This window comes from Lactuca saligna, chromosome 1, assembly GCF_052625555.1.
Source record: "Lactuca saligna cultivar CGN05327 chromosome 1, ASM5262555v1, whole genome shotgun sequence".
Taxonomy (NCBI): Eukaryota; Viridiplantae; Streptophyta; class Magnoliopsida; order Asterales; family Asteraceae; genus Lactuca; species Lactuca saligna.
In genome coordinates, this window is record NC_136417.1 from 65,248,563 (window position 1) to 65,392,741 (window position 144,179).

Here is a 144,179-nt window from a genome sequence, read left to right on the forward strand (position 1 = left end):
ATTATTGAATATGATTTTGGGATGATTTGGAAAAGAAATTTTTTATTAAAACTAAATGATAAATTGTATGAAATTTAACAGTGTTACAAATTCGTATCAGAGCCTTGGTTTGAGGGATTCGGATTCACCTTTGGGTGTATTTGAACTCAAACTGAGGATTTGAGAAAGATTTTCATAAAATAAACAATTTTTCTAAAGAGTAAAAGAATTTGGATGATGCGCAAGGAAACAGTGTGTACGATCAGCCAGCGCCCGAATGGTGATTTCCCGAATTACCCTTACATTATGTGTTATGAGATATATATATATATATATATATATATATATATATATATATATATATATATATATATATATATAAATGTATTATGCATTCTAGAGTAGGCTAGGTATTGATATTAGGACTAGAGTGGCCTGATTTGTGATGCCTTAGCCTAGGAAGATTTCTGCTGTCATGGAATGTTTTAGAATGAGTAAGTAGCAGTGAGGTGCTATGATAGTCTACCGAAGGGTAGTTTATGTGTGGAAAGAGATAGAGTACTTGTGACTTGGGATCCTTGGAGGATGACTTAGGTGAATACTGGTGCGGTGTGGAAGGGAGTATTGGGCCCCTACTACTGGAACCACCGGATCAGTGTGCAGCCCATGTAGGAATCCTTAGGGTACTAGGAATCAAGAAGGGTTGGGTTATTGAGTGTGAGTATACTCGAGCGAGTCCCTGATACTTTTATGTTGTATTCAGACACATCCTGGTTGGGACGCACCTTAGACCAGAGACCAACGAGGGAGGTGTGAGCGATTAGGAGATCCGCCAGATGATTCATGAGGAGGTGGTTGCTACCGTCCGAGCTGAGGTTCCATAGATGTTCGGGTCTATTAAGAACACATTGATTGAGACCTTTTATGAGCGGTACGCTGTTCTTGCTGATGTTGTTGTTGTTGTGGCCACTACAACTGTTGCTGCCACTAGGCCACAGGGGGTGACTCGTTGCTGTACCGTACTACAATGAGATGGATATCTCTGGAACTGTTGATGTACCGTACAGGGGGTGACACGAAGCCACAAAAGTTTGATGGGACGCAGGACCCGATTACTGCAATGAGATGGATATCTGACATTGAGGGATGCTTCTACACTTGTTCATGTCCAGAGCATATGAGGGTTCAGTTTGCACTGAACCAACTTCGCTTGGGAGCGAAGGACTGGTGGAAGTTTGTGACTGCACATCTTAGTCCTGCGGAGATTTCAGTAGTGACCTGGGAGAGGTTCACCACCATGTTCAGAGACGAGTACGTTCCATCGGTGGAAAGGGAACAATTAGCTCAGGAGTTCTTCACCCTCAAGCAGGGGACGGAGTCAGTTACTGTGATTACCAGGATGTTCATGAGAGGGCGATGTTTTGCCCAGAGCACGTTTCAACTGAGAAGGCACGCATGAGCCGATATCTGAGCATTCTGAGGAGAGACTTTCGTGAGTTCGTGGCGAACTCATCATACCGGACATTTGCTGAGCTCCAAGAAAATGCCCGGAAGAGGGAGATTGAGCTGAGACTAAGGCCAGGGAGGACACCGAGTCTCAGAGCAGGGAACATCGATCGGCACAGTCTCAGTTGGCGTCTAAGCAGGGAAAGCCCACCGATTCGAGATTTGGGGGACAGAAGGCCCGCACTTGCGGGAAGTGCGGCAAGGGTCATGACGGGGCTTGCATGTATGGTCTATTATATCTTTTTACCTTATATCATAAACAATATTTTACATATGAAATCAATTAATAAACAATGTAAATTGCAAAGTAATATGTTATCTGTCAACCATATATGACATACATTACTACAAGATAAGGCTAGAAAGGTCTAGGTAGCTTGAAAACTAAAATGCATCATTCCCCTAAACTGGAATGAAACCAAAGGAATGCTCTCTACCTAACATCCTAACTCCTAACCTATATGTGCCATGTTGGTAGACTAACATAAATGTAGACTAACATAATCAGGAAAGAAACCTAAAGAATAAGTCTCAACTCTCAAATGGGTTGAAGGGTAATTAAGTAATTTAGTAATGGAGTTGCTTTTAGTAATTTAGTAATGCAGCAACAATCGACAAGTGCAATCATTAGAAAACATTTGTCTATCAATCCGTTGTCTCTAAAATCAATTGGAGATTGCACTTGTTGATTAAGAGATCTTAGCAAAAAAAACAGTTGGTAGTTCAATTGTGTTGCATCAAAAAAGCAAGCACCAACGATTTTTATACAATAAGCAACAATAGTAACAATGACTTACTTGAGTTTCATCTTCTGTATTAACCCAATAACTTGAGTTTGGCTTCTCCATTGTTACACAAAATCAATTTTTGTTTGTCAGGATCGGGTTTTTTTTTCACAATGTCGACTATCGATCGTGATTTCCTAAGCCCCAAGCAAAACCGATCATCCCTATTTTCCTCTGTGTGGTGATCAACTTTTTTTAACTTGGACTTTCCGTTTTGTGTTTACGTTAATTAAGGAATAGATTAGTCTTGGGTTTTGTCCATAAGAACATCCTATGTGCTCATACAAATCCTAATGCTTGGATCTAGGTTTGTCTATTGTACATGCAATTCATCCAAGACTATAAACCCTAGATATAGCATATGATAATCAATATAACATATGAATTAGGGTTTAGATCATACCTTGATTGTTATGTAGCAATAACAATATTAAATCCTTCTTGTATTGACTTTAGAAAGCTTAGAGTCACAAATTTCACTCCTCTAATGGTTCACAAACACCAAGAGCAAGAGGATGAAGAGGTGAAGAGAAGAAGGTTGCCCAAAACGTGTGGAAACCCTAACCAATTAGTTCACCACATTTTTGAGCAATAAGGGTTCTTTAAATAGAGAGGCTATTAGGGTTATCTAACAAGGAAACCCTAATTTGGATGCTTAAGCCCTAAGCAACCCATGGACTCCTTCCTTAACTAGCCTTGGATGATTTCTAATGGGTTTCCCCATAGAATTCATCCAACCTTATATTATAAGGTAATCCATAGCCCAATTGCAACTATCTTATAATTACAATTCCAGTCCCTTAAGTTTAATTAATCTCTTTTAGCCACAAACTTAATTCTTATTAATTCTTGACTAATATTAATTAAACAATATGATTTCTCCTTTAATATATTATTCTCATAATATATTAATAAATCATATTTAATCCTTTCTCTCCATAATTCATCCTATCAAGTTGCTTTGGAAAAGGCAACCCAAAAGGATCATGCACCATCGGGTCAAGTACATACCAAAATAGTTATGGACTTAGACACTAATCCAACAGTCTCCCACTTGGATAAGTCTAATAACTATTCTGCGTATGACTTCAGATCCTGATCTGCAATCGTAGCTTTCTAAAACCGCTGTCAACTCTGATCTTATCAGATACGCGTGTCCTTTAGATAAGGGATCATATATTCCTCCATTCTAGACATCATCGTATAGAATGAGACATGGATCTAAATCATTCTCTCTGTCTATGTGTTGTTTGCCGAATTCAGATTTATGACGACTAACAAGAGACTACAATTGACCACATCAATTTAGTCTCATCTTGGCCAAGCGCTTAGATGCCATCACTAAATCATCGAGGGGCCCACAGATATCGCTTTTATCCTTCTTTGGATAAAAGGAACGGATAAACTTTGACTCAATGCTCGCTTGCACTTACTCACCAAATCACGCATAATAATATGTTTGATAACACCAAGTTACTGGTGTGTTTACATATTATCAATGTGCAACCGACTCGCAAGATACAACTCACACGTATTGGTTTCAAGAATATAAGATGTTATCGTCTCACCAATCACTCGTGATAAAATCCATGAAGTGATCCAAGTGAGCATGGGTTTAATCCAATGCTCAAATCATATTCATAAGCACTCATGAACGATGCAACAAAGATTTGCTTATGTCTAATACACTTTAGACAATCCACAAACCAATTCACGATAGTCTTCATTCGTACCTACTTCCAACATAGGAACGACTGTGGTCCATTCAAATAATTTGATTATTTTGCAATAATTAAATTATTCGGGAAGTCAAAACATGCAAGATGAAACACAAGGGTAATACTAATCCCATATGGCCTTAAACCTTTGTGTATAAATAAAACACCTTTTATTTATCACCATATCGATTACTCATTATTTGTCGTTTTGGGTAACCAACTTATTACTTGAATTATTACCACACTTATCCCATGCTCATAGCATGTACACAATGTTTACCTATGGTTCTTACTTTGTGAAATACATCAAATGAACACATTACCAATCATACTCATTTCACAAATCCCAATCCATTCTACAAGTGAAAGAATATCAAATTCTTGCCACTTATAGAATATGCTAGATTCTAACATTTTATGCAATGTCCTTTCGTAATATCACTGCACTTAAGTCAGAAGTGTTGGAATAGTGTCTAAGGCTGTAACTATATTCGGTTGTGCATGGTCCTTTTGGGTTGCCTTCACCATAGCAACTTGAAGGATGATTTGTTAAGAGAGAGTAAATATTATAAGAAATAATATTTAGCTATTTGATTAATATAAGTCATAAATTAATTGGTATTAATTTGGTGACTTAAAGAGATTAATTAAATAAGAGGGTATAAACTGTCAATTGTTTGATAGTTAAGCTTTAGACTGTAAATCCATTAGGGTTGACCTTGGACGGATTCTAGGAGCTTTAGGATAGCTCAAAATCGTCCATAGGGTTATCTATGGAATGGATTTGGATAGCCTTAAGAGAAGATTATCCAATTAGGGTTTAGAGTGAAACCCTTAAGGAGTCTACAAGTATAAATAGGCCCTTGGGATGTGGAATTCGTGTACAACCTTTCAGAACCTAAAGCAAGGAACCTCTGGCCGAATTCCATCCCCTCTCCTCTCTCCTAAATCATCTTGCTTGCTATTGGTGTTTGTAAACCATTAGAGGAGTGATAATTGTGACTCTAGAAGCTCCAAGACAACAAGATCAACAAGGAACTCAAAGGTATGATTCTAGATCTGTATTAATGTTGTTGTTTAACCTAATTAGCAATTAGAAGTCTTGGATTCAAAAGCATGTTTATTAGAAAGCCTAGATCCAAGCATTAGGGTTTTGCATGCGCACATAGGAAAGTTCTTATGGCTAAAACCCAACAGTGGTATCAGAGCCTAGATTGGTTTTCTACAAATTGTTGCTTGTATAACTGAAACAAACCTGCAAAATTCGATTTTTTTTGGGTTTTGAGTCACTGACTCGTCGAGTTCCATGGTGGACTCGTCGAGTAGGCCTGACTCGTCGAGTCCCCTTGTGCACTCGGCGAGTCCAAGCGTCAGAAAGGGCCAGATTCGGGATTTCTTTGTGTTTATCTTATCCAAACTTTCCATAAACTAATTAGATCAATATGAATCCGATTTTTTGATAAATATAAGTGTTATCTTGATCTAGTTAAAGGTAATTATCAACTAATTAAATATTTAGTTTCTTTATATGATAATTAATTAATTGTTTTAATTATTTTTGGTAATTATCCTCAAAGAAATCAAAGATAAATCAAATAAAGATAATTAAGATATTAATTGTTAATTGAAATTATTTGTTATTTGATCCTCCATGTTTTTAAATGTTTAAAACCTACCCTATAGTTTTGAAATTTATGTTTGTGATTAAAAGCATTAATTTAGACAACTTAAATTTCAAACCCTAGATTTTGAAAAGTTTAAAATACAACCCTATACTTATATGATATTATTAGAATAATATATATATGTATAACTAAATGCTAGTCTTACCGCTAGTAGGCCTCATTCACGAAGCAGATCTATAAGGTGGGTATAAGGTTGCGGCCTATAAAATGGCGCTTAATGGGTGTATACTCACACCCACCACTTGCTTGATTGGTGGAGGGTCGTTAGCCGAACGGGTAGGATAGGGCAACCTCATCCTCTCATTAAAAGTATAATAAGAAATACGAAGTAACTAAACTTTTTTTTAAATTTCCCAATCTTAGTTACTTTAGGAAAAGTGAATTGATGCAATCCCATGAAATTACACTTTGCACCTTGCTAAGATGTTAGTGGAGCGTGTTTGGTTTACCGGCACACTAATTGGTTCTAAGCGAAGGTGGCAAAGGGTGATTCATTGTTTATCATAGTTCGATGGAGCGTGTGTGGTTTACCGGCACATCGAATAGGTGATCGTAACAATGAAGGCACCATGTAAATTTGCATGGTAATTCACACCCGCTTTGTGATCCTCGGCATCCCAGTCACAAACAAGAGGGGCATATCGAGATTTAAACATGCCATTGAATAGTTCAATGAATCTCATCCGAACCTAGGAATTCTCAAAAACACTTAGGACTAAAAGTTTAAGTTTTGTGATGGAGAATTAGTGAATCGTCATTCACTTACCTTCAATTTATTTGCATGTTAGATTACGGCATCCCTTCTCTAGTATGTAAATGTTATTGATGGATCCTAGCCCTAATTTTTCTTATTGGGTGATAATTAGGGATTCTTATTCTAATCTATCTTTGTCCTTTCTATAGATGTCAAACGCAAACAACGCTGCTGCTAGTTCTTTCACGTTGATGAGCCTTTGCCAAAAGGTCACCTTCGATGGAACGAACTTTGGCGAATGGATAAGATACATTCGCACCATTGCTCGCTATGAGGATAAAGAGTATGTCCTCGACGAGAAGCTCGAGAAAATCAACCCCGAAGTTGCTACTCCCGCCGAAATCACCGCCTTTGAAACTCATGAGCGAGATGCGACGAAAGTGCATTGCATCATGATCGCCACCATGAACTCCGAATTCCAAAAGTCATACGAGGACATGTATCCATACGAGATGCATCAAGACTTGTTGGAGAGGTACCACCAAAACGCGAGACAAGAGCGTTACGAGATCTTCACTAACATGATTTCCGCTAAGATGGGTCATGGAGAATCTCTTACCGTGCACTTGCAAAAGATGCAAAGGTATGTCGACCGCCTTCGCAAGTTAAATGTTGACTTCGGCGAAGACTTGGCGATCGACATGGTGCTTCACTCTTTGCCTCCCATGTATAATCAATTTAGGATGACCTACCATAAGAACAAAGAGGAGGTCACTCTAAGTAAACTCCAAGGTTTCTTGAGGGTTGCTGAGAGCAATTTCAAGGACAAGTCTGTTGCATCAACTCCCAATCCGTCTGCTACTCCTGTCTTGGCTATTGGTCAAGGGAAGGGAAAGAAGAGGAAAGCTTCTTCAAATAACTATCGAAAGGTGAAAGCCCGAGATGGTTCTTCTTCTAGTGGGACCAAAGTTGATCCCTCTAAGCCCTGCTCTAACCCGAAGGAGGCAGAGTGCCACCACTGCCACAAGATAGGACATTGGAAGCGAAGCGGCCCGGACTACCTGCAAGCCATCAAGGAAGGAAAGATCAAGCCATCTTTCGCAGGTATATATGCAATCAAATCTAACGATTCTAATCATGCTATTTCTTGGGTTCTTGACACCGGTTGTGGTTATCACATTTGTTCTAATGTGCAGGGACTAAGAAGAAGTAGGGATGTGGAGCAAGGAAGGATCAATCTAATCATGGGGAACAGAAGATCGTCGTCTGTGACCAAGATTGGAGTGTATTCTTTAGTGCTTAAGAATAGTTTAGTTTTAGATTTGAACAATTGTTGCTATTCGCTAGAAATGGCTAGAAACATCATTTCATTTCATGGTTTATATAGACAAGGATTTAGATTTTCTTTTAATAATGAGAATGGTTCTATTTTGGCATATCTAAATGGTGTCTTTTACTTTGAAGCTATACCATGTAATGGAATATATGAAACTGTTATGATTGTTGATAACTTAGGAAATGATGTTTTGAATATTGATTCTTCTACTAGTATGGATAAATCATCCTTGTGGCATTGTCGTCTTGGACATGTCAACAAGAAACGCATAGCCCAACTCCAAAAGGATGGAGTGTTGGAGTCATTCGACCTTAGGGAAGATGACACATGCGAGTCTTGTTTGCTTGGAAAGATGACTAAGTCACCCTTCACGAGCACTTGTGAAAGGGGTGAGGGACTATTAGACCTAATACATACCGATGTATGTGGACCTTTTAGATCAACCACGAAGGATGGGAACCGCTTCTATGTGACCTTTACCGATGATTATAGTAGATATGGGTATATCTATTTAATCAAGCAAAAGTCAGAAACCTTTGAAAAGTTCAAAGAGTTCAAGAATGAAGTGGAGAATCAATTGGGCAGGAAAATCAAGATGCTTCGATCCGATCGAGGAGGAGAGTACCTAAGTCTTGAATTCCACGAGTATCTCAAGGAGTGTGGAATAGTTTCGCAATTGATGCCTCCTAGGACACCGCAACTGAATGGTGTGGCAGAAAGGCGTAATTGAACCTTATTGGATATGGTTCGCTCTATGATGAGTCGTGCTTCACTACCTATCTTCTTTTGGGGGTATGCCTTAGAGACTGCCGCCCATATCCTTAACCGAGTCCCTACCAAGAAGGTTGCCAAAACACCTCACGAGATGTGGACGGGGAAAGCTCCCTCGTTGGCACATATCAAGGTTTGGGGTTGCGAGGCTTTCGTAAGACGAGATACTCACGACAAGCTTGAACCTCGAAGTGAGCGATGTATTTTTATCGGCCACCCGCAAACTTCCTTTGGATATCTCTTCTATAGACCGAAAGATAATGTTATCTTTGTTGCGAGGAGAGGAGTGTTCCGAGAGCGAGAACTCATAAGCCAAGGAGACAGTGGGAGGCAAATCGAACTTGAAGAGATTCAAGAATCGATAGATGAAGGAACCTCTACCACTGGCGTTCAACCCGAGGAGGAAACTCCGGTTGAACCGATTGATGAATCCTTACCTCTTAGACGTTCCGATAGATTTAGAGTTCAACCCCAGTTTTATGGTTTTCATATTACTACCGAAGGGGACACGTATATTAGTGATGGTACACTAGTAAATCTTGATGAACCTAATAGCTATAAGGAAGCCATGGCAGGCCCGGAGTCTGCGAAATGGAAAGAGGCGATGGATAGCAAGATCCAATCCATGTACGATAACCAAGTTTGGAATTTGGTTGATTACGTGCCCGAACGTAAGACCGTAGGGTGCAAGTGGATCTTCAAGAAGAAGACCGACGTGGATGGGAACGTACACACGTATAAAGCGCGATTGGTTGCGAAGGGCTTTACTCAAACTCCCGGAGTTGACTATGATGAGACCTTCTCACCAGTTGCGAAGATTAAATCTATTAGAGTGATGCTAGCAATTGCCGCATTTCATGATTATGAGATTTGGCAAATGGATGTCAAGACCGCTTTCCTTAACGGAAGGTTGGCTGAGGATGTTTACATGGCTCAGCCAGAGGGGTTTGTGGATCCGAAGCATCCGAATAGAGTGTGTAAGCTTGAGAAGTCCATTTATGGACTCAAGCAAGCGTCTCGCAGATGGAATCTTTGCTTCGATGAGAAAGTCAAAGAGTTTGGATTTGTACGAAGCGAAGATGAATCTTGTGTATATGTCAAAGCCAGTGGGAGTGTAGTAAGCTTCCTCGTTCTATATGTCGATGACATATTACTCATAGGAAACGACATCCCGACTCTGCAGGAGGTTAAGTCCTGGCTCGGGAAGTGCTTCGCTATGAAGGACCTCGGAGAGGCTTCTTACATTTTGGGAATAAGGATAGTAAGAGAAAGAAGTAAGAGACTAATTGGACTTAGTCAGAATACTTACTTGGAGAAGGTACTAAAACGTTTTAGTATGCAAACTCAAAGAAGGGAGAACTACCGATACAAGGAAATGCCAAGTTGAGTAAGACTCAAAGTCCGAGTACCGAAGCCGAGATAGCAGAAATGAGCCGAGTACCATACGCTTCCGCAGTTGGCTCAATCATGTACGCTATGACTTGTACTCGCCCTGATGTAGCCTTCGCTTTGAGCATGGTTAGCAGATATCAAGGGAACCCTGGCAAAGCACATTGGATTGCGGTGAAGAACATCCTTAAGTACCTTCGGAGGACGAAAGAATGGTTCTTAGTCCTTGGAGGGAGTGATGACTTGAAGGTGCGAGGGTATAGTGACGCCAGCTTCCAAACCGACAGGGACAACTATCGTTCGCAGTCGGGCTGGGTTTTTACCCTAAATGGAGGAGCAGTGACATGGAAAAGTTCCAAGCAGGAAACCGTAGCTGATTCAACGTGCGAATCAGAGTACATCGCAGCAAGCGATGCGTCGAAGGAGGCAATATGGCTGAAGAACTTCATCGGTGATCTTGGAGTTGTACCGGCCATAAAGGAGCCCATGGAGAGTTTCTGTGATAACGAAGGTGCGGTTGCCTTGACCAAGGAACCGACGGATCATGGTAGATCTCGACATATCGACAGAAAATATCACTTCATTAGACATCGTGTAGAAGAAGGACAACTCGTAGTGAAGAGGATATCATCAGAAGATAACCCAGCAGATCCGCTTACGAAGGGACTGAGTAGGGTTAAGCACTTGCAGCATGCTAGGAGTATTGGGCTGAAGGATGATATTAGCAAAGATTAGATTATATTAGAAACGTATAATAGATAAATGTATTTAACATTTGATGATTAAATAAAGAAGTTTTATTTATGAGTAAAGTTACTATCACATGTTAGTTGTTTAACTATTGTTTCACTTTGCATGTTTTGACTTCCAGAATAATTGAGTTTATTAGGAATAATCGAATTATTCAAATGGTCCACAATCGTTCATATGTTGGGAGTAGATATGAATGAAGATTGTCGTGAATTGGTGTGTAGAGTGTCTAAATGGTGTTAGACATAGCAAGAGTTGCTGCAACGTTCATGAGTGCTTACGAACTGGTTTTGAGCATTGGAATAAACCCGCGCTTGCTGGAATCACCTTATGGAATACGATATAAAAGGTGATCGCAAGACGATAATATCATATGGTCTTAAAACCTAGATATATGGTTTATTATTTGTTAATTGATTGTGCATTGACAATGCGAAAACGCATCAGTAACTTGATGTTATAAAACGCATTGTTGTGTATAGTTGGTTAATGAATAAGTAAATGCATATAAGTCGAAGTTTATCTGTAAATTTTATCCTAAGAGGGTAGAAGAGATATCTTGGCCACTCGATGATTTGATTTGACTTATGTGCCGGGCCCGGTCAGAACTGAATTGATGTGTTCGATTAAGTTCTATGTCAAATAAATCGAAGATCGAGAAATCTAAATGCTAGACTAACCATTCCATAGGATTGTCAGCATGATATCTAACAGAGGACTGTACGATCCCTTATCTAAAGGACAAGATTGATTAGATCAGAGTTGACAGCGTCTTTGAGAGCTACGATTGCAAACCGTATTGTACTTGTATAGTTACTAGACTTATCCAAGTGGGAGACTGTTGGAATAGTGTCTAAGGCTGTAACTATATTCGGTTGTGCATGGTCCTTTTGGGTTGCCTTCACCATAGCAACTTGAAGGATGATTTGTTAAGAGAGAGTAAATATTATAAGAAATAATATTTAGCTATTTGATTAATATAAGTCATAAATTAATTGGTATTAATTTGGTGACTTAAAGAGATTAATTAAATAAGAGGGTATAAACTGTCAATTGTTTGATAGTTAAGCTTTAGACTGTAAATCCATTAGGGTTGACCTTGGATGGATTCTAGGAGCTTTAGGATAGCTCAAAATCGTCCATAGGGTTATCTATGGAATGGATTTGGATAGCCTTAAGAGAAGATTATCCAATTAGGGTTTAGAGTGAAACCCTTAAGGAGTCTACAAGTATAAATAGGCCCTTGGGATGTGGAATTCGTGTACAACCTTTCAGAACCTAAAGCAAGGAACCTCTGGCCGAATTCCATCCCCTCTCCTCTCTCCTAAATCATCTTGCTTGCTATTGGTGTTTGTAAACCATTAGAGGAGTGACAATTGTGACTCTAGAAGTTCCAAGACAACAAGATCAACAAGGAACTCAAAGGTATGATTCTAAATCTGTATTAATGTTGTTGTTTAACCTAATTAGCCATTAGAAGTCTTGGATTCAAAAGCATGTTTATTAGAAAGCCTAGATCCAAGCATTAGGGTTTTGCATGCGCACATAGGAAAGTTCTTATGGCTAAAACCCAACAAGAAGGACCATTACCGATGAAATTACAAAGTCCTCTATCAAAGATTGTTACAAGACAATTCCATAGATGTGATGTCTCTCACTCAAAGTACATTCCTTTGAACATCCTTTTGCATAAAGTTTCTAATCTAGACATAGATTCTCAATATCTAACTCCCAATATGGAAACATTTCCATATTTTCCATATGACAACTCATTCTTAATAGAATCTTATCTATTCATAACAATGTCGATATGATCCATCCAATATCATACTTCCAACTACTCACAAGCGACCAATCCTCAGTAAGCTTTGGATTGTCCTTTGATAGTTGTTTAATTATCTTAGTCAGAACCGATTCTTGTCCTTTTCCCTCTAAATGCGCTAGACATTTGGAAAATTTTAGAATGGTCAAATATTATAGCATTTGCAATCATTCATATACCCGAAGCATATGGGACACGATGCATAATGTCTTACAAGAAGATTTAATACTTTATCAATCTTCTGCCATAATATTTAATGTGCCACGGTCTCACAATTCGAACTATGAAGAGCAATGCCGTAATCATAATCGAAATTTAAGAACACACCATGTATCCTTGACTAATATTATTAACATTCAACAACCTAAACCTTTAGATTTGAAACGAAGCATAATATTCTCTCCCTTAATTATAGCAAAACAACTATTCAACCCTTACAACTTTGCAAAGTATGACTCTTGTTTTCTATAATTAATATTGCTAACTTGCCATACTTGCCTTAATAATCATACAATCATAACATTTATGCTCCCACTATCATGATGATTATTATAAACATAACACTCATGCTCCCACTAGCTTTGACATGTATTCAGAAACCAGCTTAACTTCCAGAAAACAATACTTATTGAATTTCTTAAGTTCATGTTTCTAATAACTAATGCTTTCATAATCTTTTATTAAGGTTATACACCTTTCCTTTAGATAGCTAATATGTGTGTCTAAATAATTAAGACTAATTGCCAAATCTCACAATTCGAATCATAGAAAGGGATAACGTAACCATAATCGAATTTGAGAATACAATTTCACAATCACTATCTTCTTAAAATCTCTATCAGTGAAAGCATTTCCTTACAATCATTTTCATGAAGGAGGGAATCTTATGAAACTTAGATTTTAATGGTGTATGTGTTCCTATCCATGTAAATTTGTCAAAAACAAGGTTTGAGACAAATTCAAACTCGTATGGACCGAACTTTCTTAATCTTGATTTCTTGCCTTATGGTAACACGGCTGCCCACCATGTCTTCAAAGTAGTTAAGTAGCTCACCCTTTCCCATCAACGTACTTTTCAATGACTAAGGTCCTTGCCTTTTATGCATTCAAATGAGAAATCATAAACTCACATGCCTAATTAACTCGACTGGAACGGCACATAAACAAAATAATGTCAACACGATATGTTGTAAACCTCAATTCGTGTGCTAGTGATGACCGATAAGGTTTATTCCTAATTTGTTCTTGAAACCTTTCAAGACCATTAAGACTCCCACTGACTCCTTGACATATAAGATTCTCTTGTTAATGAACATTTCTCGACAAACAAATATTCAAGAGTTCGTGTAGCTTTTATCAGGACAAAACACTTCACAAAATTGGTCCTAGTTGGTCTTTGTCTTATCACGAATTTCCACATTTGGTGAATGTTATAAACCTTCTTAAGAGATGTCACTCAATGTCACAATCTTAACTCTAAGACTTGTTTTTGGAACGAAGTATGATTGACTTCTTCATTTAACCATTTCTTCAATTCTTGACTCTCTTATCAGACATACAATTGTACTAAGACTCACTTAGAGGATCAATTGAGATATGGTTCTTAATCATTAAGATTTATCATAAAACATAATAAAAGGCACTCTCCCTTCTTCTTAGAATAGAGAAACTTTTATCTTTCTTCCTACTTGATTCTTCTTATTCGTTCTGCTATTGATTTAAACTCTTTCAATCAATTCAGTATCACACTTAATCTTATAAGTATAATCATATTTACTAAATCTTTAGTAAATCATGAAGAATATTTTTGTTACTCTTGTGGTGGACTTGATCAACACACAACCTTGTGTACTCGATCTTCTAGTCCTTCAGTTGACACTTTGTCAACGAATTAGTTTAATTTCCAAATATAAAATCTCTCATTCATCATGCAACCAAGTTGTGTGATTCCAAATTTCTGTCCGATTGAAACTTGGGCGATGAGAAACTCTCCCTATTTGGTAAATTCTTGACATTTCAACAAATAACATAATTAAGAATCACATTCATTCATTGTAGAAATATGCAAACATCAATTTTTCATAACGATTTCATTGCAAGGAAATAAATAAATAAATAAATGAGTCAAACCAAAATTTATTTTATTCATAAAAGCAGCGGAAAACATTTTTCCTTACAATGCAAAATCAAGTAAAAAATATGTAGTCAAAAGAAAAATTCCTAACAACTCTATCATAACTTTCTAAGCTCAAAATCTAATCTTCGAATCCATTTCTTCATGATTAGATTCGTCTTTCTCTTTCATCAAGCTTCCTCTCTTTTCATTGATCCTGCAAAACATTCAAATGCAATATTATTACATTATGTATCAATGAATAGGAACTTAATGGAGTTAGATAGTGGATTTTACCTGAAGCACAGCCATACTCTTTGACTCTCCCATCTTCTGGACTCTTCAGGCTCTTAGGGCAGACTTGTATCCAACGCCCTTTCTCTTGGCAGCAAACGCAGGTCGGTTCTCCTAGAACGTCCTCGGAAGCATGGTTGGTTGACTTTCCCAACAAATACGCTCCATTGCTTTGCTAAATCATTTCTGATTCAGCAGCAATGAGCATGTAAGTTAGGTCAATGAGGTTTTCGTCATGATCCATCATATAATACTTTCTTTTGAACTCATTATATGATTTGGGAAGTGACTGCAGAACCCAGTTCACAGCCAACTTATCCGGGAATGACGCACCCAACATTATCAACCTATCGATGTGTGATTTCATTCCTAGAACGTGGGCACACACGGGTTTACCATCTTCATGTTTCATTTCCAATAGGGCTTTAGTGATATTGAACCTTTCAATTCTTCGATCTTGTGGGTTAGGGAGAACAACGGAAGGAGGAGGAGGAAGTGAAGCATGATTTCTTGTGATTCGATCGAATCGTGGAATATCATCTTCATGTGGAATGCTTGTTCCACGGGATTTGGGAAGACCATAGTTGTCGAATTTTGACGTCTACAAAACAGGAGAAAACAAATTCAAGTTAGTTGATCGATTGAGTCCTTAATAAATCACCCAAATGAGATATTAAGGCTAGGACCCAACACAATACGCTACAACCTAGAAAAGGGATGTCGTAATCTAGTTGCAGAATATTTGAAGGTAAGTGAATGATGATTCACTAATTTTCCACCATGAAAAACGAAAAAGAAATTTAAGTTTTAAATCTATGAAAACTCCTAGATCCTTTGAGATTCATTGAACATTTCAATGGCATGTTTAAATCTCGATATTCCCCCTCTAGTTTGTGACTGGGATACCGAGAATCACAAAGCAGGTGTGAATAACCATGAAAACTTACATGGTGCCCCCACATGTTAAGTTCACCTATTCGATGTGCCGGTAAACCACACACGCTCCACCGAACTATGACAAACATTGAGTCACCCTTTGCAACCTTTGCTTAGAACTATTTAGTGTGCCGGTAAACCACCCACGCTCCACTAACGTCTTTGCAAGGGCACAAAGTGTAATTTCACGGAATTGCATCAATTCACTTTTGCCTAAAGTAACTAAGATTGGGAATTTGAAAAACATTTAGTTACTTTTGTACTTCATTATACTTATAATGGAAGGTTTTGTCCTATCCTACCCATTCGACTAACGACCCTCCACTAATCAAGAGTGCGGTGGGTAAGAGTAGATACCCATTCAATCGCCATTTTATAGGCAATTTCCTTAAACACCCCTTATAGACCAGCTTCGTGAATGAGGCCTACTAATGGTAAGACAAACTTTTACTTATACATATATATAATGTTAGACTTTTAATGTTATATATAGTATAGAGTGTATTTTACACTTTTAAAATACTAGGTGGTCTAATTTAATAATTATACTTTTAATTTAATTAAATTGTACACCAAAACTTTATGGATTTACTAAATCTCTTTTAATTATATACTTTAATTAATTAATAAAACCATAAGGGTGTGATTTGAGCTTTTCAAAACAATACTAGGGTTTTAGAATTTAACATTGCTAAATTAAACATTTAATCAACTTTTAAATTCCAAAACTTGAGGGTAAGTTTTGAAACATTTCAAAACATTAGGGTTTTAACTATTTAAATTTCAAAAACAAAACTTTTAAGTTTAAATTTAAACTATAAAACCTAAAGGGGAAAATTGAAACTTTTCGTAACACAAGGATCAAATAACAAATAATATAAATTAAACAATTAATTTTATCATTATCTATATTTAACCTAATTTCAATTTCTTGCAAAATAAGTTACCCAATTAATACAAATAATCAACTTTAATCATATAAGGAAGTTATTATCTAATCAATTGGTAATTATCTTTTGTTTAATCAAGGATATACTCACAAATATGAATAAAATCAGATTTTAATGACTTAGAACATATAAGGCAATTATCCATGAGTAAAACAGCAAGAAATCCCGAAATCCCCTCTTTCTGACGCTCGAACTCGTCGAGTACCCCTATGGACTTGCCGAGTAGGAACATACTCGCCGAGTCGACAATGGGACTCGCCGAGTTCATCAGGAAGGTGGCTCAAAACTCGATTTTGCAACTTGAACAAACATACAAGGCATCAATACAATAGAAACCAATCAAGTCTCTGATACCATTGTTGGCTTTTGTCGATAAGAACATCCTATGTGCTCATACAAATCCTAATGCTTGGATCTAGGTTTCTCTATTGTACATGCAATTCATCCAAGACTATAAACCCTAGATCTAACATATGATAATCAATATAACATATGAATTAGGGTTTAGATCATACCTTGATGGTTATGTAGCAATAGCAATCTTAAATCCTTCTTGCATTGACTTTAGAAAGCTTAGAGTCACAAATGTCACTCCTCTAATGGTTCACAGACACCAAGAGCAAGAGGATCAAGAGGAGAAGACAAGGAGGCTACACAAAACGTGTGGAAACTCTAACCAATTAGTTCACCATGTTTTTGAGCCATAATGGTTCTTTAAATAGAGAGGCTATTAGGGTTATCTAACAAGGAAACCCTAATTTGGATGCTTAAGCCCTAAGCAACCCATGGACTCCTTCCTTAAGTAGCCTTGGATGATTTCTAATGGGTTTCCCCATAGAATTCATCCAACCTAATATTATAAGGTAATCCATAGCCCAATTGCAATTATCTTATAATTACAATTCCAGTCCCTTAAGTTTAATTAATCTCTTTTAGCCACACACTTAATTCTTATTAATTCTTGACTAATATTAATTAAAAAATATGATTTCTCCTTTAATATATTATTCTCATAATATATTAATAAATCATATTTAATCCTTTCTCTCCATAATTCATCCTATCAAGTTGCTTTGATGAAGGCAACCCAAAAGGACCATGCACTATCGGGTCAAGTACATACCAAAATAGTTATGAACTTAGACACTAATCCAACAATTAGGATATATGATATATCGATATACAGTCAATTAGATAATATTTTGAAAATAGATTGGCATGGATTTGCACTCTTACACTTACAAGCCGATTCCGGTTTTTTAACCGGTTTTTGTTAGAACCGAACCGGTGGTAGAACCGGAACCGGTTTTTCCGTAAGTCAAGAAACGATAACCGAACCGCTCTTCTAATTATGTACGGTTCCGGTCCAGTGTAACATCCATCAAAATTAGGTCAATAACAATCACATGTGATTATGCCAATCATGTAATGTGATTTCGTTAAACTAGTAATGTGATAAACTTACTATATAAATAACGTTAAAATATGAACTTTCATACATATTTTATGATACAATTCAAAGTATAAGTCCAAAAGATTCCAAAAATATAGAGAACGTCTAAATCAGACTTCGCGTGAAGAAGTTATGATAAATCCTAACACTATAAATATATATAAATAAAAAGGAATTTAAAATAGACGTAGAATTAGCTATTTGGGTATAAAAGAGAGTTGTATTGCTCATAAATACCTACGCGTGGATATAAATAACCTCAAAAATGGAGTTCGTATGCAAAGGTTATGACCTTCGGAAGTTACAGCTGTCTGAGAGCACGACACGTATTAGAAACCCAAATATGACTGGACTCACGATGTGAGGAGTCAAACCGCCTCATTTTTCTTCTATAATTCTATGGAATTATAACCCAAAAGCTCACGACGTGAGCTAGGTTTTCTCACGTCGTGGGGACGCTGCAGGACATTATTCGAGGCTAGAAAACAAGCGTTACAGCTACACGATGACTCTTACCATAACTTACGACGTGAACCTATCATTTCTCACGTCGTGAGGGCCAAAAATCAGCCTATAAATAGCCATTTCGACCCCAAGGCTTATTACACCTTTTCTGCTTTCTTTACCTCTCGTTTGCTGAAGCTGTTTCAATTCCCGAGCCCGGTGATCGCAAACTGCTGACTGTTTTCAGTTAGATTCTATTGAAGCACGATATTAAGGTGAGTTTCTGTCACACCCCGAAACCGATTGCAGAAATGTTCCGGGGCGGAGGACGTCATGTAAAGTATCACAACCAATGTACATAGTAAGCGCAGTAAACACAACCATTACATTACATAGAAGTATTTACATTTGTTTGAAAATAAAGTTATACATGATCATATATATATATATATATATATATATATATATATATATATATATATATATATACATCCAAAATGAACACAAGTAAAGATGAGTCTGCTAAAACGCTCCGTCTTCTCCAAAACATCGCTGGGTACCTGTCTAATGTGGACCTGAGAATACAAGCAGTTTTGAAATATCAACATAAAGCTGGTGAGTTCATAAGCGATTTGTTTTCTGAAAATGAACAAGTTTCCTTTGGTTTTCTGAAAAAGTGTTATCCAAGAAAATCCCATATTTTCTTATAAGTAAAGTTTAGTTATCCGTTTGTTATACCATTTGATTATGAACAGTTCAGTTATCCCAAGAAAAACCCTTCCTTTCCTTAAAAGTTTGTAATTGGTTATCGGTTCTGAATGTAATGTACAAGTATCTACCATACTTAAAGTGTTTGTGTGAAGTTTCCTGAAAGTCTGGTTATCCTTGAAATGTATGTTAATTTTAACACGTATATAAAACTATTGTGTAAGAACTAAACTAATTCTTGAGGTTATTAGTTTACTAGATCCATTATTACCAAAAAGTAAATCTTTGTTATCTAAATTGCGAGTTCCATAACCATACGATAGACTAGATATGGCAATAAGAAGTCCAGTACCATTTTATGACTTTCGTCACCCGTAGACCTGCCGGTCCCACTGTAGCTAGCAGCGAGGTGCGGGGTAGTCAGCCCCATATAGATCTATACACTCTAGTCACCCTCTCCGTCCAGGAGATTCTAGTTACAGGGGCGGTTCTCCACTCGCGTATCTCTGTGGAGTGTTTCAGAGGACGTGTCTCCAATTATTAAGATTAACAAATTTACAAGTAATAATGTGGAAGTTTCTATTTGTGAATCTGGTTACAAAGGTGGTCCTCCACTCGCGTATCTCTGTGGAGTGTTACCGAGGACGTGTTTTAAAGTTCTAGGTTAATGATTTTAACATTAATGAAGTGGAAAAATCATTGGTGAAATATAAAATATAACACTATATAATACGATTTGCAATTAGTTTGAAAACTAACTCTGCAAGTCAAACAGTTGGTTAATACGGTTTCTAGTGTTAAAAGTATATGAAATATGAAACATTTCAAATGAAATAATAAGTTTGAGTATAAGATATTCGTGTACATTTGCTTGTATTCCCCCCTGAAAACAATGAAAACACGGAAAAAAGTGTAGGGGTATGAACTCATCGGACGAGAAATGGGTTGGTTGGATGATAAGTGTCAGTTTGGGGATTCAGTACATGCGAGGTTCCTATGTAATATGAAGAGATACATAATTGTATCTAATTAGAATTTGAACTACTAATTAGATAAGAATATACACTCCGAGGCACGAAAACACTTCATTTCAAGTGTTAGGAGTGATCTGGGTAGCATCTAAGGGGGTGTATGGCCTAAATATGGAGTTTGCTCTTCAAGTGTAAACTCCTAATGGAGATTATGGCCCTAAGACCATATCCCCATGAGTTTACGACCGTAAACACATGGGTGGGGTGTTGTTGGATGCTTAATGGTCTTAAAACACCTGTAGGGTGATATTAGGTTTAGTTCTAAGGAATTGGAAGGGGACTTCATCAACATATGGACCATTTAAGGAGTTTATGGTAGTAAACTAGGAGTTTACGGCCGTAAACTCTCAAGTACCCTCTCCTTATATGTTTTGGTGGTCCTAGGTTAAGCACAAGTGTTTCTAGTCCAAAGTACAAGCCATGGAAGGAAGTTAGGGCACCATTTGACCACCACAAAGCAGTTTACGGCCTAGGAACCATTCCTTGGGGGGTTTACAGCTATAATCTCCTAAGGGCATGGTGTCTTTCATGTTTAAGGACCCTAACACAATGGTCGATGATTCTAGACATTATTTCAAGGCTTAGGAGGTGTTTAAGAGGCATTTTAACACCTTAAAAGGTGTTTACGGCCTAAGAAAGGGTGTTTGTGGTCCAAGCATGTTCTTGGGCCGTAAACTCATGTTTACCCCTCAAATGTTAAGGTTTTGGTGTTTTAAGTCCATTCATGTAAGCCCCTAAGTCATATCAAAGCTCCAGAAGTGGTTTGGAAGGGTTTTGGGGCTCCAAAACCCCATTTATTTAGGGATTTTTACATTCATGTCCTTATAAACTTTAAAAATTACTTCAATATCCTTATAAACTTGAACATTACTTATATATCATTCTAAAAATATAAATATTACATCAATATCTAAATCTATATTTTAATTAGGATTATATCTATTTTTTAATAAATTATTTATCTAATATTCGAAATTACATTTTACTTTACCAAAATACCCTTGCCTAATTAAATCCTAAACTAAATCACAAGGCAGATTAGATTACGTATCATATACCTTCTTGATCAAGTATCTCTTCTTCATACATAAGTAGTTTGACATCTTCATCACAACAGGTAAACTTCTTTGAATTAATGCTAATCTGATTAGATTAACTTTGCATTTGTTTAATTGTGTATCTGTATTGAATTATCTTTGGTTCACAAAATAGAATTTCTTCTCCATCTATTTCTATCGCTGCCTCGTTCTTCATAACAGTAGATAATCTTAAAAAAAAAAGCATAAGTTGTTTTATAAAAGAAACTAAAAAACAAATGGAATTCTTCTTTCTTACCCCTACTATCACATCTTTGTTTTCTTGTTCATAACAGTAGATAATTTCTGTTATATTCTTTGAAGTAATTTTAATTTGCATTAGATTAAATTTGCATTCGATTAATTATGTATCTGATTGGATTCATTTGGGTGCACAAAATAGATTTTATACTCCACCTAATCTAAATTCATTTAAGCAATTTGTGGGATACTATAAAGGGGGTGTTGAATTGTGGGAGGAAATAGTGAAGAAGACAGGGGTATATTGGTAAACTAAAGTACAATTTTTAATATTCAATAAATGATTTATTAAAAATTTGATATAATCCTAATTAAAATATAAATTTGGATATTGATGTAATATTTATACTTTTAGAAGGATATGTAAGTAATTCTTGAGTTTATAAGGATATTGAAGTAATTTTTAAAGTTTATAAGGATATGAATGTAAAAATCTCTTTTTGTGTGTTTGCGCCTTGGGGCTGTTCCTGGGCTGTAAACACAAGTTCTTGGTCCTATTTCATGATTTAAGCACGAATTTGAAAGCAAAACATGTTATACTATGAGCTAGGATGGATTACATACCAAATTGGAGCTTAAAAGGGGTGATTTTGGATCAAAGATTAAGTTTGTAGAGAGATAGTAGAGAAAGAGAGTGAAAAGGCTTCAAATGAAGCCCACTAAACTTTATATATGGTTTGAGTTTGAGGCTCAGTGGAAATCTACCCGATACTGATGTTAAATGAGGCTTTTGGTCGTACCCGATTTACTTGTCGTAACCCGACGTGGTCGAAACTAGAAATTTTCCAAATAACAATTTGGGATGTTTTCACGTGTTTCTAACAGGCTTGGACACTCACGAGATTATAATAAAGGTCTCAATTTAATTAAGTTAACGGAAAACTCAGAAATACAAACGGTTTTATTTACGGGGATGGGTTACAGTGACAAAAAGTTTTCGGATTGTCACATTATTCCCCAGTTAGAGGGAATTTCGTCCCGAAATTTAGAATTAAGATACAAATCATGGAATTGGAAAGAGATGCGTATATTTCTGTTTCATCGAGTCTTCACATTCTCAAGTGAACTCGGGTCCCCGCTTGGCATTCCAACGAACCTTCACTATCGGGATGCGACTTTGTTTCGTACGTTTGATCTCTCGATCCATGATTTCAATCGGTTCTTCCACAAAGTTCAGGCTTTCGTTGATCTCGATCTCGTCAAGAGGGATCACGAGGGTTTCATCAAATAGACACTTTTTAAGATTAGAGACGTGGAAGACAGGATGGATGTTGCTAAGTTCTTGACGAAGTCGGAGTCTGTAGGCTACAGGACCGATCCTAGCGCAGATCACGAAAGGTCCTATGTATCTCGGGTTAAGTTTCCAACACTTTCCAAAGCATATCATGCCTTTCCAGGGCAAGACCTTCAACAGGACACGATCTCCTACCTGGAATTCTAATGGTCTTCGTCGTTTATCAACGTAATTCTTCTGTCTGTCTTGTGAAGCTTTCAGTCGCTCTCGGATTTGGATGATCTTCTCGGTGGTTTCGCGGATGATTTTAGGACCAGTTAGAGCACTTTCGGCGACTCTACTCTTGGCTAGCTGCGTGTCTCTTACCTCAGCCCAGCACAGAGGGGATTTGCACTTACGACCGTAGAGGGCTTCGAAAGGGGCAACCTTGATACTGGTGTGATAGCTATTGTTATACAAGAACTCGATCAAGGGTGAATGGGTGTCCCACGACTTTCCAAAATCAATGACACATGCTCTCAGTATGTCCTCAAGGGTTTGGATAGTTCTCTCACTCTATCCTTTAGTCTGAGGATGATAAGTTGTACTCATGTCCAGCTTGGTTCCAAGAGCTTTCTGAAGGGACTGCTAGAACCTTGAGGTAAACCTCCTATCTCGATCGGAGATAATGGACACAGTCACACCGTGCAGTCGGGCTATCTCCTGGATGTAGACTCGTGTGAGTCTTTCCATCTTAAATGATTCTTTAATCGGAAGGAACTGAACAGATTTTGTCAAACGATCGACAATTATCCAAATTGTATCGTACCCACTAGGAGACCTGGGTAACTTGGTGATGAAATCCATGGCAATCATCTCCCATTTCCATTCAGGTATCTCGAGCTACTGGAGCAGACCCGAGGGCTTCTGATACTCGACCTTTACCTTGGTGCAAGTCAGACACTTGCCCACGAAGGTTGCGATTTCGGCTTTCATGTTTGGCCACAAGTATTGTTTCTTGAGATCCAGGTACATCTTGTCCGAACCTGGGTGAACTGAGTATTTGGTCTTGTGAGCATTGTTCATAACAACTTCCCTGAAACCTCCGAACTATGGGGTCCAGATTCGATCCATGAAACAATAGACTCCATCACCTCTGATCTCAAGCTTCTTATCCATTCCTCTCAAGGCTTCGTTCGACATGTTTTCTGGTTTTAGGGCTTCTAACTGGGCTTCTCGAATCTGTAAGTGGGAATGGATGGTAATCGTCAGTGTCTTCCCCTTTTGGCTTGAACTCTCCTTTTGGCTAAGGGCATTTGCTACCACATTGGCCTTGTCGGGATGGTAGCGGATTTCGCACTCGTAGTCACTGAGCAGCTCGAGCCATCTTCATTGCCTCATGTTTAAGTCTTTCTGATTGAAGATGTGCTACAGGCTTTTATGGTCGGTGAATATTGTGCACTAGGTTCCGTAGAGATAATGTCTCCAAATCTTCAGTGTGAAGACCACTACCCCTAGCTCCAGATCATGAGTCGTATACTTAACTTCGTGTGCCTTTAGCTATCTCGAGGCATAAGCGATAACTTTTCCTCTCTGCATAAGCACACAGCCTAAACCCTGATTAGACGCATCGCAGTAGACACCAGAATCCTCTGTTCCTTCGGGCAGGGATAGAATAGGTACGCTGCATAGGGCTCGCTTCAACGTTTGAAATGCGGTGTCTTGTTTCTCACTCCAACAAAAGGGTACAGCTTTCTATGTCAGAGTAGTTAGGGGTTTGGCGATTCTGGAAAAATTCTGAATGAACCTGTGATAGTAGCCAGCGAGACCCACGAATTGACGGATTTCTGTGGGTGTCTTCGGTGCCGACATATTCTCTATCGCCTTGATTTTGGACGGCTCCACGAGTATACCCTTCTCGCTTACCACGTGACCAAGGAAAGCTACTTTCCGAATCCAGAACTTGCACTTAGAGAACTTTGCGTACAATTTCTCCGTTCTAAGTGTTTCCAACATTAACCTCAAGTGTTGTTTGTGATGTTCTTCGCTTCGAGAATAGACAAGTATGTCATCAATGAACACGATGATGAACTTGTCTAGAAAGGGGCGACACACCCGGTTCATCAGGTGCATGTACACAGCCGGTGCAATGGTTAGACCGAAGGGCATCACTACAAACTTGTAGTGTCCATATCGAGTCCTAAATGTTTTCCTTAAAACATCATTCTCATGAACTCGAAGCTGATGGTACCCTGATCTAAGGTCTATCTTCAAGAAGTAACTGACTCCCTGAAGTTGATCGAAGAGGTCATCTATACGAGGAAGAGGATAACGGTTTTTGACGGTCAACTTGTTCAACTCGTGGTAGTCTATACACATCCGAAAGGATCCATCTTTCTTCTTCACAAATAATATTGGGGCTCCCCAAGGTGAGGAACTTGATCTGCTGAACTCTTTGTCGAGCAGTTCATTAACCTGAATGGATAACTCTTGCATTTCTGTTGGAGCTAAGCGATACGGAGACTTTACCATAGCATTAGCTCCAGGAATTAGGTCGATACGAAACTCGACTTGACATTTGGGAGGAATTCCAGGGAGCTCTTTGGGAAAGACATCAGAAAAGTTGCAGACTTCGGGGATGCTCTCGAGGTCTTTAACTTCTTGTTTCTCGTTGATTACATGAGCTAGGAATGCATGACACTCCTTTCGCAGAAGCTTTTGAGCTTTGATGCATGAAATGATGCGAAGATTGGAACTAAGTTTATCACCATAGATCATGAAATTCTGGTTAGAGGGGAGATTGAGACGGATGGATATTTCGTAACAAAGGATATTTGCATGATTGGGACTCAACCAATCCATGCCAACAATAACATTAAATCTCTTTATTGAAACTGACATTAGGTTAATGGGGAAAGAATGATCGTTCAGGGTAAGGGTACAGCCTATGAATATGTTGTTAGTGTTTTCTTTCTCACTGTTATCCATCTCGATGCTAAACGTTTCGGTTAATGGTTGGGGATTATGTTTAATAAGATGTTTGAATGAATGGCTAACAAAACTTCTTTCAGCACCATAATCGAAAAGGATACTAGCATAAGAATTGTCGAGAAGGAACATACCCCAGACAACGGTGGGATCGGCGACTGCCTCCTTTCGTCCCATAGCTAGGACTCTCCCAGTATTACCAGTTGTTGCTGCCTTGGGGCAGTTTCTCTTGAAATGCCCAACTTCACCACATCTGTAGTAGGCCTGACCGACACCTGCTCCGGAAGTTTGATTTGTCGATTAGGTTGGTGCTTTGCAGAATCGAATCGTATGCCCCTTTTTACCATAGTTGGACCATGACAGATCACGGCAGGGGTCGGGGTTATGGTGGAAGTTACACTTTGTAACATAGAGGGAGGGTACCAGCATACCTACTGGTAGGTGTTTGGGCTGTGGATCGAACGGCAGAAACAACATCAGGGGTAGTAGCAGCGTGGACTGCCACAATTTGCTACTTCTTCGAGGACTCATGCAAAGACTAAATCTTCTTCTTCTTCGAAAATTTCCTTTTCTCACCACTCCTCTTTATCGGCTCAGGAGTGGTAGCCGCTTCTTCAAGGTCATCACTATGGTAAATCAAGGTTTGCGCTAAGCATTTGGTGCTGTCGTAGGTTTATGGCTTTGCAGCCAAAACGTTACCCTTTGTTGGTTGGGTCAACCCCCATATGAATATCTCAATCTTTTTACTCTCCGGGGTAACCATTCCCGTGTAGAGAAGCGCCAAATCATCAAATCTGGAGGTATAAGCGGCGATATCGGAACCCTTCATCTTTAGGTTTCAGAGTTCATGCTCTAGCTTCTGCATTTTGCCCCGAGGGCAGTACTCCGCAAGCATAAGCTCCTTCATGATCTCCCAACCCATAGCATTGGCTACAGGTAGGGTTAAGGATTTGACTCGAACGTTCCACCAAGTCAGGGCTTTATCGATGAACGTGCAGGCGGCGAACTTCACCTTGTCGGATTCTAAACAGGCACAGATTTCAAAGATAGATTCTATTTTCTCGAACCATCGAGTTAGGGTAATGAGACCTCCAGTTCCATTGAAGGGCGTGGGTTTCGCGTTCATAAAGTCTTTGTAGGAACACTCCTTCCGGTGTCCCTAGCTATCTTCCTGGTTTTGAGGCTGAGTTCCACCTCCTGGCCCGCCTGAACCACCGGGGTTCATTTGTGATATGGTAGCAGCCACAACAGCATTAACAGTTGCTTGAAACATGGTGGTATCAAATGGTGGGGGAGGTGGTGGTGGAGGAGGATTGTTGTTCTTTAAGTTGGGTCTTTTCTTTGGAGGCATCTTGATCTAAAATAACCAGGAAAGAGAGGATCATAAGTCCTTCAAATTGAATCAAGAGATATGGAACAAGAGATATCTCATTATGACGGGTATAGAGTTCTATTAAGCGATAAAAGAGGGGAGAGTTATCAAATCAGATAAACTATCACTAAAGAAGGAATGAGTAGCAACACTCAGAATGAATTTCTACAACGCAATCGGCTTGGCTAAAATACTCCCATACTATTTTATGTTTCTCTGTAATGATGAATCATTGTTTGGATATTAGGTAAGTTTTAGACATGCTGCACACCACAGTCACTCCCAAGCATATGTTGGCCATGTCTCGAATGAATATAGTTGATCATGCTATATTGACCCTAGACATGACTACATAACTGCCCAGGTTTAACTGCAACGTACAGCACCCAATTACTTATGTTTTGTTCTACTCGTTGTTACGTTCTATAACGTTTAAGTATTCTTGTGTACTTTGGAAAAATACTTATATTTTAAAGTACACTTTTAGTTCAGAGCACTTTGGCCCCTTAATGTTTATAGTCTTATACCATGTAAGGTTTGGTATACTTAGTTCATTATAAACATGGGCTCTGATACCAATCTGTCACACCCCGAAACCGATGGCGGTAACGTTCCGGGGTGGAGGACATCATGTAAAGTATCACAACCAATGTACATATTAAGCATAGTAAACACAACCATTACATTACATAGAAGTATTTACATTTGTTTGAAAGTAAAGTTATACATGATCATAGATATATATACATCCAAAATAAACAAAAGTAAAGACGAGTCTGCTAAAACGCTCTGTCTTCTCCAAAAGATCCTGGGGTAATTGTCTAATGTGGACTTGAGAATACAAGCAGTTTTGAAATATCAGCATAAAGCTGATGAGTTCATAAGCGGTTTTTTTTTCTTAAAATGAACAAGTTTCCTTTGGTTTTCTGAAAAAGTGTTATCCAAGAAAATCCCATATTTTCTTATAAGTAAAGTTTACTTATCCGTTTGTTATACCATCTGGTTATGAACAGTTCAGTTATCCCAGGAAAAACCCTTATTTTCCTTAAAAGTTTGTAATTGGTTATCGGTTCTGAATGTAATGTACAAGTATCTACCATACTTAAAGTGTTTGGGTGAAGTTTCCTGAAAGTCTGGTTATATTTGAAATGTATGTTAATTTTAACACGTATATAAAACTATTGTGTAAGAACTAAACTAATTGTTGAGGTTATTAGTTTACTAGATCCATTATTACCAACAAGTAAATCTCTGTTATCTAAATTGCGAGTTCCATAACCATACGATAGACTAGATATGGCAATAAGAAGTCCAGTACCATTTTATGACTTTCGTCACCCATAAACCTGCCGGTCCCACTGTAGCTAGCAGCGAGGTGCGGGGTAGTCAGCCCCATATAGATCTATACACTCAAGTCACGCTCTCCATCCAGGAGATTCTGGTTACAGGGGCGGTTCTCCACTCGCGTATCTATGTGGTGTGTTTCAGAGGACGTGTCTCCAATTATTAAGATTAACAAATTTACAAGTAATAATGTGGAAGTTTCTGTTTGTGAATCTGGTTACAAAGGTGGTCCTCCACTCACGTATCTCTATGGAGTGTTACCGAGGACGTGTTTTAAAGTTCTAGGTTAATGATTTTAACATTAATGAAGTGGAAAAATCATTGGTGAAATATACAATATAACACTATATAATAAGATTTGCAATTAGTTTGAAAACTAACTCTGCAAGTCAAACAGTTGGTTAATACGGTTTCCAGTGTTAAAAGTATATGAAATATGAAACATTTCAAATGAAATAATAAGTATGAGTACAAGATATTCTTGTACTTTTTCTTGTATTCCCCGCCTGAAAACATTGAAAACACGGAAAAAGGTGTAGGGGTATGAACTTATCGGACGAGAAATGTGTCAGTTGGATGTTAAGTGTCACTTCGGGGCTTCAATACATGCGAGGTTCCTATGTAATATGAAGAGATACATAATTGTATCTAATTAGACTTTGAACTACTAATTAGATAAGAATATACACTCCGAGGCACGAAAACACTTCATTTCAAGTGTTAGGAGTGATCCGGGTAGCATCTAAGGGGTGTATGGCCTAAATATAGAGTTTGCTCTTCAAGAGTAAACTCCTAATGGAGATTACGGCCCTAAGACCATATACCCATGAGTTTACGGCTGTAAACTCATGGATGGGGTGTTCTTGGATGCTTAATGGTCTTAAAACACTTGTGGGGTGATGGTAGGTTTAGTTCTAAGCCATTGGAAGGGGACTTGATCAACATATGGACCATTTAAGGACTTTACGACAGTAAACTAGGAGTTTATGGCCGTAAACTCTCAATTACCCTCTCCTTATGCATTTTTGTGGTCCTAGGTTAAGCACAAGTGTTTCTAGTCCAAAGTACAAGCCATGGAAGGAAGTTAGGGCGCCATTTGACCGCCACAAAGGAGTTTACGGCCCTGGAACCATTCCTTGGGGGCTTTACGGTCGTAATCTCCTAAGGGGGTGGTGTCTTTCATGTTTAAGGTCCCCTAACACAATGGTGGATGATTCTAGACATTATTTCAAGGCTTAGGAGGTGTCTAAGAGGCATTTTAACACCTTAAAAGGTGTTTATGGCCTAAGAAAAGGTGTTTACGGTCCAAGCATGTTCTTGGGCCGTAAACTCATGTTTACGCCTCAAATGTTAAGGTTTTGGTGTTCTAAGTCCATTCATGTAAGCCCCTAAGTCATATCTATGCTCCAGAACTGGTTTGTAAGGGTGGTTTTGGGGTTCCAAAACCCCATTTATATGTGTTTGCGGCTTGGGGCTGTTCCTGGGCATGAAACATGAAATTGAAATCCAAACATGTTATACTATGAGCTAGGATGGATTACATACCAAATTGGAGCTTGAAAGGGGTGATTTTGGATCAAAGATTGATTTTGTAGAGAGAGAGAGTAGAGAGAGAGTGTGAAAAAGCTTCAAATGAAGCCCACTAAACTTTATATATGGTTTGAGTTTGAGGCTCGATGGAAATATACCCGATACAGACGTTAAACTGGGCTTTTGCTCGTACCCGATTTAGTTGTCGTAACCCGACGTGGTCGAAACTAGAAATTTTCCAAATATCAATTTGGGATGTTTTCACGTGTTTCTAACGGGCTTGGACACTCACGAGACTATAATAAAGGTCTCAATTTAATTATATTAACGGAAAAATCGGAAATACAAACGGTTTTATTTACGGGGATGGGTTACAGCGACGAAAAGTTTTCGGATTGTCACAATTTCACGGCCCCACTTTCTAATATTTTCGGGGGAAAACACATGCTAAATATTGTATATACATTACTATTATGTCTATATGATGGTATATTAGTGTCAACGTAAATAGTTATATTAACCGAGATATAGTTGTTCTAAAAATATTTTTTTTATTATATACAACTATTGTCAACTTGTTAGCATGCTATTATTATAGAAATATAGTAATGTAGATCTTGAGTTATAGTTAGGATTGTATATATATATATATATATGTTGTGTGCGATATAGTTCCAGAGTTATACTCGGAAGTTCTGAATGTTAAAAAGTATGTACGTTGTTATTGTTGGTTTTATGTCAATATAAAACTTGTTATGTTATATGTTGTTGGTGTTATTGGTTTTATGTCAAGATAAAACCTGGTTATACTTCAAGTTACAGCTGTTATACTGCCTAAATGCTATGAAATTAGGAGTACTGTTTAAAAGCATAGTATAGTAACTTAGGGTTTTAGATATGAAAATGCTTTTGTTGTTAGGACTATAGAACGCCGTCAAAGTCTACATGAGCTACCTCATTCATCACCTAAGATTGGGGATCTTAGCGGAAGTCCTGTGACCTATAACCGTTAATCTTGTGTGAGCGAGGAAGTCGTGTATAAATAAGATACGGGTTGACGACCCCACTCGTGGTTTTTAATTACAACCCAAGACAAGCGAGTGACGATCCATTCCTTTGTTGTTATTGTTCCAGCGTCGATGAAGCATACAATGTTGTTTCTCATGGAAATCATGAGTGTATTATTTCTCATGGTAAATTATGAGTATGTTTTGTCAGAGGTTTTGTTGTCAAGCAGCGGTTACATACTCATGGTATCAACTTGTTAGAAACATTATACTCCGTCGTTATACAAGTATTAATGTTAAGTATAAGTTTCCCCCTACTTATACCCTAGGCACTACTTATATTAAGTAGATAATTATACCTAGCACACATACTCGTATAGAATTGAAATAGATTTATACATAGTGGTTTTTCTCATATAGAATTGAAATAAGATTTATATGTAGCAACTTTTGTTTGTATGGAATTACAAACACTTATATTTATAGTATATGAGACTTATAGGTATATACTTATTTGGTAAGTAAACTTTTATACCTAGGATATATATATTAAACGTTGGAGAGTCAAAATTATACTTTCAAAACTATACTTTTGAACTTGAGAAAAAGTGTTATTTTTATATGGAGTCAAAACCTGTGAACTCGCCAACTTTATGTTGATGTATTTTAAATTGCAAGTGTTTTTAGGAAGTTGATAACTATGATACGAGAAATGATGTTACACTGCCCGGTGTTTCTGCGGACGGACGGGGTGTGACAGATTGGTATCAGAGCTATTAACTATAGTGAATTAGTACTTTCTTAGGAAAGAACAACTATAGTTTAGGGCTTATTCTGTTAGGTTTAGGTATCCCTTAACCTACAAATAGAAAGTATTATTAAATTATACTACTGAAGGACTACTTACGGGAGCGGTGACAAGGATAGACATGTCGATTTGGGTTGCTGGATTTCAGAACGGCAATATGCTAAAATGATCCTACCCTTTCGACTGTCCTGACTGGCCGGTGCCTTATCAGATAGACCTGAAGTAACAAACAATAATTAATAATACCGATGAATACAACAAACAGAAAGATATAGCGTTATGTATGAACTCAGTCACGCGATGAGAACACATGTATATAACCCAAAAATATAGAAAACCCAAACCCTCGATAAGAATTCAACGCAAGGTTTTAGGTCAACCTACTTAGTCGAGTTTTATTGTACATGGGCCGAACAACAACTAAACGTAGACTGATCACCTACGTTTAATTTTGGTCAGACTGATGCACAACTAAACTTGGATATGGTTTTTGGTAGAACACATGAAGATTCTAGAAAATTAAAGATAGATCTCAAATCAGGATACCATCAACTTGGAGTACGAGAAGACAATGTTCCGAAAACAACATTTAGGTCTCGGTATGGTCATTAAGAGTTCTTAATTATGCCTTTGTATTGACCAACGCTCCAACAATGTTCAAGGACCTCATGAATGGTGCTTGCAAACCGTACTTGGATAAATTCGTGATAGTATTATCGATGATATATTGATATATTCATGAACCAAGGAAGAACACAGTCAACACTTTCAAATAATCTTGGAACTACTAAGAAAAGAAAAGTTGTACGCCAAATTCTCCGAATGTGAATTTTGGATTAGAGAAGTACAATTTTTTAGAACATGTAGTTAGCAACAAAGGGATTCATGTCTAACCCTCCAAGATTGAAGCAATTAAGAATTGGAAGCACCAAAGATGCCAATAGAAGTGCGTCAATTCTTAGGACCTTCTAGCTATTACTGTCAATTCATAGAGAATTTCACCAAAATAGCCAAGCCACTTACAACACTAACCCAGAAGGATATGAAGTTCAACTGGGAAGATAAACAAGAAGCAACTTTTCAAAAACTAAAGCAAATGTTGTGTAGTGCACCAATCCTATCCCTTCCAGATGGGACAGATGATTTCGTCGTATACTGCAACGCATCAAAATCAAGGATTGTGATGTGTGTTGATACAAAGAGGAAAAGTTATCGCCTATGCATCACAACATCTTAAGGTGCATGAGAATAATTACACTACCCATGATCTTGAATTGGGAGCTGTAGTTTTTGCTCTAAAATTTTGGATAAATTACTTATACGGTACTAAGTGTACTATTTTTACCGACCACAAGAGTCTCCAACACATCTTCAACCAAAAAAGATCTTAATATGAGATAATGAAGAGAGGTCGAATTATTGAATGATTACGAATGTGAGATTTGTTATCATCTTGGAAACGCAAATGTGGTAGCAGATGCCTTGAGCCGGAAAGAATATATTAAAACCCGACGGGTACGAGCATTAACCATAACTATCCATTCTAACTTTCTCACATAAATTAGAGAAGCTCAACTTGAGGCTCTAAAAGAAGAAAACATCAATCACGAAGCTTTGCGAGGAATGGAAGAGCAACTTATACAAAAAATGACGGAACACGACACTTTATGAACCGAATTTGGACACCTAAGTTGTGTGGAGTCAAGGACTTGGTCTTAGAAGAAGACCACAAATCCATATATTCCGTACATCCAGGCTCTGACAAACTGTACTTAGATTTAAAAGTACATTACTTGTAGCCAAACATGAAGGCATAAATTGACACTTAGGTGAGCAAATGCTTGATTTGTTCTAGATAAAGGCAGAACATCAAAAGCCTTCAGGTTTACTTCAACAACTAGAAATACCTGAATGGAAATAGGAGCAGATATCAATGGACTTCATCACTAAGTTACCCAAAACTCCTAGTGGGTTCGACACTATTTGGGTAATAGTCGATAGATTGACTAAGTCCGCCCATTTCTTACCAATTAAGGAGAACGACAAGATAGAGAAGCTGACTAGAGTTTATCTTAAGGAAATTGTCAGATTGCATGGAGTTCCAAATTCTATTATTTCTGACCGAGATAGTAGAATCACTTCACAATTTTGGCAATCTCTACAAAAATCCTTAGGAATACGTCTAGATATGAGTACAGCTTAGCATCCACAGACTGATGGTCAGAGTGAGAGAACCATTCATACTTTAGAAGATTCGCTCCGAGCATGTGTGATAGACTTTGGAAATGCATGGGATACTCATTTACCGTTAATTGAGTTTTCCTACAACATTAGTCATCACACCAGCATCAAGGCTGCACCGTTTGAGGCCCTTTATGGACGAAAATGATGTTCCCTAGTGTGTTAGGTAGAAGTTGGAGACATGCAGATGGCCAGAGAACGAACATGTGATACCTTACGTACTGGACCAAAAATAATCCACAAGACAAACACAAAAGATCGTGCAAATTAAGGATCGATTAGAGGTTGCACGTGATCGTCAAAAGAGTTATGCTGATGTAAGACGTAAGCCTTTAGAACTCCAAGTTGGAGATAAAGTAATATTGAAGGTCTCTCCTTGGAAAGGCATGATTAGATTCGGGAAACGAGACAAGCTAAACGCGCGATATATAGAACCTATTGAAATTCTAGCAAGAATTGGTTCTATCGGATATCAACTTAAGTTACATCAAGTGTTAAGCAATATCCATAGAATTTTCCCCAACTAATTAACAATTCCTCATCCACAAGATAAATTTCGGGACGAAATTTCTTTAACAGGGGGAGAATGTAACACCCGTCAAAATTAGGTCAATAACAATCACATGTGATTATGTTAATCATGTAATGTGATTTCGTTAAACTAGTAATGTGATAAACTTACTATATAATTAATGTTAAAATATGAACTTTCATACATATTTTAGGATACAACTCAAAGTATACGTCCATACGATTCCAAAAATATGGAGAACATCTAAATCTGACTTCGCGTGAAGAAGTTATGATAAATCCTAACACTATAAATCTAAATAAATAAAAATGAATTTAAAATAGACGTACATTTATCTATTAAGGTGTAAAAGAGAGTTGTAGTGCTCGTAAATACTACGCGTGGATATAAATAACGTCAAAAACGGAGTTCATATGCAAAAGTTACGACCTTCCGAAGTTACAGGTGTCTAAGAGCACGACACGTATCAGAAACCCTAATCTGACTCGACTCACGGCGTGAGCCTAAAAACTCACGACGTGAGGAGTAAAACCGCCTCATTTTGCTTCTAGAAGTCTACGGAACGATAGGTTTTCTCACGACGTGAGGATGCTACAGAACACTATTCGAGGCTAGAAAACACGCGTTACATCTACGGGATGACTCATTCCATAACTCACGACATGAACCTATCATTTCTCACGCCGTGAGGGCCAAAATATGCCTATAAATAGCCATTTCGACCCCAAGGTTCATTACACCTTTTCTACTATCTTTCTCTCTCGTTTGCTGAAGCTGTTTCGCTTCCCGAGCCCGGTGATCGCGAACTGCTAACTGTTTTCAGTTAGATTCTATCGAAACACGATATTAACGTGAGTTTCACGACCCCACTTTCTAATATTTTTCGGGGGAAAATGCATGCTAAATATTGTATATACATTACTATTATGTCTATATGATGGTATATTAGCATCAACGTAAATAGTTATATTAACTAAGATATAGTTGTTCTAAAAATATATTTTTTTTTAATATATACAACTACTGTCAACTTGTTAGCATGCTATTGTTATAGAAATATATTAATGTAGATCTTAAGTAATACTTAGGATTCTATATATATGTTGTGTGCGATATAGTTCCAGAGTTATACTCGGAAGTTCTATATGTTAAAAAGTATGTACGTTGTTATTGTTAGTTTTATGTCAATATAAAACTTGTTATGTTATATGTTGTTGTTGTTATTGGTTTATGTCAAGATAAAACCTGGTTGTACTTCAAGTTATAGATGTTATACTGCCTAAATGCTATGAAATTAGGAGTACTGTTTAAAAGCATAGTCTAGTAACTTAAGGTTTTGGATATGAAAATGCTTTTGTTGTTAGGACTATAGAACGCCGTCAAAGTCTACATGAGCTATCTCATTCATCAACTAAGATTGGGGATCTTAGCGGAAGTCCTCTGACCTGTAACCGTTAATCCTGCGTGAGCGAGGAAGTCGTGTATGAATAAGATACGAGTTGATGACCCCACTCGTGGTTGTTAATTACAACCCAAGACAAGCGAGTGACGATCCGTTCCTTTGTTGTTATTGTTCTGGTGTCGATGAAACATATGGTGTTGTTTCTCATGGAAATCATGAGTGTATTGTTTTCATGGTAAATCATGAGTATGTTTTGTCAGAGGTTTTGTTGTCAAGCAACGGTTACATACTCATGGTAGCAACTTGTTAGAAACATTATACTGCGTCGTTATACAAGTATTAATGTTAAGTATAGGTTTCCCCCTACTTATACCCTAGGTACTACTTATATTAAGTAGATAATTATACCTAGCACACATACTCATATAGAATTGAAATAGATTTATACTTAGTGCTTTTTCTCGTATAGAATTGAAATAAGATTTATACGTAGCAACTTTTGTTTGTATGGAATTACAAACACTTATATTTATAGTATATGAGACTTATAGGTATATACATATTTGGTAAGTAAACTTTTATACCTAGGATATATATAGTAAATGTTGGAGAGTCAAAATTATACTTTCAAAGCTATAATTTTGAACTTGAGAAAAAGTGTTATTTTTATATGGAGTCAAAACATGTGAACTCACCAACTTTATGTTGACGTATTTTAAATTGCATGTGTTTTCAGAAAGTTGATAACTCTGATATGAGAAATAACATTACACTGCCCGGTGTTTCTGCCGACGGCCGGAGTGTGACATCGGATTCCCGTCCGGTTCCGGTTCCGGTGGTTCAAAAACTAATCCCTATTTATGAACATTAAATTCTTATTAGCTTTTTTTAGTTTTCAATAGTACAAATCATTTTTACCGTGAACAAAAATTGCACAAATAATATTTTGAGATAAATTTTGTTTGCTACATATTATCTTTGTATTAATCTTCTTTTGTATATTTTTTAGTCGAATTTTACAAAAAACAAAGATATAAATGATGAATGTTACATAGTAATATTATAATTTGAAATAATATGCTAGAGACTAAGGAATAACATGACAAATAAAACTCCAAACCGTAAACAACAAAGATAGAAAACCCAGCTTGGTACTCGGAACAAGATATGATTGAAACCGTTAACAAGCCTATTAAAGTTTAATTCGGTCCAAAATCCGAAACCTAGTTTAGTACTTGGAACTGGACTGGACCAAATCCAATACATCCAAAAACGGCCGGTTTTCGGGTAAGATAATGATGGAGTCAGAAATTTTGATATGAGGGTACGAATATTGTCAAAATATATTTTATGTAGTTATTCTATCCTGGATATTAAAAAATATTATATAATCCCTTTAATTGGGGGTATAATAACATAAAACATGTTCACATGTAATTTGATTATATATAGAAGAATTTTTTTAGGGATGTTGTAGTACCCTCACTGCCCCCCATGTGGCTCCGCCACTGGCCGTGTGGGTGTGCGTCAGGGTCGAGAGTTGCTCATCCCTCCCCATGTGGCTCCGCCACTGGCCGTGTGGGTGTGCGTCAGGGTCGAGAGTTGCTCATCCCTGTAAGGTTTATATACACAATATTTAACTTCATCAAATTTGTTACTATTTTTATCTCCTTATATGTATATGGCTTTAGAATCGGGCAAATTGAAAAATCACAATTTATTTAACACTCGCTATCAATATTCAATAGACAATCGACTTCTATATGCACTTACATTTGAAAATGATAATTTGTTTATAGTTTTATCAGCAAAAAAATATAATTACATTGCTTTTATCTGTTGAAAAATAGATATCATTACCATATTATACGTAACTAGATTAATAAATATTTTGCCTTCCTTGGCCTTGACATGAAACGCTAGCTAGAATTCTTTACATATCCGCACAATAACCAAAGGTGTGTTTTGATTCATTGTATTCCTAAAGCTTGAACTCTCCTAACTAGTGACAGCGCCAACATATTTCTTTCTTTCCATTCTTCCATATTCTCCATTTTATCTGCTACTTCCATGGGGCATTTGTCACGACCATCGAGTATGTTCACAACCTGAATCATGGTTGGTCTTAACCCTGGGTTCGACCACGTGCAAGCAATGGCTAACTTCACAAGCCTAACGAGTTCCTTGTGATCATACTCTCCATCTAGCCTAGGATCAACCAATTTTTTGTAATCCCTTTCATGATTCTCAATTGCATGTACCCTTTTAACCAACAACACATCCAGATTTCTAAAATCCACCGCCATTTGACCGGTAACCACCTCAAGAACCACCACACCAAAGCTATAAACATCCGCCATCGTGGTGGCTTCCCCTGATTCCATATATTCCGGCGACATATACCCGAAAATCCCATGGACTGATCTTTTCGGGTCGATTTCCACATGATGATCATGTTCATTTCTCGTTAAAAATTCCGCAAGTGCAAACGAACCGAGCCGAGGGTTCATATCCGGTTCGACCCCTATAGCCGATGAGGTGATGTTCCTATGGATCACTTGTTCTTCCCATTCATTATGAAGATATTGAACCGCACTCGCAAGTAATTTCAAAATATTGTAACGGTGACCCCATTGTAAGACCAGTTGTGACCTTTGATGGTTATGGTGTGAGAGGAGCTGACCCAAGATACGATTAGCCGTGTAGTTGTAGACCACAAGCATCTCACCGTGCTCAGTGCACCATCCATGGAGTTGGACAAGGTTTCGATGGTTAAGCCTCCCTAAGTTTGAGAGCTCATTCGCGAAGCGTGCTCGGAGTGCAGGGCATGTTTTCATCCCGAGCCGCTTTACGATTATGTCTCGATTATTGAGGACACCATAGTAAGCGGTCCCGAAATCAACCTCTGCGAGGCGGTTAGAATCCGAGAAATTATCAGTTGCAGAAATGATATCATTGTAGGTTATCTCTCGTGGTGGTTCCACCATCGGGCACAGTTCCACCATCGGGCATATTTTCGATCCACGACGACTCAATCCTTCTTTGGCGGTTGTGGTAGTGGTTGAATCACCAGAAACAGTGGTAGTGGTGGTGATGGTGATGGTGGTGGTTGTGTTTGTAGTGTTACTACTAGTAATTGGTGGAGATACTGAGATGTAGCGTGGGTGGGATTTGAAGGACGGAAGATCTGGGATCTTTACGCAGGCATTGCCAGAAAGTGCATCCACGACCCATTTCATATTGGGTCGGGACTGTGGATCATGGAGAGTACATAGTAACGCAAGACGGATCAAAAGTTCCATATCAGGAACTTTGTATGATCCATCATGTAGCCGATGATCGGCTGCTTTTACAAGTAGTTGATCATCAGCTAATTCTCGAATCCAGTCGAGCAGAATGATCTGTTCATCTGGATACGTAAGATCGACTGCTTTTCTTCCCGAAGCAATCTCGAGTAATACGATGCCAAAGCTAAAAACATCGGATTTGGCGGTGGCAAGACCGCCTTTCTTGAAACTTTCCGGCGACAGGTATCCAATCGTGCCGCCAATACGTGTCGTATCGGCGGTCTTGATCTCGTAGTGCTTGACGGAGGGTGAAACATTTTGGTACTTGAATTCATGGTCTAGCCACCTAGCTAAACCAAAATCACCTAACCGGGCATTGAAACGGGAATCAAGCATCACATTGCTTGTTTTCACATCACGGTGTATGATCTGAGCTTCCAGTTGTTCATGGAGGTAAAACAGAGCTCCGGCGAGTCCCTTCACTATTTTCACTCTCTGATCCCAACCAAGCACCAGCGCCGCCCGCCGGAAAAGTACTCTGTCAAGGCTGCGATTAGGCATGTAGTCATAAACGAGAAGAAGCTGATCTTCGTTAACACACCATCCACGTAAGGGAACCAAGTTCCGGTGCCGGAGACGGGCTACCGCCGCCAGCTCTGCTGTGAAAGTCTTCTCAAACCTCTCACCAGTCTCCATCAAACATTTAACGGCCACCACAGTTCCATCGCTCGGTAAAACCGCTCTATAAACTCTCCCGAAACCTCCTGATCCAAGGATCTCATCTTTGCTAAACCCTTTAGTACCGATGTAAAGCTCAGAGTAGCTGAAGATTTTGGGGCTATGGCCCACAAACACCTTGTCGTTCGGAAACTGGACTCCTTCGGTGTCGTGAAAGACAATAGACGTTTGTTTATGCCATGGATTGAAACCGCAAGAATAAATATCTGGTTTTGTGTCATACAGTCTGTGAAGAACTCGCCGGAGGACATCTGGAATATGAGGGCCACGTGGTGGGTGTTTGTGTGAGGTGGAGTCCGGTTGCTTAGGACGGTGGTTATGGACAACTGGCTGGTGGTCGTCTCCGTCTGACGGCAAAACGAAGCAGAGGCGACTGAAGTGCATGGTGGTGGTGGAATGGATTAGATGGCATGAAAGTGTATAGGAATGGTGAGGGGAAGGACATGAATTGCTTAAATAAGACGACTGTGTGAATACGATTTATTGTATTATTCAATGTTTGATTACGCGGTTGTATGGTTGAATTGTAGACATTTGATCAACATATGTTCATAATGACTTGTACGTTGTTCAATGTAAGTTGTACATTTACGCTGGTCTTGTCTGACGGCTTTCTAGGACTAATGGATTATTCATGTTTCTGACTTTCTGCAAGTCCAACCTTTCTTCTTTTCTAGAGCAAACCCAGTGACAGTGGCATAAAGTTAGCTATTGTTAAAATTAAACCGTTTAATAAACTAGAAATGGTTAATAAGTTTTTCCTAAGTAGGACTCTAAAAATAATGTTTTTATATGTGTTTGTCGCACCTCATACATCATATGAGATGTGAGTAATTTAATTTTTATCGAAATATATTTATTGAGCTTAATAATTTTGTTTTTATGCAAAACAATAAAAAGTATAAAATGTAAATAGTAAAAAGAAAATTAAATATTTTGATATTTTTTTTTTGTCGGTCTTACTACTCAAGAAATAATAACATGAAATCCACTAATTATTTTTTTATAATTCGCTCTTTTGATTTTTAATACCTGTAAATAAGGTATATGCCTGGTCGGCCACACTACATTCATAAAAAGGCTTAATACAGAAGCTTCACGTTGGTTCTCTCGTCCATCGGCAAGTTCCAACTCTATGTTTATAAGAAAAAAAAAAAAAAAAAAAAAAAAAAAAAAAAAAAAAAAAAAACTCCCTATGAAGATGACTTTCAACCATGGATAATTAAAATGCTTCATATATTACCCCCATATGTCTCTTCCCGTCCAACTCAGTGGGAGATCAAAGAGCGGTTTGCGCTTCACACCCCAACCCCGTTAACTAATGGATGCTTAGATACCTGCAACTAAATTTGTAAGAGGCACAGGTAATGATGGACGAGAAAAGCAGCGAGAAGAAGACAAATAGAGGGAGACCCTTTTTCTATTGTCTTCCATTTCGAAATCTAGACTGGTTCGTCGGTGGGACAACGATCCAAGATCCGATTCATCAATCGGCTAATCAATGTCGTGTAACCTAGAAAATGGGAAAAAGATGATGACAACACACCTCATACAAGCTGACGATATCGAACGAGCCCTGCGACAGATACAAGCTGATTCGAGGAATAAACTGGTCGAACCAGTGGGAAGGAGGTTTATAGAGGCCTCAATATCGTCGTTGAAAAGGTTGTAAAATAACCGTTGGAATTCATAATAATACTCTTGCAATAACGAAAGCGATTGATGCCCCTCCTAGTACAACCTTTTGTACCCTCGACAAAGGAAGCAGTAATGGCAATGGGACAGGTTTTGCCCAGTCCAACCCACGAAGCTATTCCCAATGGAAATGGATTATAAAGGATACCATAACAAGGAAATATGTACACAACTCTTGTAACGATTTACATTCAATCAAAATACTACCAAATTTGATATCTAACTTCACCATAAGAGCGTTTTCCCAGTACTCCCATAAAATACGCCCTACAGTCGTGTTTTCCTTTCAAGTTTAAGACCTCGAGCACCCCTCATTTCATATTACATAGTCTGTATGGAACAGGGTGAGAAAACCTTACACGCAACTTGTGGCACCATCCGTGGGACCATTCAACAAATACTCAACTTGTAGCACTTGGTTCCCGGTACATATTTCTTGTAATTAATAATTCCTAATTCATACATTTTGCCTTGGACTCGGCGAGTTGAAGGACCAACTCGCCAAGTAGGAGCGGGATGAGATGCGGGGTCTGAGCCTCGGACTCGGCGAGTATGCCCTATTTGGGCAAAAATCTTAACCTAAGTGTTTGCAACCTATTTAAGCACTCTAACTCGGCCTCCGTTGTCACTAACACTTCCAGAGAGTTGTAGAGCGAAACCCTAGCCCCCATATTGTTCTTGTGAGTGATTTTTTCTTGGTGAAGGAAGTTTGGAGCTTAGAAGAAGAAGGAGGAGGTTGAAGAGTTCAAGGAGGGGAGTAGATCCGAAATCTACACTATGAGAAGCTTCCATTCAGGTAGAAAGGTTCCTACCTTGATCACTAGTTCATTAGATACCATTTTTGTCCCAAATTGGTGGTCTTCAAGCCCTAAAACACCAAACTCCATGTATTTGTGCTTAATGATCCGAAAGGACTTCAGATCTAGACCTTGTGGACGTATTAAAAGCATAAAGTTTATGTGGTTGAAGTGATTGAGGTCCCCATTGAGTGTATGACCTCATAAAGAGCTTGGATTTTCCTTTTGGAGCTTTGAAACATACATGTCTATAAAAGCAAGTACATTACACTTTTACATACATACCAAGCAAACTCGGCTTTTATAAACTTTATACATTGAAATGCATTATGGCTAATGACTTAACCACAATTAAGTTAGAGCAGAGAGCTATTCACATACTTTGGTTAAGGGATTTTTAGTGAAACTATATTCATTAGCTAAGTCAAAACACTTAGCATACCCACACTATTATAACCGTTAATCTTTAGAGCGAGATACATACATATTGTTGGATAAGGTGTATAAGTCCATAACTATATTTGCTATGTACTTGACCTGACCCGGCATGGTCCATTTGGGTTGCACTTCACTGGAACAATTTGTATGGATAGTCTTTTGAGAATAGTATATATATATATATATATATATATATATATATATATATATATATATATATATGTATGTATGTATGTATGTATAGAACAGACCAATGTTCATTTAGGATGGGCTAAGCTTGCATGTAATCCTATAGATAGTCCATTGAGCTTTTAACCCATAGATCCTATGGAAATAAAAGGTCATGGGTATTAGGGTTTACATGGATGTAACCCTAATCCACCATACTATATAAAGAGGTCTTTGGCACTTGAAATGGACTAGTGTGTGAGATAACAAGGGTGGGCCAATTTCAAGAGTGCATCATATTCTCTCAAAGTCTTCCAAGTTGTTTTGGTGGTTTGTGATTTCGCTTGAGGCATTCACATTATTGGCGCTAGGATCTTGAAGCTCCATGGAATCAACCACAAGAAAATGTATGTCATCCTACCAGTTTTTTTTATATTACATGTACCCCATGATATGCTAGTTAGGATGAAAACCTTGGAAAATGAAAGTTTGCATGTGTAATAGAGAAAACATAGATCCAAGGTTTCTAGGGTTGCAAGTACACCATAGGAGTGTTAGAATGCTCAAAACCCTTCAGTGGTATCAGAGCCTAGGCTTGTTTTCAATTATACTCTCTGTTTAGTGAACTCGCCGAGTCCATGGGGGAACTCGACGAGTCCATGTGAAAACTCATCCAAATCGTTGAGTTGGTTCATGGACTCGAAGAGTCGAAGGCCCTGAGTGCAGAATTTCGAGATTTATTGTTGGAATTGGACTAGGATTATTACCCTAAATTGTTTTTAGATTGTTAAACCTGTTTTTGATGTGGTAATGATTGTGCTTATCCAATTTCAACGATAATTGTCAACGTTTCAAGTTTTATATTAAGTTCATATGATACTTGAAAATTGTTGATATGAATGTTTCTTGCTTATGAGTTTTGTTAGATCATAGGAATTATTTGCAAATTGTTTGTTAGTTAATTGTTGATCAACATGCTTCATAATGGATTCCATAACTTGTCCTCAAGTTATGGAATTCCAAAAGTCTCTTCCATTTAAAGTCTTTAAAACTCATAAGTTAAAGAAATGAAAGGTTTTGAATAGGTTCAAAACTTGCTTTCAAGTTTTGGAATTTGTAAAGTTTCACACACATTAATACTTTAATTCCAATCCCTCGAATTTTAAAAGTTTAAAATTCAACCCTTATACTTTATCGTATTATAAGCTAATATATATATATATATATACATATATATATATATATATATATATATATATATATATATATATATATATATATATATATAAGATCAAGTCAGTCTTATCGTCAGTAGGCCTCATTCACGAAGCCGGTCTATACGGGGGTATAAGGTTGTTGGCTATAAAACATCACTTTAATGGGTGCCCATTCTCACCCACCGTTTCCTTGAATGGTAGAGGATCGTATGCCGAACGGGTAGGATAGGACACTAATTCTCATTAAGTATAATGATTATTATAAAGTAACTAAATGTTTTATAAATTCCCATTCTTAGTTACTTGAGGAAAATGTGAATTTGGTGCTAACCTATGAAATTAGTTTTTGTACCATACCAAGTCGTTAGTGGAGCGTGTGTGGTTAACCAACACACTAACATGGACTAGTAAGAGTGGCAAAGGGTAACTTAATTTTTATTATAGATTGGTGGAGAGCATGTGGTTAACCACCACATCGATTGGGTGATAAAATTAAGTGTACCAAGTTAATTTACATGGTTATTCACACCTTGTTTTGTGATCCTCGGCATCCTAGTCATAAACTTGAAGGGCACAATCGAGATTTAATCATGACACTGAAAAGTTCAATGAATCTCAAAAGAATCTAGGAATTTCAATTCATTAAAAATTATTAATTTATCTCGTTTTTCATGGTGGAATTTGGTGAATCGTCACTCGCCTACCTTCAAAGATTTTGTAGCTTGGATTACGACATCCCTTTTCCAAGTTATAAAATATTGTGTCGGGTCCTACCCTTAATATTACATTTGGGTGTCTTATGAAGGACTCTTTAGATAATCTAAACTTGTGTTTTCTTCTCTTCAGATGTCTTCCAACAATGCTTCTGGCTCAAACCCTATCGACTCCTTCTCTCTCATAAATCTTTGTGGGAGAGTAATCTTTGATGGTTCCAACTTTAATGATTGGATCCGGAACATTAGGATGGTTACACGTTACGAGGATAAGGAACATGTCCTCGATAAGGAGTTAAAATAAATTGATGAGTCTTCTGCTACTCCATAGGAGATCGCTGACTTTAGGAATCATGACAGAGATGCCACCAAGGTGGCATGTATCATGTTGGACACAATGACAGTTGAACTCCAAAAGTCATATGAGGACTTTTACCCTTTTAAGATGAACATGGACCTGATGGATAGATACCATTAGAGTGCTCGTCAAGAGAGGTATGAAATCATATCTTCCAAGATAACAACCCGAATGAAGGATGGTGAACCCATCACGAGCCACATGCAGTAAATGCAAAGTTTTGTGGACCGTTTACTGAAGTTGAATGTGAACTTCCTCGAGGAGCTAGCTATTGATATCATACTACACTCCTTACCTCCATGTTATGATAAGTTCCAAATGACCTATCATATGAAAAGGAGGAGGTCACACTCAACAAGTTTCATGGACTTTTGAAGACCACCGAAAGTGTTCTCAAAGGTAAATTGGTTGTTACCACTCCTACTCCTACCAACGCCCCTGTTCTGGAAATCGGGCAAGGTAAAGGGAGGAAGAGGAAGATACCTTCAAAGGGTCACAAGGGAAAGTTCCTTGATGGTTCCTTTTCAAGTTGAACCAAAGGTGGTCCTGCTACTCCCTCTACCAACCCTAAAGAAGATGAATGCTTTTATTATTATGATAAGGGGCACTGGAAGTGAAGTTGCCCCAAGTACTTGCGAGATGTTAAGTATGGGAAAGTAAAAGCCAACCATGTAGGAATTTACACTATATTGTCTAAAAACTGACCACATACTAATTCTTGGGGTCCTTGATACAGGTTGTGGAATTCACATATGTTTTGATTTGTAGGGCCTAAAAAGAAGTGAGGATGTGGAGCACGGGAAGATAAACTTAATCATGGGGAATAGGAAAGCTTCAAATTTCACGAAGATTGGAGTTTATTCTTTATTGTTGAGTAGTGGGTTAATATTAGATTTGAATAAATGTTGTTACTTGTCTGAAATGGCAAGAAATATTATTTCTTTTCATGGTTTGTAGAAGCAAGGATTTAGTTTTTCATTTGATAATGAATGTGGTGGTATTAATGTTTTTATAATGGTGTTTTTTATTTCAAATCATTACCTTGTGATGGTGTATATGAAACTGTGTCGGTTGTAGACAACTTAGGAAACAATGTATTGCATATTGATTATTCACTAGTTTGGACAAAGCATCCTTGTTGCATTGTCGTGTTGGACATGTTAATAAGAAGCGCATGGGCCAAATCCAAAAGACAAGAGTCTTGGAATCATTTGACCTAATGTCAGATGATGGTTGCAAGTCTTGTTTACTTGGAAAAATGACTATGTCACCCTTCACTAGTACTTGTGCTAGGGGTGAGGGTTTGTTGGACCTCATACACATAGATGTATGTGGACCCTTCAAAACCACCACAAGGGATGCTAACTTCTTCTATGTGACTTTTACTGATGATTATAGTAGATATGGCTATATTTACTTAATCAAGCATAAGTCAGAAACCCTTGAAAATTTCAAAGAGTTTAAATAGGAAGTAGAGAATCAGCTGGACAGGAACATTAAAGATGCTTTGATCCAATCGAGGTGGAGAGTATCTTAGTATAGAGTTCCTTGACTATCTTAAGGAATGTGGAATTGTTTCATAATTGACACCTCCCAGGACACCAAAGCTTAATGTTGTAGTTGAGAGGTGTAATCGAACGTTGTTGGACATGGTTCGTTCGATAATGAGTCGAGCTTCATTACCAATCTCATTTTGGGGGTATGCATTAGAAACTGCCGCCCATATCCTTAATCTAGTCCCAACAAAAAAGGATGCGAAAACACCACACGGGATGTGGACTGGGAAAGTTTCCACTTTAGACCACATCTAGATTTGGGGTTGCAAAGCTTTCGTGAGGCATGAGACTCACGACAAGCTCAAACATCGTATTAAGTGATGTATTTTCCTCGGATACGCACAAAAATATTTTGGTTACCACTTCTACAGACTCATTGAAAATGTGGTCTTTATGGCAAGGAGAGGGGTCTTTCACGAGAGAGAATTCATAAGCCAAGGAAACAGTGGGAGGCAAATTGACCTTGAAGAGCTTCAAGATTCAAGTGGTAAACAAACCTCAAACCTTAGCAATCAACATGAGGAGGAAACTCCTGTTGAACCAACTTACGAGACTGTACCTCTGACACGTTCCACCAGAGTTAGGAATCCACCTGAGCATTACTATGGTTTCCATATTACTGCGGAAGGTGACACATTTATCAGTGATAGTACACCGGTTATGAAACCTTTTCACCAGCAGCAAAGATTAAGTCTATTAGGGTTATGCTAGCCATTACTGCATTACATGATTATGAAATATGGCAAATGGATGTCAAAACCGCTTTCCTTAATGGAAAGTTGGTTGAGGATGTTTACATGAGTCAGCCAGAGGGTTTTGTCAATGCAAGGTACCCTAATAGAGTGTGTAAGCTTGAGAAATCCATTTTTGGATTGAAACAAGCATCTCGCAGCTGGAATCTTTGTTTTGATGAGAAATTCAAAGAGTTTGGTTTTTTGAGAAACGAGGATGAGTCATGTGTACATGTTAGAGCTAGTGGGAGTATAGTTAGATTTTTGATACTGTATATGGATGACATACTACTCATAGGAAATGGCTTCCCAACTTTGAAGGAGATTAAGTCCTGGCTTGGGAAGTGTTTCGCTATGAAGGATGTTTGAGAAGCTGCTTATATCCTCGGGAAAAGGATATTGAGAGATATGAGTAAAAGACTAATTGCACTTAATCATAACACTTACTTGGACAAGGTGATGAAGAGGTTCAACATGCAGAATTCAAAGAAAGGTGATTTACTGATCCAAAGCAATGCCAAACTGAGTAAGGCTTAGAGTTCGAGTACAGAGGTTGAGATAGCTGAGATGAGTCGATTACCATATGCTTCCGCTGTTGGCTCGATCATGTATGCTATGACTTGTACCCGCCCAGATGTGGCCTTTGCTTTGAGCATGGTCAGCAGTTATCAGGGGAACCCTGGCAAGGCTCACTGGACTGCAGTAAAGAGCATTCTTAAGTATCTACAAAGGACTAAGGATTGGATCCTTACTCTTGGTGGGACTGATGACTTGAGAGTAGTAAGGTATACTAATGCTAGTTTTCAAACCGATAAAGATAATTTATGCTCTCAGTCGGGCTAGGTCTTTACCCTGAATGGAGGAGCAATTACTTGGAAAAGTTCCAAGCAGAAGACGGTAGCTAATTCGGCATGTGAATTAGAGTACATAGCAGCAAGTGAAGCAGCAAAGGAGGCAATATCGCTGAAGAACTTCATCAGAGACCTTGGAGTTGTACAAGCTATAAAGGAGCATGTGGAGATTTTCTATGACAACATTAGTGCAGTTGCCTTAGAAAAGGAGCCGAGAGATCATGGCAGATCCAGAAACAATGATAAAAAATATAACTTCATAAGACACAAGATATAAGAAGGACTCCTTGTGGCAAAGAAGGTATCGTCAGAAGGGAACCCAACAAATCCCCTCACGAAGGGATTGGCTAGGGTTAAGCATTTGCAGCATGCGAGGCGCATCGGGTTAAAGGATGACATTAGTTTTAGTGATTAGATAGCTATTTCTGAAACTTGTAAAATGTAATTGACATTTGATGAATAAATAAAAGTTGTTATTTGTTTACGAGTAAAGTGTTACTATCTTGTGTCAATCGTTTACTATTGTTTCAACTTTGCATGTTTTGACTTCCAAAATAATTACTTTATTCAAACTCTCCATAGTCAATCATACTTAGGAAGTAGGTATGAGTCAAGACTGTTATGAATTGGGCTTGTAGATGTGTAAGGTGCTTAGACATAGCAAAACTTGCTGCAACATTCATGATTGCTCATAAGTTCTAAGTATTGGATTAAACCCATGCTCACTTGTATCACTTCATGGAATTTATCTCGAGTGATATCGTGAGACGGTAATATCATATAAGTCTTCAAACCTAGAGATATGATTGTTGACTATGAGTTGGTTGTACATTGATTATACGAAAACGCATCAGTAACTTGATGTTGTAAAACGTGCCTTTGCGTATGATTCAACAAGTAGTTAGTACAAGCATATGAGTCGAAGTTTACCTATTCCTTTTAGTCCTTGGGGATTAGAAGTGATATATGGCCCCCTCGATGATTTTGTTTTGACCTATGTGTCAGGCTCGGTCAGAACCAAATTGATGTGTTTAGTTTAGTTATATGTTAAACAAATTGGAAATCGGGAAACTAACTACTGGACATTAAGTACAACGTTGTTCCATGTATTTATCCAGTTGATATCTTGAGAACAAAGGATTATATGATCACTTATCTAAAATGGCACTTCATAGTTTAACAGATTTTTAAGACCTACGATTGCTGGTCGATTCCTGAAGTCATACTTGCAACTATAGTTATCATACTTATCCAAGTGAGAGACTATTGGATAAGGTGTCTAAGTCTATAAATATATTTGGTATGTAGTTGACCCGACTCGGCATGGTCCATTTGGGTTGCACTTCACTGGAACAATTTGTATGGATAGTCTTTTGAGAATAGTATATTTATGATTTATTAATATATTATAAGTTAGAATATATTAATATGAAATCATATTGTTTAATTAGTATTGATCAATTACTAATTTGAAATTAATTTAGTGATAAAAAAGAAACTAACTAAATATGGACTCTTATATATATATATATATATATATATATATATATATATATATATATATATATATATATAGAATAGCCCAATTCTCATTTAGGATGGGCTAAGCTTGCATCGAAGTCCACGGATAGTCTATGGAGCTTTTAACCCATGGATCCTATGGAAATGAAAGGTCATGGGTATTAGGGTTTACATTGATGTAACCCTAATCCACCCTACTATATAAAGAGGTCTTTGTCACTTGAAATGGAATAGTGTGTGAGATAAAAAGGGTGTGCCAATTTTAAGAGTGAATCATATTCTATCAAAGTCTTCCAAGTTGTTTTGTTGATTTGTGATTCCACTTGAGGCATTCACATTATTGGTGCTAGGCTCTTGATTCTCCAAGAAACCAACCACAAGAAAAGGTATGTCATCCTACCAGTTTTTTTTATATTAAATGTACCCCATGATATCCTAGTTAGGATGAAAACCTTGGAAAATGAAAGTTTGCATGTATAATAGAGAAAACATAGATCCATGTTTTTTAGGGTTGCATATATCTAAGAGTGTTAGAATGCTCAAAACCCTTCATGTATATATATATATATATATATATATATATATATATATATATATATATATATATACACGGAGTTGACATGTCCACATGCGGTTGCTAGCTAAAATCTCAAACGATCAATGAAAGCGGGTGATAAGTGTCTATAATTGTTACTACAATATCCAATAAAGCATTGTAGGGGGTACATTTAGTCACATAGCTCGGTTATAGGACTCACAATAAACATTTACTGGAATCTTTATCTCTCTCTCTCTCTGCCTCTCTCTCTCTCTCCCTTTCTCTCTCTTTCTCTCTTTCAGTACAAACCATGAGCTTGGTTGCTTTCAAAACTATTTTAAGTTTGGAATTACTTATGTAACAGTACACTTTTGCTCCAAAGGATTCTTACAAACGTATTTTTATGTATGGATTTACTTATACAAAGATACATTTTGGCTTTCAAATATTCTCTACAAACACAGTTTTAAGTATTGATTTACTTACACAAATATACATTTTGGCTTTCAAACATTCTCTACAAACACAGTTTTAAGTATGGATTTACTTATACAAAGATACATTTTTGCTTTCAAAGACTCTTTGGAAACACAATTTTAACTATGGTTATACATTCAAAGATAATACTTTTTAGACTTATTAAAAGTATTATTGTTGATAGTAGAAAACCTATAACTCTCACCAACTTTGTGTTGACCCTCAAAACTACATGTATTCTCAAGAAATCACTAAACATACATTCAAGACAGATTATATTACAGGTGACCTAGTTTACATGTCATTGTATTATATGCATATCTGTTAAGGCAATTCATGTTCTATTATTTTTTGCAAAAACTTTGTATTCAAATATCAAGATGGAACATGAATGCCATTTTGTTTATTGTTGTACTTGTGATATATAATCAGTTTACATGTGATCCATGAACTTAGTCACATAACCTGACATGTTCTACCAACTCGGCCGGGAGTGTGGTAGATTGGTATCGGAGCTAAATTATTTATAGAGAACTCATATCCTCGAAAGAGGAATATAAATATAGGAACTAGCTTCTAATAAAAGAATTATTATTAAAGACACTACTGCTTGGCTACTTACAGTGTGGGGAATCTAGTTTGAAGGGTCGCATACGATTGTTGGATTTTTGAACGACTTAATTGCTAAAATGGTCCTGCCCTCCGGTGTTTCCTGTCTGGCCCTTGTCTCTATTTGGTAGCCTTGGAGTACAAACCGAAATTTAATAATACTACAAACCTCACCAACACTAATATATAAGAGTTATATGTATAATCTGGCCTACGATTAGAACACTTACTAAAATTCTAAAATACCTCCAACTAAAACTACCAACTCAACCCTTTTGGTCAAACACTTCAACTAAGATTAGTACCGTACATAAGCCATACCATAAATAAACATGGAATGTATGCCTATGTTATTTATGGTCGTGCGGGTGCAGAACCAACCTTGAGCAAGGAGCTTGACAGACTACAATGGTTGAATGTTTTAGAGATTAAAGGATGTTCTCAAGATTCATTGCAGAAACATAGTACCTTAGAAACCTTATATTAACCCCAAAACAATGTATACATTTTAAATACTTAAAAATATGGGATAGCATTACATTTTCATAGTTAGCCTAAACCCGAAGTAGAACAAAGAACCAATAGGTCCATTGCCCTCGTAGTAGAGAGACCAATAGTTCCAAATCAATCATTCAATATTCTCCAAACTTCTTTCTCTATCATTTGAAATTGTTAGGATTTCAATTGGCTTTCTATAATTTTGAAATCTATAATTTGGAACCTTACCACGAAAGGATTAGAGGTGACTGCTTACACCTCCCGATTTAAAGACCTCGCAAACCTTTTCTCATTAATGGTGAACCTAGAATACAAAGAGACCGAAAGGTACATCTGGGGATTAGCCTCACCGGTTCAAGGTTTGGGTACTACATCCAGACCCACTACCTCTGATAGTGCCAAGCAATTTGCCTTTCAGTTGACTGAACAATGTATCCGTCAAGGTACCATGACCCCAAAAACTAAAAAGAACTAGGTTGTGAGGAAAAAATGAAGTTCTATGGCAAGTCAAAAGGGGATTTCAAACATCGTAAACCCAATCCAGAACCTGTGGCTACGTACGCCACAATCACAAACCCTCCTGCCCCATCAAATCCTTACTCTAGAAATTTACCCCACTGTACCAAGTGTAATTTCCACCATTGGAAATTGCATGGTCTGCAACATTTGTAACTTGAGAGGTCACACTTCTAGGTTTCGCAGAAAGACCCCAAACAATATGACCACAACCACTACTGCAGGGGGAAGCCGTAAGTGATTAGATTGAAATCAACCAGGGAATTTTAAGAAGGACTACCCGAAACTAAAGAATTAGGGTGGCCAAGGAAGAGAATTTGTGATATGTGTTGGAGATGCTCTCCGTGAACCAACTGTGGTTACTGGTACATTTCCTAACAACACTATTTATGTTTCCGTATTATTTGATTCTAGGGTCAATAGAAGCTTTATTTTCCCATGAGTTTAGAAGAATGATTGGCCATAAATCATGAAAACTTAGTGAAGCTTACTCAATATAAGTAACAAATAGCCGGTTAGAAAGCACCTTAGAAATACTCACTATTTGCTTTCTCACCCTGAATAACCATGCCTTTCATGTCACCTTAATACATATGGCCATTGGAAATCTTGATATGATCATCGGATTGGATTGGTTCTCAATTTATTAGGCAAATATTTTATGTTATGAAAAATCCATCTGACTACCTCTACCCAACAACAAAACCCTTATGATTTATGGAGATAAATCAGGAATGAATGTATGAATCATCGCTTGCATGAATGCAAGAAGGTGTTTGCAAAAGAGATGCTTCGCTTTCCTGGCCATGATATGAAAGGAAAAGGTAAGGAAATAAAAGACATACCACAAATGTGAGAATACCCAAACATATTTCTAGGGGATCCACCCAGAGTACCTCTAGTCAGATAGACCAAATTCCGAATCGACCTAATCATGGATGCAACACCCGTAGAAAGATCTTGTTATTGTCTGGCTCCATCGGAAATGAAAGAACTATCCAACCAAATTTAGGAACTTTTTGACAAAGGCATTATCTCGCTAAGCTTTTCTCCATGGTGAGCTCCAATATTCCTTTTCAAAAATAAGGATGGATCGTTCAGAATGTGCATCGGCTATCGAGAGTTGAACAAACTCACCATAAAAAAAACCGATAACCACTACCGAGGATTGATTACTTGTTTAATCAGCTACAAGGATCCTAATACTACTCGAAAATAGATCTAAAATCCAACCATCATCAACTCAGAGTCCAAGAAGAAGACATTCCAAAGACAACATCTAGGACTCTGTCGGATTACTACGAATTTTTGGTTATGTCATTCAGCCTGACCAACGCACCATCTGTATTCATGGACCTTATGAATTGGGTGTGTAAACCTTACCTGGATAAATTTGTGATCGTTTTCATCGATGAAATATTGATATTTTTACGAACCAAGGAATTATATGGCCAAGACTTGTGTTTAATTCTTAAACTGTTAAGAAAATAGAAACCTTTGTGCAAAGTTTTTCTAAATGTGAATTCTAGATTAATAAAGAGCATTCCCTCGGCTATGAGGTCAACAGTAAAGGGATTCATGTTGATCGTGCAAAGATCGAAGTGATTAAGAATTAGAAAGCACCAACGACAACAACCGAAGTATGTCAATTCCTTGGGCTTGCAAGCTATTACCGGAGATTGATCGAGAACTTCTCCAAAATAGACAAGCCTTTCACTACTCTAATGAAGAAGGACAAGAAATGCAGTTGGGGAGATAGACAAGAGTCTGCCTTCTAGAAATTGAAAAAATTATTGTGTAATACACCAATTTTGTCTCTTCCAGAGGGAACAGAAGACCTAGTAATATTATGTGATGCCTCTCACCAAGGGTTGGGATGCGTATTGAAGCAAAAGAATAAAATCATTGCACACACATCTATACAACTTAATCCAAACAAGACCAACCACACTACTAATGACTTCAAGTTGAGAGTTATAGTGTTTGTATTAAAGATTTTGGAGACACTACCTCTACAGAACGAAGTGTGTCATGTTCACCGACCACAAAAGCATTCAACACATCTTCAAACAGAAGGAGCTCAACACAATACAATGAAAGTATGCCGAATTGCTAAATGATTCTGAATGTGAAATTCATTATCATCCTGGTAAAGAAAATGTCGTAGCAGATGCTTTATGTAAGAAAGAGCAAGCAACACCACTTCATGTAAAGGCTTTAGCCCTAAAAATACACTCTAATCTCACCACCTAAATTTGAGATGCTCAGCTACAAGCGCTCAAACCTGATAAAATTATGGAAGAAAACCTGTGAGGAATGGACAAACAGTTCGACCTCAAGGAAGACAGAACACGATATTTCATGAACCAAATATAAACTCCAAAGTTTAGAGAATTCAGGAGTTTAGTTTTACACGAAGCTCATAAATCAAGTTATTCAATACATCCTGGATCCGATAAGATGTATCTTGATCTTAAGAATATTTATTGGTGGCCCAACATGAGGGCAGAGAATTCCATCCATGTTAGTAAATGGTTGACTTGCTCCAAAGTCAAAGCAGAGTACCAAAAGCCATCAGGACTACTACAACAACCGTTAATCCTGGAATGAAAATAGGAATAGATAACCATGGACTTCATAATGAAGTTGCTAATAACTTCGAGCGGGTATGACACCATCTGGGTAGTGGTCGACCTTTTGACCAAGTCCACCCATTTCATAGCCATCAAATAAACCGACAAGATGGAGAAATTCACCATGACCTATCTCAAGGAAATAGTCAGAGTGCGTTGTGTGCCAATATCTATTATCTCAAGTTGTGATAGCAGACTCACTTCCATATCTTGGCAATGATTGTAATGGTTCCTAGGAACGAAACTCGATACGAGTACAACATATCATCTTAAAACGGATGGACATAGTGAAAGAACAATACAAACTCTAGATGATATGCTCCGTTCTTGAGTGATAGACTTTAGTTATTTGTGGGATACTCACTTACCACTAGTTGAGTTTTCATATAACAATAGTTATCATACTAGCATAAATGGTGCTCCATTCAAGGCCTTGTATGAATGTATATTCCATTCTCCGATATGTTGGGCAAAAATTAGAGATACTTAATTAGCTATAAGGCATGGTTGAGATACTCTACACATTGGTCCTGAGATCATTCATGAAACACAAGGAGATGATCATTCAGATAAAGAAACGATTAAAGGCCACACGTAATTGTCAGAAAAGGTACATTGACACAAGAAGAAAACCATTAGAATTCAAAGTAGGAGACCATGTCCTACTAAAGGTCGTACTACAGAAAGGTGTGATTAGGTTTGGAAAACGAAGTAAACAAAACCTTCGTTACATCATACCTTTTGAAATCCTAGCAAGGGTCAGTCCAGTGGATTACAACTCAATTTACCTCAAGAAACATACAAAGTTCACGATATCTTCCATGTGTTTAATCTTAAGAAGTGTCTCTCTAATAAGAAACTTGTCTTCTCACTCGATGAGATCCAGGTCAACACTAAACTTTACTTCTTGAAGGAACCGGTGGAGATCATGGATCAAGAAATCAAAATCCTCAAACAAATCTGCATTCCTATAGTAAAAGTCAGATGGAACTCTCGTAGAGGGTTGGAGTTTATTTGGGAACATGAGAATGAGATGAAACTAAAAGATGCGCAAGTTTTTCGCGGTGCTCCCTCCACTAGTGGAACGAATTGATGGTGGGACAAAATAATCTAGAATTAAATAATTTTGGTATGAAATTCCCTTAATGGGGAGGTAATGTGACATCCCAGAATTTTGGTCAAAGGTCGTGGATCGTCAATTCACAGTAAATCTCTTTGTACTTTCACTCATTGAGTTTTAGTGCATCTTTTGTAAATTAAATGAGTTCACCTCAACTATTACAAGATAGTAGATGGTATCTTACTTCCAAATGTGTAAACTGGCAAACGAATCAAACAGCTCAAACTAGAGCCTTAGTCAATGTGTTTGAAAAACTAAAATTTTATATTAAGCAGTTGTGAGCAAAACAAACACTCTAGTCTCATAGTACATGTTTCCCTATTTCTAAAAGTATAAATAATGCACAAAATGGAGTTCTTATGAAAACAATACGACCGTTTTAAGAATCCAAACCAGTGTAATACTGATTTTCATAGACTGCTAAAACCATATATATTCGTTGAGGCACTTGCACACCTCATATGGGAATTCTAAGAGTATTTTTGGACGCAGACTATGGTCTAATACTTCATTCCATACTCGAAAAAAAATCAGAAAATTAATCTTTTTGGGTTTTTGGAATTCTTGAACTCTACTCAATAATATGACACTTTCAAAAAAATATTAGACTTTAGGATTTTGGCATGCAATACTAGAAGGAGTTTTGGGGCTTTTTACTATGTATGACATCACCATGGCCCACCATCCTTGCGAGAGGTGACCAAAATCAAAAAAATTTCCCCTATGTTGGCCATAACCCACATGAAACAACACCCCCACTCTTCCATATCCTTATCTCCTTTGATACACTCTTCTTCCAAAAGGTACAAGCATGGTATATGTTGAGTATCTGACTAACTTTGGTTCTATGGCACGCAAGGTTTTGTGAGTAACTTGCATGACTATAAATAGAAGCCTTTCCCCCTCATTTTCCTAAGAAATTCATCAACTCCATTTCTCTTTCTCTCACTCTCTCTCTCTCTCTGTGTCTATATTGTCACATACACTTGCCCTTTATTGGTCTAGAAAACACCACCAAAAACCACCATTCCACCAGTCAAGAACCACCGCTAGCCACCTCACGACCATCATATTTTTTTGCCACTTTATGTTCCCATTCCTTTTATGGTTATTTGTTAGTTAAAAACTCAACTCTTTTTGGTGTTCTTTTATGGGTTTAAATCAAGTCCAAACATGGTTGAAGTCGTTGCTATTTTGGTGTTATTTCGTGGTGCTTCCCGAACACAATCACAGTTTTGCTTCTAAACCGAATTCACAAACTTAAGGTGAGTACTTAGGGCCCCTTTTAATATTTCTAATAATTTCTGCACGGGAAGGGGGCATACATGTTCCTACATACTTCGTTTATATAAACAACTTATCCTTTTATGCGAAAATACAATAATCTTAGTTTATAAAATTATTATTTAACAAGGTAACATATTGTTACAAATAAACTAGTATAAACTTTTCGTATACGTATTATGGTTATTTTATCGTTAAATAACTAGCCAACATAACAAATGCTACATGATACAATAATACTTGATTTTTATGTGACATTTGTATTATAGCAAGAATGTTATAAATGTTTGTAGTATTTCAAGGATTCAAGCTATTACTATTCAAGTATATTTATATGTTTAAATACATAATGTTTATACATGTACATATTTTAATAATTTGAAACATATATCTTTATAAAAGCGACTACATTACGCTTTTACAAACATACCAAGCATACTCGGATTTTATCAACTTTATACAATGAAATTCATTATGCCTAGTGACTTAACCACAATTAAGTTAGGGTTGAGAGCTATTCACATACTTTGGTTAAGAGATTTTTGATGAAAGGATATTCATTAGCTGAGTCCAAATACTTAGCATATCCACATTACTATAATCGTTATCCTTTGGAGCGAGATACATATGTATAGATCTATACGGGGTTAACATCCTCACCTATGGTTTCTAGATACAACCTCGAACGATCAATTGAAGCGGGTGATAAGTGTCTATAATTGTTACCACAACGTCGAATGAAGTGTTATGGGGGGTACATTCACCAACATAGCTCAATTATAGGACTCACTATAAACATTAACTAGAATCTCTCTCTCTCTCTCTCTATATATATATATATATATATATATATATATATATATATATATATATATATATATATATCACTACAAACCATTGGCTTGGTTGCTTTCAAAACTATTTTAAGTATGGAATTACTTATGTAACAATATAGTTTGGTTTTCAAGGATTCTTACAAACAAAGTTGTAAGTATGGACATACTTATACAAAGATACATTTTGGCTTTCAAAGATTCTCTACAAACAAGGTTTTAAGTATGGATTTACGTATACAAAGATACAATTTGGCTTTTAAGGACTCTTTGCAAGGACAATTTTAACTATTGTTATACATACAAAGATAATAATCTTTAGACTTATTAAAAGTATTACTACTGATAGCAAAAACCCTGTAACTCTCACCAACCTTGTGTTGACCCTCAAAACAATATGTATCCTCAGGAAATCACTAAACAAACATTAAAGACGGATTAGATTATAGGTGACCTAGCTTACTTGATGTTGTATTATATTCCTATCTGTTAAGGAAGTTCATGTACTATTATTATTTGTATAAACCTTGTATTTAAAAACAAGATATAACATGAATGCTACTTTATTTATTGTTGTACTTGTGCTATATATTCAGTTTAACTATCATATATGAAGTTAGTCGCATAGCCCGACGTGTTCCACCGCCTCGGGCGGGGGTGTGAGATAAGGCAATAATATGAAAGCATTAAAAATATTAGAATATAGGGAAGAGCCGGAGGAAGGAAGAACGAATATAACTATCGAGCCCGTAACACTTCACAGGGAGTTCTCTCTCATATAGGAAATGCTAAAAGGTCCAATCATCAAGGGAGAGAGGACACAGAAACCGATTCACTGCATATCGGCAGGAGATATACAAAGTACATCTACTAAAAAGCCATGGAAAATGAGGTGGTAGAAACGGTTAGAAGAGGTATCCTAGAGAACCAATCAATATTGTGACTTCCATAGAAAGTTATGTCACACTATGGCTGACTGCAGGAACTTGAAGAGAGAGAAAAGGAATAACGAGGTGAAACAGAAGGAATCCCCAAAAAAGATGAAGATGCTTATAACACATAAATAATGATGTATTCAAGGAGAAAATAACAGGATTTCGATACAGAAGAGAAAATAGGCTCGCCTAGAGTTCACATACCATGGCCCTATACCACCAATTCATCAGGGAACAAAACCTCTTATCATTAAAGGTTTTCCTGGGTAGACTTTGGTTCACTGAATATATGTTGATAATGGAAGTTTGACTAACATATTTTTTAGCATTACCGAGAATGGATTCCAGAAGATAGTAAAGCATTCATCAAGCCTGCAACTTCATGTGTAGTTGGTTTTGTGGGGCAGTTAGTATGGCTTGAAGGTAAAATCTCACTCCCATTTACCTTAACGGATTATGAGAATGGCATAAAGAAAATTATTCTAGTTGATTTCCTGATCATAAATTTTTTGTGATTGTAGAACATGTTATTGGGAAGAATTGGTCTATGGCAGTTACAAGCAGTTTCGTCCACTGTGTGTGCCTTGCTAAAATTCCCAACAAACGAAGGGATTATTACGGTAATGAATGTACTATTAGCTTCGCATGAACGAAGCCATGTGACACAAGAAAAATAGGGAAAAAATAATAATCTTCTTCGATAGAATAAGAGAAGGGCATCGTTAATCCAAGACACGTCGACCGGCCCGTACGAGTTGATCCATAACGACCAAATAATCTCAAAAGAGGAATGAAAAATATTTTGAGGAAATATGTTGATATGTTTGTGTGGAAACGTCAAGACATGATGAGCATCTTGAGATCATTGATCGAACACTAGTTAAAAACTAGTTCCAGTCATATACTAACCAAACAAGAAGAAGAGGATCATAGCTAGAAAGTGAAATAACATAGTAAACAAGGGGGTAGAAAATTTGGTAGAAGTAGGAGTAATAAGACCCACACACTTCCCAAAATGGATAGTGAATCCGTTGTTATTTAAAAAATGTGATGGAACAATGAACATGTGTGTTGTCTTTATCATTTTAAACAAAGCATGTCAGAAAGACAGCTACCCACAACCTAAAATCAATTAGAAAATAGAGTCGTTAAGGGATAATACTGAAAGTCCTTTTAGATGCCTATAAAGGATATAAATAGTTACATTTTGCTAAAGAGGATGAGAACAAAACGTCATTCAATACGAAGATGGCAAATTACTGCTATCATAAATTGTCATTCAGCAGAGAAATGTAGGGGCGAAACTTATCAAATATTGTTCGATCGAGTCTTTGAATGAAAGATCGGGAGGAACATGGAGGTTTATGTGGAAGACATGGTCATTAAGAGAAAAGAAGATAAATATTACTTGAAAGATGTAGAAGAAACTTTTGTTCGGCTTAGAGAAACCAACATGATGCTTAACCCCATGAAATGTGTGTTTAGAGAATAAAAGGCAAATTTCGGGGGCATATAGTAAATACTTTAGGGATTGAATCTAATAGGAAAAATATTCATATATTGATGAATATGAGGGTTGATCAAAGATATACAGAGCTTTAATAGGAAGTTGGTAGCCTTAGAGAGATTTTTGACTAAGCCCATCAAGCAGTCCCTCCCCATTTTCAGACAATGAAAGGACACATGGGGAAGGATAATGTCATATGGAACAAAGAGGCTGAAGAAGCTTTCACCAAGTTAAAAAGGAATATGAGGATTCTCCTAACATGGGATAGTTGGTAGCAAATGAGCAACTCATCGTTTACCTTTATACTAATAGAGAGGCGATAAGTGTTGTACTGATTGAGGAGAAAAGAAGAATCAAGTTCATGTGTACTTTGTTAGTCAGGTGCTCCAAGGATTAGAACTAAGATATTTGTTAAGAGAAAGCTAAATTTGTCCCTTGTATATACAACAAGACGATTGAGATGGTACTTCCACGCTCACCCGATATTGGTATTAACTAACAAAGTGATAAGAACAATACTTATGCAACCTAAAAGGTTAGAGTGAATGACAAAATGGGCTATAGAGTTAGGAGAACACGACATATCGTACAAACCAAGGGTGAGCATTAGGGCACAAACATTGGAAAACTTATTAACATAGATTCCTTAGGAATAAAAAGTAAACATGTGTACCGATGAAGAGATTGTTGAGGTATCCTACTCCGAATAGGTAGTCCCTTGCAAACATGGACGTTATTCATAGACGGAGAATCCATTCAAGACGACCTGGGAGCAGGATTTATCTTAGTAAGCCCTTCCAGAGGAAGAGTGACATACGCATTGCGATTGGAATATGAATGCTTAAGTATTGAGGTAGAGTACGAAACTTTGATCGCGGGACTACAATTGGCTATTAACAAGAATATCACAGAATTTAACATATTCGGAGACTCTATGCTGGTGACTAATCAAACCAAGGAAACATACAAGGAAAACGAAGGGAATATGAAGAAGTACTTGGCAAGGGTAAAAGCTCTTATTGAACAATTCGATAAGTTCTAAAACACATAGATCCCTTGATCTAACTACAAAGATGCAGTTTCTATGAGTAAATTAGCATCCATAGTGTTTAATTTGTTGGGTTTTATGTACTCTAACATTCCTATGGTGCACATAAAACCCCAATGCTTTGGATCTAAGTTTTCTCTAATTATAAACACAACATTGATATCCAAGTCATGAAGCCTAAACTAGGACACAAAATTTAACATATGAATCATATAATTAGTTTGAAGGTTACCTCTTGATGTAGCTAGTAAGAGTTTGGCCTTGTGAGAACTTAGCAGCCTAAGTTTTGTGCCTCAAACAAGTCACAAACACCAATAAACAACTAAATGGATATGAGAGAGGCTAAGGAGACTCAAAATCAACTTCTCTTCTTGGAATAAAAGTAGTAGACAATTTTAGGGCTTAGGATAACATATTTATATGTGTAGAAAACCAAGAGTCATGTGAAACCCTAATCCACACATATAAGCTTATGATCCATGCTTTTGATTTGGACTAACACTTCATGGACTATCCATAAGCCTAACCCATCAAAAATCAATTATGGATCATTAGCCCAATCCATATGTATCAATTTAATTAGTCCTTTTGATCACTAAATTAATTCTTGATCAATACTAATTAAATAAAATGATTCCTCAATTAATATATTATACTTATAATATATTAATAAATTTTAAATAACCTTTTACTCAAATATCTATCTATCAAATTGTTCTGGTGAAGGAAACCCGAAATGGACCATGCTACTATCGGGTCAAGTACATACCAATTATAGTTATGGAATTAGACACCTAATCCAACAGTCTCCCACTTGGATAAATCTAATAACTATATTTGCCAATGCAACTTAGAATCCGATTAGCAATTGTAGCTCTCAAAAATCCGTTTTAATACTCTGATGCGTCTATTAGATAACTGATCATATAATCCTCTGTTCTTCAAGATATCGTGTGGACAAAGATGTGGAATAAAGTTATACCCATTTTCCAATACTTTGTTTCCTTATTTCTGATTTGTTTGACATAGAACTTAATTGAACTCATCAATTGAGTCCTGACCGGTCCCGACACATAAGTCAAAACAAATAATCAAGGGGCCCAAGATATTGCTTTTAATTCTCTTAGGATAAAAGGAACATATAAACGTCGACTTATATGGTTGTACTAATTACTCACTATCATACACAACAACATGTTTTATAGCATCGAGTTACCGATGCATTTTCGCACTATCAACGTGCAACCAACTCATAATCAACAACTCATATATCTTAGTTTGAAGACTATATGATATTATCATCTCACAATCACTCGTGATAAATTCCATGAAGTGATACATGTGAGTGTGGGTTTAATCCAATACTAAAATCTTATTTCAAGACCACTCATTAATGTTTGTAACAAACTTTGCTATGTCTAACACCATAGACAATCATACAAAAAACCCATTCATGACAGTATAGTTTCATAACCTACTTCCAAAGCATGATCGATTGTGGATAGTTTGAATAATTATATTATTCTGGAAGTCAAAACATGCAAAATGAAACAAGAGTAAATATTTGACACAAGATAGTAACTTTACATATAAATAAAACTCATTTTATTTAATCATCAAATTTCCATTACATTTTAGCTATTACAAGTTTCTAAAAACTATCTAATCATCAAAACTAATATCGTCCTTCATCCCGATTCCCCTAGCGTGATGCAATTACTTAACCTTACTCAGTCCCTTCATAAGGGGATCTGTTGGGTTTTGGTCTGACGATACCCCCTTCATCACGAGGAGTCCTTCATTTATTCAATGACTTGTGAAGTGATATTTTCTTTCGATGTTCCTGGATCTACCATGATCCCTTGGTTCCTTGGCTAAGCCTACAGCACCCTCATTGTTACAGAAAATATCCACAGGCTCCTTTACAGCTGGTGCACTTCATTTGCTGCTATGTACTCTAATTCGCACATTGAATCAGCCACAGTTTCTTGTTTGGAACTTTTACATGTTATTGCTCCTCTATTAAGGGTAAATATCCAGCCCGACTGAGAGCCGAAATTATCTCCGTCTGTCTGAAAGTTGGCGTCACTATACCGTGTCACTCTCAAGTCATCACTCCTACCGAGGGTAAGGACCCAGTCCCTAGTCCTCCGCATGTACTTAAGAATGGTCTTTACCGCAGTCTAGTGTGCTTTACTAGGATTCCCTTGATATCTGCTAACCATGCTCAAAGCAAAGGCTAAATCAGGTCGAGTACACGTCATATCATACATGATCAAGCCAACAACAGAATCATATGGTATTCGACTCATTTCTGCTATCTCAACCTCTGTATTCGGAATCTGAGTCTTACTCAATTTGGTATTGCTCTGGATAGGTAATTCTCCTTTCTTGGATCCCTCCATGCTGAAACGCTTCAACACTTTGTCCCAGTACGTACTTTGACTAAGTCCTATTAGTCTTTTACTCCTGTTTCTCAATATCCTTATCCCTAGAATGTAAGCAGTTTCTCCGAGGTCCTTCATAGAGAAACACATCCCAATCCAGGACTTAACCTCTTACAAGGTTGGAATGTTGTTTTTTTTAGCAGTATGTCATTTACATGCAATACCAGAAAGATAACTATACTCCCGCTAGCTTTGAAATATACACAGGGCCCATCCTCGCTTCTTGAATATCCAAACTCTTTGACTTGTCATCAAAAACAAAGATTCCATCTGTGAGATGCGTGTTTCAATCCAGAAATGGATTTCTCAAGCTTACACACTCTATTATGGTACTTTGCATTGACAAAAACCTCTGGTTGCTTCATGTAAACATCTTCATCCAACATCCCATTAAGGAAAGCGGTTTTGACATTCATTTGGCATATTTCATAATCATGAAATGCAACAATGACTAGAATAAACCTTATAGATTTAATCTTAGCCACTGGTGAGAAGGTTTCATCATAGTCAACTCCAGGAGTTTGAGTAAAGCCCTTTGCAACCAATCGCACTTAGAAGTGTGAACTTTCCCATCCATTTCAGTATTTTTCTTGAAGATCCATTTGCACGTGACTGTCTTATGGCCTGGTACATTGTCAACCAAGTTCCAAAATTGATTGTCATACATGGACTGAATCTCGCTGTCCATTGCCTCCTTCCATTTAGTAGACTCGGGACCTGCCATGGCTTCCTTGTAGTTGTTAGGTTCATCCAAATTTACCAGTGTACTATCACTGATGAATGTACCACTTTCAAAAGTAATATGTAAATCATAAAACTCAGGTGTCTATCTAACTCTACTAGAATGCCTCAGAGGTAAGGACTCATCAATTGGTTCAACAAGAGTTTCCTCATCGGGTTGAGCACTAGTGTTTGAGCTTCCTTCATCTCTTAACTCTTGAAGCTCTTCAAGGTCAATTTGCTTCCTACTATCCTCTTGGCATATGAGTTCTATCTCTCGAAAGAATCCTCTCCTTGCAACGAAGACAACATTGTCACTCGGTCTATAGAGGAGATATCCAAAGGATTTCTATGGGTAGCCAATGAAAATACATTACTCACTTTGAGGTTCGAGCTTGTGGTGAGTTTCTTTTCTCATGAAAGCCTCGCAACCCCTAACCTTGATGTGTGATAATGAGGGAGCCTTCCCTATCCACATATCGTGAGGTGTTTTGGAAACCTTTTTAGTTGGGACTAGATTAAGGATAAGGGGGCAGTCTCAAAGGCATACCCCCAGAATGAGATAGGTAACAAATCTCGAATCATCATAGAACAAACCTCGACCGGCAAGGTTTGATTGCGCCTCTTAGCCACACCATTAAGCTGTGGTGTCTTAGGTGGTGTGAATTGTGAAACAATTCCACATTCCTTAAGATAGTCATAGAAATCGATACTAAGATACTCTCTTCCTCGATCGGATCAGAGCATCTTTATCTTCCTTCCCAGTTGATTCTCCACTTCTTGTTTAAACTCTTTGAACTTTTCCAAGGTTTCTGACTTATGCTTGTTTAAGTAGACATACCCATACCTATTATAATCATCAGTAAGAGTCACAAAGAAGAGTTTAACATCCCTTGTGGCGGATCTGATGGGTCCACACACATCTATGTGTATGAGATCCAACAAACTGTCACCCTTTTCACATGAACCAGTGAAGGGTAACTTGGTCATCTTGCCAAGAAAATAAGATTCACAAGTGTCATCCGACTTTAAGTCAAATGACTCCAAGACTCCATCCTTTTGGAGTTGTGCTATGCACTTCTTGTTAACATGTTTATGAACATAGTGCCATAAGCATGCTTTATCCAAACTTTTGGACGAATCGATATGCAACACATTATTTCCTAAGTTATCTACAACCATCACAGTTTCATATATACCATTACAAGGTAATGCTTCAAAATAAAATGTACCATTATAATAAGAATTTATACTGCAGATTTCATTATTAAAACAAAAGGTAAAACCTTGTTTATACAAATTATGAAAGAAAATAATATTTCTCACTATATCAGACGAGTGGCAACAATTATTAAATTCTAAATAACCCACTACTAAGCAATAAAGTATAAACTCCAATCTTGGTGACATGCAACCTTTTCCTATTCCCCATGATCAAGTTCATCTTCTCGTGCTCCACATCCCTACTTCCTTTTAGTCCTTGCAAATCAGAACAAATATGAAAACCACATCCTGTATCAAGGACCCAAGAATTAGCATGTGATGAGTTATTAGACAGAATAGTATAAATACATGTGAAGGAAGGCTTGAGCTTCCCATCCTTTATGCTTTGCAACTATTTGGGGCAACTTCACTTCCAATGCCCTTTTTCATGACAATGAGAACACTCTGCTTCCTTTGGGTTTGAGGAGGGTGTAGGAAGACCACCTTTGGAACCACTAGAACAAGATCCAACATGGGAATTTCCCTTTTTGCTCTTTGAGGAAGCTTTCCTCTTCTTTCCCTTCCCATATCCAATTGCCAAGATAGGGGCACTAGCAGTAGGAGTAGAAACAACAGATTTTCCTTTGAGACTACTTTCAGCAGTCCTTAAAAGGCCTTGAAGCTTGCTGAGAGTGACCTCCTCCTTGTTCATATGATAGGTCATACGAAACTGATCATAACATGGAGGCAAAGAGTGTAGAATAATATCTATGGCCAACTCTTGATTGAAGTTGACATTCAACTTCAACAGGCAGTCCACAAAGCTTTGCATCTTCTGCTAGTGGACCATGATAGACTCTCCATCCTTCATTTTGGTAGTAATCATGGAGGCTATGATTTCATACTTTCATGCTTAGCACTTTGATGGTACCTTTCCATCAAGTCTTGGTGCATTTCATAAGGCCAAAAGTCCTCATAGGACTTCTGAAGCTCAACAGTCATGATAGGAATCCTAATAGACGATACTTTAGTCACATCCCTCTGATGGGCCTTGTAGTCAGTAATCTATTCGGGAGTAGCGGTAGATTCATCAATTTCGTTAAGCTCTTTATCTTGGACATATAATTTGTCCTCATAGCAAATGGCCATGCGGATGTTTCGAATCCAATCATTGAAGTTCGAACAATCAAATATAACCCTCCCACATAAGTTCATGAGGGAGAAATAGCCAGAACCAGTTGAGTTTGAAGCAGTGTTTGAAGTAGGCATCTGAAAAGAAGGATAAAGTTTAGATTAGATAAGGATCCTTAATATTACACTCAAAATGAAATATTAAGGCTAGGATGTAACACAATATTTTAAAATTTGGAAGAGGGATGCCGTAATCCAATTGCAAAATATTTGAAAGTAGGTAAATGACGATTTACCAACTTCCACCATGAAAAACAAAATAGATTATTAAGTTTTAAATGAATTGAAATTCCAAGATTCTTTTGAGATTAATTGAACTTTTCAATGATATGTTTAAATCTCGATTGTGCCCTTCAAGTTTGTGACTGGGATACCAAGGATCACAAACAAGGTGTAAATAACCATGAAAATGTGCTTGGTACAATTAATGCTACAAATCACCTAATCAATGTGTCGGTTAACCACACGCGCTCCATTGATCAATGATTAACATCAAACTACCTTTTGCAACAAATTGTTAGTCCCAAATTAGTGTGTCCGTTAACCATACACGCTCCACTAACGAATTAACAAGGTGCAAAGTGCAATTTCATGGAATAGCACCATTTTCAAATTTATCCTAAAGTAACTAAGATTGGGAATTTATAAAATTTAAGTTACTTCAATAATTATCATTATACTTATTAATGAGAATTAATGTCCTATCCTACTCGTTCGACTAACGACCCCCCACCAGTCAAGGAAGTGGTGGGTGAGAGTGGACATCCATTAAACCACCATTTTATAGGCAGTAACCTTATACCCCCACCCCCTTATTGTCACACCCCCAAACCAGAACGGCGGAAACGTTCGGGGGCGGAGGACGTCATGTTCAATATCATAACAGTTCATAGAAAGGAAAGTACACACCACCATATATAATAAGTTTGCAAGATGTTTACATAGTTGTATTCATTACATGTTCAAAATAAAAGTACATAAACATCATTCAAAAAGAAGTAATTAACGCCAGCGCGTTAATCCCAAAAGTTGATTCCCAACCTGCTTAGCGATTTCCTGAGAATACAAGTTATTTCAAAGAAAAAGTGTCAACAATTAAGTTGGTGAGTCCATAAGTAGTTTAGAAAAATTTGATGCCATTCCAAAACGGGTGTATGTTTTCCAGAAAGCGTAGCATTTCAAAATGTAAAGAGTTGTGTTGAAAATGAATGTATTAGATCTAGAAAATCCCCTATTTTTCCTTAATGGTTGAGATACGAGTTGTTGCGTTTTCCAAGAAAGCTCCTTATTTTCTTATAAAAGTATGAGATGCATATAGTTGTTCATGTTATAAGTTGTAAATGATTGCACCGGGAAAATCCCTTATTTTCCTATTAGTTGTTTGGTTTGTATGCAGGAAAAACCCTTATTTTCCTCACACAAAATGGCAGTCTCTAAGACCGAAAATTGCAAGAAACCGACGTTTCTCGTAAGTTGTGTCATAGTTTTATATATAATAAAACTACGCGAAGACCGAACCGGTTGGATGAAGAATAGTTTTAATAACTACTCGTTCATCAAAACTTAATATCATAATAATTGTATATCCGATGAGTTTTATAACCATACTAAACATAATATGCCTGTAACGACGTTCTTCAGGCGTCGCAGTGCAATGACAACTGTCACCCCAAAAGACGGACTGTAGCTAAAAGTCAGGGCGCGGGATCATGACTTCCCGTATAGATCTATACACATTTGACACGTTCTCGTCGCGGGAGATTCTGGTTATAGACAAGACTTGCTGCATTACTTTCTAATAAAGAAAAGTAACGTTTGAAGATGTACATGGCTCATGGATTCTCAATTAAGTTGATATTAAAGTGATAGTTTTGTATGCAAAGTTTATCCTTTTTCACAATGTTTGATAAAGCAAAATCATAAGTTTTTAGAATGTATAAAATGATTTAACAATGAAAGACCATTATATACTTTGTATAAGTCTAATGCACACAAAGTATGACAAGAGTTTTTCATAATAGTAATGAGTTCCAAGTGGTTTATTTGATAACACAAGTCAAGTGAAACTTTATAAAATACACGATAATAACGGTATGTTTACTTGTATTCCCCCCCTAAAAGAGTATAAAAGCATTTAAAATGTATTTAAAGTGTGTTTGAAAGGGGTATGAACTCACTTGATCGATTGAAGAAAGCGTGACGAAAACTGAGCAGAACTTCTACTCGAGAAAGGGGATATCTCGAGATTCTCGGGAAATCTCGGGAGTCTCGGGAGTGTAAAACTTTCTTCCCACCTTGGATATGAAAACCGGGCCTTTGGGATGATTCCGAGGGTTGAAACGCAGAGCTTCGACGCGAGAAAGGGAGGAAATTAGCAATTTTGGCCGGCACCCTCGCATGCTATTTATAGGGGTCTGAGGGGGTTGCGTTACGCGGGGCGTACTTAGAGTACGCGCTGCGTACTCATGCGTCATGCATGAGCGCATCCTCGGTCGAGATATTGGAGCGACGTGGACGAACCGGAGCCTAGCATCCGAGTACGCTGGGCGTACGAGGGATCGGATCGGTGACTCCTCCTTCGGATAATACCGGGATTTAATTTAATTTATATTTAAATTATTTAACAAACTTCAAAAATTCATATCTTTCTCATACGAACTCCGTTTTCGACGTTCTTTATATCCACGCGAAGGTGAGACTACGATCTACGACTTTCGTTTAGACTCTGTCGGCTAGTTTTGATTTTATTTTTAATATTATATTTTTAATAGGTCGGGACAGGAAAAGTCCGTTAAAGTTCCATAACTTCTTCATCCGACGCCCGTTTTCGTCAGACTTTTTACCGTTGCGCTAGAATTGTTGATCCCTTTGATTCTCATTTAGGTTGTTTTGGCCAAAAGTCTCTCGATCTCTATTTCGAGTTTTTAGCTGTCTACTGCTATATCTGTAACTTAGAAAAATCACAACTTCCTCATACGAAGTCAGATTTTGACGTTCTTTTTATGTACGGTTACTGTTTGACGATATCTATGACTTTCATTTAGACACCTAACATCAAAAAGTGTTTTGTTGAAAATTTGCGTTTTTATGTAACTTCGTATTGCCGGTTTTTGTCGGGAAACTTAGAATGGTCATAACTTCTTCGTTATAACTCGGATTTTAGTGTTCTTTATATGTATGAAAACCTGGTTACAATATCTACCACTTAGTATATTTAATTATGGTTTTATAAAATTTTAAATTTTGACCTGAATTTTGCTGTTGTTACATTATCCCCCCGTTAGAGAGAATTTCGTCCCGAAATTTGCATTTTGACTGGGACTCCAGTACTTGCAGGCAGGCGTGAGTGCTTATGGTCCATTTGTTCCTCTTATTCCTTTATGAATCTAGATCCTAATGTGCGTGTTTCAGCGGACCTTCATTTCTCCGCCTATCACTGCGACTGATCGGGATCGTGCGGTTTTTGGGTTTATTTATTTATGTTCTTCTAAGTGTTAGCATATTCACTCGATGAATTAGGGTAGCCATGTTTTGAAGTTCATGGTTGGATTCAATGCTAGTTTCTGAGCTTGGATTTGTCTTGTTGTAAGTGTGGTTTTTCTAAATGATCTGTTGGGGGATACTACGGGAAAGTTGTAATGATTCCTCACATGAGTACTTCGGGGTTTTGAAAGTAGAAACCATACCAGGTTCGTCAATCATAGTCTCAGGTATATGAGCCGTATATAATTAGGCTTGAAACTGTGAGTCTTTGGATTGAACTTGACGTACTACACGAGTGGTACTCCGGGGCGATTTGCTGAGTGTTTCTTCAGAAAGGATGAGAAACATGAGGTGCTCTATGTACAAGTCCTTGGTTGTTCTGGTATGACGGTTTTGCTAGAAAGACTATTTCGGAGGAAGGGCTGTACGTATGAAGCTGTTTTTGTGAGGATCAAATTGAATCAAGTCATATGATAATGTCAGAATCATAAGGAAACTTAAAGACATTAGATTTGAATGTAAGATGTTTACAGACAAAACATAACCGTGCAACTATCAACAGAGTTACAGCACTTTAGACTACTATAAGACTATTGTTACGAAAAAGGTATACTACAAAAGGTAAGTATACGCAGTACGAGCATCCCTATACCGACGGGATCCCGCAAGAGATAAGACTCTAGTTGCACTAGTTTTAAACATGTTTTAAAAAGACATACATAATACTGACGATTGGAAGTGAACGTATACTATAGTAGGTTCTTTCGTTGCTTCTTTCCATTCTGATGTCAAACTCCTCCGGATTCGCCGTCATCCTTCTCTGTTGGACATTCCCTCTTGAAGTGTCCCATTACGCCGCATAGATGGCATATTCGCGAGATTTCGACATTGGTGTTTGAGGTAATGTGTTGGGTTCGAGTCCAGCAGCAATTGGTAGTATGTCCGTTCTTGTTGCACTTAAAGCAGTGTAACGGACGACAACTACCTAGATGATGGAAGCCGCACTTATTGCATTCCGGTAGGTTTCCAGCATACTACCTAGCTGGTGTAGGGACAATTGGGATACCAGAAGGGATGGTAGTAGGATGTACAGATGTCGTGGCTGCGAAGGTTGCCACATGTTGTCGTCTTTTGCTCATCCCTTGGGGTGATTTTCCTTTAGCTTTAGCCCAAAGATTTCGTTTGTTATTCTTGGTCTTGGGATTCGGGGTCTCGTGGTAATTTGTTGCCCGTCGAGGTGTTTGATTGTTACTTGGATTGGAGTTATTGTTAACAATCCCGCTAACATTCGCGCTGTTAGCGTTAAGGTGGGTCAGAACAGCTGATACGGCAGCCGAGACTACAGCTTGAAAGGTAGCTGCATCAATCTGAAGAGTTGGTGTTTGGTTGATGGGTTGATCGTTTTTCTTTGGTGACATGATTCTGATAAGGAAATAACAAGAAGAACTATAAGTTTTAATGATTCGAAAATCGCGCATTAGTGTTTTGTTATATCAGAAGTTTGGTTTACCCCTGAATAGGGTTTTAAGTTCGACTTATAAGGAGAGTAGATAAAGTCATGAATTGGAGAGGTATGCAAAGGGTTTAATAAAGGAAATACATCATATTATAAAACATGGTGCATTACATTTTGTAGTTAGGAAAATTTTAACCTATCTAAAGGTCTCCGATTACGAGGTTAAGAAAAGTAAGGACTTTATCCGAGGTCTTATGCTATGACAAAATTTTGAAAGTCAGACAAGTATTATTTGTTACGTGAGCTGGCTACATGGGTCTTAGATTTTGCCAACTGACGCTCCATCTCGAGCATATGTTGTTCATGTCTTGCCTGACGTGCCCGAAGTTCTATCACTTACGTTTGAGTTGCTGCTAGCTCTCTCTGCAACGCTTCATTTCGATTTACGATTCTCTCGTGAGCTAATCCTAACTGTCAAATGCGAACTGTGTTGACTCCAATGTTCGCATCATTTTTCTCAGTTTGATGGATGGTCGTCCGTCCTTGTTCATCAATGCGGGAAATCCGACGAACCAATATAGGAAGGGCTCTGTCTGCTGAGCCTCCCTCGCTTAGGTTGTAGAAGCTTCGGTCTCCATTGAATGCAGGGGTTGATCCTGTTCGTGACTCCACCTATTCAGGTTAGTTGTCCAAAGGGGCGTCGAGCCATGAAATTCCGGTCGAGGATTAGGATTTTGAATTGGAGCCGTTAAGGGTAGGTTATTGTTCTCTGGATCTGAGTCTGATTCTTCTTGCATTCCTTCCTCGGGATCATTCTCTATCCCTTCTCCATTACCTTGGTTGGGGTAGTAGGGGTCATTGGGGTGATGGAATCCAACCATTTGAGTCTATACGAGAATAGGGTTAAGAATTGACTATAAGCTAAAGCATATGGAATTTACTCTTAAATTTTAATGGTTGAAGGCACTCGAATACTCCCTTAGTATTCTTTAATGATATGCTTTTGGTAAGTTTTAAATTTGTTGTCCATTGTAGACACTCCTTGGCATACGTTAGTCGGCCCTTGGACAAATGTAGTTGATCAGGCTACATTCTTCCCAGTTCCGATTACATGTCCCAAGGCATACCTGCACTACACAACTTATATATAATACTTCTATATTGTTTTAATTATGATACTGACCATGTTATTAATATGAAACGAATGCATGCCTACTTTACAAAAACTAAATAAATTTAATTTTTAAAAGTATGACTCTTACTCAGAGTGTTTTTGCCCAGTTGCGTTTATAGTTGTATACCAAAAATGGTTTTGATATACTTAGTTCACTATAAAAAATGCTCTGATACCAATCTGTCACACCCCCAAACCAGAACGGCGGAAACGTTCGGGGGCGGAGGACGTCATGTTCAATATCATAACAGTTCATAGAAAGGAAAGTACACACCACCATATATAATAAGTTTGCAAGATGTTTACATAGTTGTATTCATTACATGTTCAAAATAAAAGTACATAAACATCATTCAAAAAGAAGTAATTAACGCCAGCGCGTTAATCCCAAAAGTTGATTCCCAACCTGCTTAGCGATTTCCTGAGAATACAAGTTATTTCAAAGAAAAAGTGTCAACAATTAAGTTGGTGAGTCCATAAGTAGTTTAGAAAAATTTGATGCCATTCCAAAATGGGTGTATGTTTTCCAGAAAGCGTAGCATTTCAAAATGTAAAGAGTTGTGTTGAAAATGAATGTATTAGATCTAGAAAATCCCCTATTTTTCCTTAATGGTTGAGATACGAGTTGTTGCGTTTTCCAAGAAAGATCCTTATTTTCTTATAAAAGTATGAGATGCATATAGTTGTTCATGTTATAAGTTGTAAATGATTGCACCGGGAAAATCCCTTATTTTCCTATTAGTTGTTTGGTTTGTATGCAGGAAAAACCCTTATTTTCCTCACACAAAATGGCAGTCTCTAAGACCGAAAATTGCAAGAAACCGACGTTTCTCGTAAGTTGTGTCATAGTTTTATATATAATAAAACTACGCGAAGACCGAACCGGTTGGATGAAGAATAGTTTTAATAACTACTCGTTCATCAAAACTTAATATCATAATAATTGTATATCCGATGAGTTTTATAACCATACTAAACATAATATGCCTGTAACGACGTTCTTCAGGCGTCGCAGTGCAATGACAACTGTCACCCCAAAAGACGGACTGTAGCTAAAAGTCAGGGCGCGAGATCATGACTTCCCGTATAGATCTATACACATTTGACACGTTCTCGTCGCGGGAGATTCTGGTTATAGACAAGACTTGCTGCATTACTTTCTAATAAAGAAAAGTAACGTTTGAAGATGTACACGGCTCATGGATTCTCAATTAAGTTGATATTAAAGTGATAGTTTTGTATGCAAAGTTTATCCTTTTTCACAATGTTTGATAAAGCAAAATCATAAGTTTTTAGAATGTATAAAATGATTTAACAATGAAAGACCATTATATACTTTGTATAAGTCTAATGCACACAAAGTATGACAAGAGTTTTTCATAATAGTAATGAGTTCCAAGTGGTTTATTTGATAACACAAGTCAAGTGAAACTTTATAAAATACACGATAATAACGGTATGTTTACTTGTATTCCCCCCCTAAAAGAGTATAAAAGCATTTAAAATGTATTTAAAGTGTGTTTGAAAGGGGTATGAACTCACTTGATCGATTGAAGAAAGCGTGACGAAAACCGAGCAGAACTTCTACTCGAGAAAGGGGATGTCTCGAGATTCTCGGGAAATCTCGGGAGTCTCGGGAGTGTAAAACTTTCTTCCCACCTTGGATATGAAAACCGGGCCTTTGGGATGATTCCGAGGGTTGAAACGCAGAGCTTCGACGCGAGAAAGGGAGGAATTTAGCAATTTTGGCCGGCACCCTCGCATGCTATTTATAGGGGTCTGAGGGGGTTGCGTTACGCGGGGCGTACTTAGAGTACGCGCTGCATACTCATGCGTCATGCATGAGCGCATCCTCGGTCGAAACATTGGAGCAACGTGGACGAACCGGAGCCTAGCATTCGAGTACGCTGGGCGTACGACGGTACGCTGGGCGTACGAGGGATCGGATCGGTGACTCCTCCTTCGGATAATACCAGGATTTAATTTAATTTATATTTAAATTATTTAACAAACTTCAAAAATTCATATCTTTCTCATACGAACTCCGTTTTCGACGTTCTGTATATCCACGCGAAGGTGAGACTACGATCTACGACTTTTGTTTAGACTCCGTCGGCTAGTTTTGATTTTATTTTTAATATTATATTTTTAATAGGTCGGGACAGGAAAAGTCCGTTAAAGTTCCATAACTTCTTCATCCGACGCCCGTTTTCGTCAAACTTTTTACCGTTGCGCTAGAATTGTTGATCCCTTTGATTCTCATTTAGGTTGTTTTGGCCAAAAGTCTCTCGATCTCTATTTCGAGTTTTTAGCTGTCTACTGCTATATCTGTAACTTAGAAAAATCACAACTTCCTCATACGAAGTCAGATTTTGACGTTGTTTTTATGTACGGTTACTGTTTGACGATATCTATGACTTTCATTTAGACACCTAAGTTCAAAAAGTGTTTTGTTGAAACTTTGCGTTTTTACGTAACTTCGTATTGCCGGTTTTTGTCGGGAAACTTAGAATGGTCATAACTTCTTCGTTATAACTCGGATTTTAGTGTTCTTTATATGTATGAAAACCTTGTTACAATATCTACCACTTAGTATACTTAATTACGGTTTTATAAAATTTTAAATTTTGACCTGAATTTTGCTATTGTTACACTTATAGACCAGTTTCGTGAATGAGACTACTAACGGTAAGACTGACTTGTATTATATATATATATATATATATATATTTAATTATATATATATATATATATATATATATATATATATATAAGTATTAAACTATAATATTATAATAGTATAGAGTTGAATTTTAAACTTTTAAAATTCCAGGGTTTGGAATTAAAGTTTCATAAATGAGACTCTTCATGTTCCAAAATTTGAGAGTAAGTTTTGTAACTTGTCAAAACTTTTGATTTCCATAACTTATGGATTTTAAAGTTCCATGAATGAGACGTTTCAAATTCCAAACTTCAGGACAAGTTATGAAACCTTTCAAGATCTCTTGAATTCTATAACTTACAATAGTTAATGGTTTCATAAAAGACTTTTCATATTCCATAACTTGAGGACAAGTTATGGTACTTTTCAAGAAACACATAGATCAAATTAAAATAATCCAATTATCATATAATTCATCATTTACCAATTTGACCTACTTCACATTCAAGGTAGTTTCAAATTTTACAAATAATTAGTGTTTCACAAAATCAATTAATTATCTTAAAATTTGACAAAATTCATGTTCTGGATGAGGATATAACATTACCACATTAGTAAAATCAAATTTTATCAAACAAAACAGTTTGTGGTAATGATCCTAATCCAAAACAGGCCGAAAACACGAAAATCCTGCCACCAGATGAGCCAACTCATCAAGCCAGGCTTTGGACTCGTCGAGTTCATTGCAAAACTCATCCAACTCATCGAGTACATATATGGACTCCCCGAGTTCACCAGAAAGTCGCCTGAAAAGTCATTTTTCCAACTTTGAAAATCACATGCTAGCATTAATATAGTAGAAAACACCCTAATCTATGATACCACTATTGGGTTTTATGTACTCTAACATTCTTATGGTGCACATACAACCCTAATGCTTTAGATCTATGTTTTCTCTAATTATACACGCAACAATGATTTACTAAGCATGAAGCCTAAACTAGCATACAAAATTTAACATATTAATCATAAAATTAGTTAGAAGGTTACCTCTAGATGTAGCCAGTAAGACTTTTGTAACAACGTAAATTTTCAAAACGATTTTTCATTTTTGCAACATCAAAAACTATAATTCAATATTCTCAAATCACATGTGTATCAAATGTCATTGTAACAAAATACATCCTATGAACATAAAACAATTCCTTCGTCAGTGTGTGCAAATCATGCCGGCGCCTTCCTACGGTCCTCGCTAGTACCTGAAACACATAACACAACCGTTGTAATCATAAATGCTTAGTGAGTTCCCCAAAATACTACTTACGCACATACGCCTTTCCAGGCCCGGACCTTCCGGTCCATGTGTCTCAGGGGACTTCCGTCCCGACTCGGTAAACCTTCTGGTCCTACCTGTGTCAACCTTACGGTCCACATCACAACGCCTTCCGGCCCATAACATATATGCCTTCCGGCCCATAACATATATGCCTTCTGGCCCATAACATTATGCCTTCCGGCCCATATCAAGCACAACATACATAGCACATACAAACGATTAACTTATCATATATAATGCATACAAGTCATAACATATCCAACCTTCCGGTCACACAATAAAACCCTTCCAGGTACAATATAGTGAGAAAACTCACCTCATGGAAAGTCTAGAATCTCACGTGCTCGCTATCTCTAAATCCCAAATGAAGACTCAACCTTGCCTAATCATAACAAATATCATTTTAATTAATATAGACTTCCATAACTAGACTTTACCCCTTATCATAATTCCTCAGAGGGTAAAAGACCATTTTACCCTTCCTTGACTCAAAGTCCACATGTTGACCAAAACCCTAAAAGTCAACAAATGTCAACATTTCAGTACGCGGGGCGTACAGCCTGATGTACGCGGCGCATACATCGCCAACCCAAAAGTCAGGGTCTCCACCCAGTACGCTGCACGTACTGGGAGTTACGCCCAACGTAATAGTCAGATGTAAACATTCTTCGTTTTTGGTCTTAATCGGTTAAGCCACTACTTCAACTTCTAGATCCGGCTTTATTTAAGCATCCTTACTCATAAAGTCGAAACCTTTAAGCCTTGGCATGGCTATAAAGGCTCTTACACTCCTTAACACCTTTCCGTTTTAACTCAAAGTTCTAGATCTCATGCATGGCTAATCATTCACGTCCAAGATTACATTTTTATGAATCTACAACTCAAATGGACTAGAAATGTGATGGATCTAAGCTAATGGAGACCACTTGCTCATAAGGTCTCCACCTTTGGGACCAAAACCCTGGAAAATGGTCCATAAAGCATACCACAAGAACTACAAGTCAAGATCCAAACTTTTTAACTTAGAATGAAGCTCCAACCTTTGCTAAGCCCGGATCTACACTTGAATACCAACTTCTGGCCTTCCCAATGGACTCTTCTTCTCCTTTTCTACCTTGAAATGACACCACCAAACTTAGAACACTCACAAATGGGGTAGGAACGAAGGAACACTCTCTTAGGGTTTCTTTCTAAGGGATGGTGGTTGAGGAGTCAAGCCATCTCATTCCTTTTATATCCAACCACAGCAATTAGGGTTTTTGGATCTGGACCAGTTATGCCCAGCGTAACCTTGGGTACGCCCAACGTACCCGAGGGAGGACGCGTTTAAATGAAGCACGCGAGTACGCGCATCATACTCCTTGTACGCCCAACGTACTCGCCCAACATATAAAACCCTAAAATGACAACAAATTAAAGATGAAGGGCTAAATAAAAGGGTACCTGGATTTCGGGCTGTTACAATTCTCCCCCACTAGAACCAGACTTCGTCCCCAAAGTCTTACACTGAAAACAATTCCGGATACTGCTCCCGCATCTCAGACTCGGACTCCCATGTCAGCTCGGACCACTTCCGATGTTGCCATTGCACTTGCACCAAGGGTACTTCCTTGTTCCTCAGAACCTTAACCTTTCGATCCCTAATTCCCACTGGTCTCTCAACATAGTTCAGGCCTGCATCCACCTAAATATCATCTAATGGCACCACCTACGACTCGTCGACAATACATTTCCTCAACTGCGACACATGAAAGGTGTCGTGGATCTGACCCAACTCAGCAGGTAGATCCAACCGGAAGGCTACCCTACCTACCCTAGCGATTACCCTGAAAGGTCCACTATATCGAGGTCCCAACTTGCCCTTCTTCCTGAATCGTATCACTCCTTTCCAAGGAGAGACTTTAGGAGCACAAGGTCACCAACCTAAAACTCGAGCTCGGACCGATGCCTGTCCGCATAACTCTTCTGGAGACTTTGAGCGGTCAACAATCTCTTCCTGACCTGCTGTATCTGCTCGGTCGTCTGAAGTACAATCTTTGTGCTACCCATTACCCGTTGCCCCACCTCTCCCCAGCAGATGGGGGTGCGACACCTCCTCCCACACAACAGCTCAAAGGGTGGCATACCAATGCTCGAATGATGGCTATTGTTGTACGACAACTCTTCCAAAGGTAAATAGGTGTCCCAACTCCCTACAAAATCCAAAACAATGCTCGGATCATATCCTCGAGTGTCTGAATTGTCCGGTCGCTCTGACCGTCCGTCTGTGGGTGGTATGCGGTATAGAAATGCAGCCTCATCCCCAACTCCTCGTGAAAATTTTTCCAAAATCTGGAAGTAAAACGTACTTCCCGATCTGAAACGATCGACATCGGAACCCCGCACTGCGATACCATCTCCCTCACATATAACTCTACCAACTTCTCCGCAGAAGAGCTCTCACTGATAGCTAGAAAATGAGCACTCTTCGTCAATATATCCACAATCACCCAAATTGCATCGACCCCTCTCGCAGTCCTTGGCAATTTGGTGATAAAATCCATGGTAATCTATTCTCACTTCCATTCGGGAATCTCCAGTGGCTGCAACTTACCATGCGGATGCTGGTGCTCGGCCTTAACCTGACAACAAGTCAGACACCTCTCGACGAACCATGCAACATCCCTCTTCATACAGGGCCACCAATACTCCTTCTTTAGGTCCAAATACATCTTAGTAGCCCCGGGATGGATCGAGAATTTCGATCGATGCGCTTCTTCCATCAAAATAGCATGCGTAACGCCCTCAAACGGTATCCAAATCCGCCCCTGAAATGTCATAAGTCCTCGACCATCAGTAACGAATTTTGATACCTGCCCGACAACCCGCTTCCTATTCTGGTTTTCCGGTCTCGCAGCCTCAGCCTGGGCCCCTCGGATGGTGTCCAAAATCGAAGTCGTCACCGTCAACCTCATACAGATGTATCGGATCGGGGTGCTCCCCACCCTAAGGCTCAATGGATCGGCTACGACATTAGCCTTGCCTGGGTGGTACAGGATCTCGCAATCATAATCCTTCCCCACATCCAACCATCTCCTCTGATGCATGTTTAGATTTGGCTGATCCATCAAGTACTTCAGACTCTTGTGGTCCGTGTATATGGTACACCGAACCCCATAAAGATAGTGTCGCCAGATCTTGAGGGCAAACACCACAGCCCCCAGTTCCAGGTCGTGGGTGGGATATCTCGGCTCATGAGGCTTCAGCTGCCTCAAAGCATATTCTATAATGTGTTCCCTCTGCATAATCACTACCCCTAATCCAGATATAGATGCATCACAGTATACCACAAAATCCTCCATCCCTTCCAGGAGTGTAAGCACCAGGGCCTCGCACAATTTCTAATAAAGGGTCTCGAATGAGGACTGCTGCTCCGGACCCCGTGAAAATGCAACACCCTTCTGGGCCATCTTGGTAAGTGGCACGACGATCTTGGAGAAATCCCTGATAAACCTTCGATAATAGACGGCCAATCCTAGAAATCTCCTGATCTCAGTGGGCGATCTCGGTACTTCCCATCTCATCACCGCCTCGATCTTGGCTGGATCGACTAGTATCCCCTTCTGGTTAACAAGGTACCCTAGGAACTGGACCTTTTGTAACCAGAAATCACACTTGGAGAATTTGGCATACAGACTCTCCGATCTCAATACTCCAAGAATCTCCCTCAAATGTTCCTCATGCTGCTCCCTAGACCTCGAATATACCAAAATATCATCAATGAATACGATCACCGATCGATCCATCATCGGCCAGCACACCCTCTTCATAAGATCCATGAACGCAACCAGGGCATTGGTGAGCCCAAAAGGCATCACCACAAACTCGTAATGCCCATAACGAGTTCTGAATGCAGTCTTCTGGATATCTGCATCCCGAACCCTCATCTGATGATAACTCGACCTCAAGTGTATTTTAGAGAACCAAGATGCCCCCTGCAACTGATCGAACAGATCAGCGATCCTAGGTAACGGATACCGGTTTTTAACCGTCAACTTGTTCAACTCCCGATAATTGATACACATCTGGTGTGAACCATCCTTTTTCTTGACAAAAAGAATCGACGCTCCCCAAGGTAGGCTACTCGGTCGAATAAACCCCTTTCCTAACAGCTCCTGAAGCTCCAAGGATAACTCCTGCATTTCTGGTGGAGCGAGGCGATAAGGCTCCTTGGCGATGGGTGCTGCTCCCGGAACCAAATCGATACGGAACTCCACTTGCCTTTCCAGAGGCACGCCTGGCAGTTCTTCGGGAAACACATCCGAAAATTTGCACACTACTGGAACCTCGTCAACCGAATTTGGCCTCCCCGCGGCCACTCGTGTGTCCATCACATAGGCTATGAATCCACTGCAGCCCTGCTGCAAACTCTATCTCACCCCAGCAGCCGAGCAAAACGCTGACCCACGCTGGGTCCCCTCGCCATACACAGTAAGCACTCCCCCATTAGGGTCTCATATAGTCACCAGCTATCTCTCGCAGTCAATGAATGCTCCAAACTTACTCAACCAGTCCATGCCCACGATGACGCAGACATCTCCCATCGCTATAGGAACCAAATCTATAGGGAACTTGACACCAAAAATCTCGAGCACACATCTTCGAATCAGATCAGTGGCGTATACCGCTTTCTCATCAGCTATGGAAACCCCCAGGGGTCGACTCATCACCTCCAGATCAATACCGATGTGCTGACTAAAAGCCAAAGATACAAATGACCGAATCGCACCTGAGTCAAATAATACCAAGGCAGGTACAAAATTCACAAGAAAAGTACCTACTCATATCATAATATAAGCACAATATCTCAGCATAAAAGTAAATACATGAAAGAATACATACCATCCACGACATCGGGCGCCGCGCGGACCTCCTCTGCAATCAACTGAAAAGCTCTCCTACGAGCCTTCGGAGCCTCGGCTTTCACCGGCCGAGTCTCGGTAACCCTAGTAGTAGGCACAGATCCTTGGTGAAGCTGAGGACACTCGGCCTTCTGATGGCCGGTCTTGTTGCAATGAAAGCAAACCATATATCCCTTGGGGCAATCCCTAGCGATGTTCCCCTCCTTGCCACACTTGTAGCAAGAACCTGATCGATAGGCCCCCTCATGACCCTTTTCGCACTTTCCGCAAGTGAGGCCCTTCTGACCTCCCGTCCTTGAATCGGAGGACTTGGTTTGCTTGGCTGCTGGTTGGGACTGAGTCGGCCGTCGATCCACCCGCTGAGACTCAGCATCCTCCCTGGTCCGAGTCTCCAACTCGATCTCCCTCTTCCGGGCATTTTCCTGGAGCTCAGCAAAGGTCCGGTATGAAGAGTTCGATACGAACTCTCGAATGTCCTCCTCAGTACACCTAAATATCGACTCATCCGAGCCTGCTTAGTGGACACCTGCTCAGGGTAGAACATCGCCCTCTCATGAAACTTACGGGTGATCACAGTAATTGAATCATTACCCTGCTTGAGGGTCAAGAACTCCTAAATTAACCGTTCCCTCTCCACCGGGGAAACATACTCGTCTCTGAACATAGTAGTAAATTTCTCCCAAGTCACGGCCGAAATCTCCGCAAGAGTGAAGTTCGTCGTCACGAACTTCCACCAATCCTTTCCTCCCAGGCGGAGCTAGTTCAATGCGAACCGTACCCTCAGATGCTCTGGACATGAACATGTGTAGAAGCATCCCTCAATGCAAGCAATCCATCTCATCGCAACGATTGGATCATGCGTCCCGTCAAACTTGGGTGGCTTCGTGTTGCTGAACTCACGGAATAGCAACAAGTCACCTCCCTATGGTCTGACAGCAGCCACAGCTGCGGTAGCTGCACCGGCTACAACCTCAGTCGCTGCAACGTACCGCTCATCGAAAGTCTCCATCAGTGTGGTCTTGACAGACCCAAACACTTCTGGAATCTCGGCCCGGATCGCCGCAGCCACCTCTTCGTGAATCATCTGACGAAGCTCCTCGTCACTCACACCGCTCGTCCCAGGTCTGTGGCATGGCCCAACGATAATGCCTCTGAAATACAACATAAAATATCAGAGACTCAATCGAGCATAATCGCACTCGATAACGCAACCCTACTCGACCTCCGATACCCAAAGGATTCTTACTTGGGTTGCCCACTGACCCGGTGTATTTAGTAGTACGGTCCCAATACTACCGACTACACCGCATCAGCATTCACCCCAAGTCCTCCTCCCTGGACCCCGGATCACGAGTACTCTATTCTTGCTATGCACTAGCTACCTACTCGCTCTAAAAGTATCTCATAGCAGCAGGTTCCCCTAGACTAAAGCATCACAAATTAGGCCACTCTAGTTCTAATATGAATACCTAGTCTACTATCATGCAGAACATATCATAACATATCTCATAACACATATTGTAAGGGTAATTTGGGGATTTTACGTTGGTTATTACAAAATCTCTTATAAAATTTTTATGCTTTTATTAACTAAAAATTTTCCTCCAATCCCCAGTATGAGTTCAGTTACGCCCGAAGGTGCATCTGAATCCCTCAAACCAAGGCTCTGATACCAACTTGTAACAACGTAAATTTTCAAAACAATTTTTCATTTTTGCAACATCAAAAACCATCATTTAATATTCTAAAATCACATGTGTAACAAATGTCATTGTAACAAAATACATCCTATGATCATAAAACAGTTTCTTCGTCAGTGTGTACGAATCACGCCGGCACCTTCCCACGGTCCTCGCTAGTACCTGAAACACATAACACAACAAGTGTAAGCATAAATGCTTAGTGAGTTCCCCAAAATACTATTTACGCACATATGCTTTCTAGGCCCGGACCTTCCGGTCTATGTGTCTCAGGTGACTTTCGTCCCGACTCGGTAAACCTTCCGGTCCTACCTGCGGCAACCTTACGGTCCACATCACTACGCCTTCCGGCCCATAACATATATGCCTTCCGGCCCATAACATAATGCCTTCTGGCCCATATCAAGCATAGCATACATAGCACATACAAACGATTAACTTATCATATATAATGCATATAACTCATAACATATCCGACCTTCCGGTGACACAATAAAACCCTTCCGGGTACACTATAGTGAGAAAACTCACCTCATGGAAAGTCTAGAATCTCACGTGCTCGCTATCTCTGAATCCCAAACGAAGACTCAACCTCGCCTAATCATAACGAATATCATTTTAATTAATATAGACTTCCACAACTAGACTTTACCCCTTATCATCATTCCTCAGAGTGTAAAAGACCATATACCCTTCCTTGACTCAAAGTCCACATGTTGACCAAAACCCTAAAAGTCAACAAAAGTCAACATTTCAGTACGCGGGGCGTACATCGCCAACCCAAAAGTCGGGGTTTCCACCCAGTACGTTGCGCATACAGGGAGTTACGCCCAGCGTAATAGTCAGATCTAAACATTCTTCCAATCTGGTCTTAATCGGTTAAGCCACTACTTCAACTTCTAGATCCGGCTATATTTAAGCATCCTTACTCATAAAGTCGAAACCTTTAAGCCTTGCCATGGCTGTAAAGGCTCTTACACTCCTTAACACCTTTCCATTTCAACTCAAGGATCTAGATCTCATGCATGGCTAATCATTCACGTCCAATATTACATTTTTATGAATCTACAACTCAAATGGACCAGAAATATGATGGATCTAAGCTAATGGAGACCACTTGCTCATAAAGTCTCCACCATTGGGACAAAACCCTAGAAAATGGTACATAAGGCATACCACAAGAACTACAAGTCAAGATCCGAACTTTTTACCTTAGAATGAAGCTCCAACCTTTGCTAAGCCCGGATCTACACTTGAATACCAACTTCTAGCCTTCCCAATGGACTCTTCTTCTCCTTCGCTACCTTGAAATGACACCACAAAGCTTAGAACACTCACAAATGGGCTAGGAACGATGGAACACTCTCTTAGGGTTTCTTTCTGAGGGATGGTGGTTGAGGAGTCAAGCCATCTCATTCTTTTTATAGCCAACCACAACAATTAGGGTTTTTGGGTCTGGACCAGTTACGCCTAGCGTACCTGATGGAGGACGCATTTAAATGAAGCGTGAGAGTACGCGCAACGTACTCGCCCAACATACAAAACCCTAAAATGACAACAAATTAGAGATGAAGGGATAAATAAAAGGGTACCTGGATTTCGGGCTGTTACAACTTTAACCTTGTAAGAACTTAGCACCCCAAGTGTTGTACCTCATACAAATCAAAAACACCAATAAACAACTAAATGGATATGAGAGAGGCTAAGGAGACCCAAAATCGACTTCTCTTATTGGAATACAAGTATTAGTCAATTTTAGGGCATATGATAACATATTTATATTTGTAGAAAACCAAGAGTCATGTCAAACCCTAATCCACACATAATAGCCTATGATCCATGCTTTTGATTTCGACTTACACTTCATGGACTATCCATAAGCTTAACCCATCACAAATCAATTTTGGATCATTAGCCCAATCCATATGTATCAATTTAATTAGTCTCTTTTGATCACTGAATTAATTCTTTATCAATACTAATTAAATAATATGATTCCTCAATTAATATATTATACTTATAATATATTAATAAATCATAAATAACCTCTTACTCAAATATCCATCTATAAAATTGTTCTGGTGAAGGAAACCCGAAATGGACTATGCTACTATCGATTCAAGTACATACCAATTAAAGTTATGGGCTTAGACACCTAATCCAACATAATCACCTAGCTAAAAAAGTGTTTGTTGAGAACCTGTCGAAGAATAGCATCGAAGAGAAAGAAGAATGGAAGGAGGACGTGCATAAAGAAGAATATAAATGGATGATTCCGTTCACGAAGTAACTGAAGAACGATACACCGTCTGCCCATAAGAAGGAAGCGCAGAGGATACGGGTTAATGCATACAATTACACCACATACAAAAGAAGACTATATCGAAAGGGATAGTCAAGTCCATGGCATAAAGGTTTTCGAAAAGGCGAGGTAGAACACGTAATTTCACAGATACACTCCTACATCTGTAGGCAACACATAGGGTAAAGAGCGGTGATTTGAAAGATGTTGCAGACATGGTACTTCTATCCCATGTTGATAAGTGACATAAACACGACAATTCAAAATTGACATAGTTTCCAAATTAATTCTAACATCCCAACATTGCTAGAAGTGGTACACACACGCTTCAACAGCCCATGGCTATTCCTGCAACGGGGTATCAGCATCGTGGGTCCATTTCTAGAAGCCCCATGAAGGGTGAAGTTTCTAATAGTGGTTGTGGATTACGTCACCCAATGGGTGGAAATTGAGGTTATAACAGTCAAATCACGGAAAAACATTATCAAGTTCGTATGCTGATGCATAGTATGTCACTATAGATTACAACGCACTATCATAAGTGATAATGGAGTGCAATTTATAGATAACCCATTCAAGGAATGGTGTCCGGATAAGGGTAATAAGAATAAATTTTCATCAGTAGCTCATCCCCAGGCAAATGGGCAGGTTGAAGTTACCAATTGAACGATTGTCAAAGCCATCTAAAAGAGACTAGTAAAATCACATCACATCACACACACACACACACACATATATATATATATATACACACACACACACACACACATCACACCATCTGTGTATATACCTCTTTCGGGTACATATCATCAAATGATTATGTATATATATATATATATATAGTTTTTATCTTATATATATGTATTTGATAATTATATTTATCATCTCATAATTATCTGATATATATATATATATATATATATATATAGAGAGAGAGAGAGAGAGAGAGAGAGAAATCGTCATATATATACCCTAATTATGCTTATTTTAACATGATATTTGGGCAGCATAACAACTAAGTACAGTTCATATCCTAAATCTTGTCTAGAATAACTCCAAAGTACTTAAGGTTTCATAGGCATTTGGCCATTATAACGTCTAGGTAATACCTACTCCAAGATTATCGGGCATCATATATTTTCGATGCAGATCACAACTTAAATCTAGGCATAGTATATACAGTTATACAATCATAAGGCATCTGGCTTGTTATAAAATGACATAATATTTATAAAATAAATATTTTTTATAAAATCATCTGTTAAGCAGGTATTCCCCTCGCCCCCCCCCCCCCCCCTTCCCCGCCTGAAAACATTTTGTACCAGTAAAATAGGGGCTGTGGAATCACTCTAATAGTGTATCGAGAAGTGCTTGAACTGTTACAACTAGAGTTTCTTGCCACTAAGAGGGTATTGAAGTGTAGAGAGCGAGTTTGGAGGTTGGTTTGAGATGAAAAACCAGGAAGTAATCACCTCTATTTATGGTGATGGTGCGTGTCGGAAACTCTCTTGCGTGACGTGCACTCGCTTCGTGGCTCATCCAAATCTTGCCATGTGTTACCCTTCTTTTGGTCCATGTTTCCAAATCTCCAATGAATCTGGGGGTCAGATGTACGCAACGGGCATCGCACGCACATTGATGCACACCCTTAAATCCTTTTTAAAAATTCATATGTTATTCATTTGAACTTTTATTCCTATCCTCTTTATATATATATTTGTATAACTCTTTTCTAAAACTACGACTTTCCTTTATGTTGCATCTTCTAATTTTAACTTTCATTTTAACCCATATTTTTATATCTTATAAAAATCGTATCTCCTTCATACGACTTCCATTTTTACCCTTCTTACTTCCCAAGTTCTTATCTCATGCTTTACTACAAATTTCTTGTTTGTAGCGTCAGTCGAAACCCAACCGTTCTCTTTTTTCTATTTTTAACGCCAATAGCATTATTAACGTGGTTGGTTTCTATTCCTCATAAAATCATAACTCTTCCAATCAGATATTGATTTACTCGATGTTTATATTTTTGGGATCATTAGGTCGCGTATTTTCCAAATACACTAAGCATTTTAAGTTTTTTATTAAATCATTTTTTACTCAAATTTCCATATTATCCTTCAATATGGGATGTTTTTGTCATTATGAGTTGATCCTAACTCCTTGTAACAATCAATGACAGAAAATTTTCAATTTTTACAACGCCTTATGGTTGTGTTTTCCATTTAGGTTCAAGACCTCGAGCACCTCTTGTTTCATGTCACGTAGTTTGTGTGTCATGGGGCGGGAAAACATGAGACGCATCACCCATCTTGATCTAGTGAATAGGAAAATAAGTAGAAATAAAACGTATAAGGATATTTGATTTCTCATAATATGAATACATGTTTAAAATTGTACTTTTCTCATGTTTTTCCATTTTTAATGAATTAGTTTTAAAATAAGTTCTTCCATTGTAAAAGCCCCATTCCTTTAGATTGGATGATTACCTCTTCCTGTCGATCACAGTTCTGTTTTACAAACTGATTGGTGGATTACTTGGTAGGTTGTAGTGGTTGATTGGAGGATTTCCTTTTCCTTTTGATTGATTAAAGAAGAGTAGGTGTGATTTGGGGAGGTGCCAATCTGATTTGAGAAGTGAAGAAGGAAAGAACGAGACACGACACAGAGAAGCGATTGATTGTGACAATCGAAGGGAGAGCTGCAATTTTGGCAAGAAGGTGTTCGATTTCTACTTTGCTGGGTACAGGGATACACACAGAAAATACAGACTGATCTAAGAGACTTTTAGGACTTGTTGCTTCCTTCTCCTAGAGGTAACCAATTTTAACATAGCAATCAGATCTAAGCTTCAAATCAGTAGATTAAATCTACTTAGGAGTTGCAACATGTTTAATTGATTAAGTGTGAGATTGTAGAACGATCTAATTTTGATTTTGATTAACTGTGATAACTGAACACCCACAAATGGGTTTATTATTTGTGGTTAGCAAATGATGGGTTTCAACCATGCCTCCTACAAGTTGAAATCAAATGCCAACTTCACTGCCTACCATGTGTTCGATAAAATGCTAAAGTGAAATTTTCAAATACTCCAACCACATTTTTAACCCTATTCAAGTTGTTTTATTTTACATCTCATGGAAAGCATGGCTTTTTTTTTGTACAAAGTTCTTTAAGGCTATTTATCCATTGGATTTGGAATCAAGATTGATTGTGAGCCCATCACCTTTACTTTCAAGGAAATGTAGCGTTTTCTTCCCAATGATTTCTTCTTTTGGTACACGCCAATTTTTGTTTGCGGTGTTTCCATCATAGGGTTTTGGCATTTTCTTTAGGGATTCAGCTCGAGGCTTAATTTTCTTATCTTTTATTTTCATGGCTTCTTCTTCTACTTCTTCGATCAGTACTTGGCCATGTGCTTTTCGGGGGTTTCATTGTTGCCCGTATGGTCAGGTGGGGTCTAAAGGGATTTCTTATTTGATATCTCATATTAAGAGGGTAGAATTTGCTTCCGATGAACGTAAATATGTGTTGCGGGAGGCTATTTTTGGGGAGCATGGATTGTATATGGATGTTGAAGAAACATTAAAGGCGTTTAGTCAATGGATGTGTGCTAATTATATGAATATTCATGCATTGAGTTGCTATTGCCACCACCCTAATGGTATTCCACAATTTACTGGTGGGGTCGACGACATAGGTCATGAAACAGTAGCACTAGGTGGGATGAATTTGGATGCTAAGTTTCTTGATCGTGTTTTCAAGGCACCTACCACGACCGTCAAAGGTATCCCTCATAGTTGTTGTATGGCTTTCTCTCAAGTGTTGCAAACAACTCTTAATAAGGTGGTAACTCACCCCAAGTCTATTGAATCATGGTTTAGGATATTGCTTCTTCCCCAATGTACTTTGCAGGTGTTCAGGCCTAAGAACAGATAAGAACATAGGTATGTGAACAGGAACTCGTTACAAAATCTATAACACCCCGTTCATTAAGTGTTTAATTATGAGTCCCTGGGAATTGAGAGAAAGGTAATTCTGGTCCCTTTCGAGAAATGAGTTTCATCCGAGAAGGTCTCCGGCGGGTGTATGTGTTTGAAGTTTTGGACTTCTCGTCAACCTCGTTTGAATGTAAAGTTATTTGAGAGTGGGTTTAGACTAGAGGAGTTGTGGTTCCTCGAAGTTGATCATTGTTTATAGTTCTTTGTTGAATAAGAAGGAAATGGTCCCATGCATGCATGGCATGCATGCATGCTTTTGATCTTGAAGTCTGGCTGGGTATGCCTAGCGTAAGCTGGACGTACGCCCAGCATAAGTGGGTGATTGATACGAGTTGGCCGGGTGAGTACGCCCCACGTACCAGGGAGGTACGCCCAGCGTACTCTCAGAAACCCCAAACCCTATTTTTAGGGTCAACCACTATATAAGGAACATGTTGGTTCACCCCTCAGCCTCCTTATGCTCATCTTCAACATGAGAGAAACCCTAGATCTCGTATTCTCTCATATTTGGGTGTGTTTGGCTTTGGAAAGATCTTGTTGGCAAAAGTAGGGCTTGAAGGAGAAAAGGGAAGTTGTCAAAGAAGAAGAAGAAGAACGTGTGGAGCTTGTGGATCTGAAGAAATACCACCCTTTGGAGCTGGTTTAAGGTATAAAGCTTCTTGCTTGACCTTCATATTGCATAGATCTATGTATTTTGAAGCTTTGTTATCATTCTTGTCCTAAAAGTCTTCATCTTGTTGCATAGTTCGATTTGGTCAAGTGTATCTGTCCTTTCAGACCTCTGGAGAGGTCTTGAGTGATAAAAATGAGGTCGCAAGGGCTGTAGTTGTTCCATGTAAGAGATACATAGGTCTTAATGGATTAAGACCTTGGATTAAGAGCTTAAGGATGTCCCAAGTGATAAAGTCTGAGACTTTATGATTTCTAATCATATTTGGCCTCTGGATCTAAAGTTTGGGCTTACGAGCTTAAGCCATTAAGATGTTAAAAGGACTTAATGGATCTCGCAGTTACGCCCCACGTAACCTTCGAGTACGCCCCGCATAGCAGGCCAATGTCCCGTTTTCTTTTGGTGATCATTGCAGTACGCCCTGCGTACCAAGGAGAGTAAGCCCAGCGTACTCCTCCTGTGGACTTTCTTTTGGGCTTTTGTGTTGGGCCATTTGTGGGTTGTTGGTGTTTGGGCCAAGTATGGAGATTATGAATAAAGTATATTGGGCCCAATTAATATTATGGATATTGGATCTAGGCCCATTTGGTGAGGTGGGCCCAATTTGGTAAATTGGGCCAATGTGGACTTTGTGTGAGATTTGGACTTTGGTCTTGGTCCGATAAGTGGAAGTATGTTTGACCTAATTCTTATTCTTGTTATGTTGGTTAGTTCAGGATTTGCGGTGAGTTGGTGGTTCGAGAGTCTGCTTCTTCCATTCAGAGTATCGGCATTCGCGAGGTGAGTTATCCTCACTATATCGACAGGGTCTAAGGCACCAAGGCTGGCCCTTTATTGGATTGTGATTCGGATATGGTTGTTATGTTATTGCTTGATATGTCTACATCCTGGTAGCTAGGATGGTATATGCTAGAGACCTGATTAAGGTCGGTTTCCCGATATGTAGAGTGATGTTGTGCTAGTGACCGGTTAGGTCGGTAACCTGGTTAGGGTAATGATATGATATGTGATCTGCTTGATCGGTTTGTTGACTATGACTGTTATATGATTGTATGTTATGTGCACATGGTTGTTTGGATTGGAGATGGGTTGAGGCGGGTCCTGCTTTGTGCTGTAAGCCAAGATACCCAGGGCGGACCGGTTGATCCGAAGGCCCAGCGAGCGGTCCGGATAGGCTGTAGGCCCCACGAGGGCGGACTAGACGTCCCGAGGCTCGGAGAGTGGACTAGGCTGACTGAAGCCCCAATGCGGGCGGACCAATCATACTGTAGACTCAGAGAGTGGACCAGGTGGGTTGAAGGCCCGGTACGGGCGGACCAACCACACTGTAGACTCGAAGGACATGACTAGACTCGGAGGGTGGACCCGGTGGACTGAAGGCCCGATACGGCGGACCAGTCACACAGTAGACCCGATATGCATGGCTGTTCTATATTTTGTTATGTTATGTATGCTTTTTATGTAATGGGTCGGAAGGTAATATGTTATAGGCCAGAAGGAAATATGCTTTGGACCGGAAGGTCGTAGCCTGGAAGGGCGTATACGTGGTTGGTATTTTGGGGGTATCTCACTAAGATTTCGGGCCTACAGTTGTGGTTTAACGTTTTTCAGGTTCTTCAGGAGACTGTGGCAAGGCAAAGGCATGATCGTACCGTTCCTCGCGTTTATGTTTTATGAAATGGACCTGGGAATACTCTGATAAATAATGTATTGAAAACCTTTTTGTAATAATGTTATTAAAATGGATTGTTTTAAAAAGTTTAAATTATGTTGAAATTTTTGGTCGTTACAAGTTGGTATCAGAGCCTTGGTTTGAGTGAATTGGAGAAACACTCGTGTGACTCCAGTCTCAAATCGATGAGGGTTTTAAAAAGAGAAATTAAAATGGTTTTCAAATTAAGTAAAAGGAGGATGCAGAGGTACGATCAGCCAGAGCCAGTAAGTAACCCCAATTTACCATTCATGATATTTGTTTTATTGAGCTTTGATAGAACAGCATGCTAGTGTTAGGCTTGGGATCTTCAGGATTTCATGATAATGTTGCCTGTTTTATGATGCCTGCTAGCCTAGGGTTTTCCTCTGATGAGATTTCCAGTGTTCCTCTGGGAGCGAGGATCGAGCGCTTGCTATGTATATTTGTCGCTAGGGTGTTGTGATAGTACTTCATACAAATATGGGTAGGTGTGGAAGGTAGTATGGGCCCGTACTACTGAAAGCACAGGACCCATACGCATATCAGGGAAACCATGACCTCTAGGGTTGGGTTGAGAGTTGGTTCCCGGGATAGTGGGAAGTGTATGAGGTTTTGTGGTTTATTTTCAGTATGGAGATTTCGAGGCATGCTGGGAGTGGATCCGGGTTTGGATCGGGTGCAGGAGAGGGAATTTCGGACGGGTCAGTACCACCCGAGGTTATCGGTCAGATGAGTACGCACGAGTTGGATGCGAGGATTCGTGAGATCCTGCATAATGAGGTTGCTGCATTGTTCCGGGCCGAGCTGCCGGAACTGTTTGGGTCGATCAAGACCGCCATGGTGGAGTATTTTGATGAGCGCTATGCGGCTCTCACGGAGACGGCTGCCGCGGCGGCTATAGCGGCTGTAGCAGCGGCAGGGGGAGGAACTAGTGGAGGTTTTCAGTATCGGGACTTCGATAATACGAAGCCTCCCACCTTTGATGGAGTTCAGGATCCGATCGTTGCTATGAGATGGTTATCAGACGTGGAAGGGTGTTTCTTCACGTGTTCATGCCCTGCTGATCAGAGGGTGAGGTGTGCTCTGAACTTGTTAAGGCTCGGGGTAAAGGATTGGTGGAGACTAACTACAGGGTCATACTCGGATGCGCAGAGGGTTGCGATTTCATGGGATCAGTTCAGAGAGATGTTCAGCACTCGTTATGTTCCGCAGGTCGAGAGGGAGAGTTTGGCTCAGGAGTTCCTTGAGCTGAAGCAAGATTCGGAGTTGGTGACGGAAATCACCAGGATGTTTACTGAGAGGGCGATGTTTTGCCCTGAGTTCGCTTCGGAGCAGGCTCAGATGTCCTGATATCTGATTATGCTAAAGAGAGATATCAGGCATTTTGTGTCCACACAGAGGTGCGAGACTTTGTTGGAGTTGCAGGAGGCCGCCAGGCGGCGTGAGTTAGAGATTGAGTTACAGTTGCGTGAGCTGAGTCAAGCTCCGGTTCAGTCGCAGCCGGCGACGAAACGGTTTAAGATCGTTGATTCCAGGATGGGAGATCATGGTAGCCACGTTTGTGGAAAGTGTGGGAGGGGTCACGCCGGAGTTTGTCGGTCCGGTGGTGCATGCCGCAAGTGCGGAAAGGAGGGGAACTATGCGAGGGATTCTCGGCAATCAGTGCCGGTTCGGGATTTGAGGATATGTTATCAGTGTCATCAGGCTGGACACGTGAGGGTCAACTGTCCACAGCTTGCTGCAGGACCGGTGCAGGCACCAGCACCGGCCACGCTGAGGATCACAGGTGGAGGTCAGAGTGGAGCGGAGCCCCCAAGGGCTTAGGGTCGTGCTTTCCAGCTTGCAACGAAGGAGGTTAGAGCAGTGTCGGATGCAGTTGCGGGTATGTTTCTTCTTGTTGTCTTGTTTATTTATGATTATTGTGGAATATCGTTTGTCTGCTAGTCTCGTTGGGTGGTTTTCGTTTTGGTATTCGTTGTTCCTCGAGGGTTTGGTATGGTTATGGGTTAGAGTTTCGGGTTTTCGTTTTGGTACCCGTTGTTGCTTGGAGGTTTGGTATGGTTATGGATTGGTGTTTCGGGCTTTCGACGGATTCCATTGTGAGGGTTATTAGTGGATATATGGCGTTGGTTGAATGTCGGGTAGCATCGGCAGACTGAGGAGTGGTTAGCTGAGTATTGAGTACTTTTGAGCAGAATGATCAGTGTGGGAATGTGTTTTGCGAAGGTTGCTAGTGCTAGTGGGAATCAGTCTGCGTCTAAGCATTGGGTTTTGTGCAAGGTTATTTTTGGGAGGTCGGTGATGGAGACCGGTGGTTGATAGTCAGTATCTTAAGTGGGGGAGAATTGGAAATTCTCCGGATGATCGATAGAGTTGAGAGGTTGTTTAGCTGCTTGGGTTTCGGCAGTATTTCTTTCAGCCGAGAGCAGGCTGGTATGGGTGAGTAGCAGGCGTACGGGGCGGATTACAGACCTATGGCATTGATTGTGTAGGGCCTCGGATCAGGCTGGGATCGAGTATGTATGATAGAGATAGAGTTCGGAACCCCTAGAGGGCTAGAACAGAATGCTTGGGAGGATTTCCCGGAGAGATAACTCAGAATGATGAATGCTAGTTGAGCGATCCGGATAGACTGAACGCCGGTAGGCGTACCAGTCATGCCGAAGGCTCGGGGAACGGTCCAGCCAGACTGAAGGCCCTAGAGGGCGGCCTAGATTGGCTGAAGGTTTTGAGAGTGGTCCAGATTGACTGAAGACTTGGTCAGGTGGCCCAGTCATGCTGAAGACGCTGCAGGTATTATCGGATCAGTTCGAGGAAATGGGTTGGTTGTGTTGTGATGTATTGGCATTAGAAGGTTTGGCCCCTGGGATTGATTGTGAGTAGTGGAGTTAGTGCATGGACTCGAGAGTCCTTGCGAGCAGGTTCAGGACATGTATGTCTCATGGTTAGCAGTCATGCTATGGGAATGTAAATCCACAGAAGTGGAAGTAGCAGCGCAGGGTTACGATGGGAGTGGTCTAATTATGGTCATTGAGCAGCGAGATTTTGGCAGCAGTATGGAGCTCATCCGGGTTGGATGGTTGCTGAGGCTCGGCAGGAATGCATGGATGGAATTTAGGAATTTCAGATAGATTGTTTATGTGGTAAAAATACATCCGGAAGGGTGTTTGGAAATGTCAGCAGTGTATCGGGGTTTTCATAACCCGAGGATACTAGAGCCAGTTAGGTGTGGGTATGAGATTACAGTGGAGAACTTGTGAAAGTTGCTCTAGGGCTGAAGCTTGTTTCATCCTATCGGCAAGAAAGGTAAAGTTGGGTTTCGGACTTCGTTGGTCGAGTCTTGGGTAGCCTGGTCCGGTGAGTGCCGGGCGGAGCATTGCAGGGATAGTTTCAGAGTAGAAACATCGCATCCTTCGAGGACGAATCCTAATTTAAGTGGGGGAGAATTGTAACACCCTGTTCTTTAAGTGTTTAATTATGAGTCCCTGAGAATTGAGAGAAAGGTAATTTTGGTCCCTTTCGAGAAATAAGTTTCATCCGAGAAGGTCTCGGGCGGGTGTATGTGTTAGAAGTTTTGGACTTTTCGTCACCCTCGTTTGAATGTAAATTTATTGAGAGTGGGTTTAGATTAGAGGAGTTGCAGTGCCTGGAAGTTGATCATTGTTTATAGTTCTTTGTGGAATAAGAAGGAAATAGTCCCATGCATGCATGGCATGCATGCATGCTTTTGATCTTGAAGTCTGGCTGGGTACGCCCAGCGTAAGCTGGACGTACGCCCAGCGTACTCTCAGAAACCCCAAACCCTATTTTTAGGGTCAACCACTATATAAGGAACATGTTGGTTCACCCCTCAACCTCCTTATGCTCATCTTCAACCTGAGAGAAACCCTAGATCTCATATTCTCTCATATTTGGGTGTGCTTGGCTTTGGAAAGCTCTTGTTGGCAAAAGAAGGGCTTTAAGGAGAAAAGGGAAGTTGCCAAAGAAGAAGAAGAACGTGTGGAGCTTATGGATCTAAAGAAATACCACCCTTTGGAGCTGGTTTAAGGTATAAAGCTTCTTGCTTGACCTTCATATTGCATAGATCTATGTATTTTGAAGCTTTGTTATCATTCTTGTCCCAAAAGTCTTCATATCGTTGCATAGTTTGATTTGGTCAAGTGTATCCGTCCTTTCAGACCTCTAGAGAGGTCTTGAGTGATAAAAATGAGGTCCCAAGGGCTGTAGTTGTTCCATGTAAGAGATACATAGGTCTTAATGGATTAAGACCTTGGATTAAGAGCTTAAGGACGTCCCAAGTGATAAAGTCTGAGACTTTATGATTTCTAATCATATTTGGCCTATGGATCTGAAATTTGGGCTTAAGAGCTTAAGCCATTAAGATGTTAAAAGGACTTAATGGATCTGACAGTTACGCCCCGCGTAACCTTCGAGTACGCCCCGCGTAACGGGCCAGTGTCCCGTTTTCTTTTGGCGATCATTGCAGTACGCCCTGCGTACCAAGGAGAGTACGCCCAACGTACTCCTCCTGTGGACTTTCTTTTGGGCTTTTGTGTTGGGCCATTTGTGGGTTGTTGGTGTTTGGGCCAAGTCTTGAGATTATGAATAGAGTATTTTGGGCCCAATTAATATTATGGATATTGGATCTAGGCCCATTTGGTGAGGTGGGCCCAATTTGGTAAATTGGGCCAATGTGGACTTTGTGTGAGATTTGGACTTTGGTCTTGGTCCGATAAGTGGAAGTATGTTTGACCTAATGCTTATGCTTGTTATGTTGGTTAGTTCGGGATTTGCGGTGAGTTGGTGGTTTGAGAGTTTGCTTCTTCCGTTCAGAGTATCGGCATTCGCGAGGTGAGTTATCCTCACTATATCGACAGGGTCTAAGGCACCAAGGCCGACCCTTTATTGGATTGTGATTCGGATATGGTTGTTATGTTATTGCTTGATATGTCTGCATCCTGGTAGCTAGGATGGTATATGATAGAGACCTGATTAAGGTCGGTTTCCCGATATGTAGAGTGATGTTGTGCTAGTAACCGGTTAGGTCGGTAACCTGGTTAGGGTAATGATATGATATGTGATATGCTTGATCGGTTTGTTGACTATGACTGTTATATAATTGTATGTTATGTGCACATGGTTGTTTGGATTGGAGATGGGTTGAGGCGGGTCCTGCTTTGTGCTGTAAGTCAAGATACCCAGGGCGGACCGATTGATCTGAAGGCCCAGGGAACGGTCCGGATAGGCTGTAGGCCCCACGAGGGCGGACCAGACGTGCCGGGGCTCGGAGAGTGGACCAGGCTGACTGAAAGCCCGATGCGGGCGGACCAGTCATACTATAGACTCAGAGAGTGAACCAGGTGGGTTGAAGGCCCAGTGGGGGCGGACCAACCACACTGTAGACTCGAAGGACATGACTAGACTCGGAGGGTTGACCCGGTGGACTGAAGGCCCGATACGGCGGACCAGTCACACAGTAGACCCGATATGCATGGCTGTTCTATATTCTGTTATGTTATGTATGCTTTTTATGTTATGGGCCGGAAGGCAATATGTTTTGGACCGGAAGGTCGTAGCCTGGAAGGGCGTATATGTGGTTGGTATTTTGGGGGTATCTCACTAAGCTTTCGGGCTTACAGTTATGGTTTAATGTTTGTCATGTTCTTCAGGAGACTATGGCAAGGCAAAGGCGTGATCGTACCGTTCCTCGCGTTTATGTTTTATGAAATGGAATTGGGAATACTCTGATAAATAATGTATTGAAAACCTTTTTGTAATAATGTTATTAAAATGGATTGTTTTGAAAAGTTTAAATTATGTTGAAATTTTTGGTCGTTACAAAATCGTTGCATATTGGATTCTTTAGCTACATGGGGGAAAGAGGACAATATTGTCACATTAGTTTAAAATATGTTTGACAATGTAGGTCTTGGCTCATCAGGCCAAAGAGTTGATCACTTTCAGGATGTCAGAACTAAGGGCAGCACCAACGTCAGACAATGTCTACGTAAGGTTGCTGATGGGCATTTTAAAGCAGCAGTGAAAGTGTTGTGCTCCACGGGTGTTGCTTCACATGACAGTGACACTATCAAAGCTTTAGAGGCTAATAAGAATCCATAAAATCCACCCCCATCCATGTTGAGCACCATATATTCTGAGAATCCCCTTATAGTAGATATTGACAATTTCCTTGGTTATATTAAATCGTTTCCTAAAGGAACCTCGTGTGGGAGAGACGGATGGAGAGCTAAACACATTTTGGATGCTCTATGTGGGGAAGGGTCTGCTATAGCTACAAATCCCCTACATGCCATCACCGCAGTGGTTAATCTGTGGCTAGGGGGAAGATGTATGTCATGTCTGGTAGAATTTGTAGCATCTGCATCTCTTACACCGCTCTTAAAACCTGACAATGGTATTTTTCCTATTGTTGTAGGTGCTATATTGAGGCGTTTGGTCTCAAAGGTTGCTATGAAAGGAGTTGGTAAAGAAATGGCACAATACCTTAATGACTTTCAATTTAGAGTAGCTGTGCCGGCTGGCACTGAAGTTGTACTTCATAGTGTCAATAGGGTGTTGAGTGCACACCATGATGATGGATATCTTGCAATGCTTACTATGGATTCCTTGAGTGCCTTCAATTTAGTAAATATATCTGCCTTACTTCACGATGTCAGGATAAGGTGCCCTTCCATTTCCTTATGGGTCGAATTCTTATATGGACAAGCAACACGGTTGTATTTAGGAGATAAGCATATTTGGTCCACGACTAGGGTCGAGCAAGGCGACCCTTTCGGACCACTTCTTTTTGCTCTTGTACTGCACTCACTTATACATCAAATTAGATACAATTGCAAGCTTCTTCTTCATGCTTGGTACCTCGATGATGGCACCGTCATTATAGATTCAGAGGGGGTGGAGAGAGTATTAGACATCATTAGGGTGATAGGTCCAGGAATGGGGCTTGAGCTGAATATCAAGAAGATTGAACTATTTTAGGCTTCATGCGAAGGTAGGAGGCTTCACACAAGTTTATTTCCCTATTAAAATTGTCCAAGACATGGAATTTCACTTCGACATGAAGATTAGGCATAAAGAAATTTTTGAGTGTATAAGGATCCATATGCTCAGGATTTCCTTATGACTATTCCTATTGACGGTCTTGGCCAACATATGTTGCCAATGGAGTATCGTGTGATCCCCAAGTATCACCTTATGATCCCTTTATTTCCAGCTGACGAGACTTACCTTGTTTTTCATAAGGCATGCTTGGACTCCTTTGGGTAGCATGCAATTCATTGTAAAGAGATCACAGGTTTCAAGTACCGACATGATCTGGTTAGGGATGTTCTTTTCGGCATATTTAGGTGCGTTGGGGTTTCCGCCAAGAAAGAGGCACCTATGAATTTTTTGGCTGACCCATTCGTAGGAAGATCAACACTTAGACATGCTGATGTTTTAGTATTTGGATGGGCTGGAGGAAAACATGCATGCGTGGATGTAACAGGGGTTTCCCCTTTTGTGGGTCTGGGGAGTGGGGTTTTCAATGTGGGGAAAACTGCTTTAAAAGATACGTCAAGCAAAATGGCAAAACATGAGAAAGTGTGCATGGAAAATCAACACATGTTTATACCCTTTACATTTGATACTTTTGGTTTCCTTGCGCCAGAATAGTGGAGCTACTCAATAGAGTCCACCGGGTCATGCATAGTAATGTTATAACTCCAAGATCAATAGATGGTGTTTTTAAAAGAATTAGTTTTGCTATCCAAAAAGGGGTTACGACATAGCTTGTTGCTCGTTTACCTGCTACATCTATGTAAAACTTTCTGCTTATGTTTTATAAAAAAAGCCAAAAATGTTGGGGCCTAAAAAATTAAACCTTATAATTTGTTTTTGCCTCAAGGTCATTTTTTTCATTTTCATATTAAATTTTGTTCTAGTTAGTTATAGACAATTTGATGTACAAGAAAACTCCATTCAAGATGTTATGTGATCAAAAGCTTGATCTTTGAACTTTAAAAGCATTTTGGTGCTTATTCTTTCGCAATCATTTACCTATTGGGCGTGACAAATTCATGACTCGTAATCCAAGTATTTTCATTGGGTATCCAATTGGGACAAAAGCATACAAGGTGATGACTCTAGCAAATAAAACCATACATCTCTTAAGAGATTTTAAATTCTTTGAAAATATATTCCCTTTGCATCACATAATCAAACAGCCATTTGATTCTCCAATTGCTTCATTTTTACCCATAAGTTCCAAACATACCTTTGTTAAATTATCTTCTTAAACAACTCATGTCACAAACTCCATTGATGGTCAAACTGAGGTCAATCATGTTCCTTTAAGACGTATATATCGTACCATTCATCCACCTTCTAGTTTAAGAGATTATGTTTTTAATCACACTATTTCAGAACGTTCATTTCATGTTTGTCATTACACTATCACCAATTATTCATGAGTATTTTGATCCAAACCCGATTGTCATCCCAATCATCTATGCATTCCATGTCATTAGTCATGTTATTGAACTTGCATTTTATCACCAAGAAAAGGGACATCATGAGTAGGAACAAGCTACGGCTAATGAGTTGAAGCTTTACAAGTCAATCAAACATGGGATATAGTAAAACTTCCCAAAGGCAAGAAACCAATATCATGCAGGTGGGTTTAAAAAGCTAGGTACATAACTAATGGAAATATTGAAAGATACAAAACACCTTTGGTGCAAAGGGGTTTTATGAAAAAAGAATGGATAGATTTTCATGAAACATTCTCTCCTGTTGGGAAATGTAACACAATTTGTTGCATTGTTGCTCTTGCGGTTAAAAAGAATTAGACAATGCATCAATTTGATGTTATCAATGTGTTTTTACATATGGATTTCATTAAGAGGTATACATGAAACCTCCTCCTGGATTTCAAATTTCATCACTATCCTTAGTATGCAAACTTAAGAAGTCTATATATGGTTTAAGAAAAGCTTCCATGAAATGGTATTCAAAGCTCTCTAATGTTTTACGGATTAAAGGATATTCACTTTCTTAAAATGATCATTACATATTTCTCAAGAAAACTAATGAATCCATGATCGTTTTTGTTCTTGATATGCACGAAATATTGGTTACAGGAAATGATTTAACAAAAATCAATAGCTTAAAAGATTTCTCCATAATTGATTTTACATCAAAGACATGGGATTTCTATTTTTTTTCTTCGATTAGAGTTTCATTCAACCTTAGATAGGATGAGTATACATCAACAAAAGTTTATGAAGGAACTATTGAATCTTTATTAGATTCTACAAAGTCTGTGACAATATTGTTACCTTTTAAACCACTGTTGATGCCTTTATGAACAATCCGTTAAAGGATCCTACATCATACAAACAATTGATTGGCAAATTAAATGTTTTAATACACACTCCCTAATCAAAATCCATGACACGAACATTATTGAGCTGCCATTCATGTAATGCAATATCTCAAAACTACACCTACAAAAGGGTTGTTTTTTTAACAAAATGAATTAATCCAAGTTGAAGCCTTTTATGACTCTTATTGGGTTGCTTTTCCACTTGGATGTAGATCTATTGGTGGCATGTTTATACTCTTTGGAGGTACCCCAATCTCATGGAAATTAAAAAGGCAAACAACTGTCTGATTATCCTCAGCAGAAGTTGAGTACGGATCCATGAGATGAGTTATTGTCGCGTTAGCTTGGCTCGATAATAGGATTACTAGACAAGTTACTAGTTCCTAATATCAATACAATATTGTTGAAGTGTAACAATCAAGCTGCCATTTTCATTGCTCACAATCCTGTTTTCCATGAGCATATTAAACACGATGAACTAGATTGCCATTATGTTAGAGAAAAGTTACAACAAGGTTTAATTAAGGATGCAAAAATTAGTAGATGTTTCCATAAAATCCTTGAATAATTCTCAACATCAACAAGCTATATCTAATTTGGGGTTCATTCGTACCCTCCAGATTGAGAGGGGGGGGGGGGGGGGGGTGTTACATCGGTATTCATTGAATCGATCTCGACATCAACAAGCTATATCTATTATGGGGTTTATTTGTACCCTCTGGATGAGATCCAGTTAAAGTCGTTATAGTTTATTTTAGCCTCAAAGGCATTTTCATATTAAATTATGGTCTAGATAGTTATAAACAGTTTGATATATAAATATACATATATATATATATATATATATATATATATATATATATATATATATATATATATATATATATATATATATATATATATATATAATGTGGATGAACAATTATTGTGCGGATGTGTGGACAGTGTTATTCTATGAGAAATACTAAGATAATAAGTTATTTAGTAATGCAAGTACGTTCAACATTACATAAATATCGTCATTTTCATTAATTCTCACTAATTCTTATTCATTTTTATTCTCACATATCGTTTTTCACTCACTTTCATTATGTCAGAATATGATTCAACAAACATTCTGTCAGAATGAGAATAATAATAATAAATCTATAATAACTTTATAGATGATTTAATTACTGAGAATGTGTGTTAATGATAAGAGTTGTGTAAGATTGAACGTATTTATATTATCAAACAACATATTTTCTTTGTCATTCTTAAAGAATAGCATTGTCCATACGACCGCACAATAAATGTCAATCCACATTTGAACATAGCTCTCTCTCTCTCTCTCTCTCTCTCTCTCTCTCTCTCTCTCTTTCTCTCTCTCTGTGTGTGTGTGTGTGTGTATATATATATATATATATATATATATATATATATATGTGTGTGTGTGTGTTGGATCTTGATTATAGGTTAAGAAATTAGGTAATTAGAATGATTTAACATTTTTCTCTTTCAATCACAATAATTAAGCTCACATGAGAAAAACTCATGTATGATCCATAATTATGTGTTTTTTTACTGTTGTCTATCCAAAGACCAAAAGATCAACTCAATTGAATGATATGGTCCTTTCAAGTATATAGCTAGTCAACATATTCATAAATACTTGTGTATAACGTTTCAATTGTCCCTTTTGGGGTCACTTCAATTTTATTGAACGTGAATGAATTACTTACAGTGTATACTTGATTATTTAAGTTTGTTTTTGGAACGGGCTTTGATTATTTAAGTATGTTTTGTGGAATTTTTTTTAATAATCAAATACTATTAAAAAACATAAATTATTTATGTTTTGTGAAATGTTTTTTTTAATAGTATTTGATAATTTATTTTCAACATAAAAAGTTAATTAGTTTATCAAATACAATATACACAATCATTAACATAAATAAGTTTAAACTGAATAAGCCATTTAACATTCAATATTGTTTTTTCTTATAAGTTTATACCTAATTTTTTTTTTTTAAGGTATATAATATTTTTTTAACAATAAATTTAATCTACTCCTAAACTACTTATTAATATCACATATGTCAACAACGAAACTAAAACCCTCAACCTCAAAAAAAAAAAAAAAAAAAAAAAAAAAAAAAAAAAAAAAAAAAATCTAATACAACTATATTAGAAACCTTTTTGTTATACAATATTTTTTATGAACCGAATTTTACTAGCAAAAATTAATAAGCTAGCAAACAATAAATCATTTACAAAGGAATAACTTCAATTTTATTTTGAAGCCAAATACTCCTATTAATAGAAATTCTATCATTTCTATTACAAGTTTACAACCCCAATTAAACGAATCATACACAACAAAACAAATAAAAAAATCATTTATTTGTTGTTTTTCATGAAAATGATCACTTTCAAAATTGTTTTTTTAACTCGACACTTGAAGGGAATCCGCCTATAGAATAACTTCATGATAAAAAAACTTAAATTATGTTTTATCTGTTTAAAAAAACCTAACGAACTTATCTTTTTGTCTAAAAAGACCCAACTACCTTACACTTTTGTTCAATTCTCATTAGGATCAACCAGCTAATAAAAGTTAACGAATGACATGGCTTATAACGTGTAATTAAATATCGGAAAAATGACTTATAAGACCAACAAAGTTTTGAAACCGTTTAAAGACCAAGCCCCGAACTTTTTCTCTGGATGATCCTCTGTTCTAAATGTCTAAATCCAAGAATGGCGTCCACATCCATAAGGGTTTACATCATCAAATGTCTTCTTTATGAATCTTGAGTTGGAGATTAATGATTGAGAGGAAGAAGAAGAAGTAGCAATTATAAGAGATCGTACACAGATATCATTCATTTTTCTTTTCTCCAAGCCCTAAATCGATATATAAAAGATAATTCTAATCTGTTAATTCCATTTCATTAAATATAATGTCATGTCATTCTCCAAATAATTGTATACATAATAAATCTGGTTACCTCTAATGAGAACTGAACAAAAACATAAGTAATTTGGATTTTTTTGAATAGAAAAAACATGATTGGGGTTTTTTGAACGGTTTTAAAACTTCGTTAGTCTTACAAGTTGTAACATCCCGAAATATCAAGAGTAAAGTTGAAGGGATAAAAGTGTAAATTTTGAAGGGCAACTCAACGAGTCCATGGATGGACTCGGCGAGTAGGGTCGTGACTTTGGTCGCGTGTCAAGTGGCCTACTCGGCGAGTCCAAAGATGGAGTCGGCGAGTAGGTGCTGAGTGGAGAAAACCCTAATTCTCGGGGTTGAGCCCTATATAAAGAGCTTAACATCTATTCCCCTAGCCTCTTTACTCATCCTGAAGTCCAGAAACCCTTAGAATTCGTGTATGAGTGGATCAAAGTGCATTTGGGAAGCTTGAGGAGTATTTGTTGAAGGAATCTTGGGAGTTTGGAGGCTTGGAGCAAGGGGCTTTGCTTGGATTTGAGTTTCATTGCAGTTGGGGCGTTCCTTTGAGGTAATATCTCGTTCTTGGGTTGTTACTCATATGGATTCATTATTTTGGGGTTTATGGGGAGCTTATCTTTGTATGTTTTGGAATTTGGAGGTTAGATCTGAGGTTGCTACCTCAGATCTGGAATGGGGAAGTCCTAGAGAGCATTAAAGTCCCTGTGTTTGAGTGCTTAGTGAAGCCATCATGTCCCAAACCCTAGCTCTAAAGTATATAAAGCCTAGATCTCTTTGGATTCATGTAAAGTTTGCACTTTACGTGATGGATGTGTTGTAGGAGGCTAGATCTATGTTTTGGATCAATTGCATGGCCTGGAATGCTTCTGTATGGATTTAGACTGGTGTTACTCGGCGATTCACAAGAGTGGACTCGATGAGTTGCTTGAAGATGAGCTGGAACTCGACGAGTTGGATGAACAACTCGGCGAGTAGGTTGAAGATAGCCTTAGACTCAGCGAGTCTGTTCTTGGACTCGGAGAGTCTTGTCGAAGAGCCCCAATATTTTATGGTTGAGTCGAGAATCGGTGAGTCTAGGGATGACTCGGTGAGGTGGGTGCGAGTGGACTCATAGTTGTTGGACTCGGCGAGTCTCGGGGTGACTCGGCGAGTTAGGTCGCGGATTGAGGGAAGTTCTGAGCTTAGGGACTCGGCGAGTAGAGTCAGTCAGGGGTTGACTTTGACCTTGTCCAAGGGTTGACCAGTTGTCTTCCAGGGGTATTTTGGTAATTAAGAGTATTTATTGTGTTGAGTATTTTGGTGTTTGGTGGAGGAGTTCGTGTTGGAGTTTGGAGCAGCGGGATCTTATCCTTTCAGCCGGCAGTTTCGAGGTGAGTTATCCTCACTATATCAACATGATCTAAGGCACCAAGGTCGGCCCTTTATCGGATTGAGATCCGGGTATCTGTTGTTATATTATTGCTTGATATGTTTGCATCCGGGTAGTTAGGATAGTATTCGTTAGAGACTTAGTTAAGGTCGGTCTCCTGGTATGTAGGGTGAGGCTATGCTAGTAACTGGTTAGGTCGGTATTCTGTTAGAGCATGTTGTGTTATGTGATCTGCTATATCGGTTTGCCTGAATATGAATTGTTATGTGATTGTATGTTTATGTGCACATGGTTGTTTGGACTTGAGTTGGGTTGAGGCGGGTCCTACATCGTGTTGTAGGCCAAGATACTCAGGGCGGACCGGTTATTCCGAAGGCCCAGCGAGCGGTTCGGATAGGCTGTAGGCCCCACAAGGGCGGACCAGACGTGCCAAGGCTCGGAGAGTGGACCAGGCCGACTGAAGGCCCGAAGCGGGCGGACTAGTCATACTGTAGACTCAGAGAGTGGACCAGGTGAGTTGAAGGCCCGGTGCGGGCGGACCAACCACACTGCAGACTCAAGGGACATAATTGGACTCGGAGAGTGGACCAGGTGAGTTGAAGGCCCGGTGCTGGCGGACCAACCACACTGCAGACTCGAGGGACATGAATGGACTCGGAGGGTGGACAGGTGGACTGAAGGCCCTACAAGGCGGACCAGTACCATCGTAGACCCGATATGCATGGTTGTTTTGTGATTCGTTATGAGATAGCATGATATGTGTATGGTATATGTGGTTGGTATTTTGGGGGTATCTCACTAAGCTTTCAGGCTTACAGTTGTGGTTTAATGTTTTTCAGGTTCTTCAAGAAACTGTGGCAAGGCGAAGGCGTGATCGTACCGCTCCTCATGATTTTGTAGTAATGTGATTCTGGGAATACTCTAAATAATTTTTATTGAAAACCTTTTTGCAATAATTTAATGGAATCGGGTTGTTTTTCAAAAATTTAAATTGGTTGGATTTTTCGGTCGTTACACAAGTCATTTTCCGATATTTAATTCCACGTCATAATCCATATCATTCATTGATTTTCATTAGCCGGTTAGAATTTAACAAAAGTGTAAGTTAGTTGAGCTTTTCTAGACAAAATGTTAAGTTCGTTGGGTTTTCTTGAACAAACAAAACCTAATTAGGGTTTTTTTGAACGGTTTGAAAACTTCATTGGATTCATAAGTCATTTTCCCCGAAGTCGGAATTTGCAAGTGGGGCCATCTAGAGGTAATGTCCCACGTCTTAGCCATTAGCCCATTGCTTCACACTCAAATAAAAGATTATTCAGACATTCCTTTTAATCGGAAGAAATCAGACATATAACGGTAGGAACATCAACACCCCTAGAAACAGGTTTGGTTTCACAATTCAAAAACATTATCCAAACTAGAATATTTACTTTTCATAATAAAAGTTGTATTTATTTTTTCCTTTTTTTGTTACGTAGGAGATTTTTAAATACGCAAATGACTTCAAGTTTAACCAAAGACATTTGTTCTTTCTAATGCTTAAAAGTATGTTCAAAAGTTTTGTGATGAAGTGAAGAAAAATGAAAATTGATGTGATACATTATTGATATGAAGGAATGGAAATATGACAAATTCCTCCCTCTTAAATCCATTTTTTTTAGATCGGTGAGTTATTATAAACATGAGATTGAATTCATTACCTCCTTGTTAGAAATATCTTGTTAAACACCATGTTAACCAAAACCAAGTGAGTTAGCCTCAACTTGTACCATAAGCTTACTAACATCAGTTTCGTCCATTTATTCCTACCCTTGTAGCCTGAAAACTTTAGGATAAAATTAATCTTATTCAAATGTACACTATGCACCATCTAATTTTTATTAGACTAACGTTTAAGTCTCATTTGATATTCATATAAATTCCAATCACATGTAACACTAAACTCACAAATTAAGAACGAAAAATCCACGTAGGATACATCCGATATATAGACATGGTCCGTTATGTGATTCCCATATGGTGGTTAAAATTGGCACTTTGATTGCCTAAGAAATAATGGATTACTATTTGTTATACGTAATTTTTATTGACCTATTATTTATATTTGAACTTAAATATTTTCATAGATGCGTTATTAAGTGATTAGAGCCCTTTGGGTTTGAATTAATAAAATATAGACGTAACAATGTTATTTTTAGATCTTGATATAATTATCTTTGGCGTCTTCTTATCCTTTGGTCGTATTAAGTGTAGCACAAGGATGTTGAATAAAGTGTTAACATGTGGAAAGACTTATTGATTTCCATTTTTCTTCTAGTACATGACTTTTAATTTGTACTTATCTCCTATCATTAACTAGAAGGGCCAATGTTAATTTTGAGCATCTTATTCAATTGTTGCGATAATCTATATGAAAAATGTAACTTACAATAATGTATTCTATGAGTATTTTATTACATATCAAGCTTTTATTATACGATGAATTTCATCATATGTTATTTTATAGTTATTTTCAATTAAGTTTTTTCTATATATAACTTTTTTTTACTTTTTATTAAATTCCACATAGTATTTATATTTAATAAATGTAATAATAAATAAGTATCAATTTCAATAATGCATACTTTCTTTTAAATTTCAAAATTCCTAAATTGAAAAAATACAAATAATGAGTTATTTCAGTATATTTATTTCAAAGTTTTACTTTAAAATTGTTTAATGTTTACACTTTCATATTTAACTTTTATTTAATAAACGGATATTAATTTAAATAACGCATAATTTCCTTCTAATTTTAAAATTCTTAAATTGAAGGAGATTCAAATAATGTACGATTTCGGTTGAATTTATTTCAAACTTTTATTTAATAATTATTTAATGTTTACGTTTTCTTAATTTACTTTCATTTAATCAACTCATGTAAGACATAGGTTTCACATTTAGTTTGAGAATAAAAAGAACATATAACTAAGCTTAAAGTTAAAACCTAATTTATGTATTTTCCCCTCTTTAGTTACAATTAATATAATTATAACAGAACATTAGTAGATTATAGATGGAAGCATAGAGTTATCAAGGAAATATCAAAATAAATATGCCATTAAAATTGGTTTATTTTAGGGAAATTTGAATAAATTTTGCTTTATTACCAAAAAAATGTATGTCATTTGATGGGTTAAAATATCATTCAATATTTTTCAAATGAATATTTTGGATCTAAATAAGATATTATATCAAAAAGTTTCTAATCTAATGGTATCATAATGTATTCTATGAGTATTTTATTACATATCAAGCTCTTATTCATTTCATCATATGTTATTTTATAGTTATTTTCAATTAAGTTTTTTCTATATATCACTTTTTTTTTTTTTACTTTTTATTAAATTCCACATAGTATTTATATTTAATAAATGTAATAATAAATAAGTATCAATTTCAATAATGCATACTTTCTTTTAAATTTCAAAATTCCTAAATTGAAAAAATTAAAATATTAAGTTATTTAAGTATATTTATTTCAAAGTTTTACTTTAAAATTGTTTAATGTTTACACTTTCATATTTAACTTTTATTTAATAAATGAATATTAATTTCAATAATGCATAATTTCCTTCTAATTTTAAAATTCTTAAATTGAAGGAGATTCAAATAATGTACGATTTCGGTTGAATTTATTTCAAACTTTTATTTAAAAATTATTTAATGTTTACGTTTTCTTAATTTACTTTCATTTAATCAACTCATGTAAGACATACGTCTCACATTTAGTTTGAGAATAAAAAGAACATATAACTAAGCTTAAAGTTAAAACCTAATTTATGTATTTCCCCTCTTTAGTTATAATTAATATAATTATAACAGAACATTAGTAAATTATAGATGGAAGCATAGAGTTATCAAGGAAATATAAAAATAAATATGCCATTAAAATTGGTTTATTTTAGGGAAATTTGAATAAATTTTGCTTTATTACCAAAAAAAATGTATGTCATTTGATGTGTCTTAAAATATCATTCAATGTTTTTTAAATGAATATTTTGGATCTAAATAAGATATTATATCAAAAAGTTTGTAATCTAATGGTATCATGTATTGTTTTTTCTCTAGAGAGGTAAGAGTTGAAATCATCTTTAAGATATATGTGAAATAAATAGTAGTTTAAGAGTTGATTAAACCTGACATTTCAATATCATTTTATGATAATGATTATGAGCAAATACGTATCTTAGTTTCAAGATTATTTAAAAGACCATTATATTATTTCAATATCGTATATCTCATAGGGGTGGATGATGAATGATCTAGTATGCTCAAGAATCATATTAAAATGATATTGCTAATTAACATATGATATTAAAGGGTCACACTATCAACAACTTGATATAATTGATTATTTTTTAGAAATTGATTTTAATAAGTATTCGATAAACTCTTATAATTAAATTGGAAGTTATTTATTTCTAGGAAATAATAATTTTCATTAGCAAGTAACATTACATTATTCATATGGTATAAATTAATAAGAGAGTACGTGCTTTTCATGTGTTTAATGAAATATGTCTAGAAAAAAGAGAGTACGTGCTTTTCATGTGTTTAATGAAAAAAACACTCCTTTAAAAAGACAAACATGGCTTGTAGCATGGGGAACACATAAGATTTAAGTGCATGGGTTCTTAAAGTGTTAAGAACTTATGCACCAAAGATTTTCTATATAAAGTGAGGCTTTCATATCTATTTCCCTAATCATGCAAAAATCATAACTATCTATGTATGTGTGTTTGTCCTTAGTTTTAGTTGAAGACGTGAAGATCACACTCTTGCTTATTCTCTCTTTATGTTATTATTTTGATAATAACATAAATCTTAAGAATCTTAAGAGTTTTATACAAAAGAACTAGCATTCTACATCAAGTTGATTCATTGTTGATGCCTCTAAAGTTCTACATTCTTCATCAACTTTCAAGCCTCCCAAGAGGATCCAAAAAACTACAAAGGTTACAATTTTTCTCCATCTCTTCTTTGGTTGGTGTTTTTTTCTTTTAAAAATTTTCAAGAAGATCCTTGGTGGGCTATAAACTTGTTTTATGGTATTTGAATCATCAAGTCTTCCTTTGCTAAATATTAAGTTTTTGAAACTAGTTTTTGAATAAAAACACAACAGTTGGTATCAGAGCCACCTTCCAAGTGTAGTTAGACTTTTTGATTTTAGTTTTTAGAGAATATGGATAACTTGGTTTTGTATAAAAACAAATTCATACATATTTCTATGACAACTTTATAATTGCTATTTTATATGAAAAATATTTTTCATGCATCTATTGTCATTTAAAGTTGTCTTAGAAAAACAAATTTTATTTAATGTGTATGTTGATATGTATGATGTATATAAACTAGAAAATGACCATTGCATTTGTTTTGTTGTTGTGTTGGTTGTTTTTATTATAAAAATGGTTGTAATAATTTATTTATTCATACGGTATGTAATAAATTAAATAGGTTAGTTTTATTGGTTTATTTTTGTAAATAATATATTAGTTGTTAGAAATAATTTATTTGTACAAAAATGTAACAAAAAGACAAAGTTGGAGCCATTTTTTGAATACTAAAGAGCAATTTTCGAGTTTAACAACATGCTGAAAGTTAGTGATAGTTTATGAAAAGTGTCACTAATGTTGTTTACAAATGGCTATTGAACTTTTAGTGACAGTTGCTGAAATATTGCTTTCAAGAAGCTTTTCCAATCTTTTGCAAGAAAATTGTGGTTTCTCAAGTGGGATATTCTACAACAACATTACAACAAGTTTTTTTGGTTCCTTAAAATGTCCCTTTACGAATGGACTTGAAATTTTTGTGTTGGCTCACAAAAATATCATTAGTTGGTTATGTTTATACATATGTAATTTTATGCATGTTTGTGTTGTTTATTTTATGTCATTATTACATGTAGTTGATAAATTAGTTTTTCACATGCTAAAATAATTTTTGGACAAAATAAACGTCACATGGAGTATGGTTTTTAATATTTATAATGTGGACATTTGATGTAACAAGTTATAGTTTTAAAATAAAATCTGGTTTTATAAAAACGTTAATAATGTCAAATTTTGAAATACTCAAATATAGTTTTAAAATGGTGATTTTTATAATTTATATAAACTCCAAATATATAAGTAATAAAAGGAAGTTTGTAACATCCCAAATTTTCAAGCCAAAATTTTCATTTTTAATTAAGTAACTTATAAAATCATTTATCAAAACATTGTCGATAATATAACAATCCATAATACCATAGTAATCATGTTTCCAAAATCATATAATCAAGTGGTAATAAAATCATAGTACAATCCCATGAATCACAAAATGCGGAAACTGATGTGAGTTTGATGTGCAGCTACCGCATCGGCTCCTTCCCCTTCGCTGAAGAGGTACCTAAAACAAAACTGAAAACTGTTAGCAGGAAGCTTAGTGTGTTCCCCCATCATACTATATACCATATAATCACATAACATATATAGTGTTGGGCAATTCTAGGGTGTCCAACCTACCCGGTCTGGCCATTCTGGGGTGCCGACCTACCCATGTCAATCCATTCTGGGGTGCTGACCTACCAGTGTCAAGCCATTATGGGGTGCTGACCTACCCTTCGGTCATAACAACCGATCCCCATTGACTATTTCACCCCTACCACTACTATCACATATATCATAACATAAACATACTGCCAGGCATATCTGGGGTGCCCGACCTACCCTTCGGTCCTAACAACCGAACTTGGGGACTAGTCCCCTCTTATTACCACTAACAAATATAACATATCATGCTCACACAGAAACATATCAGGTAGTAGAAAACTAGACAATTATCACAAAGACAATCATCTCAACTATAATCAACTACTAGTGGGTTGGACTTGGTGCCTTAGACCCACTTCTACTGGAAGGTAACTCACCTCGATGTTGCGTAGTGTCTGCACACTCCTCAGTAAGGAAACCCTCTCGTCGCAACTCATCAATCCCTACACAACAACCCTCCTTGATTACTAATTCGTACCCAAAACCCTCATTTACAATGGTCAACTCATGTCTAGGTCAAAGTCAACTTTGGTCAAAGTCAACCTCCAGTTGACTTGACTCGTCAAGTTGGTCCACCAACTCATCGAGTCCCTATTCTTTAAAAATGACACAACCCCCGACTCTACTTGTCGAGTCTAGCAAGAACTCAACGAGTTCTCCTTCGACCATAATATCGGGACCTATGTTATTATAGCGGTTCAAAATCGAATATCAATTAAGGACCAATATTCGATATATAGGTTATCGCGGTGGGATATCGGTATTTTTATGTTATGTAGAGCCTTTGTAACCTTGTGTTTTATTGGATGAATACATGGTCATTAAGTAAAACATATAGTAAATTAGAAAATATTTGAAGAAAATGTTTATTAGTCTCATAAAACCCCCACCATATATCTACATTTTAATAATAAATGAAGTGACTTAATAAAAAATTTAGCTATAAACGCTATTTCACTGCTATCCCACCAATATTTGTCAAATGGCGGTCAAATATCGGTCAATATCAGTCACTATCGCCGCTATTTGCGGTACCACTATTTTGGACCGCTGTTTAGTACCGATATTTTCCCAGCTACCGATAACCGATATCCTACTGCTATCTCACCGCTATCCCACCGCTATTGACTGCATAGATCGACTAGACTTCGCCCTCGAAGTCTCGCTCTAAAAACAGCTCCGGATGCTGCTCCTGCATCATACGCTCTGACTCCTAGGTCATCTTTGATCCCCTCCGGTGTTGCCACTGAACCAACACCAGAGGTACCTCCTTGTTTCTCGAAACCATGATCTTCCGATCCCTGATGGCCACTGGTTTCTCGACATAATTCAGGCTTGCATCCACCTGAATATCCTCTAACGGAACCACTGCCGATTCATCGGCTATACACTTCCTCAACTGCGACACATGAAAAGTGTCGTGAATCTGTCCCAACTCTGCTGGCAACTCCAACTGATAGGCTACCGGCCTACCCTCGCAATCACACGAAATGGACCTATAAATCGGGGCCCCAACTTGCCCCTCTTCCTGAACCGAATCACTCCTTTCCAAGGAGAAACCTTCAGGAGAACGAAGTCGCCGACCTGAAATTCAAGCTCGGACCGGCGCCTGTCCGCATAACTCTTTTGTCGGCTCTGGGCGGTCAATAACCTCTGTCTGACCCGCTGTATCTGCTCTGTCATCTGAATCACGATCTCTGTATTGCCCATCACTCTCTGCCCAACCTCACCCCAATAAATGGGAGTCCGACACCTCCTACCATACAACAGCTCAAAGGGCGGCATATCGATGCTCGAATGATGGCTGTTATTGTAGGAAAACTCTGCCAAGGGTAAATACGTATCCCAGCTACCCCCAAAATCCAATACACATGCTCGAAGCGTGTCCTCAAGCGTCTGAATCGTCCGCTCTCTCTGGCCGTCTGTCTGGGGGTGATATGCGGTACTAAAATGCAGCTTAGTACCCAACTCCTCATGAAATTTCTTCCAGAATCAGGAAGTGAAGCGCACATCACGGTCCGAAACAATCGAGATCGGCACCCCATGCCGAGATACCACTTCTCTCACATAAACCTCCGCCAACTTCTCCGCCGAAGAACTCTCACTGATGGCAAGAAAGTGAGCGCTCTTCGTCAACCTATCCACAATCACCCAAATTGCATCAACTCCTTTAGCAGTCCTCGGCAATTTGGTGATGAAATCCATAGTGATGTGTTCCCACTTCCACTCGGGAACCTCCAATGGCTGCAACTTGCCATGCGGTCTCTGGTGCTCGGCCTTCATCCTTCGACAGGTCAAACACCTCTCGACAAACCATGCGACATCCCTCTTCATACAAGGCCACCAATACTCTTTCCTCAAATCCAAATACATTTTTATAGCCCCGGGATGGATCGAAAATTTTGATCTATGAGCTTCCTCCATCAATGTAGTACACGTACCGCCCACAAACGGTACGCAAATCCGGCCCTGAAAAGTCTTAAGCCCTCGACTATCCGACACAAACTCAAAAACCAAACCAACGACCCGTTCTCTCTTCTGCATCTCCGGATGCACAGCCTCGGCCTGTGCCCCACGAATGGCGTCCAAAACTGGAGCTATCACGGTCAATCTCAAACATACATTTCGCAGTGGAGTACTCTCCGCCCTGCGACTCAATGCGTCGGCTACCACATTAGCCTTGCCCGGGTGGTACAAGATCTCACAATCATAATCCTTGACCATATCTAACCACCTCCTCTGCTGCATATTTGGGTTAGGCTGATCCATCAAGTACTTCAAGCTCTTATGGTCTTTGTATATCGTACAACGAACCCCATACAAGTAGTGTCGCCAAATCTTGAGAGCGAACACCACTGCCCCCAACTCTAAATCATGTGTGGGATATCTCGTCTCATGAGGCTTCAACTGCCTCGATGCATATGCTATCACATGTCCCTTCTGCATCAGCACCGCTCCCAGCCCTAAAATCGATGCATCACAGAATACCAAAAAATCTTCCATCCCTTCCGGAAGAGCTAATACCGAAGCTTCGCACAACCTTTGCCGAAGCGTCTCAAAGGAGGTCTGCTGCTCGGGACCCCATAAAAATGTAACACCCTTCCAGGTCAATCTGGTGAGTGGCACTGCGATCTTGGAGAAATCCTTGATAAACCTCCGACAGTACCCTGCCAACCCAAGGAAGCTCCTGATCTCAGAGGGTGACTTTGGCACCTCCCATCTCATCACCACGTCAACCTTGGCCGGATCGACCAATATCCCTTTCTGATTAACAAGGTGCCCCAGAAACTGGACCTCCCGCAACCAGAAATCTCACTTGGAAAACTTTGCATAAAGTTTCTCCGATCTCAAAACTCCAAGAACTTCCCTCAAATGCTCCTCATGCTGCTCTCTAGATCTCGAATATACCAAAATATCATCGATAAATACAATCACCGACCGATCCAACATCAGCCTGCATACCCTGTTCATGAGGTCCATGAACACAACCGGGGAATTGGTGAGCCCAAAAGGCATCACCACAAACTCATAATGCCCATAACGCATCCTGAATGCTGTCTTCTGGACGTCCTCATCCCGCACTCTCACCTGATGGTAGCCCGACCTCAAATCGATATTGGAGAACCAAGATGCTCCCTATAACTGATCGAATAAATCGTCGATCCTCGGCAACGGGTAACGGTTCTTGACCGTCAGCTTATTCAATTCTCGGTAATCAATACACATTCGATGCGAGCCGTCCTTCTTCTTCACAAACAGAATGGGTGCTCCCCACGGCGAGCTACTCGGCCGAATAAACCCCTTCCCCAGCAGCTCCTGAAGCTGCGAGGATAACTCTTGCATCTCTGGAGGTGCAAGACGATAAGGCACCTTAGCGATAGGCGCGGCTCCCGGAACCAAATCGATACTGAACTCCACTTGCCTCATGGGAGGCACACCCGGTAATTCTTCGGGAAAAACATCTGGAAACTCACGCACTACCGGAACTTCATCCACTGAACTCGGTCTCTTGGAGATCACTCGCGTATCCATCACATACGCCACAAAACCCTTACAGCCCTGCAGTAAACACTGCCTCGCCATAGTGGCCGAACAAAAGGCTGATCCAGAACGTGTACCCTCGCCGTATACCGAAAGAACTCCCCCACTAGGATCTCGTATGGTCACCAGCTGACGCCCGCAGTCGATAACCGCACCGAATCGGGTCAACCAGTCCATGCCCACTATGACACAGACATCACCCATCGCAATAGGAACCAGATCGATCGGAAACTCAACCCCAAAAATCTCTAGCACACACCGCCGGAGGACCTCCGTGGCACAAATCACTCTGTCGGCAGCTATGGAAACCCGCAGAGGCCGACTCAATGCCTGACGACTAACACTGATATGCTGACTAAAGGCCAAAGATACAAAAGACCGACTCACACCCGAGTCAAATAACACTAAAGCAGGCACAGAGTTCACAAGGAAGGTACATATGCATAGCATAATATAAGCATAATATCTCAACACCAAAAATAAATATATAGAAGGAAACGCACCAGCCACAACGTCGGGTGCAGCGCGGACCTCTTCCTCAGTCAGCTGAAAGGCTCTCCCTTGAGCTCTCGGTGCCTCGGCCTTCACGAGCCGACTCTCTGTAGCTCTGATGGCGGTGGGAGCAGATCCCTGAGATGCTCCACGCAGCAGCGGACACTCCGCCTTCCGGTGTCCGGTCTGGTTGCAGTGAAAACACACTTCATACCCCTTGGGGTAGTCCTTGGCCATATGCCCCTCCTTGCCACATTTGTAGCAAGATCCTGCTCAACAGACTCCATCGTGAACCTTGTCGCACTTCCCGCAAGTGTGGCCCTTCTGGCTCCTAGGTTTGGGATCAGCGGGCTTGGCCCGCTTGGCTGCCGGCTGGAGCTGTGCCGTCCGCCGATCCCTCCCCAAAGACTCCGCCTCCTCCCTGGCTTGAGTCTCAAGCTCAATCTCCCTCTTCCGGGCATTTGCCTGAAGCTCAGCAAATGTCCGATACGAGGAGTTCGCGGCGAACTCCCGAATATCCCGTCTCAAAATGCTCAGGTAGCGGCTCATATGTGCCTACTCAGTGGACACGTGCTCAGGGCAGAACATCGCCCTCTCATGAAACATCCTCGTGATCGCTGTAACTGACTCAGGACCCTGCTTGAGAGTCTGAAACTCCTGTGCCAAACGCTCCCTCTCGACCTGGGGAACGTACTCATCTCGGAACATGGTAGTGAACCTCTCCCAGGTCACTGCCGAAAGCTCAGCAGACGTGAAATTGTTGGGTTATGAGCATTCTAACACTCCTAAGTGTACATGCAACCCTAAATACCTTGGATCTATGTTTTCTCTATTATACATGCAAATATGAACATCCAAGGTATTATCCTAATCTAGCATACAAAATAATGGATATAACAAGATAGAATACATACCTCTTTGATAGTGCTTGTCTTCATGAAGCTTGAGTGCCTAGTGCCCCAAGTGTGACACCTCAAATGGTTCACACAACACCATAAGCACTTGGAATAACTTAGAGAGAAATTAGAACACTTCATGAAATCGTCTAGCCCTCATACACACACATAGTGTCGATTTCTTTAGCCATGGGTTTCTTTTATATGGTGGCTATTAGGGTTACACCATGTAACCCATGACTTTACCCATTCCTTATGGTCCATGGATTTTAACCTCCATGGAGTATCCATGGGTCACCCCATGGACTTAGTCCAACATAAGGAATCTTGGATCACAAGCCCACATATATAAGAATGAATGATTTACACAATCAACCCATATATTTAATTAGTCTTCTTTTGATCACTTAATTAATCCTAGATTAATTCTTGATCAATACTAATTAAATAATCTTATAATTCTTATTATTAATATACTAGAACTTATAATATATTAATAACCATAAGTGTCTTATTTCTCTCACTATAGTCTATCCAAGTGCATGATGCCATGCAACCCAAATGGACCATGCTGGGTCGGGTCAAGTCTTACCAATTATAGTTATGGAATTAGACATTAATCCAACAGTCTCCCACTTGGATAAGTCTAAAACTATTTTTGCGTATTACTTCAGGAACCAACTGGCAATCGTAGCTCTCAAAAGCTTCTGTCGAACTCTGACATTGTAGATGAACTCTGATCTCGTCAATGACTTGTCCATTAGATAAGGGATCATATATTCCTCCATTCTAGATATCATATGGACTGAGACATGGATTATAATCATTCTCTCTGTCCATTAGTTGTTTCCCGATTTCCGATTTATGACGACTGACTAATTGAACAAATCAAATCAGTCCTGGCCCGGCCGAGCACTTCCATTTGTCATCATCAAATCATCGAGGGGCCCACAGATATCGCTTTTATCCCGAAGGTAAAAGGAATGGATAAACTTCGACTCATATGGCTTGTTCTACTACTTGTTGAATCATACACAAAGACACGTTTTATAACATCGAGTTACCAATGCGTTTCGTGTAATCAATGTACTATCAACTCATAGTAACAACTCATATCTCTAGGTTTGAAGAATATAAGATATTATCATCTCATGATCACTCGTGATAATATCCATGAAGTGATTCCAATGAGCGCGGGTTGAATCCAATACTCAGAACTTATGAGCACTCATGAGTGTTGTAGCCCTTTGTCCAACAACTTAGACCTCTACAAGCCAACCCATGACAGTCTTAATTCATATCTACTTCCAACATATGACCGACTGTGGATGGTTTGAATAACGTAGTCATTCCGGAAGAATAACCTAGTTTATTCGGGAAGTCAAAACATGCAAAGTGAAACACAATAATAATTGAATCCAATATGGTCTCAGAACTTATGAATATAAATAAAACACCTTTTATTTATCACCATATGATTACACATTATTCATTGTATACGGTTTCAACTATCAACATTATTCTTCAATTTAAAACAATAGTTGTCCCATGCTCCAAGCATGCACACTATGTTTTCTAAACACTAGTCATGCCATACACCAAGTATGCATAATATGTTTGTCTATGATCTTTATTTTGTGAACTAGATCAAATGAACATAACTTCAATGATTCTCTTTTCACACTCCCAAATCCTTACTGCAAGTGCAAGAATTCCAAATTCATGTCATTTACTGAAATCTGTTAGATTCTAAACTTATATGCATCGATCCTCTTGTAATGATTATGCACAAAGTCAGAAAGACTTAACAACAATCATTACAGAGCATTCCAAAGGAGATCAAGTCCTTGGAACCATTCTTCTTGCATTAAGTTTCCTTAATCTTACACAGATTGAAAATTCTAACTTTGAAACATTTCCAGATTCCATTTCGACTATCACTTCTGAACAAGAGTTGCCTCCTTACAGATTATGTCAATATGGTCCTTCCAGAATTATCACTATACTTCCAATTTCCCTTGAGAAACCAATCTTTGGTAAACCTTAGATTTTCCTCGACAATTGTTTAATCCTTTTACTCATATCCAGTTCTAAACCTTTTCCCTTCTTAATGCCCTAGGCATTTGGAAAATTTTAGAAAGGATGAATATAGCACATGTAATCGATCCTATATCCGAAGCATATGGGACACGATCCATGATGTCTCACATAAAGACTAAACCAGTCTTTTGCTATAACATTTCCATTTCAATTCGCCAAGTTCTCATAATTCAGATTATGAAAAGGGATGCCGTAATCATAATCGAACTTAAGAACGCAAATAATGGACCCATATACAGAATTTCCTTATGTTGAGCCATTCCAACATGAAATTCATATATATCCTTGACTAAATGATTAAAACCTCACGATCCAAGCTTATAGATTTGAGATGAAGTATAATTTCCTCTCCCTTAATTATAGCAAAACAACTTTTTCCCAATTGAAACCTTTTGTTTTCTATAATTAACATTGCTAGCTTGCAATACTTATCGTAATTATCATGCTCCCACTAACATGATGATTATTAGCATAACACTTATGCTCCCAATAGCTTTGACATGTACTCAGAAATCACTGGACTTCTAGAAATCAATACTTTATTGACTTTCTTACCAAAGTTCAGATTTCTGATACTAGATTGTTTTGATAAAACTTTATCAAAAACATACACCTTCCCTTAGATAGCTCATGGGTGTGTCAAAACAATTTTAAGAACTATGAAAAGGGATGCCGTAATCATAGTCTTGATTGTTTTGACCTTTGCCATTTCTCACAAGTCCAAGTTAGTGTGCCGGTAAATCACACACGCTCCACTAACGACTTTGAGAATGCAAATATCCCAATTGCTATCTAGCTAAAATCTACTTAGTGGAAGTGTTTCCTCACCATCATTTTCATGAATCAGAGAGAAACCTTATGACACTTAGATTTATTGGTGTATGAGTTCCTACCCATATGAATTTATCAAAACCATAATCACAAGACAAGGATAATGACAAATCCAAAACCATATGGATTGAATTCAATCTTAATTTCTTGCCACCTGGCAGCTCAAGGGCCTACCGTTGCTTCCAAGTTGTTGTGCAACACATTGAGAACTCTAAGAACTCATATGCTAAGCCAACTTTAACTAGAATGGGCACAGAATATGTCAACACGATAGGTTATAAACCTTAAGTCGTGTGCTAGTGAAGAACTTCAGTTTTCATTCTTGATTAGTTCTTGAGACTTTCAAGATCTTTAAGACTCCCACTGTCCTCTTGACATATAAGACTTCCTTGTCAAACATTCAAGAGATAGTGTGGATTCTAATCAAGACAAACACTTCACACAATTGGCCTAAGTTGGTCTTTGTTTTATCCAAAACATCACAACTTACCAATTTCAAATGTACAAGAGTAGAAAACTTTTACTCTTACATTTGTCAAGTGTTTTAAACCTTCTTTAAGACATGTCACTCAAATTACAATCTTGGAGTATGACTCTAAGACTTGTATTCGAACGAAGTATGACTCATCTTCTTGATTTAACCATTTCAACAATTTCAAGATCCCTTCTTCTTAGTCATAAGAATGCACTAAGACTTCCTTAGAGAACAAATTTTGATATGGTTTCTTAATCATTAAGATGATCACAAAGCTGATACTAAAGTACTCTCCCATCTTTTCAGATTTGAGAAACTTTTATCCTTTTGCCTAACTTGATTCTCCGTATTCGCTCTGCCTTACATTGGAACATTTTCCAATGTCTCAGAGTTACACTTAAGCTTGTAAGTATAATCATATTTACTGAGCTTTAGTAAACTATGACGAATACTCGAATAGCCTTATATCTTTTGTGGTGGACTTAATCAGTGCGCATGACTATGTACTCGATCCCTTAGTCCATTACTTGACTCACACATCCATGTGAATAAGTAATTAGTCTTAATTTTTCCAATACTTGAAAAGTTCTCATTCATCATGCTATACAACTTGCATGATTCCAAGTCCCGGTCCAATTAAGACTTTGGATGATGAGAATCTTTCCTTATTTGGTAAATTTAGACATTACCACAAATGAAGGAATCAATTTCATATTTCCACTCTTGCTATTAATGGAATCATATAAGCAACAATTTTTTTTCAAATGTCATTGTAAGGATATTTAAAATAAATAAAATCAAAAATTTTCTTTTATTTTAAAACTATGCGGAAAAACTTATCCTTACAATCCATATGAAAACTTGTTGTTATCTATTCCTAAGCAATATCTCATAACTCCTAAGAAGTAGCTCAAGAATCCGATTTTCAAACTACGCGATAGAAATCCATCTACACGATCAGATTCAGCATATTCTTTCTTTAAGTTCCTTTACTTTTCTTTGATTCTTAAAACATTACCATGTGACCCAGTCACATCATGTATCAGGAATCTGAAAATAGAAACTTAACAGAGTTAGATTAGTGGACTTTTACCTGAAGTAGAGTCAATCTTATTGACTTTAACATCCTTAGGTAAATTAGGCAGCTTCGCAACTAATGACCCTTACTTTGGCAATATAAACATATGGACCCTTTGATAATGGTACACAGGACTATTACAGACTTAGCTTTTCTCTTTACCATTTGTTCAACCGAGTTGACTATGGCCGATCCCTTTCCATTGGGAAGAGAATGCTTTTTCTGTATTTCCTGTGTCACATTGTCAATGTCCATCAAGTTTCAGGAAGTTGATCTTAACAATAGATAAGATCATTAAGGGTCTTGTCATAGTCTATTTCATAGGTGTCCCAAAGGAACTCATTATGTGACTTAGAAAGTGATTGAACCACCAACTTTCTCAAGACTTTGACACCCAACTCTCCCGGCTTGTTAATATGTGACTACATCTCCAAGATGTGACCACACCAAGACCTTGCCTTGCCAATAGGGCTCGAGTGACTTTAAACTTTTTAAGAGCTTGTGGGGTAGGGAGAATAATTGGAGGAGGAGAAAGAAGTATGATATCCATGGGACATCATCTTCATTAGGAATGCTTGTTTCAAGAGATTTGGGAAGATCATAAATGTCTAAACCAGACATCTTTTTGGGAGATATTCAAGATAGTTGATTTTAAAGTCCTTAATATGACACCCAATATGAAATATTAAGGCTAGGACCCAACAGACTATTTTATAACTTAGAAGAGGTATGCCGTAATCCAAGCTATAAAACAATTTGAAGGTAGGTGAATGACGATTCACCAATTTCCACCAAGATAAACGAAATGTATCATTAGGTTTTAATTGGATTTGAAATTCCTAGATCTTTTGAGATTCATTGAACTGTTCAATGGCATGTTTCAATCTCGAGTGTGCCCTTCAGGTTTTGTGACTGGGATGCCGAGGATCACAAAACAAGGTGTGAAGTAACCATGCAAATTACTTGGTACCCTTAAGTGTTTACCCCTAAATCGATGTGCCGGTTAACCACACACGCTCCATCGATACTATGATAAACATTAAGTTACCCTTTGCCTACCTTGTTAAATACGAGTTAGTGTGCCGGTTAACCACACACGCTCCACTAACCGACTTAAACAAAGTGCAAAGTGTAATTTCATGGATTAGCACCTTATTCACATTTTCCTAAGTAACTAAGATTGGGTATTTATAAGAGTTTAGTTACTTAGTATTTATCATTAATACTTTTAATGAAGGGAGAATTAAAGTCATGTCAAACCCGTTCGGCTAACGACCCTCCACCAGTCAAGCAAGCGGTGGGTGAGAGTGGACACCCATTAAGTTGCCATTTTATAGGCAACAACCTTATACCCACCTTATAGACCGGCTTCGTGAATGAGGCGTACTAGCGGTAAGACTGACTTTACTCTTATACGTATATATATATTATTAACTTATAATATTATAAAGTATAAGGGTTGAATTTTAACTTTTAAAATTCTAAGGGCTAACTTGGAATTAAAGTATTCATAAGAGAAAACTTTACAAATTCCAAAATTTGAGGGCAAGTTTTGAAACTATTCAAAACTAATTAATTCCATAACTTATGTATTTAAAGTAGTTTTAATCCAAAAACTCTTCAAGTTCCATAACTTGTGGACAAATTATGGAAGACTTTAAACTAATAAAGAATTAACTTTTCTTTATTTTATAACTTATGGAATTAATTAAGGTTACATTATTTTTTTTTTATATTTATTTATTTAATGAAGAGACTCTTGGTCCTCCATAACTTGAGGACAAATTATGGAGTCATAACTCCAATTAATTAGAACTAGACTCTTCATTTTTGTAACCTTTGCCAACTTTATGAGTTTTATGAGTCTTTAATGTGACTCTTCATGTAACTTGAGGATAAGTTACACAAACACATTTTATACTCAACTCTTAGATTAAAATGGATTGAAAACAACTATTTCACTCAACTTTTCTATTAATCTAAGAAACTCATAAGAACATGATAATTCAAATCAAACTTTTTCATGTAATTAGTCTAACCTTTAAACTAATACAAAACATGAATCTATTGACAATTATCTTTGAAAATGGATTAGCATGAACATTACCACATTAAAAAACAAGTTTATAAGTTCAAAAACAACTTAGGGTAATGTTCCTAGTCCATTTCTAGCCAAAAACCTCGAAAGTATGCTGTCTGGGGTCCAACTCGTCGAGTGCATGAACACAACTCGGCGAGTTGGATGCATTTTGCCTTGGACTCGGCGAGTCTGCTGGGCTGACAACATCAACTTCGATTTTTCAGCTTCTATTGCAAGTATAACAAGAAAACAAGCCTAGGCTCTGATACCACTGTTGGGTTATGAGCATTCTAACACTCCTAAGTGTACATGCAACCCTAAATACCTTGGATCTATGTTTTCTCTATTATACATGCAAATATGAACATCCAAGGTATTATCCTAATCTAGCATACAAAATAATGGATATAACAAGATAGAATACATACCTCTTTGATAGTGCTTGTCTTCATGAAGCTTGAGTGCCTAGTGCCCCAAGTGTGACACCTCAAATGGTTCACACAACACCATAAGCACTTGGAATAACTTAGAGAGAAATTAGAACACTTCATGAAATCATCTAGCCCTCATACACACACATAGTGTCGATTTCTTTAGCCATGGGTTTCTTTTATATGGTGGCTATTAGGGTTACACCATGTAACCCATGACTTTACCCATTCCTTATGGTCCATGGATTTTAACCTCCATGGAGTATCCATGGGTCACCCCATGGACTTAGTCCAACATAAGGAATCTTGGATCACAAGCCCACATATATAAGAATGAATGATTTACACAATCAACCCATATATTTAATTAGTCTTCTTTTGATCACTTAATTAATCCTAGATTAATTCTTGATCAATACTAATTAAATAATCTTATTATTCTTATTATTAATATACTAGAACTTATAATATATTAATAACCATAAGTGTCTTATTTCTCTCACTATAGTCTATCCAAGTGCATGATGCCATGCAACCCAAATGGACCATGCCGGGTCGGGTCAAGTCTTACCAATTATAGTTATGGACTTAGACATTAATCCAACAGAAATGCGCCGTCACAAACTTCCACCAGTCCTTCGCTCCCAATCGAAGCTGGTTCAGCGCGAACTGAACCTTCAGATGCTCATGAGATGAGCAAGTGAAGAAGCACCCCTCCATATCAGATATCCACCTCATAGCTGCCACCGGATCCTGTGTACCATCAAACTCTGGTGGTTTGGTGTTGCTGAACTCCCGAAACAGTGACGCATCACCTCCCTGGGGTCTCGCCGCAGTGATCGTTGCGGTAGCCGCTGCAACAGCAGCCTCAGAAAGAGCGGCATAACGCTCGTCAAACATCTCAATCAGTGCGGTCTTAATAGACCCGAACATCTCTGGTATCTCAGATCTGATGACCGCAGCCACCTCCTCATGAATGATCTGTCGAATCTCCTCATCACTAGCTCCGGCACCCTCCGGCATATGACGTGTCCTCACCATGATCAACCTCTGAAATACAACATGCGATGAATTAGAATTCACTCGAACATTGTTACACTCGACAATCCACCCCTCCTTGATTCTTGGTATCCCAAGATTCTTATTTGTACTGTGTACTGCCCCGGTGCTTTCAGTAGTACGGGCCCAATACTACTGTCCACACCGTCTCAGTACACACCCCAAACCTTCCTCTTCGGATCCCAATTCCCAAGTACTCTATCATGCGTAGACCACTCTCTAATAGATCTAGCATAAACCCCTTGCTGCTACCTACTCACTCTCAGCATCTCATAGCAGCTCACCCCTCCCTAGGCTAAGGCATCACAAATCAGGCCACTCTAGTCCTATTAGCAATACCTAGCCTACTCTAGCATGCAGATACATCATATCAATATTAATATCACGTAATATAAAGGTATTTTGGGAATTCACCGTTCGGGCGCTGACTGATCGTACACACGTTTCTTCCTGGAATTTGTTTCTTTTTCAAGAAAATCTTTTACTTTTAGAAAAGTTAGGTTTTCTTTTGAAAATATCTTTCCAATTCCTCAGTTTGAGTTCAAATAGTCCCGAAGGTGTACCCGAATCCCTCAAACCAAGGCTCTGATACCAAATTGTAACACCGTAAATTTCAAAACAAAATTTTCAATTTTCTTATAAAACATAATTCGATTAATATTCATCAAACAACCATATTAATTATCCAATATAGGTTAATACAAAATCCCAAGATCACAATGTAAAAACTCCGAGTGTGTGTGTACGGATCAAGCCGACGCCTTCCCGCGGTCGTCACTAGTACCTGAAACAATAACATCAAACACTGTAAGCACAAGGCTTAGTGAGTTCCCCAAAATACCACATATAATACATATTAGCCACTCGAGGCTATAACTCTGTGGGCCCATGCACCCAAAGTCTGTGAACCCTCAGGTTCTAGCTCTGATAAACATGCACTACATAAATCACATAGAAATAATGCAGTACAACACATAACATACATAGCATACAAATACTCTATCACATAACTCTGGTTACCTACTCAAGGTAATATAGTATAGTGAGAAGACTCACCTCGCGTATCTCGGTATCTCACGAATCCTGGCAATCCCTCGTGCTCGATCCTCCGAGCTCTAATCCTCCTATAACATTATATGTTTCTAATTAACACTTTATATCTCTAAGGTTGACTATCCATAAGAAGTCAATCACAGGTCAACTCTGGTCAACGATCAACGGTCAACTCTGACCGGACTCGGTGAGTACCATTCCGACTCGGCGAGTCTAGACGTTTTCACCAACCCTCTGAAATCCCCTTACTACACGTCGAGTATTCCCCCCTTTACTCGATGAGTTTCACCTGAATGAGTCGCGGGGCCACCCCGACTCAACTCATCGAGTCTCAAGGACAACTCGACGAGTCCATGTTTGACTCAGTCCACTCGTCATCCCTCTCCAACTCACCCTTACTCACTGAGTCTACCCATGACTCGATTGGACCACTCGCTGAGCAGTCCCAAGGCAATCTTCAAGCTACTCGCCGAGTCGGATGAACAGACTCGACGAGTCCATGCCATGCAACCACTCCAACTCTCTTCTAAGGTCAGATCTGCTTCCAAAAACTATAGATCTGGCCTCCCTCGACTGATTCATCACGTAAAGCTCTTATCTTGGTGCTCATAACACACCCTATAGCTCATAAATGGAGTTTTTGACCTAAGGCATGAGGATTCCAATCCAAAGCCTCCATTGATTCTCAAAAAGCTTGGGTAAAGGGACACTCTGGACCTCTAAGGGTCCAGATCTATGGTTCCAACCTCATAAGGGACCAAGAGGACACTAAATCTTGCCATAAAAGGGTTCAACAAACCTTGGCTAGCTCTTCTCCTCTTGCAACAATGGCACCTCCAAGGTTAATAATGGCCTCCTACTTAGCTCCAAATGCTCACACTCGATTAGGGTTTCACTCAAGGGGCTGGTGAGCACAAATGACGGCCATTAGGCCCTTTAAATAAGTCTCAAACCCGAGAAATTAGGGTTTCATTACACAGCGCTGACTAGCCGAGTCCATATCCTGGACTCATCGAGTTCAGGCGCAATCTCGCGTCCAGATCCGCGTCCCTACTCGGCGAGTCTGAGCTCCAACTCGCCGAGTCCCACCACAAATCAACAAAATATAATAAACAAGATACCTGATAAAATCCGGTTGTTATAGTTTGATCCTTCATTTGAAAATAAAAGGGTATTTCTTGCTAAATGGGTACGAAACTAAGGGCATTTCTGGAAATCACAGATTATTGCAGCAAAAGGTAACAATAAAGGGTTAATTGCAAGAAAAAAAAATGAAAGTACAATTGATGTAATGGAAATAAATGAAAGCAGGATGATGTAATCTACAAATAGATAAATATAGATTGCTATTTCTTGTAACTAGTTCTAAGAAAATGGTTATCTTAATTTACTTTTTTTTTCTTTTTGATGAATTTGATTTCAAAAATACATAGAATTGGCTGGATCTCTTGATAGATTGTCACCACATGTGCCATTATACAAAGTAATGGAGGGAAATAAACCTTGTTTCTTCACAACATATTTCTCATGGGATTCTTCTAAACCATCAGTGTTGTTGCTGATTGGCTTCAAGTAAGTTGTGGAAAACAATTTTCTTTTTGTAGGTATGTGATAGTGGAAGACTTTTTATTTGATTCTAATCTAAATTGTAAATTAATAACGGCTAACAACAACATTGCCATTGTTGTTTAGTTATTACTAAGTTCACATAATCTGCCACATTTATTAATTTATACCTCTTTTGTGGCTATTTGATAGAAGAATAACTAAAGCAGTCTAGAAAAAAGGATAAATCATTCATCATTATATGATATGATGTAGATGCCAAGGTAAGAAGCCAAACCATACATTACTGATTAATTAATGATATGGTTTTTTATAACCCCTTCTTCATCTTAGGGTTTAAAGAACTTATATTTACCATTTAATTAGATCTTATGCATGTCTTACTTACACTATATTATGTACCACTGAGAGTGAATGGTTTGGTAATTATTTATCCTGTTAAAATTGATAATAAATTAAATTCTCTAATTTTCTTTCTTTTGAGGGTTTTGGTAGTATATACACATTGTTACAGAGGGCTACAAAGCTGTTGAACATATATATACCACTTTGTTATGGCAACTCTTTCAACTATTTTCTGAAAAAGAACATATTTTAAGTAAAATAGATAGGAGTAATTGCTATGGCCCTTTCTTGATGCTTTTATTATATTTAAGTTTAATAACTATAGCATATAGTAATGGGCAGATGAGTATTTATCCAAAATAGTTGTTAAGTACGGCATTTTAACCATTTAAGTAAGATCAGTTTAAATCTTTAAGCCTTTAAGCCTTATTCATTCGATTTAAATCTTTAAGCCTTATTCATCATTCTTTCCCATCTATAAATGTATCATTTAGTATTTATTTCTCTTTATTTTAAGTGTAAAGTACATTGCTATTTCTCTCAATCTACCCCTGTTTGATCATCTCGAGACTATTTTCAAGGAAGTATCATAGATTTTTGTTTGGAATCCTAAGTACATTGATATTATTATTATTGTTAATTTAACAAATCATTTGATTAGGTGGAAATCTGAATAAAAATATAACACACAATACACTTGTTGGTGAGCAATGGAAGCACAAAATTTGATTGAGAAATTTTCAGCCAGGTATAAAGTAGATGTTGTTGAAAAAGAAATATGTTTGGTTACCCTTATCTTGTTATTGAAATAAAATAAGTTTTTCAGGCAGCTTTATACCATACAACTCAAAATTAATAACAAAAAGATGGAACTTGTCAGAGCAATGAACAATCCCAAAAAGATCTGATATTTGTGGTAAAGATCCTGATCATATCATAGAATTATGCAATGAGGTATATTGTTTGATATAAAAGTTCTTACATTCTATCTTTGCATTTACTGAAATAGGATTACATATTGCAAAATTATCCAACAGGATTAGATAATGTATTATCTGAAACACGTTCTTCATGTGTTGCCTAGCACCATGCTGCTCTCACAGTATGTGTACTAATACTATACACTCCTTCCCATTATTACTTAGGTTAGATTTGGAAGCTTTCAAGAAATTTCATTTCTCATTATTACTTACAGATTGAAGAAAGAGAAATTGTTGAAAACTACTATCGTAAGGGTGTGTTAACTGCCACATCAACATTAGCAAATGGGGTGAATGTTCCTGCAAGAAGAGTGATCTTCAGACAACCTTGTACTGGTCATGATTTTTTAGATGGAACAAGATACAAACAAATGATAGGTGATTAAAACAGCTGAAGAAGTTGAATTAGCACTATGGCAGTTAATAAAAAGAGGTGCTATTACATTGCACACAAGTAACAAGATCTAAATTTTGTTATTTGTTTTTCTAGTTTGAATGATGTTAATAAAATAACAGTTAAAGTTGATTTATTTTGAGTATTAGTACATTATATGGAATGAATTCTTTTGTTATTTAAGTATTTTATTTTGTATTATGAGACTTTAAATGTATTATTTAATTTGAAAATTAGTAACCCTATATATATATATATATATATATATATATATATATATATATATATATATATATATATATATATATATAATTATGACAAGTAAAAATGGGTGTCATCGTTCTTTATGACAGGGGTTTTAATGATACACAATACGAGTCGTAAAAGCGCATCATAAGGTAACGACACGCAAATGAGTGTCGTCTTCCTTCATGACAGGGCCTTCCTTGATACGCATTGTGTGTCATAAAGGAGCGTCGTAAATGCGTGTTGTAAAAGCACGTCGTAAATAGACAACGTGCAAAAGCATTTCGTTTGTCGTTATGACAGGGCCTTCCTTGACACGCATTTGCACGTCGTCTGATCATTTTACGATATGCATTGCGCATCGTAAAAGGTTGTTTTTCTAATAGTGGTCGGTTGTAGATAACCTAGGAAATAATATGTTGCTTATTGACTCTTCCACTAACTTGGATAATGCATAATTATGGAATTGTCGTCTTGGACATGTAAGCAAGAAACGCATAGGCCAAATCTAAAAGGATGGAGTCTTGGAGTCATTTGACCTAAAGTCGGATGATAGCTGTGAATCTTGTTTACTTGGGAAAATGACAAAGTCACCCTTCACTGGTACTTGTGTTAGGGGTGAGGCTTTTTTGGACCTCATACATACTGATGTGTGTGGACCTTTCAGAACCGCCACAAGGGATGTTAATCACTTCTATGTGACTTTTACTGATGATTATAGTACATATGGATATTTCTACTTAATCAAGCATAAGTCAGAAACCTTTGAAAAGTTCAAGGACTTTAACCAAGAAGTGGAGAATCAGTTAGGCAGGAACATTAAGATGCTTCGATCCGATTGAGGTGCTGAGTATCTTAGTACAGAGTTCCTTGACTATCTTAAGGAATGTGGGATTGCCTCACAATTGACACCTACCAAGACACCACAAGTTAATAGTGTTGCTAAGAGGCTTAATCGAACCTTGTTGGATATGGTTCATTCCATGATAAGTCAAGCTTCGCTACCAATATCATTTTGGGGGTATGTCTTAGAGACTGCCGCCCATAATCTTAATCTAGTACTTACGAAAAAAACTACCAAAACACCTCACGAGATGTGGACCGGAAAAGTTTCCAATCTAGACCACATCAAGATTTGGGGTTGCAAGGCTTTCATGAGGCGCAATACTCACGATAAGCTCAAACCTCGAAGTGAGAGGTGTATTTTCATCAGCTACCCACATAAATCCTATGCTTTCCATATTACCGTGGAAGGTGATATACTTATTAGTGATAGTACACTGGTAAGTATGGATGAACCTAATAGCTACATGGAAGCCATGGCAGGCCCTGAGGCTGCTAAACGGAAAGAGGCTGTGGACAGCGAGATACAATCTATGTATGACAATCAGGTTTGGAACTTGGTTGCCAATGTACCAGGTCGCAAGACAGTCGGGTGCAAATGGATCTTCAAGAAGAAGACCGACATGGATGGCAATGTACACGTTTATAAGGCACAACTGGCTTCAAAAGTCTTTTCTCAAACTCTGGTAGTTGATTATGATGAGACCTTTTCACCAGTAGCAAAGATTAAGTCTATTAGGGTTATGTTGACCATTGTTGCATTTCATGATTATGAAATATGGCAAATGGATGTCAAAATCGCTTTCCTTAATGGAAGGTTGGCTGAGGATGTTTACATGAGTCATCCAGATGGTTTTGTCAGTACAGAGTACCCTAATAGAGTGTATAAGCTTGAGAAATCCATCTATGGATTGAAACAAGCACCTCGCAGATGGAACCTTTGTTTCGATGAGAAAGTCAAAGACTCTGGCTTTTTGAGGAGCGAAGATGAATCTTGTGTATATGTCAAGGCTAGTGGGAATATAGTTAGCTTTTTGGTATCGTATGTGGATGACATACTACTCATAGGAAATGACATCCCAACTCTGTAGGAAGTGAAGTCCTTGCTTGGGAAGTGTTTCTCGATGAAGGACCTTGGTGAAGCTACCTATATCCTAGGGATAAGGATTTTGAGAGATAGGAGTAAGAGACTAATTGGACTTAGTCAGAGTACCTAATTGGATAAGGTGCTGACCAGGTTCAACATGCAAAATTCCAAGAAAGGAGAATTACCGATCCTGAGTAACACCAGATTGAGTAAGACTCAAAGCCCGAGTACAGAGGCTGAGATAGCAGAGATGAGTCGAGTATCGTATGCTTTCGTTATAGGCTCGATCATGTATGCTATGACTTGTACTCGTCTTGATATGGTCAGCAAATATCAGGGGAATGTTGGCCATGCTCACTAGACTGCGGTAAAAAAACATTCTCAAGTACCTACAGAGGACTAAGGACTGGGTCCTTACCCTCGGTGGGAGTGATGACTTGAGAGTAGTAAGGTATAGTGATGCTAGCTTCCAGACTGATAGGGATAATTTCCGCTCTCAGTTAGGCTGAGTCTTTACTTTAAACAGAGGAGCAATTACTTGGAAAAGTTCTAAGCAGGAGGCACTAGCTAATTCAACTTGCGAATTAGATTATATAGCAGCAAGCGAGGCAGCAAAGGAGGCTATATGGCTAAAGAACTTCATTGGAGACCTTGGAGTTGTACCAGCTATAAAGGAGCCTATGTAGATTTTCTGTGATCGTGAAAGTGCAGTTGCCTTAGCCAAGGAACCAAGGGATCACGAAAGGTCCATACACATCGACAGAAAATACCATTTCATCAGACATCGAATAGAAGAAGGACTCCTCGTGGCAAAGAGGGTATCATCATATGAGAACCTAGCAGATCCCCTCACGAAGGGACTGGGTAAGGTTAAGCATCTTCAGCATATGAGGCGCATAGGGCTAAAGGATGATATTAGTTTTAGAAATTAGATAGCTTTGAAATTTGTAAGTGTAATTGACATTTGATGATAAATAAAAGTTGTTGTTTATTTGTAAGTAAAGTGTTGCTATCTTTTTTCAATCGTTTACTATCATTTCATTTTGCATGTTTTGACTTCCAGAATAATTATGTTAGGGTATATCATATTATTATTCAAATTCTCCACAGTTTGTCATATGTTGGAAGTAGATATGAATCAAGACTGTCATGAAGTTGGCTTGTAGATGTCTAAGTTGTTGGACATAGAAAGACTTGCTCCAACACTCATGAGTGCTCATAACTTCAGAGTATTGGATTCAACCCACGCTCAATTGTATCACTTCATAGAATTTATCTCGAGTGATCGTGAGACGGTAATATCATATAAGTCTTCAAACCTAGAGATATGAGCTGTTGACTATGAGTTGGTTATACATTGATTGCATGAAAATACATTGGTAACTCAATGTTATAAAACGTGCCTTTGTGTATGATTCAACAAGTAGTAGAACAAGCATATGAGTCGATGTTTATCTGTTCCTTCTAGGTTAGAAGCGATATTTGGGCCCCTCGATGATTTTGTTTTGACCTATGTACCGGTCTCGGTCAGAACTAAATTGATGTGTTCGATTAAGTTCTATGTCAAACAAATCGGAAATAGGGAAACAAACTATTGGACAATAAGTAAGACATTGTTCCATGTATTTGTCTGGAAAATATCTAGAACAGAGGATTATATGATCACTTATCTTAAATGGTGTATCATCGTCATCTCAGTTCCGCGAGACTTTGAAAGAGCTACGATTGCTGATCGGTTCCTGAAGTTATTCTTGCAGTTATAGTTATTAGACTTATCCAAGTGGGAGACTATTGGATTAGGTGTCTAAGTTCATAACTATTTATGGGATGTACTTGACCTGGTTGGCATGGTCCATTTTGGGTTGCATGGCATTGCAACACTTGGATAGACTAAATGAGAGAAATGACACTAAAGGTTTATTAATATATTATAAGTTCTAACATATTAATAATATTATTTAATTGGTATTGATCAAGAATTAACTTAGAATTAATTTGGTGATAAAAAAGGAGACTAATTAAATATATGGGGTTGATTGTGTAAATTTTCCATTCTTTTATAGTGGGCTAATGATCCATGGTTTATTGAATTGGGCTAAAACCCATAAGGTGCTCCATGGATAGTCCATGGAGTTTATAAACCCATGGATCATGGAATATGAAAAGCCATGTCAGTTAGGGTTTACATGATGTAACCTTACTTGTGACACAACTATAAAAGGATCCCATGGGCTACGAAAATTAGCACTATGTGTAGAACAAGAAAGCTAACCGATATTGAGTGATAGTGTACTTCTCTCAAAGTTATTCCAAGAGTTGCGGTGTTATGTGAAACATTTGAGGCATCATGTACATTTGAGGTGCTAGGCTCATAAGGTTCTCAAGGAATCCAAACAACAAGAAAGGTATGTTCCTCTACTAGCTTTTATGTTTCAAAGTTCCCCATGCCATGCTAGTTAGGTTAAGAACCTTGGAAAAATCAAATTTGCATGTATTTTAGTAAAACATAGATCCAAGGTTTCTAAGGTTGCATGTATACCTTAGGAATGTTAGAATGCTCAAAAGCCTTTAGTTTGAAGGATCTTCAAGGTCCAATAAGGAGAGCAAATTCTTGAAGCTTAAAGGAGGAGAAAGAGGTGGAGCGAGATGGTGTGATAAGTGCAAGAAGAAGCTTTGTGGGAGATGCAACGAATAAGTGACTTGTTAAAAGTATGGGAGGATCAGTCACTATTCCAAGGATTGTACACACAATGATAAGGTATGATACGGATGTGGAGGCAAGGGACACGTGTTTAGAGAGTGCCCGAGGAAAGATAAAGCAGCAAGGCTAGATGCACCGTAAAATCCAAGGGAATTCCACATGATCCTTGATGAAGCAGATAACAACGCGAGGAATAAAGGATAAGGACTTCATATCCAAAGATCAAGATATGAAATATCTATGCAGATAGTATCAGGAGGTGTAGCCATTTAGAGGCATAGTATAGGTTAAACTTGAACGTTTATGTAATCATCTCAAGAAATAATATAAATCTTTGTTATGTCATTCATTGTGTTAACTGATTTTGTGAAGTTATTACATAGTGACTTGGAAAACTACGAGACAATAATTGGGAAGAGTATGAGTAGGTGTGAATGGTAGTAACGACCTATACTACTCCAAGCACAAGACTCACGCTTGGATCAAGGAAAGTCACAAGGTTACCAAGAAGCTAGTAATTGATTTAGTTTTATTCAAATATGTTGTTACCATTGTTTTGGTAATGATTAAGAAGATGATTGTTATTTCAACCCTTGTGGTCATATCAAATCGATTCTGACTAAGACGTGTATGTTACATGGTTCAGAGAACCAAGTTCGATGTAGCATCTGACTTAAGCCAGAAGATTAAAGTTAAAGATCATCAAAGTGATCAATAGAAGTATCGCGCTCATTGTTAAAGAAGTTTGCAGCTAGAAATGCTACATATTAAAGTGTGATTATATCACAATAGAACATGAAGGAAAGTATATTCTATTCTAGAATTTGACTCTAAGATACCTGAGTCTAAGCATTACGACACACGATGAAATGTCATTAGAACGTGACCCAGTGGTCTATTGTGGAAATCAAATAACTTAAGTTGTTAAGAAGAAGGAGGAGTCTCCAATAAGGATCGAGATCGTGACTAGAAGGTCATAATTTAGAGTCTAACATGGGATAGAGAGCGGGTGCAAGATCGAGCACCGCCTACAGTCAAGAAGTCCAAGAGTTAGATACTCGTTCGAAGAAACATAGAAGTTAAAGTTATTACCTAGGATGAATAGATAACATATGGAATCATTATTGAACCCTATATCGTTGATAATTCTGGGACATAGTCATCCTAAGGGGGAGATAATTGTAGCACCCGTAGTTTCAAGCTAGTCAATTTAGAGACAATGAGCATCAAAAATGATTTTTTTAATGGAAGATTATTTAGAAGGATTTATCTTAACCATGTTATAGTATTTGTTATAAGGGTTCCGTACATATAAAAAATGCCGAAATCCAAGTTATAATGAAGAAGTTAAGGATCGTCAAAATTTTACGGCAAAACCAGCACGGCACCGGGAAACGTAAATTATGAATTTAAGATAGAGGACTTTTTGGCCTTAGTGATCTAAACTAAATTTGTAGTATACATTAAACCGACAGTGTGCATAAAAAGAATGCCCAAATCTGACTTCTTATGAGGAAGTTATGATTTTTCTAAGATTTGGCATGACAGTGCACAACCCGAAATTTGAATTTTAGATCGAGTGGTTTTTTTTCCGATGCAACCTAAATTAGAATTGAAGATCTCATTATTAATAGCAAAATGGTAAAATGACAGACGAAAACGGACGTCGGATGAAGAAGTTATGAATTTTTAACGGTCTTTTCCTGTCCTTGCCTGTTAAAAATATAACTTTAAAAACAAAGTCAAAATTAGCCAACGGAGTCTAAACGACAGTTGTAGATCATGTTTCTGCCTACGCTTAAATATAAAGAATTTCAAAAACGGAGCTCGTATGCAAAAGTTATGGATTTTAGAAGATAATTAGTTTTTGGGGTAATTTGCGATTGACATGTGGCACAATCTAGGCCACACCTTCTTCCCCGCGACTTGGAACGAGTTGGAAACACATGGAAAAGAATGCACTGCGTTCGTCTAGGGAACGTGTTGCATTCGCACTGAACTCATCCTATAAATAGAGGCGCAAATCTCCCATTTTCTTCACACCTTTCCACTACTTTTCTCCCAAACCCTCAAGATTTTTCCTTAACACCTCCATGGTGTTAGAAGCAAGTCCCGGAGTGCTAGAAGGCTCCAAGAAGAAGAGCTTTCAGCTCGAAAGTTCTACCCCCGCAGAGCTCGATTCCTAACCAAACCCCTAAGTAAGTGAGTTATGCTTACCCTAATTTTAGTATAACTTATGTTTAAGTTCATTATCATTATTATGAGCATATAAACAAGATTTATCAGTGATTCCAAGTCATTATACTGATTGTTCTACTTACGGGGATGATGTTTATGTTGTGATTTAGTGAGGTGTTTAAAGTGGGATTTCCAAACAGTATGCTTCGTATACCAAACGGACCCTACCTCCGATATGTTCCGACCTGGTTGTTCCTTACTTGATAGATCATGAAAGTAGACTCTGAGTTAATGATGAATCCAGACTAATAATTATTCGCAATAAATATTAAACTAAAATCTAATGGTAATGATACTAGGTTTCGTTGAAGGAAATCATATTGTTAAGAAGCGAAGCGTTGCTCGAATATCGAATCGTCACTTTAACAAGTGAGTGCATAGTTACGTTCATCTTACACATAGCATTCAAGTATTTTATATAAATTACATGCAATGTGTGCATATACCCTGTATACTTGCTATCTATGCTGGATGAACTATTTTATACATGTTCTAAATAATTTAAACTGTATATGTATTTTATATCTACGAATATGTTGGTTAAAACATGGGTAGATGAACGATGAGAGATGAAAGATGGTATGAGTAAACATTGGGAACTATAGACTTAGTGCCTAATAAATAACATCAGTAGCTGTGGACTTAGTGCCTATTAGATAAACACTGGTAATTATGGACTTAGTACCTGTTAGATAAACATTGGTAGCTATGGACTTAGTACCTATTAGATAAACACTAGTAGTTATGGATTTAGTACCCGATGAATGAAATTTAGTAGCAATGGAATTAGTGCTTTATGAATGAGCATTGGCAGTTATGGACTTAGTGCCTATCATATAAACCCTGGAAGCAATAGACTTCAGAATGAACGAATGACGGATAGATGATTTTTAGGGTAGACCCTTAAGAGTAAAAAAGATAATGGGGATGGGTAATTGGGTTGATTGCTTGATTTTTTAAACATAATAATTACATTATTGTGGTTTGAAAATCCTATGTACTCACCAGGTTTCCCATCATGACCAACTCAGTTTATTTGTATCATAGGTGTCGATATGAAGCTACATTACACTGAGAGATTAAAGAGATGTAGATCACTAGTGTAACTGAATGTAAGGTCTGTTTATGCTTATGATTCTGTATTGACTATGACATCCAATGTTTTAAAAGGAATAAAGTACATTTTTCGGGAATGCTTTGATAATGCATTTATCATGTTTTTCTGGGAACAAATTCCGCAACACTTTTATTTAAAAGGTTACTCCGATTTTCAAACAAAGCATAAACAAATCGGTCTTTTCTTGCCGTGAAAATGGGGATGTCACATTAGATTGTTCGAATGATGTTTCAATGGGAACCTCTTTAGTTCCACTCGAACATTGTTTTTTGTAACTACAGTCAATCTTATTTAAAGGTTCAGCTACGTATCTCCCCTTTGTTCTCCAAGAGGTCATCTCAGAGAGACCTTTGGTTTCATCTGCATTATCAATGGGAGGGGACCAAAATTATTCATCACACCCGTCTGCATTACCTTCATCTACAATGGATGTTAGTTATGATATTTGATTTTTGTCCAGTCCTGTTGTTACGAAAACCTGATTCATAACAATTCTTACTTTCTGAAAAACTATTGTTTTTTTCTTTTAAAACTTTTGAGCCTTTATTTTCATAATTGTGAACATATTCAATGGAAGTTTTGGAAATGAGATTTTTCTTAGGCTCATTTTGAACAAAAGCGGAGAAATCTGTTTCATCCTCCACAAAAATTTCACTCATTTCGCTCTCATCAAATTCAGAAACATTTTCAGTGTTAAATGTATTTTCCGAACTCAATTTCGAGCATAATTAGTCAAATTTTTGTACAGTATTAGATTTAATCTACTCTTTATCTTTCTCATCCACCATTTTTTTAGCATGTCTTTATGAGCTTTTGACTGAATGTATGCTTCAATTTTGTCAATTCCTACTTTGTAAGATTCAGAAACATCAAATTTGGAAACATTTTCCTGCCTATTTCACAGCCATGATGCAGTTGAGTGATGTTAAAATAAAGACGGTTAGCAAATAAACATAAAATATTTCTTTGTTTTAATAGCCCTAAATTTTCTCGTTGCAAATAAATAACATCATCTCTAGACCTACTCAACTCTAACTCCAATTTCTCTATCCAAATTCGTCTCTCTTCACTCTTGTTCGTAACCCTGCTGACTTGATCATTTAGGTTAGAATTACTTAAACGAGTTCTTTTAAGCTATCACCAAATCTAGAGACGATAAATTTTAAGTCATCTAATTTAGATTCAGAACGAGTGACTGGAATATTAAGAGACTTAAGAATATATTGTACCTTACAGATTACTCTATTACATTCATTGACCTGTTCCAAAATAGGTCTTGCAAAAAAATAGTTGTTGTAAGTTTGACCGCCATTAGTAGCATATCCTCGCTGCTCAGATACATCACCACAAACCATCAAGCATCTTCCCTTGTACTCTAGAACTTCAGGCTTCACAACGAAACATTGACCATGCTTGGGTTTTCGAACTTCTTCCTCCGAATCGGTCGGCTAGACTTCAACTCTTCCAAACTCATCATCATCTTCCTGCACAATTAAGGCAACTTAGCACCATCAACATTCTTTTTCTTTCTAATCTCCTCTATCTTTCGGAGATAGTAAGCCTCGTCGTCTTCTTCGTCCTTCTTCTCACTCATTCTCCTTAACATGCACTCATTTTCCAAATGATTCTTTCCATGACAATACTTGCAGTCGTAGCCAAAATCTCCTATCAACCTTTTCTCTTTCTTCATCTCATCTTTTATAGAGTTTTTAGGATTCTCATCCTTAGCCTTTTCTGAACTGTAGTTCCCCTTCCAGTTTCTGTTTTTGAGGCGTCCAAAGTTCTTTTTCACAAATCTTTTGGGATTTGACACCATTAGAGCATATTCTTCTTTAGTGAGTTCACAATCAGAGAGATCAGACTCTGAACCTTCTTCTTCTACCCTTTTTCCCTTCGCAACCAGGGCCAGATATCCCATCCCAGAAACAACCTTCCCCTCCTTTGTTACTTCATATTTGTGGGATCTAAGAATTCCCACTAGCTTCGCCAAAGAATAGTTCTTGAACTTTTAATGAGCTTTAACAATAGATACCACCTCCTTCCATTTGTCCCTCAAACCGTTCATAAACATGACCTTTTCCTTGATTATTTCACGTCTTATTTTGTGTTTCACCATCATACTCAGAAAATGATTGAAACGATTGAACGTTTGATCTAGCTTCTCCTCTGGCTTCTGAGCAAAAGCTCCAAACTCCGAAAGGAGCAGCATTTGAATCGCGTGTTCTAGATTTGCATCGCTAGAGTAGAGCTCTTTTAATCTATCCTAGATTTCCTTCGTTTTTTCATAAGAACTGAGCAGACGGAAGGTATCAGCTGGAAGAGCAAATCTTATAATCTTCAACACCTTCATGTTGCTTATCAGCTTGTCTTTCTTGTCTTGAGCAATACATGTACGTTCAACAAGAAAATCATTACAATCAACCTGAGTTTTAATGACCGTCTTTGTCGCCGTGTGAGAGCGTGTTTCAATAGTCATGGCGTGCCAGATGCTCGAACCGTGCTCCTCAATCCCCAAAACATAGACCTCGAAATGTAAAGCCCAGACTTCATAGTCTTGTGGGAAGAGAATTAGGATCTTGGGTGTCGATCGTATACCGCTTGAAAGACTGAGAGATTGAGTGTGAGGATCATCGTGCTTCATGTCGTTGATTCACTTCAAACCTATTCCAAATCAGATGTGTAAACTAAAATCGAGTTTACGGCTTAACAATGAACTAGATCTAACGTTTCCAATCAAGGAAAGTGATGAAAACGATAAGAACAAATCCACAAGCAACTTAAAATCCTAATGACACTCGACAAAAGATATGCATATGATTTACACAATCTCCTGCTCTGATACCAATTGTTGAGACAATAAAAATATATCGACAGATTCTAAACAGAAACATGAATCAAAATAAACAAAAGCAATGATCGAAGTTGTGCTGAACGGTTATAAATCAATACCTTAGAAAAGCTTAATGAGAACTTCTTTGTAAAGACAATGTAGGGCAAATACAATCGATAACCCTAATATGATGCATGCATGCACTATAAATAGTCTTAGCCTAGAATCATAAATAACCGGGTGGAAATGTCCAACCCATTACAAAATGGATTATTCTAGCATACAAAACGATTTACACAACATAAAATATACCAACAGGATCATAATATTTTTCGTTCATACTTTATTGCATCATATTATATTTGGATCATAAAATTTTGAATCAAGTTATTTTAAGTAAAAGTATTTTAGATCAAATTATTTTTGAATTATATGATTTTAGATCAATAATATATTCAATTAAATATAGTTTTTGTTCAAACAAAAATTATGAATCGTTATATATTTTGAATTATTAAATTTTTAATCATGCAATAAAAAATTAAGGATCATAAACAAGTTGAATCAAAAGTTTTTTTTGAATCATAAATATTTTGAATCATTACATTTTGATCATATTATGTTTAACATAATTTTTTAAAAATGAATATTTCTTAAAATTAAAAATAAATACTTCAAAAACACATTTTTGAATTTTTTTTACAAAGTCAGTAGTATATTGAGTAGAATGTATTCCAGAAGTTTTATGATTTTTGAAGAATTTTTTTTTCTAGGTTTTTTATTAAAAAAAAATTAAACATTTGCCGGAAAATGTTAAAATCTCGCACATAATTACAAAACGTCACATCATTTCATAAGATATTGACGATAAATAAAATCAAATCTCCACATTTTATTTTTCTCAATCCTAAGGCAAAGATTTATTTTTGCAATCGTCATTTTTTTTTTGAATCATTTCTCTCTCTCTCTCTCTCTCTCTCACTCTCTCTCTCTAAATGTGCATATATATATATATATATATATATATATATATATATATATATATATATATATATATATATATACATATATAGGGTTAGGTTCATATGAGACGGCCTAATTTTGTGAGACCGTGAGACGCATTTTTTTATTTTTTTTATTTATTTATATTTTTTTTTAATTTTTTTTAGTTAATTCAAGTTCTGAAAATAATATTTAAATTTTTTTTTTGATTTTTCCATTTATTTTACATTTTAAAATTATTTTTAGAAAATGTACAGTGTAATATTCTATTTAAAATATTTCACGTATTTTTCAAAAAAATATATATATATTTTTTATTTTTTTGTTTTTTATTTTTTATTTTTTTTAGTTAATTCAAGTTCCGAAAATAATATTTAAAAACAGAATTTTTAGATTTTTCCATTTATTTTGCATTTTAAAATTATTTTTAGAATATCTCAGTCTAATGTTCTATTTAGAATATTTCACGTATTTTTTAAAAAAAATGGATATTTTTTTATTTATTTTTATTTATTTTATTTAATTCAAGTTCCAAAAATAACATTTTAATTTTTTTTTTGGATTTTTCCATTTATTTTGCATTTTAAAATTATTTTTAGATTTGGTCTCACGGTCTCACAAAATTAGAATGGTCTCAAATGAACATGAACCTATATATATATATATATATATATATATATATATATATATATATATATATATATATATATACATATATATATATATATATATATATATATATATATATATATAGAGAGAGAGAGAGAGAGAGAGTTAGGTTATTTTGTTTTTGATAAGTATTGTATGCATGTGTAAATGATTCTAGGCCAATCATTTGTGGTAAATTAAGAAAATGATTTT

The 144,179-nt window shown here is 37.9% G+C and overlaps 1 pseudogene; it reads right to left on the reverse strand.

Annotated features, from left to right (window-relative positions):
• Nucleotides 1–37,912: 37,912 nt before the first annotated feature.
• Nucleotides 37,913–40,605, reverse strand: LOC145038417 (receptor like protein kinase S.2 pseudogene; annotated as a pseudogene).
• Nucleotides 40,606–144,179: the final 103,574 nt, after the last annotated feature.